Source organism: Rousettus aegyptiacus, unplaced genomic scaffold, assembly GCF_014176215.1.
Source record: "Rousettus aegyptiacus isolate mRouAeg1 unplaced genomic scaffold, mRouAeg1.p scaffold_m13_p_12, whole genome shotgun sequence".
Taxonomy (NCBI): Eukaryota; Metazoa; Chordata; class Mammalia; order Chiroptera; family Pteropodidae; genus Rousettus; species Rousettus aegyptiacus.
The window spans coordinates 39,322,061-39,448,683 of NW_023416287.1; the positions used below are offsets into that span (position 1 = coordinate 39,322,061).

Consider the following 126,623-nt stretch of genomic DNA (forward strand, 5'->3'; position numbering starts at 1 on the left):
CTTGATAGCCAAACTTATTGAAATACTTGAATTTCCACTTCTTAAGGTCTTACTCATTCCTAATCCCCATGGCAATTTTCTTCTTATCCCCATCTTTCACAACAGTTCTGAGGAAAGAGCAAAGAAGACAGGGAATATATAAAATGGCATCACTTTAACCAAGCTGCTAAAATCACTAACATTATGAAGGTTGAAGTATGAGGAAAGACCTCATTCTAATTAGCCTAGCATCTAAACTTTTTTTTTTTTTTAACTTTCTAGTCCTGTGTCAATGCCTAGATATACTTCTGGACCTCCAGATAATCCTGATTACCCCCCAAAGGACTCACATATACATCTTTCTGGCATCTATCATCCAGACTGCCTGACATATGACTGATGACCATCCTAGACAAATCCTAGGGATAAGAATGCAGGACTAATAATTCTCAAGAATACACTTTTTACTATAAGAACTTTTCACCTGTTTTTATTCTTTGGAACATTTCTGGGATTTTGCCTAGTTGTGTTCCAAGTTTGTAAACTCTAAGAACCTTGAATAAATCATTATCCTTGATTTCTCACTGATGTCTCCAAATTCTTTTTGAGCTTGTTTTACAGTTCTCACCAAGGACAATCTTGTTTCTAAATCCCATAGACATTTTAAAGTCCTCGAATTCCTTGGATCTGAATAAAATTAGACACTGATGACCATTTTCTCCTATAACATTCTTCTCCCAATTGGAGGAAGAACATAATGCTCTCCTGATTTTTTTCTTACCTCTCTTGATATCTCCTCTCTGCCTCTGCATTGCAGAATCATTCTCCTCTAACTGATCATTAAATGTTGCAGGAGCTCAGGCTTTAGTCCTGGGCCCTCTCCTCTTCCTCCCCTTTGCCTATTTAAAGGTCTACTTTCCTGAATGTTGTATCTTCCACTCACCCTCACCCCCAAACCTTTTCACTGATTGCCTAATTCCTACTCACCCTTGGATCTCAGCTTAAATGGCATTTTCTGATGAAAAATCTTTCCTGAACTGTCTTGGTCAAACCTCTGCATTACTTGCATAACTTGGTTCTGAGCCACATTGCCTAGGCTCAAATCCTGGTGCCACCACTCAGTAGCCATAGGACCCTATGACAGTGAAGAAATCTCATAATATAACCAAGTCCAAGCCCATACCACTTGCTACATGACAGTCAATGATTAAAGTGACAAGGTGTTAGGGCAAGGAAAGCATTTTTGGAAAGCCAGCAAACTGAGCAGATTAGTGTCCTAAAAAGACTAGTATCCTAAAGAACCATCTTAAGAAAGTACAGAGTTCAGACTTCTTTTATATCAAGGGAAAAGGGAAATGGGAGAGCTTTGTGGTTGACTGATGACTGTAGACATTTAGATGTCTAAGGACAATTGTGATTTGCTCTTAGTCTGCTGACTAGTCGGTGTGAGCCTGGTTATGAGGTTCCTGCCAATCTTTGATAAAAATAATTATTTTTGTGCATACTTCCTTTATCTCCTCAGGAGAAGCAGTTTCTGGTAAGGAGCCATTTTTGTAGAAATCCCCTAATGATTCCATGTAAGGCCATGGGAATAAAGCAGACTTGAACAAGATGAAGTCAGAGGCGCTGAGCATTTCACTCTGTTACAATTTCCCACTGTCAGTGGTCCATTCCACAATCCTGTGGGATTAAGGACAAAGAGAGGTTGTCGCTCATCTGGACACACAAGGTCGGTTAGGAGAAATTGTGGAAATGGAACCCTTTGACTTGACTTATAGAATATTCCTTAGTGCCTTTCTTAGGCATAGACATCCTAGGAGTATTCATGGGCATTTCTCTTTTTGCTTTCTAAGTTAGCACAGTCTCTTTTTATAAATAACATATAGGCCACTATCACTATAAGGAGAAGAGTGAGGTACAATTTAAGGATACCTTCTTGGATTGAATGTACCCCATTAGGAATCAATAAAAAATGGGCCTGTAAATCAGGCTCCCAAATCACTCAGATTTAATCCATTTTGATATTCCAAAGTCTGCTAGAGCCAAACAGCTTGTTATCTAATTTTAACAATATGAGTCCCCACCTCAGAAGAGGAATTGATTTACATACAGCAAGTAGTATTTGCAACCATACAGACTATACTTTTTCAGCAAGCATATAATCTAGGGCTATATGATTGTCAAGCACAACTTTACCAAAAGAGTTCAAGGATTTTTGCTGCTTGGCAAGAGCAAAAGTGGTATCATTTGCAAGAATAGCTAAGGTTAGCTGCCACAGTCCATCAGGGGAGGAGGATGTAGTCAAAGAAATCTTTCCATGCAGGGATGAGTCCCCAGAAGAGGGCCAGCACGTACAAAGCATAATATATTTTCATTTTACTTATTTCTTTCATAAAAGAGTAGCTTCAGGTCTCTAAGTGTTTTGCAAGTCTACTGTTTGACTTGTTTCTGAGGTGGGGTGACTTCTGATGGATGTATTCATGGCTTCGCTCCAGCCAGTTTTAACAAACAAGTGGGTTTTCAGCAGAACCTCGAAAAACCCCATCTACTTGGCAGCCAGTTGCTGTTCAGGTCTTTGTTCTTTCCAGGTTTTAAGGACTTGACCTTGGGCTAAAAAAGGTTAAGGGTCACATCAATGGGCTATACAGACCTGCTGTAGGCATACTTATAGACAGAAGTTAGTATAGTCCCTAGAGTTTTAGCTATTGTCAGATATTTCAAGGCACTGATTCACCAACTGGGGCAGAGACCTGGAATGGCTGACCATACAGAATTACACAGGGGCTTAAACTTAGCCTGCTTTGGAAGCCACCCAATGAGTAACAGGGCAACCAGCAACGCCTTGTCCCAAGTCAAATTTGTCTCCCAACATTTTGGCAAAGATCCTTTAAAAGTGTGATTCATTTTTTGTTTATCCTGTTGACTGTGCTCTCTATAGGATGCATGTTCTGAACTACTTCATTTATGGCTTGCAGATCCTCCTTGCAGATCTCAGGGGGTAGCAGGTCTGCTTTTTTTTTTTCTCTAATGGGCTTATGGGGGCCACATGTAATTTCAAAGCCAGTTCTGGTGGGACCTTTATTGTCCTGGTGAAAAAGTCACATTTTGAGCATTTAATTTGCAAAAAATATCCTGTTCCAGGAGAGGGCTGGGATATTCTGGCATTTAATGTAAAATCCCCTGGATGGCATTCCAAAGGCTGTACAAAGGAGTGGTTCTACACTTCTCTAGAAACCGCTGTAACTGGAATTGACTATAGTCTTTTTTTTTTTGTTAGCTTTGTGTTTATAACTGAATATGTAACACCTGTGTCTATAACAGAAAGTCAATCAATTTGTTTGCCACTATCAATTTCACTCAGGGCTCCTGTGGGGAAATCGTAATCAGGCATTTTAAGTCCAAGGGAACCCCTGACCCTTTCAATCCTTATTTGAATTTTCCACCGTTTGGGAGGCTTCTTTTACTTACCCTCCATCGTCACCTTTATTCTTGGGGCAATCTTTTCCCAATGCCTTTCTTTGTGGAATCCAATGCAGCGGTCAGGGAGGTGGCATTCTGCTTTGCATCTTCTATCTTAAAAACCTTAGAAGCAGTATCTACCAATTGAGGGGAATTCATCATGCCAAATGCTCTATTCAATTTACACATTTTTCTCTTGTTATTAGGTTCGCTTTGTCTTATAAAGTTTATATTTACCATCCTAACATTCTTGGGAGCCTCGGGGTCAGCATCAGTATCCTTTCTAGGGATTCTGACAAATACTCAAACTTCTTTTGCTTAGGTACCCCTTGCACAGACCAGTTAAAATAAAAAGTTTGTTCATGTGGCGGGGTTCCTCTTAATAGGGTTTCCAGTTAAACAGATCTGGAGCTGAGAACAAATTATATATATACACACACATTAAACACACACACACACACACACAATCCCAAGCCTCTGACCCTGGGTGTTAAGCCTTTCTACAGGTATCAGTGCTATGGAAATTGTCCTGACCCGAAGAAGTTGCCCAGGCCAAACTGTTTTCCCTGTTGGGTCAGAGATGGAGGAACTCAAACCATGTCTCGGATGCCTGTGTACTGATTCAGTTTGACTTCTATAAGTGGGTAGCTCTACCACTTGGGGCACTTCCTGTTCCCTGTGTTAATCGAGGGGCAGTAGGCTAATGCTGTAGGTGCTGAAGGTGGCACTGGTGCCAGCACAGAAGGAGGTAGAGAAGGAGGCAAAAGTAATGGTGAACCAATGTTTCTTTCTCCCCATCCTCTATTTTTCTCTCTTGTAAAACATGTTTCTTCTCTGGGAGATTTTTCAGCCCTCTGCACCATAAGACAGCTACTGTTTTGTGTCTTCTCAACTTGGCGCAATAGCACGAACATCTGTGCATATGGGATTTCATCATCTTTCCAGCCCTCTCACAAAATAATTAAGAGAGCCACTGGGCACAGTGCTCTTCAGATCTTAATATGTATTGTGGCCATACGGTGTTACAGTAAAATACCATCCTTTTCTTAGTCATAGATTCATAATGGTAATTGGACCACTTATTCAGAATTCATCTTAATGAGCTCTCCATTGAGATAGAAGGAGCACTTCCTATTTTTTAGGCTTAAAGTGTATATACAAAGAGAGTACAAAGAAACAGAAAGCAGACACAGAACAATTACAAATGCACTGGTTCACAAATTAGGTAAAAGTCCTATAATTATTCCCCTCTCCAAGAGGATACCCCAAACAAATGTAAAACAAATTGGCTTATCCCAAAGGAAAAGCCTAAATGGAGGGGAAGGAAGTTTCCAGTTGTACATGCCAGGATACTCACCCTATTTCCAAATTACCAAATTGAGCCTGTCAGCTCACAGAGAATTGTTGATTCCTTGTCCCAATGGCCAGGTGCTGAGGAAGTCGGTGCTGCTTAGGGGAATTAGAGGTAAAGCCTCTGAGACCAATGGCCTCGGCATTGCTAGGGACTTACCCAGAAAGCCCCGCCCTCCCTTGGACGAACCAGCTGTGCGCTGTGCCTCCTGAGATGCCAAATTTGTAACTGAGCCCAGGCTTGTCCCACTTGTCACATGACAACAAAGAGTTGAGTGACAAGATATTAGAGCAAGGAAAGTGACTTTATTTGGAAAGCCAGCAAACCAAGAAGATGGAGGCCTAGCATCCTAAATAACCATCTTAGGAAAGTAGAATTCAGGTTTCTTTTAAATCAAGGGAAGGGGGAAATGGGAAGGCTTTGACATTGATTAATGACGGCAAAAAAAAAGGGTGCCAACAGAGGTCCAAGGAAGATTGTGAACTTCTTTAGTCTCTCGACTCTAGTTGGTGTGAGTCTGGTTATGAGGTTCCTGTCAATTTCTGATACACAATTATTATTTTTCTACGTACTTCCTCAGGGGAGGCAGTTTCCAGTAAGGGGCTATTTTTGTAAAACTCAAGCCTCAAGCAGAATTCCTCTAATGATTAGCATGTAAGGCTATGGGAACAAAGCAGACTTGAATAAAATAAAGTCAGAGAGACTGAACATTTCACTATTACAATAATGCCCAAGTTTCCTAATCTATAAACAGATAATTATCTAGTGGATCAAATTGTTGTGAGGTTATTAATGAGTTCACACAAGTAAAATGCTCAGAACATGGGACAGTAAGTGCTCAATAAATCTTAGCAGTTATTATTATATACTTCTATAATACTATGTGCTTCTTATTGGAGCTCTAGAATTTTACTATTTATTGGTGAGATGTTGATTATTAACCATTTCCTCAGTAGATCCTTGAGACAGCAATGATAAGTGCTTTGTCCACAAGTGTATCTCTAGTACCTAGCCTGGGGCTTAGCATTGTAGGTGTGCTGGATATTCTCCACCTGTCCTTCCAGATCACTTTCCACCCTCACCTGATTCCGTACCCCAGGAAGGTGAGACTTCTATGGACCATCTCTAAATGACACCCCTAGACATTTAACTTCTGGTAGTTCTAATTCTTGACTAGAAACTCCTCTCAGGGACCCACTCCTAATTACTTTCCAATTCAAGCGAATGCTTGGTGGTAGCAGGTCCCCTCACTGTACCCATCCCCAAGGTGCTTCACCACTCATTGTTCCTATGTATCTGTAAACTCTTTCTTAAACCCTACCCAATTACTCCAGATAGCTGACATCTATTTCCTTTTGGGAAAGAAGCAACAGGTTCTTGGTCAATATTTGTTGAATGAATGATTTTTTACCATATGAAGTGTGGAAATTAATAAACAGAAACCTCATTTAAAATGGAGTTGGGAGACTAGAAGAGAGAACTCTAATGTATGTCACTCAAAGCGCACTAATAACCCCAACAAGATACCTTGCAACTCCAACAGGAAGTGATACTTTACTCCTTCGGCAGGAGGAAGATTCCTCCTAGCCCAGTAACAGCTCAGCCAATGGGAGACTGCAATGATTCAGCCAATGAAAATTCACTATACTTCGAACTTTCAGTTTCTTCCAATACTCTTCACTTATAACAGCCCCTCCCATGTCCATAAAAGTGTTCCTCTTCTGTGTTTTTGTACTTGCACAATGTCACCATTAGACTGCATGTCCCAAGTTGCAATTTTGTTGTTTCCAAATCAACCCACGTTGCTTTTTTTTTTTTTTTTGAGGCCAACGGATAATAATCCTCAGTCCAAACCATGGCTAAAGTTGTTATGACAAGTTAATATGAAACAAGAAATGAGCATATATATATTTTTTAAAAGATGCAAGTTCTGGAGCAGTGGATCTCAAGTGAAAGACTGCATCAGAACCACCTGGAGGGCTTGTTAAACCCACATTGCTGGGCTCCGCCCAAGGCATTCTATTTTGTTAGGCTTGGGGGAGGGAGAATTAATTTGCATTTCTAACAGTTTTCTGGTGATGGTGATACTTTTAAGTGAAGACTAGAGGATGACAAACATTAGGCTACAGAAATGCCAGAGATTTTTGTTACTTATAAACCCCAAGTCTCATGGTTGCATTAGTATCTTTACAAACACAAAACGCCAAACAAAATATAATCTATGCTTTATTTTATACTTTTCAGATCATTATAATCTAAACAGAGGTTTCTGCTTTAAAAAATGGGAAAAAAAGAGCAATGTCAAGAATAAATGCTGGGAGCAGATGAGAGGGGGTAAAAGGCCCCAACCTAGGAAGGGCTGTGCACATTTTCAGGGCATGCCAGTGCAGTGGACCATGGAACTGGACCTAGTGAAGAGTAGTTAAGCCAGGGCCAAGAGTCCTGAGGCTTGGGCACACAACAGATCTCCTTCCTACTCCACTTCAATCTGAGCTGCAATGGCATGAAGAAGGGCCAACAAACTGCCCAAAGTTCACCAGACATACCTCTTCCTTTAGCACAGTCAGGCCAGAGCATCTTGCTCTCCACACACACATGCACACTTATGCACACACTCACCCAGCACAACAGTCATATTCACACACTTACAAACAATGCTTCTGATTTCAGGCTCCATTATGGACTCGGGTTCCAACTCCAGGGCCAATGTGTGTGTGTGTTTCCTTAGCTGACTGACAAAGGGCCACTGGAGAGTCAGAGAGACCTAGGGATCCAGCCAGGGAAATACTGCATTCTATACTCTGCTGGTGTGAGGGAAAATTCTACTGATTAATGGGTTGCCTAAGCTCATTAGAAAGGTCCAGATACTGGTTCTGAAATGCCATCCAGTTCTGCTTTGCTTCTCAATAACCAGCTGATGAGAAAGCAGAGTGCCAAGAGGCCAGTCCCTAGGAGGTCCCCTAGCCCTGTGAGGTAGGGAATACAGTGGTTGTCAGGATCCAGGGCCTGGTGCCACATTAGCCGAGCCATCACTTCTGCCAGATACAGCAGGATTGTCACCTGTCATAAGAGCAAGCAGACACAAAAGACAATGACCAAGTCAGAAAGCCAAGTGCCATCAAGAAACACCAGCAGATTTCAAGGGCAGACACCAAGGTGGACGTATCAACTGCAGGTAGTCCCCTTCTTCGAGCTTCACTTGGAGTCTGATGCCCAGCTATAAGCTTGTGCAGAGCTGATGAGTCCACCCTCATCCGCACTTGCCTAGTCTCCCTCCCCGAGGATGAACTCTGCTCCTGGCATCCTGAAGTGCCAGACAGGCCTGCTGCTGCTCAACAGCTTTGACCTTTTCTGCTATACCAACTCCACTCACCATTCTTGGAACTTTAGACATAAATTTTGCTGGGACTTTAACTTAGGTTTGCTGGAGGCCCTCTCATGGGCAGCTTTACACGGCCAGCCTTTCCTGAAGGTGCCAGGGGGCAGTCCACACAACACTGGTCAGGTCTCAGGGTTCTTTGGTCCTTTGTTGTGGGCTGACCCTAGCCCCTTTATTGCTGCTGTTGCTCAGGAGAGTTTCTCAGACTGCTCCAACCTATCTTTCAGGGTCAGGGTCATTTTGCGATGGCAAATGCCACAACTCAAGGAAATGTGAAAATGCCAGTCCCTTAGAGTTGCCTACTAGTGCCCAGTTATCCCTGCAGAGGCCCTAGGCTCACTGAGACATCAGCTAGCTATATAGTCTTAGCACAGTCTGCTGAGTCCTACTCTGAGGCAGGCACTACATTAATCTATTTCATGTCATTATCACCATCCTGCAATGACTAAAGTCTACACATGTTTTTTAGCAACACCCCAGCGGGGGCCTGATCCCTGCCCAACCCCTGTCTGTGATGAGTGATGCACGTGGCCCACTTCATTAGCTGGACCTGCTCATCAGCTTTTTTCATTGCAACATGCTAAACCCTCAGGACAGCAACTTTGATCCTCTGGTGGAGTGTGGAGTGAGCTGTATGCAGAATGTGCTGTGCCTGATGGTGGGTGGAATTATGAGTGTGCTATGTGGAGTGTGCCCTATTGCAGTGTGCAATGCGGAGTATGCTGTGTGGAGTGTAGTACAGAGTATCCAGTAGGGAATGTGGAATGGCTTGCACTTCTGGATCATGCTCTTGGGCATGAATGAGTAGACTTGACTACTAGAAGATAAAAACTGTACCCTGCATGTCCAGGAACTTCCAACCCCACCTCTCCTCAGCTTCTCTCCCAGGACAGTGAACAAACCTTGCTGGCTGATTAAACACTGGATGTTGCTTTGCTGCTGCCACAATTGTTCTTACCTGGATCAAGCCTGCTAGTAGATAGAATACAACAAAGGTCTTGCTGTTTGGGACTGAATGGCCTTCCACCATGTAGATGATGACGAAGAAAATCAGATGGCCCGGAATCACTAGAAAGAGCAGGACTCGAGCTGACATAGAATTGATTTCTGGAGGAAACATAACCAAGGAAGTTGTGTGACCTACCTCGCAGTAGAGGCCACCTTGGCATGTGACAGTCTCTAGTAAGGCATCCACATTCATTCAACTACTTCCCAAAGGTCCCCGAGAGTAATCCACATAGCCCTGGACAGTTTACTGAGCACTTACTATACGGCAGGCATGTTCTAGCAGATGGGAATATACTCTCTCTCAGGGCGCTGACATTTCAGGGAAGAGAAAAACTGGAATTGAGTGGCAGAAACAAACGAGAAATGTAATTTCAAACTCTGACAAATACTAGGAAGAAAATAAGCCAGGATAATATGGTAGAGAATGAAGTGTCTGTTAGTGGGAATTAGCTACTGAGGATTGGAAGCCCTCTCAAAGAGATGACATTTAGGCTGATGTTTGAATCTCGGAGTAAGGATCTGGCTAGAGGAAAGAGGATGTGCAAAGGGCTTAAGGTGGAAAAGAGCTCAAGAGTATCCCAAACAAAGGCTCAGTGTGTGGAGTTAGTGTTCAGAAGGGTGGTGCACTCATGGGGCCTCAGGAAGCCCCTTCCTCACAGTAAACCTCTGGGACACAGTCAGCACATTGATGAGGTATGTGTGATCCCCACGCTCTCTTCAGGATCCAGAACTCTATGAGTTTAAGACTCTGCAAAAAGTGTGATTTACCTTGCCCCATTCTTTAAAACTATAACATGTGAATATGATGGGCCTCTGAAACACACAAAAAGAGTTTCAATGAAAAGTAAGTCTTCATTTACCTCTGAGTTAATATATTTCATCAACTTAATAAGAAGAAGGAAAAAAATATCATATGTAGTATAGAAGCTAAAAAGTCCACTATAAAATAACATGTAGAGAGAGGGTGAGAACACGCAAGAGAATCCAAATCTATTTATGATAAAAAAGTAGACAAGATATAAAAAGTTTCTTTACCCAAAAAGACCTTGAAAAGAAGTAAGTAAAATAATTATTATTGGTAGCTGGCATAAAAACTCAAGAAAATCTATTTTAAAAATTCCTAAAGAATTTAGTAAAGAGTTTGGAGAAACATGGCAGAGTGAAAGAGGTCCCCAGAATTTTCCCCTTGAAATGACAATAAGCCGAACATTGGAAACTCAACATAAAACATCCAAGCTGCACATCAGCAAGTCTGAGTGTGGGATCTGTGCATAAACCACAGGTCAGAACCCCAGATGTCGGATGGTAGACTGGGAAAGATAAAGAAGCTGCCTCTCGCTGCTACCTGAGCTCCCTGCAGGATGAGAGGGAAGGGAAGAAGGTGTAGCGAGTTCCCTGAACAGCCCTGCCTGGGAGTGCTGTGAGCTCCACGCGGCTGATGAAAGGACCCAGTCATCAGGGCAGAAAGCAGAGAAGGGAGAAGGCAGAGAAACAACAGCTCAATTTTATCAGCTGTGGTTGAAAAACTAAGGCTGACCCACAGCCCGCAACCCCCAATCCAGAGGGCCCCTCACCCCATAACCTCCGAGACAGAACACCACGGAGCCCCAGGGGAATCTGAGCAAACACTACCAAAATTGTCGTGAACACTGACAGGGACTGAGACTGAGAGTAGTGAGTGCAATTAAACATCTATAAGAAAAAAAAGCATTATTAAGGCTTTATATAAAGCAGGGATCCAAGAGGCTTAGACACCACCTACTGGAAACCAAAAGAAAAGCACTTTCTTTGCAGCGGGCTAAAGAGAGACCTTTATATAATGAATCTTCTTTCTGGGAAAAAAGCTGAACACACATCCATTAATGCCCAGGTGGAGAAATAGTCCATTAAACAGCACGAACAACCAAGGCGATAAGGCATCTCAGAAAGAAAGAGAAAAAGCTCCAGAAAATAAGCTTACAGACATAGAAATATGCAACTTAGATGACAGAGAATTCAGAATAGTACTTCTGAAAAAATTCAGTGAGTTCCGAAACAAGTCACATCATCAATATCAGGAATTGGAAAAACAACTACATGAGCAGAATGAGTTCTTTAGGGAGGAGACTGAAACCCTCAACAAGAACAGAATAGATCTTCTAGAGATAAAAAACGAAACAAAACAAAACACACACTGCAAGAGTTGAAAAATGAAGTAGCAAGCTTGGGAAATAGAGTCGACCAAATGGAGGAAAGGACCAGTGGTAGTGAAGAAAGAAATGGTGAAATAAATCAGAAGGAAGAAGAGAGAGACCGAAGAATGAAAAGCAATAAAAGAGAAATACGAGAACTAGCTGATACCATCAGGAGAGGAAGCATAAGAATAATGGGAATCTCCAACGTAAGGGAAAGGAGCAGGGAGTAAAAAGCATTTTCAGACAAACAATTGACAAGAATTTCCCAAAACTAAGGAATGAGCTGGAGTTTGGAATTCAAGAAGTCAACAGAACACCCAGTTACCTCAACCCAAAAAGGCCTTCGCCAAGACACATTGTATTATCAAAAATCAATGAAAAAGACAAAATTCTCAGGGCAGCCAGGGAGGAGAAGATGGTAATTTATAAAGGAAAACCCATTAGATGATCTTTGGACTTCTCAGCACAGATCTTACAAGCCAGAATGGAGTGGAATCAAATATTCAAACTATTAAGTGAAAGGAACTACTAGCCTAGAATAATGTATCTAGCTAAGCTCTCCTTTAGATATGAAAGAGAAATTAACACCAAAAATTGAGGGAATTCTCCACTACGAGGCCTGGACCACAGGAAATACTGAAAGGCGTCAGCTCAACTAAAATAAAATGACAAAAAAAAAAAAACATAATTAGGAGTAAGGTGACTATCGGGCAAATAGAAGCAGGGGAGTGTAAGCCTTACTAAGAACAGGGCATTATAAGCTTAAGCATTAAGAAGAAAATTGCTACAGCAAGATACTAATGAATGTCCAGCATACATAGGGACAAATTGAGACAATAATAACTGAAAAGGGGAGGATTCAAAGATCGAAATTCACAAAGGGGAATGGAGATAAGCCACAAGCAGAAGAAAATGGATGACTGTATAGATATAAATATCTTTTCATATTCGTAATGGTAACCACTCAGCAAAGATTCAGAACTGAAGTGCATAACATAAAACAAGAAGAACCAGAGGGAAAACCCGCAAAAATCAACCAAAAAAGAAAACAGAAACACAAGGAAAGGAAGCAATGGAAATGCTGAGCTACCAGAAAGCAAAACATAAAATGGCTATAAGAAAACTTCAGATTTCAATAATCACCCTAAATGTAAATGGACTGAACTCACCAATAAAGAGGCAGAATGTTACAGAATGGATCAAAAAACAAAACAAAACAAAACAAAAACCCAACTGCATGCTGCCTCCAGGAGACATCTCTCAGCTCCAAAGACATATATAGACTCAAAGTCAAAGCAAATGGCATTCAGAGAAAAGTGGGACTAATGGTACTAATAATATCAGAAGAAATAGACTTCAAAATAAAAAAGGTAAAGAAAGATACTAAGGGACACTTCATAATGATAAAGGGAATCATGTACCAAGAAGCCATAACACTTAATATCTATGCTCCCAATCAGGGAGCCCCGAAATATGTAAAGCAATTACAACAGAACTAAAGGGAGAAACAGACCAAAACACTATTGTAGCAGAGGACCTAATACCCCACTGTCGAATATGGACAGATCATCCAAACAGAAAATCAATAAGGAAATAACATCTTTAAATGACACATTAGACCAACTGGACATAATTGACATTTACAGAGCTTTCCATCCCAAAACAGCTGCTTATACATTCTTCTCTAGGGCACATGCACATTCTCAAGGATTGACCATATACTGGGACATAGAGATAGCCTCAACAAATATGAGGGTTGAAATTATACCAACCATATTCTCTCATCATAATGCTTTGAAACTAGAGATCAACTGCATAAAGAAATCAGGAAGAACCACAAACATATGGAGATTAAACAACATGCTACTGAAGAATAACTGGATCAGAGAAGAAATAAAAAGAGAGATCAAGAGATACATAGACACGAATGATAATGATAGTACAAGATATCACAACTTTTGGGATATGGCAAAAGCGATCATAAAAGGAAAGTTCATATCATTACAGGCCTACCTTCAAAAATAAGAACGAACCCAAATAAACATCCTAACACTTCATCTTAAAAGACTAGAAAAGGAGGAACAAGTGAAGCGTAAGAGCAACAGAAGAAATAAATAATCAAAATGAGAGAAAAAATAAATGAAATTGAAAACATAAAAACAATAGTGGCTAGATTCACTAAAGAAAAAATAGAAAAGACAAAAATAAATAAAATCAGGGATGAAAGAGGAGAAATTATGACAGACACTGCAGAAATACAAAGGACCTTACAAGAATACTATGAAAATGTATATAACACCAAATTTAATAGCCTAGAAGAAATGGACCAGTACTTAGAAAAATATAACCTTTCCAGACTGAATCAAGAATATCCGGAAAATCTAAATAGACCGATCAGCAGTATGGAAATTGAAACGATCATCAGAAACATACCAAAAAGTAAAAGTCCAGGACCAGATGGCTTCACCAGTGACTTCTACCAAACATACAAAGAGGATTTAATACCTATTCTCCCTAAACTCTTCCAAAATATTGAAGAGGAGGCAATACTTCCCAACTCATTTTATGAGGCCAATATTACCCTGATACCAAAACCTGGTAAAGATAACATTAACACACACACACACACACACACACACACACACACACACACACACAGTCTCTCATGAACACAGATGCAAAAATCCTAAATAAGATACTAGCAAACTGAACACAGCAACGTATTAAAAAGATTATATACAATGGTCAAATGGGCTTCATCCCAGAAGCACAGGGATGGTTCAGCATATGCAAATCGATTAATGTGATATATCACATAAACAAATTAAAAAATAAGAATCACATGGTCATATCAATAGATGCAGAAAAAGCCTTGGACAAGATACAGCATCCATTTATGATCAAAAATCAGTACAGAAGGAAAGTATCTTAACATAATAAAGGTCATCTATGACAAACCTTCAGCCAACATTAGACTTAATGGTGAAAAACTAAAAACCTTCCCTCTAAGATCAGGAACAAGGCAAGGGTGTCCACTATCGCCATTCTTATGCAATATAACACTGGAGGTCCTAGCGAGTGCAATCAGGCAAGAGAAAGATATAAAAGGCATCCAAATAGGAAATGAAGAAGTCAAAATGTCACTAGTTGCAGGTGGCAAGATTCTCTATATAGGATACCCTAAAGACTCCGTAAGAATATTACTAGAAACAATAAGCAAATACAGTAACGTTTCTGGATACAAAATTAATGTTCAAAAATCCATAGCATTCCTATACTCTAATAATGAAGCATCAGAAAAAGAAGTGGAAAAAATAATTCCTTTTGCAAATGCAACGAAAAGAATAAAATACCTAGGAATAAATCTAATGAAACAAGTGAAGGACCTATATAATGAAAACTGTAAGACCCTATTAAAAGAAGTTGAAGAAGATATAAAGAAATGGAAAGATATTCTGTGTTCTTGGATTGGAAAAATCAGCATAGTTCAAATAACCATATTACTTAATGCATTATACAGATTTAATGCAAGCTCCAACATAATCTCATCAGTAATTTTTAAAGACACAGAAAAAAAATCATCAGATTTGTATGAAAGTGCAAAAGACCCCGAATCGCCAAAGCCATCCTGAGAAAAAAGAACGAGGCTGGAGGCATCACTCTGCCTGACTTTAAATTATACTAAAAAGTGACAATTATCAAAATGGCATAGTATTGGCAGAAAAGCAGACACACAGGCCAGTGGAACAGAATCAAGAGTCCAGAAGTAAACTCATATTTATATGAGTAAATAATTTTTGGCAAAAAAGTCAAAAACATACAGTGGAATAAGGAAAGTCTTTTCCATAAATGGTGATGGGAAAACTGGAAAGCCACCTGCAAAAGAATGAAACTAGACTGTTGTCTATCACGACACACCAAAATTAACTCAAAATGGATTAAGCACCTGAATATAAGACCTGATACAATAAAATGCATAGAAGAAAACATAAGAAATAAACTCAAGGTCCTTGGGCTTAAAGAGGATTTTATGAATTTGACCTCGGAAGCAAGGGAAGAAAAGCTAAAATAAATCAATGGGACTACATCAAACTAAAAAGCTGCTCATCAAAAGAAATCGCTAACAAGGTAAAGAGACAACCATCCAAATTTGAAAAGATATTTGCAAGCAATGCCTCTGATAAGGGCCTACTATCCAAAATATACAAAGAACTCATACAACTTAATAACAACAAAAAACCAAACAATTCAATCAAAAAATGGGCAGAGGACCTGAACATACACTTTTTCCTAGAGGACATACAAATGGCCAAAAGATATTTGAAAAGGTGCTCAACATTGCTAGCTATTAGGGAAACGCAAATCAAAACCATAAGGAGATACCATTTCACACCTGTTAGAATAGCTATAATCAACAGGACAAATAATAACAAGTGTTGGAGAGGTTATGGAGAAAAAGGAACCCTCATACACTGCTAGTGGGACTGCAAATTGGTATAGCCACTATGGAAAAGAGAATGAAAGTTCCTCAGAAAACTAAGAATCGATCTACCACATGATCCAGCAATCCCCCTATAGGGTATTTACCCCAAAGACTTGAAAACCCATATCTGAAAAGATATTTGCACATTGATGCTCATAGCAGCATTATTCACAGAGGCCAGGACATGGAAGCAACTGAAGTGTCCTACGATAGATGATTGGATAAAGAAGCTGTGGTACATATATACAATGGAATATTACTCACCCATAAGAAGAGATGAAATACTGCCCTTTGTGACAACATGGATGGACCTTGAGATAATCGTGCTAAGTGAAATTACCCAGACAAAAAAGTTGAAAATCACATAATATCACTTATAGGTGGGATATACACCTAAAAGCAACAAATGAACAGGAGAGAAAAACAGAGACTCATGGACATGGATTATAGACTAGTGGTTACCAGAAGGTAGGGAGTAAGGGGTGAGGGGAGGTAGACAGGGTAAAGGAGGCCAAATATGTGGTGACAGAAAGAAATCTAACTGAAGGAGGTAAATACACAGTGTAAATATATATATGCCTTGCTGTTAAATTGTACAGATGAATCTTATTGGATTTCATTAAACAATGTCACCACACAAAAAAAGAATTCAATAAAATATGAATTTTACTGCTGCTATTGACTGTTTGTTTTCCCACAAAACCTATATGTTGTAATCTAACCACCATTGTGATGGTATTCAGAGGTGGGGCCTTTCTGAGGTGATTAGGTCACAAGGGTGTAATCTTCATGAGTGGGAGTCATGTGCTTATAAAAGACACCTTAGAGAGCTCCCTTATCCCTTCTACCACATGAAGGTATAGTAAGAAGTCAGTTGCATATGAACCAGAAGGAGAGCCCTCACCAGACACTGGATCTGCTAGTGCCTTGATCTTGGACCTCCAGCTGCCAGACATACAAAAAATAAATTTTTGTTTTTTATAAGCCACCTAATCTATCTTTTTGGTATAGCAGCCCAAATTAAGACAGGACATAAATAATATAGAAAGTAAATACCTTTTCTATATACAAATGACAAATCAAAAAATGCAATGGGAACTGCCACTTCTAGATAAGATGGAGTGGAGATACTTCTTATTCCTCTCACTAAATAGAAATAAATATCTTGGACATTATATATAAAACATACAAGAAGATTCTGAAATATGGAGAAAAATGGCTAGGGACTACAAGGCCCAGGGAACATGGTGGTGAATTTCCCAAGTTTATTTTCTTTTTTTCTCATATATCCCAGACTGGGTGCTGGAGAAGTCAGTAACCCAGGAATGCCAATGGACAGTGACCAAAAAATGACTCAAAGGAAACTTGCTTTCTCTAGCCAAAGGTCCAGAAAAGAGGCAGCTTAGCAAAACAAAAATCTTGTAGACAATAACTTCTCTATTTTAGGCAAACACCACAGGAAAAACAGCAGCTTCACCTCCATCAGCAAAGGCCAAGTAAGGAGCCTGGACTTCTGCCCTCATCCAGGTGGAATGTAGTATTTATCATGAGGTGGCATGAAAGAAGGGTGTGTGGAAAGTAAGTGGGACTCTGCCTAGAGGTAAAGAGGACCCCCTCCCTCTACCATAACAGTGAAGGCCATGTGAGAAGCAATAACAAGGGACCTTTCTCCCTCTCAGCAAGGATGGTGTCAGAGGAACATGGACCCTACTCTGCCACCAGTATGAGGTGCTCCTTTTCCCCTTAGGTGTTAATGGAGAAGGAGGGGGGATCTAGACTTCTATCTTGACCTGGCAGTAAGGAAGCAGTGCATTCCCTTTCCTGCAGTATCAGAGGAGGTCAGGTAAAACAGAAGACTTAAGGAAGACCCAGAGTCTCATAACATAATATTCCAAATATTCAGGATTCAATCTAAAAATCACTCATTATAGCAAAACAAAACAAAACAAAAAAGCTCTCAACTTAATGAGAAATGACAACCAACAGACACTAACATTGAGATGACGCAGATGGTAGAATTATGTGAAAGCCATTTTAATAAATCTTTATTTAAAAATGCTTCAACCAGCAATACAAACACACTCAAACCAAATGACAGAAATATAATATATCGGTTAAGAAATAGAAGGTCTTAGGAAAGTAGAAGATAACCAAAAAGAACCATATGGAAATTTTAGAACTGAAAAAATACAGTAGCCAAAAAATCCAAACAACTTAATGAATAGAATCAATATCAGAATGAAGAGGATAGAGAAAAGAATCAGTGAACTTGAAGAGCCAATCTAAATGACGGTAACATACAGTGGGAAAAAAACTGAAGAGAGCCTCAAAGCCTTGTGGGACTGTAACAAAATCTAACATTCACATCATCAGAACACCAGAAGGAAAGGAGGGAGAAAGTTGGGCTGAAAAAGTATTCAAAGAAGTAATAGCTTAAAATTTCCCGAATTTGGCAACAGATACATCTGTGTATTCAGAAGTGGAATAAACTCCAAGTAGGATAAACCCATAGAAATTCATACCAATGCATATCATAATCCTATGTCTAAAAAGTCTTGAAATAAGCAAGGGGGAAATGGTCCCTGATGTATAACACAAAAACAATCCCAATGATGGCAATTTTTCATCAGAAAATATGAAGGTCAGAAGGAAGTGGCACATTTTTCAAGTATTGAAAAGAACTATCAACCCCAAATTTAAATCCAGTGAAAGTATCCTTTAGAAATGTGCCAGCAGACCTCCCCTGAAAGAATGGCTAAAGGTAGTTCTTGAAACAGAAAGAAAATGATAAAAGAAAATGTAATGGGACAAAGATCCAATTTTTAAAATTAACAAAGAGATAAAATACCTCCAGTGGTTTCCAGTGGTTCTCAGAATAGAATCTAGTCTCCTTTCTTAAGCTTAAAGGCCCCAAATGATCAGCTCCTTCCTATCTTTCTGGCTTCAGCTTCCTTCATCCTCTCCCTTGCTCTTTATGTTCAGGTTTCACTGGCTTTTCAGTCCTCCAAAATTATCAACCTCCTTTCTGCCTCTGGACCTTTGCTTAGGCTATCCCCTCTTCCTCAAATGCTGCTCCTGCTCCAGCATGCCTCTTCCCCAATCAACATATGCTCACTCTCAGAGAGAAACTTTCCAATCCCAAATCTGAATATCTCCTGTAAATTCTTTTATTGCACCCTATACTTTTTGTCTTTTAGAATATATAATTTGTAATTATGTGTTCATTTTTTGGTGCATGTGTAGTTCTAGGCCATATAATCCACAAGAGCAAGAAAAAGCTTTTTCTCTCACCACTGTAACCTGACATGTAGTACCTAATTGACATTCAGTAAACATTTGAGTAAATAAACAAATCAATTAAAGGCAAGGCTGGGGAATCAGGTCTCTGGGAGAAGAAGCTTTGTCCCTGAAGATGATCTGTGCTGAGGTCAGCACTGGTCTTAGACATTACTGCAACAAACACCAGATTCCAATGATGTTAATTTTTGCTCATTTAAAGAAATGGCCTCATGGCCTCTGAAAGACATCAGACCCACCTGAGGTACAGAAAGTAGAGCATGGGTTAGGCCAGAATTTTTTCATCCAGAGAGGTAGAACACCAGGCGTGCTCCACATGTGCAGGTAGGTGGAGATCCGGCTGGTCTGAATGGCCACCAGATTGCCACCAACACCTATGAGGAGAAAAAGAATCTGGTTTCCCCTTCTTTATGCCAGTCTCTGAGTTCTATCTCTTATTTAAACTTCCTTCAGGGAGACTTCCTTGATTAATTCAGCATTTGATCTCTTTTCCTTCCCTCCCATCTGACCACATATCTTGTTTGGCAAACAACAGTGGCTTAAACCTCATGAGTGAGGTATCAAGGTAGTAACTATATCACCTTGACAGCTCTTAAGGTGAACAAAGTGTGACTGGCAAAGTAGGTTCTCGATACATATTTATTGGGTAGAGGGAGAGTGAGAGGTAGAGAGGGAGAGGATTCAGGAAAGGAGTAAAGGTGAAGGAGGGAGGAGAGCAGATGGAGAGGTCTATGGGACGATATCTTGATAAGACATTTGAGGCCATAGAAAGTGACTGGAACCAGAATAGACTGGAATACCTGAGGAAGTAAAAGAGATTACTTTTCACCTCAAGGTGGGAAGGAGAGGAAAAAGAATGGTGGGTAAGAGCAGTGAGGGAAGAGAGAAATGATCACATGGTGACAAAGCTGGAGCTTAATGCAGAAGCTTTCGGCTTCCACAGGGAGCTGATGGTGTCCGACTATGCCAGGGCCAGAGGGCACAGCTGACAAAGGCCACACTGAGTTCCTTCTGCAGGTGCAGGCTTTGGGGCTGGTAGAGACCAGGGCCCACCCATGGTGACTATCTCCTTTAGAGAGTGGGTTGTGTTGCTCCCTATTCTATTTCTCTCAGCCCCACAGACAACAATCTCTCTCTGGGCCAGATGTACCCCAGTGACCTCCAGGAGCAGAGACCAACTACCTCAGTGCTCCAGAGGGTGCAAAAAATGGCCTATGGGCGAAAGATGTCTATAGATCTATTTTTGTTAGCCCACACAGGATTAAAAGAAATAATAATTCAAATTAATTGGCAGCATTTACAAATTAGGCCTTTAATCCAAATTCCAAGCTTCTCCTAACAAGTCAGCTCAGGCAAATCTGGAACTCAGTTCCTACCAGGCAGCAAATGGCTGGAGCTTAATAGGCACTACTTCCTATACCAGAAACACATGCCCTGTTTCCCACCACTCTTCATTGCTTAGCTATTGTCTTACCTGCTTAACTCATTCAAATGGCTCACTTGGCCCTTACAGGTTCCTGAGTTGGTGCCATCCAAGGATATCTTTCCAAGCTTATGGCCATTTGGGCCTGACTTGGCCATTGCTGTCCTCATTCATAGGTGCCATCCCTTGTACTGAGAATAGGCCCTGTGGGACTCTGTTGAAGTACAGACCTACTGGGTGGCCTGCTGACATGCAAAGAATACAGGCCAGGGGAGGGGTGACCCAAGGGCCTCTGAAGCCTGTTTCTGTCTGAAGTCACAGAAGGCCAGAGCCTGGATACCATGCAAACTACACAATAAGTTATCATGTTTGGTTCCTCTCCTGATTGGTGGTCCCATTTATAAAGCCTTATCAGAAACCGAACACAAATGAAGCTTTGGTTAAAAGAGGGGTCCTTACCACAAATGCTCACAGGGTCTAAGCTTAGAAGGTGAATAGTGAGGGGCTGGGGAGAAGAGAACAGGGAGTGGAGGGAAGTGAACAGCACAGGTCCTGTCTCAGCAGCAGCTGATTCCTGCCCTACCCCTAGTGTAAACCCAGGATGTCACAGCCTTGCTTTTTGAGAAGACAGAAATCCACATTTTTATGTGTAAATGTCATCAATTAATCTAAGTTAAAAAAAACAAAAAGAAAAACCATGAAAGGCCAACATTCCAGTTCTGAAGGCCATATCCATTTTGCAGGTGCCGGAGAATCCTGGGTTAAATTCTGTGTGCCTTCAAGCCATTGGATTTAGCTGTGCGGGAAAGCTCAGATCTCACCTATGAATAGCAGGGCATGATCCAGTGAGCTATGGACAGGGCTTCTCCCTTGGGGTCTCCTTCTATCTGAGAAAAACTAGCCTCAGTAGTCTTTGCCTGCTCGGCTTCCTGACTGCCTGAAGGCCTGGGGTCAGACTTCTAACATCACTGCTGCTCAGGTCCCACCACCCAGACCCTGGGGGCCAACCCAGGCCAAAGACCCCTGGTGATAGGGATTGCCAGTACCTACCACATATGATGGGAGTAAATACGGCCATGCCTTTGTACTGCTCTTTAGAGATGGTTTTGTTCAAGATGAGCCCTCCGAAACTGGGGAGAGAGCAGATGTCAGTCAAATGACTCGAGTTTATGCTTGTTAAGTGGCCTTGTAACCTCTATACAAACTACATATCAGCCTAGCAAACACTTTCCCAGCTTAGCAAACACTTTCCTTACCCCAACACAAAATATCTGCTATAGCCAAGCTGGTCTTAGTGTCCTCTGTACCCAATATGTGTGTTTTCTTCTCTAGTCTGTATCTTAGCTGTTCTAGAAGGCCCTTCAGATAATGTCAGTCTACTAAAAACATACTCCTTTCAGCAGCCACTTAGTTGGGTAGGCTGTTATGTGATAGCCCCTAAACTACAACTTAGCTATTCCTTAGCAGAAAACAAACCTGCATAAGTATCATCTCCTGCTCCTTGTTCTTAGAAGATGATACAAAAAGCCCTTGTTCCCTTTGGCCCCTGTAGTTTAGCAAAGGCTGCTTTGTCCCTAGAGCCTTAGAGAAGTGAGATCAATTTGTGTAAGGAGCCAGGAGCAAAGTTACCTAGACCATAACCTCTCCTTCCTGAGAGTCAAAGTTAGGAAAGCACATCAGAAAGAACTGGGGTGGCTCCCGTCAGGGTCTACTAGTGGAAAGGGTCCTCAAGAATGAGGCTGGAGGGCAGAAGACCTGGGCTCGGCTGAAGGCCCAAGGGTCCAGGGTGACTAATCCTTCAGCTCCTCTAAATCCCACCAGCAGCCATGCTGTGGCAATTGTGTTCACAGAGCCATTGCCTTGAGGCCAGGCAAAGGACTCCCTGCAGCCTAAGCAGGGGTCCAGGCCAGTGAGAGCTGGGACAACAGGGGAACAGGAGACCCGGTATCCTACAGTTCCAAGACAGGGCAGGGAGCCATGGCACTAGTGTGCTCGTCTGACGTTTCCAGGTTCAATTCTTCCTGACTCTCTGGTACTCTGGTAATTGTAAACAGGACTGCCTCTCAGAGAAAGCCTAGGGTTCTTGGTGAGAGGTGAGAGGAGAGAGGAGAAGGGGGAGGAGGAGGTGGGAGAGAGGAAGGGGGAGGGAGAGAGAAAAAAAGAGGAGGTTCGACTCAACCAGCTCCAGGATTTGTAAAGGGGCCCACAGCTGCGGTTCACTATAACCATGCTCAGGGCAGTAAGCATTATGCTCCTCTAGGGGCTCCTTGGCTCTGAGGCCACTCTCCTGATCACAGAGCCAGGGGATGGCACAGAGAAGGAGATGGGGCAGAGGCCCATATTCATGCTCACCTGCTGATCATCATTGCTAGGATGAATGGGAACCACCCAGACTTTAGGATCTTCATGGTGGGTGGGTTCTGCTTGGCAATGAGGACCCACACTGGGGTCAGGGCCATGAAGCCAAAACAGACCAGTAGAGTCAGATACCGAGTGTCTGGGAAGAGAAAGAGGAGGAATAAAATGGGACACATGCGTACATGTGGCCAGGGCTGCAGAAGTGAGAGGTGGCCTGGGAACTAAGGGCTCCAGAAGTCTGAGGAGACACTTCTGTCCTCATCTATTTAGGGTAGACCATCCCACCAGACCTTCCAAAGAATTTTTTCCATCCTGTTAAGCAACTGGAAAAGTTGCTCTCTGTCCTCAATTCCTGCCACATTCAACTTTATTTCTCTGGCTTTTTTGCTATTTTCCTGACATAAGTACCCTTTTTCACCTCCTCCAACCCCAGCCTTATTAGTATTATTAATGCTATCATTTATGGGATCATGACCATGAGCCAGTGCTGTGCCTGGCACTTCTGGTGCATGAACTCATTTCATGTTCTCAACAACCCTGCTCAGATAGGTGGCGAGGAGGTGGCCCACCCAAGACATGAACCAGCAAACAGTGAAATCAGGGCTATAGTTACAGTTGATTAGTGATGCCAATCCTGTTCCATCTTTGACATCTTTGTCTCATGGAGCTTGGATAACAGCCAGCTTTGCAGCTATATGTGTCCCTGTGTCATCTGAAGATGGACCTGGGTCTGGATCATCCAACTTGGGCACATAAACAGGCATCATTCTTGCTCACTTCCTTTTTGTCTTGTAGTGTGTGTGTGTGTGTGTGTGTGTGTGTGTGTGTGTGTGTTTCACCTTGGGCACACAGACCAAGACACAAGCTTTCTCTAGAACTGTCCTCTCATCCCTGACCCTGCCTTCTGAGGGTACTCAGGGTGATGCACGCCCCTCTACTGAGTGGGTCCCAACATTCAGAGATGTTAGGTATGGGTCCCCTTTGTCTCAGCACTGTAATTATAAGCACCCCTCTCTTGCCCTTCTCTGCAATAAGCAAACATGGTTCCTTTCTCTGTGACAGGGAGGCCTACTTCCTGGAGCAACTAAAAGAAAGAACAGGACACAGGTGCTCGAGGTGAGCTATAGAAAAAGTGCTTCATGGTGGAATTAGTCAGCCTCTTTGCCAGAAGATAGAAGGCTGGCTCAATGAGCTTTAAGCAAGTCTCAGACACTTGGGGAGACAGCAGCCTATAGGGGCTTGCAGGACATTTTTGCATCTAGTCCAATTTTTCTAGAACTACTCAGAAGCACTGGCAGAGGTTCTGCCTTATAATCTCCCAGCACTGCGGTTAGTACTTCGCCTGTGTGTGGCTGTCTTTCTGACTACACCAGCAGGTATGATGGTTGATGAGTCACTCCTTATCAGTGAAGATTCATCTGGTATGTACCAGGCCCAGTGACCTTTCTCCCCTCTAGTGCACCCAAGGTAAATTCATAGTCTAACTGGAGATATGGATAATCCAACAATGATTCAACATCTAATGAGTCCTGTCTTAGAACACACTATTCCAGTAGGGGTACAGTAGGGGCAGAGAAGAAGAGCCTGGGGACACCTGTGACTCATATTTATTTTGCAAATCAAACATGATTAACCTATATATAAATCTTGTTTTATATTCAGTGTAAAAGTAAAATTAGGTCATCTTATCATTAGATCTTCATTGCCGCTTATATGAAGTTTGAGACTCTCCCAAACCATTAAATATTGTTGGTGGTAGACAATTCCTAGGGTGGCAAGGAGCCAATACCATAGCTGAGACAGAAAGGGTCCCGGTAGCTGAACACTCTAAGTCAGATGAGTTTTCCTGCTCTGCTTCAGTTGCCAACATGTAAAAACGGGATGATGTCTCAAATCCTTGAGCCCATGTTCTCGTGAGCTATGATAAATTGGAGTTACATCATGGTTGCTCTTTTGTCTGTGATATATCCTCCTACCAACCATCACCACATGCCCCATCGCTCCCCACTGACTTCAGCACCAGCCACTCCACTCATTTATGCTACCTGCCTCAAGGAATATGGGGTCCTGATTGTGTTCAGAATCAACACTTACTAGGTGCAAATGGCTATGTGCAGCCGCCTTAGTAAGATTGTACCAGGTGGAAGGTAAACAATGTGACGCTTGGAGCGGAGTAGTCAGCAGTGGAAACCCAGGAGGGGAGAACCATCTGGGCAAGAGTGACGCTGCCTTTCCACACTGCCCAGGGCTTGAGTGAACTCCTAGGGAGCCTTCTGGTAGAGTAAGGGCATCTCTCTGAGCTGCTAAGCAGGTTACCAGGCTGCCTTCTGAGGAGCCCTGGCTTCCCCTGCCTTGCACCTATAGGGAGTGCATATGTTGTCACTGCTTCTGCCTGTGGCTGAGACATTCCTCCTTGGGAACCACTTCTTGGGCAGTTTATATGTGTCCAGTGTAAACTGCCTTCCCCAAGAAGGCACTGTCACCTGTGAGGATGTACCAAAGTGGCCAGATCAGCCACGGGCCCTCCCTGGCTTCCTTGCATACCCCGGCCCTGAGGTGGAAACTGAAAACCTACATGTCCGCTGACTTGAGTAGTGTATCCTGTCTAATACAGTTGAAAGAGCTTGAGATACTTGCTGGAGGACACTCTGATTTGTTCAATGACCTCAGGCTTTGCCTCTGTAAAAGAAGGATTTCTGACTCCACAACAGAACCCACAGGTTCCTTCTTGAGGGAATGGTCCCTGATTTGAATGTTGCAGGGTGGGTGAAAACATTCTTAATCAGCCTTGTTGGTGGGCCCCTCTTCCTTGGGTACCCCCTACCTTTGTGTTTATAGAAGAAGCTGCTAATGAAAGCCAGGATGGATAACGTGATAAGGTCTCCCAGGCTGGCTGCAATGGGTGTGGCGATGTTGTCTGGGTTGACCCCAAACTTTCGAGCACCAATCACTATACAGACCATCAGTATTCCTGCAGAGAGGAGAGAGAAAAGACTCAAAACTTAGGAAAACAACTGACCCCAAGGAGGCTCGGTGGCATAGTGGAGAAGTGGCACAGGATGAGAAGATGGTCAGGAGGCTGCTCAGTAACTTCCCTCTGTCCCCACAAGCCCAGACTGCCTAAGGAGGCTGGGAGGGTTGGACTATGCTTTGTAACTTACAGGCATGATGCTAACGAACGGCCCGAAAACTGGGAGTTAGCAGGCAGGTGGTTCCCGGGCTCCCACACCACTTGGAACTACATATATAAAGCTCACAGCTCCTCACTGCAGGGAAGATGCTCTACAACTGCTCTGGGGAATGTCCCCAAGGACTAAGCATGACCTCCTGTGCCTGTTGGAGTCCTTGGAGACGCAGATGCCTGGGTAGAATGAGTCATGTGAGAGGTTTGTTAGAGACAAAGCTTGTGAGGAAAACTGGGAGGGGCGAAAGTGCAGGGTGGTCTCTGAGGCAGGAGAGAGGGATGAAGTAAGGGAGGCACAAGCAGACTGTAGTGCAGTGCTGGGGTTTCAGAAGGGCTATCAGAGATCCTCAAAGGCATGTGGGCAGGTCCACATCTCTGGGAAACAGGCATATATTAGCAGCCAGGCAGGGCCACTACTGGGTGGAGGCAGCGTGTGGACTCTGAGTGCAGGGGTAATGGATTTTAGGGTGCAGCATTGGAGACCTGCTCCCTAGCTGGAGACCTGAGAGGTATCTTTTCACGGTCGCCCCACCTGACCAGGTCCTATTTTCTGTTCTGACTCTGTTCTGAGATAACTATCACACGTGAACTTCTAGTTCCCATCTGCTGTCTAAAACTTAATCCAACAGCATCTTATGTGGGTCTTTAAGAAAAAACACTTTGTATCTTGGGTATTGGTGCTTTTAACACTTTACCCAGTATTCTGTAACTCTAAAAATAATTTGAATTTTCACCTCAATGCTGTCCTAAAACTGCCACCACTGGCCAGTTGTTTGTGCTCTATTTTGTGACCAGGTCACAGCTACTTTACCTCTTTGGAAATATCTGTGCTAAGTGAATATGAACTGGTGGTCTGGTGGCAATCTCACAGGGAGTATAGATAGAGATAACACCAGTTTGAGAGCATTTTTTAAAAACCACCGCCACCACCACCTGGTCTTATGGCACAGTCACGTTGTGGTCACACTGAGCTACGAGCAACATTTCTGACCTTCCACATATCTTTGGATAATCCCAATTATGTCTATGCAGCTGAGCTTCACCCATCTCTGGGCCTCAGTTCCCTCATCTGTAAAATGGGGAGGTAGGAATGGCATTCTCTACAAGGCCCCAGAGGAACAAGGCTGGCTTCCTGAATGATTTGGTTGTGTTGTTTCCAGAGAAGACTTCATGCCAAGTATCTCCTAGGTTCTATTTCTCCAGCAGGTTTGGTATACTCATCCTGCCCTTCCTCTGACCAGATTGAGTGGTAGTGCTGCCCCTACTTCTCCACCACTTCCCCCCACACATGCACAGGCGTGTGACCAGGATCAAACATTCCACCAAGGGAGTACAGCTTGTGAATCTTCTCCTAGGCTTCTGTACTCTTATCTCCTTCCCGATCATGTACCCTAGTACAGGAATGCAACCCTTCCATCAACTGGCTGCCTGGTAGGAACAGAAATCACAAATAACCCACCTTGTTACCTTACAGAAAGCTAAGCTCAAAGGTGTTTTGTGAGGTCAGATGTGGGTACAGAAGTATAAATACAAATCCAATTTATAAAGTTATCACTTGTTGCTTCTTGCACTTGCACATGTAACATACACACACATATAATTCACAAGAGAACCAAAATAAAGTCCATTCATTCAGCAAACATTTGGGAGCTGTTTATATGCCTGGGCCTGTTTTAAGTGCTCTTATAACCATCAAGCTCTGAATTGGCAAGTAAATGTTTGTCGGTGGAGGAACGGACAGTAAACAAATAAGTGAATAAGCATTTGAAGTAAATAAACAGGATACTAAAATAAAGCATGACTGATCAGAGAAGGCCTCGGAAAGGAAGAGGCACTGGCACTTACCTGGAATTATCCATATGCTTCCATACTGATGTCTCACTCTGAACTAGAATATAAATGTCACAAAACACCATCACCGTGCATTTTGCTCACCGGTGTATCATCCCTAGCACCTTACAGTGCCTGGCCCATGGTAGACAGTCGATACTGAATAATAATGAACGGGTGACGTTTTATCGTAATTGTCCAGCTACGGGCTCTCCACTGATGTGTGTGAGGTCCCCGATGATGGTGCTATGTTTGCCAATGCCTCTATCTTTCCACCTTCTGTAGACATGTATGAACAATCTGCTGTGTGGCAGGCAGTGTGATAGAAGTGGCAGATGGAAGAGTAAGAGATGCCTTTCCCATGAACTCTGCTCTGAGGAGCTGACGTTGTAGTAGAGAGGTGAGATAGAAAATGAACAAAGAAACAAGATAAGTTCAGATTTTCACAAGTACTCTAAAACAGGGGTCCACCAGTCAGTCCGTGGCCTGTTCATAACTGGGCCACACAGCAGGAGGTGAGTGGCAGGTGAGAGTGAAGCTTCATCTGTATTTGCAGCCGCTCCCCAGCGCTAGAATCACTGCCTCAGCTCCACCTCAGATCATCAAGCATTAGATTCTCATAGGAGCACTGGTCCCTGGGGCCAAAAAGGTTGTGGACCGAAGCTCTAAAAGGAAGATGGCATGGTGCAGCATAGCATGGTGGCAGTGGGAAAGGGAAGAAGGGAGGAGAGCTATACCTGTGAGGGGATAGTCAGAAAAGGCCTCTCTGAGGAGATGAAACTTAAGCTAAAAACTGAGCCTTGCTCCCCACCGTGACTGTATACTATAGCACACACCACAGGTCCATATGCAAGCTGTGCTCAGAAACAGTAAAGGACTGACTGACTGAATGAATAGATAAATGTGTCTACAGAGCTCTGGCCAGTTCTTTAAATAAGAAGAGGGAAGAGAAATTGAGTTAGCAGCTCACTCTGGCACACACACTACCCAGGATGGGGCTCACTGGCCTCCTCACCTGGCAAGCTCTTCTCCACCCGTGGGCATGACACTTGAGGCTCTACCATTAGTGCTCTATCTTTCAGAACTGAAAGCACAAAGAGCTGAAATTGGAGCCTTGAGGAGTGGGGCATGCCAGCAAGGCAAGAGAAAGTGTGGCACTAGGGTGGGGTCACAGCTCACCTAGGGCAAATGCAGCCAGGAAGGCGGTGATGACACTGCTGGCACACAGCAATTCCATCTTCGCAAAGTCTAACTCCCCCCTAGACACGGCTCCCAGCAGCAGGGCAGCCATAGCAGCCAGCAGCCCCATGATGGTGGCCTGCACCTGTCAGGGCAGAAATCAGCAACATGAAGAAGAGTCCCTATGACTACCTCCGCTCCTCCCCATCCTTCGTCACACCTCCTTTCTAACCTCGAGAGGCTAACACCTTCCTTTAACCCAATTCCTCTGAAAACCACTGCTTTCCCCTCTGCTCCTTGATCCTTGCCATTTTCTATCACAGAATCTGACTTTTCACCTTCTACTCAGCCCTTAGTCAAGGGTCACCAGGCTCTGGCTCTGGCTCATGGCTCCTCTCTCACTGCTCTGGGAAAGTGTTTTGTAACCATCAGCAGCACAGACAACTGACCTCCCTCATGGAAACGTTCCCTGATCTGCAGCTATGGCTCAGAGGCTTTTGAGCACACTTCCCATCAATCTCCCCAACTTGCTTTCCTTGACACTTGCCCTGCATACTGATGCCCCTTCTCTGAATTCTCCCCAATCCTTGGCTGTAGTTCCCATCTCGTCTGGGTGGGGACACATCTCTGTGCCCACTCAGGCCAGTACCAGCGGTTGCCCCAGATCTGAGTATTAATACTGGCATCTGCTCTCTACAACTCAAAACATCTCAATGGAAACATGTTGTCTATTAAAGGAGGCTGAACAAACAAAGAGCTCTACCATGTATATGGATGGCGTGAGTTAGTCTTTTAAAGATGAAAAATGCTCTCTTCAGGTTCACCTGTGTAATTCCAATCAAAATCTGAACAAGATTTTTCATGAAATTTAACTCATTTTAAATTTCACAAAGATAAGTAGATGTGTGAAAACATCCAATACAATTTTGAGAGTGAGGATCAAGAGGGCATTTTGGCATATTCATTATCAACATATATTTTAAAGCTATAGTAATTAAAACAGGTGTATTAACAGAAAAATAGATCAGCAGGACTGGAGTCCAGGAATAGAATCATGAATATATAAAAATTTATTATGATAAAAGTGGAATTTTAAATCTGTATGAAATACATGACTATTGAATAAATAGGGTAAGAGAAAATGGATATTTGTTTGGGAAAAGTGAAATAAATTCCCATTTTATACTATTTACACATGTGCACACCTAAACATAAAAATCTAATGTGTGAAATAGAAGAAAATATAGAATAATATGTTTCAGAGTTTGGATTAGGGAAGGCCTTCTACTAAAGATACAACATTAAAATCTATAAAGAAAAATATAAACTTAATTTAAGTCTGAATATGACTTCCATATAATACGAGATACCACAGAATTCAAAGACAGAGGTAGACTTGGAGAAAATATTATACGAATAAAAAAATCTATAACTAATAAAAGATTAATATCCAGAATAATGAAGTCCATTTTACAAATCTGCTACTGCTGTTACTGCTGCTACCCCGCCTCCCCCCTCCCCCACCAACTGATAGAAAAATGAACACGGGATGTGGACAGGGAATTCACAGAAAATAAAATACAATTGGCTAAGAAACATGAAAAGATAATCAACCTCCCTAGCAGTCAGGAAAATTTTAAATGAAAGATTTCATCCTATTTATTGGTACCTTCTGTTGGTCTTCCTCTATTAAAAAATAAGCACTGTCTTAGTTTCTGCTGGGGTCCCTAGGTCTGAGAAGATAGCCTGAATCTCAGCCTTCCTCTGTACTCCCAAATAAATGGATGAATAAATCAATGAGTGGATGAGATACACTATTTTTACCTATCAGACTAAGTAAAATTAAAATTTAAAAGATTGATAATATAAAGTACATATTGACAAATATGTGGGAAAATGGGTTCTTATACACTGAATGTGGTAAAATTGGCAGAAGAATTTTGGAGAGAAATTTGGCCGTAAATTACCAATATACTTTATGATCTAACATTTCCCAGGGAAAAAATTGCACATGTGTACAATGAACCATATAATAATAATGATGATGTTTAGAGCTGCTATTTACTTTTCACTATTTGTCATTTAAAGTTATTTTCATTTATTAGGCCATTAAAAGTACAAATTACAGAACTATAAGTAAAATTTAATACTTTTTATGCTTAAAAACACAGGAAAACACATCATATATTGCCTATAGGCATATACATATGTATACTGTAGATGCAAAAAATGGTCTAGAAGAATATTTTCAATGCTGGTGAGGTTACAGAGAAACTAGTAATCAAACATTAATACTAGTGCTATTATTCAATACTAAGAAATCAAATATTTTGTAATCCTTTTGGGAAAATCTGCAGTTCACATGTTCTGAACTTGTGGCAAGTTTTCTTAAGAAATCCATACGAAAAGAGAACATTTTTGTTGTATAATGCATCTAGAATAAGCCTACAAACAACTGTGGCTGTGTTTACAGGGTTAAATAAACAGGAGAGGGTTGAAGTTGGGCAGATTTGCATTGGCTCTTTTGGGCCAGCTCTTGGTGGCTGTCCTTCAGTCTTACCAGGTAGTTTCCAGGCCCTACCATTTGTTAACTTTTAAATATCACTCTTGGGTATATTTAAAAGATGACATATTCTGAAGTTATTAAAAAGTTTAATTGTGAAACTTGCTGCGCCATTTATGATTCAAGGTTAAACTTTTTAAAAATGGAAGAGACAAAATTATACCCAGGCTATCATTAGGACCATGTGCCAAGCCACTACCAGGCCCAGAGCAGGACTTAATAAATGTTTGCTGAGAATCAATCATATGGAACTATACATGCATATGGACAAGAATTTGGTGAAAACAGAAAAGTAAAACCAGTGACTCATAGCTGAGGCATTTATTATCTGTCCCTTGCTAGACCCTCTGTTAAGAGTATCATGAGTATCCATTTTAATCTCCGAAGCTTTTCAGCTATAGGTCATTTTGGCTATAAATTATCCATATACCTTATAGTATATTCTGGGTACTCCTGGCCAATGCAACTCACCTCAAGCAGAGAAGGCAGATATCTAAACACAGAATTGCAACAAGGGCAGACCCAGCAGCACATGCAAAGCACCAAAGAGCTGTACCTGGTGTCAGGTTGGAAATGAGATCTGATTGGAATCTTGAAAGGGCTTCATTGCCAGGTGAACAAGAGGAGAAAGGACATTTCGAGGGGAGGTAACTGCATAAGCAAAGGCAGGACATGAGGCTGGTGGGGAAGTTGGGATCAGACCATGAATGCCTTTTGGGCCATTCTCACTCTTGGACAAGGGGAACTAACAAAGGGGCTTAAGGAGAAAGAGGTCTGATCAGCTTTAGGTTTTAGAAAACATCACTCAGGTGGCCATGCAGAGGTGAGCTGAAGGTCAAGAAGCCTGGAGCAGTTAAAACAGTAAAGAGGTTTGTAGTCAGCTAGGGGACCATGAGGCCAAGCAAGGAGAAACAGGGCTAGATTCCAGCATAGCTCAGAGGTAGAATGCTGAGTGACTAAATGTATGGATAAAGGGCAGAGAAGCAAAATGTTATTTGGTTTCCAGCTTGCTTAAATGGAAAGACTACTCACTAGGCACAGCTAGAGTAATAGAGTAATTGATTACCATGAGCAAGCTAGATGCCATAACCCCTACCCCTCCATGATCCATAGCTCACAACTACCCACTTCACAGGTAAAGTAAGGTGACTCGCCTGAGGGTCCCTAGCTGGCTGACTCCCAGAATGAGCTTTCAACCATCAAACAAGATTGAATTAAGGACTTCAGAAGAGATGTGAGGAGGGAAGGTGAAAGGCCAGATCTGGGTATGCTGTTTCAGGGATGCTTCTGGGACAGGCAGATGGAAGAGCCAAGTAGAGAGCTAGAAATGGGGGCTCTGGAACCCAGGTGAGAAGTAAAGTCGGTATCCTAACTTGATAGACAGGGAGATATGACTAAGTAAAGCCACCAGTTAATAAATATTGGCCTTAACTCCAGGCCTGTCTCAGGGTCCAGTTTTTTTATTCTACCACAGGCTTCCCCCAGCCAGAGAAGCCCAGAAGGTTCTGGATAGAGCCATTTCCTGTCTAGATCCAGACCCAGCTTTCACCAAACCTTAAAGCAATCTCTTCCCAGGCTCCTCCTGCCTTGGGTGTTCCCGACTCTGAGATGCCAAGGATGAGCACTTAGACCAACTAGGATCTGCTAGAAGGAGGTACAAGTTTGAAAGAGCATGAAGCATTTAAGGGACAAAATCTTGCAAAGGCTGAGAAGGAATAGGCAGAGAAGCAGGGGTGGGGCCGAGGAAGAATTTCCAGGCAGGAAGGATATGCAGACGCCTCAGAAAGAATAAGTAGGATCACATGCACAAGGCAATCAAAGGAGGATAGCAGCAATCTTGGCAAGCATAGTTTGAGTAGAGTGAGAAGAAAAGGCAGTTAGAACTCCAGGCTATGAGAAAGAGATCTGGCTGAGGGTGCAAGCCAGCTTTACAGAAGTGTTCTCTCCCGGTGGTCTGTGGACGACCTTAGTTGGAGTCAGATCTGAGCAAGTATAGGTGAATTTTTCAAGAAGATTCTAGCTGCTGCAAGAGTATAGTCTGATGGGCGTGGGGTGGATAAACAGGTGGCTCCCATCCCCAAAGCCCAGTCCAAAGCACAGGGCCAAGGGCTCACTTAGATTCCCCCATTCCTACCCAGAGAGGGCCTATCTACAGATTCAAAAGTGGGGAGGGGACGCATTAGTCAGACAAAGAGGAGAGTCACCTGAATGAGGGCGAGGTTACTGCTGATGACTCTGTGCTGGTCCCGGGGGTCATCAATTTGTCCAGTGTTGGCCTAGGATAGAGAAAAAGGGGAAAGAGTAAGTCTGGCTAGGCCCAAAGCCAGGTTAATCCTTCCTAGAAAAGGCAGTGCCTCAGGGGAGAAATCAGCAAATACTATTTCACTGATGCCAGAACAAATTCTGACCAGCTTTCAAAACTGTGACTGGGGACTGAGGGAGGAAGATGGTGGACTAGGTAAAAGCAGTGTTCGTTTTCTTCCAGGTCTGCATTGAAATTACAACCAAATTATAAAATGATCAACGTAGAGAATCACCTGAAGTCCAGCTGATCGTAACATGTACGTCTGATAATATAAAGGAGCCACATCGAAGCCGGCAGGAGAGGCAAAGTTGCAAATCGGGCTGGACCCGCACCCGCAGGTAGTGGAGGAACACAGTGAGGGAGAGTGAGGCTGCAGAAGCTCTCCTGAAGGAGAGAGGGGTCCTGGTCTCATTTGTTGGAATCCTCAGCCCAGGGAAGAGGAAATTCCAATAACTCTGACTGTAAAAACCAGAGGGGATCCTGGCTGTCTGGGTGAGATGGAAGGAGACTGAAACTCTAGACGGCCCTCTGAAGGACCCGCGCACAGGCTTTCTGACCTGCAGACACTCACAGAACACCAGCAGTGGGTCAGAGTCTCCTGCAGGATTCATACTGAGAAAGTCTGCATTACCTGGAGCCAGAACGAGGGCTGGAAGGGCAGCCACCATTGTGCCTTACTGGGCAATCTACTTACCAAGCCAGCTTGACTGGGCAGACCCCTTCCACAGGGCCATTAGGAAAACACTGGCCTAAGGAAATTAGGCTGCCCCACCCAACCTGCAGATTACCAGGGGCTTTTGTTGCTGGATGGCTGTCACACCCTGTGCAGATTCAGGGCCAAGCATTTGCCACTGGCAGCCAGCGCTGTAAACCAAGCATTTCCGAGACAAGGTCAGGCAGATCACTGCTGCCAACAGGAACTTGGGCAGATCTCAGGAATCTGTGGGCCAGTCCCAGACAGCAGCTGGTCTTGCTGTGAATGGTTACCAAAGTTGCAGCAAGACTGAGGCTGTATGGATCTGACTGCCACTGTCTTCCTGAGACACGGCCCCATCTTCCCCACAGATTGCCCAGGAGGCCCATTGACAGTGAACTGCTACAACTCTGCCTGCCCCACTCCCAATCTACACAGGCAACAAACTTTGGCTAGCACAGGGCTGGAACTGCACAGAAATCAGTGGCAGGCAGACCACTGCTGCCTGTATGAGCTGCAGTATTTCTTGAGGGGATCACAGGGGTCTGTACTGGCCCGAGGGTCCTTGACTTTCTGAGTTCCTGCCCCATCCCATATACAAAGTGCCCGCTATACGTTGATAGGCAGCTGCCCCTGCCCTGGGGTGGCCCAAGGTGGGCAGCAGCTGACCTTGCTATGATTGCAAACTTGTACAGGGAACCACAGAGACAGTACTGACACCGCAGTGGCAGGGGGAAATGTACTCAATAAACACAGGAGACTCCTGGGGATCCTGCGCCACCCAACACGCATATCACCCAGAGGCTCTTCCAGTTTCTGAGACTTACAGGCAACTGACAGGCAGTGTCAGACCTGGAGGAGCACTGGTCCCTCTGCTAAACTGCCAGAGGTCAGGGACGGGAGAAAACTGACCACTGCCTACAGCATCGTCTCTTCCACTTACCTATGGTTCCAGTATAGGCAACAACCATCTGCGGATCGCTTTGTAGTTCCCACGAGGTAGCCCTGAGCAATCAAAATCAGCAGCTGACCTTGGCCTATGGGGGAGCCCTTCTCGAGGGGCCACAAAACCAATGCATCCTGAGGTTGGTATCAGAACACAACATAGCAGCTCCTGACTAGCCCCATTAGTGGTATACACAAAGGGTGGTTGCAACAAATACACAAGCCTGCTAGGGCAAATCCCATTCAGTGGGATTAGCCCCCACACAGCAACTCTTACCCTGTGGGTGCAGCCAGTTCCCACAGTTGGTCAGCCTAGCGTTTATCCCATCCACTGATGTGCTAACAACAATAAGACTTGGTGACATGCACAACCCATACGAAGATCATGTCTAGAGCCCTCGGCATAGGGGATCAGGGAGAGTGCACCACTGGGCCACACAGGACACCTTCCACATTAGGCCATCTGGCCAAGGCCAAGAGATGAAACAAATATTCCTGACACATAAAAATGAACACAGAGAGGCTAATAAAATGAGAAAACAAAGAAACATGCCACAAATGAAACAACAGGAGAAAACTCCAGAAAATAAGCTAAATGAAATGGAGGCAAGCAACCTACCAGGGACAGAGTTCAGAATGATGGTTATAAGGATGCTCAACGAACTTAGGGGGAGAACGGATGAGCACAATGAGAACCTCAGCAGAGAGACAGCAAGCATAAAAAAGGACATAGAACCCATAAAAAAGAACCAGACAGAAATGAAGCATGCAATAACTGAAATGAAGAATACACTAGAAGGATTCAACAGTAGACTGGATGAAGCAGAAGATCGAATCAGCGAACTGGAAACAAGGTAGCAGAATACACCCGATCAGAACAACAAAAAGAAAAAAGAATTAAAAAAAATGAGTATAGTTTAAGAGACCTCTAGGACAACATGAAGTTTAACAATATCTGGATCATAGGAGTACCTGAAGGAGAAGAGAGAGAGCAAGGGATTGAGAATTTATTTGAAGAATAATGACAGAAAACTTCCCTAACCTGGCAAAGGGATTAGACATACAAGCACAAAGATTCTGAAACAAGAGGAATTCAAACAGACCCACACCAAGACACATTATAATTAAAATGCCAACGGTCAAAGACAAAGAGAGAATCTTAAAAGCAGCAAGAGAAAGGCAGGTAGTTACTTACAAGGGTACCCCCATAAGAATGTCTGCTGATTTTTCAATGGAAACTTTGCAGGTCAAAAGAGACTGGCAAGAAATACTCAAAGATATCAAAAATAAGAATCTACAACCACGAATACTCTACCTAGCAAGGCTTTCAATTAAAACGCAAGGTGAGATAAAGAGCTTCCCAGATAGGAAAAAGCTTAAGGAATTTATCACCAACAAGCCAGTATTACGAGAAATGTTAAAGGGACTTCTGTAAAAAGAGAAGGGGTAAAAAAATAGAAATAACAAATATGAATAATAAAATGGCTGTAACTATATTCCTATTAGTAATCACTTTAAATGTAAATGGATTAAATGCTCCAATCAAAAGACACTGGGTCACCGAATGGATAAGAAAACAAGACCCATGCATATGCTTTCTACAAGAAACCCACTTCAGATCAAATGACACTCACAGACTGAAAGTAAAGGGATGGAAAAAGATATTTCATGCAAATAGAAATGAAAAAAAAAGCTGGGGTAGTGATACTTATATCAGATAAAATAGACTTTAAAACAAAGGCTATAATAAGAGACAAAAAAGGGTATTACATAATAATAAAGGGCTCGATAAATCAAGAGGCTATAACCCTAGTAAACATATACACACTCAACAGAGGAGCACCTACATACATAACGCAATTATTGACTGGCATAAAAGGAGAGATCAGCAGTAATACCCTCATAGTAGGAGAATTTTAACACCCCATTGACACCAATGGACAGATCTTGCAGCCAAAGAATCAACGAGAAAACAATAGACCTAAAAGACACCTGAGACCAGATGGATTTAACAGTTATTTTCAGAGCATTTCACTCTAAAGCAGCAAAATAAACATTCTTCTCGAGTGCACATGGAACATTTTCCAGGATAGACCACATGTTAGGACACAAAACAAGTCTCAATAAATTTAAGAAGATGGAAATCATATCAATCATCTTCTCTGATCACAATGGTATGAAACTAGAAACCGACTACAAGAAAAAAACTGGAAAATACACAAACACATGGAGGATAAATAACATGCTACTAAACAATGAATGGGTTATTAATAAGATCAAGGAAGAAATCACAAGATACCTAGAAACAAATGAAAATGAAAACACAATGACTTAAACTTTATGGGACACAGCGAAAGCAATCCTAAGAGGGAAATTCATAGCAATATAGGCCTACCTCAAGAAACAAAAAAAGCTCAAATAAACAATCTAACCTTACTATTAAAAGAACTAGAAAAAGAACAGCAAACAAAGCCCAAAGTGAATAGAAGGAGGGAAATAATAAAGATCAGAGCAGAAATAAGCAAAATAGAGTCTAGAAAAATAATACAAAAGATTAATGAAACCAAGAGGTGGTTCTTTAAAAGGATAAACAAAATTGACAGACCCTTAGCCAGACTCATCAAGGAAAAAAGCAAGAGGACTCAAACACATAAAATCAAAAGTGAAAGAGGATAAATAACTATGACTCCATAGAAACACGAAAGATCATAAGAAAATACTATGAACAATTATATATCAACAAATTGGAAAATATGGAAGAAATGGACACATTCCTAGAAACAATCTCCCAAGACTGAGTCAAGAAGAAACAGAAAATCTGAAACAACCAATTACCACCAATGAAATAGAATCAGTAATCGAAAACCTCCCCCAAAGCAAAAGTCCTGGATCAGATGGCTTCATGGGAGAATTTTACCAAACATTCAAAGAAGAATTAACACCTATTCTTCTCAAACTATACCAAAAAATTCAAGAAGAGGAAAAGCTCGCTCTGTAACTCCTTTTATGAAGCCATCATTACCTTGATTCCAAAACTAGACAAAGACATTACAAAAAAAGAAAACTATAGGCTGATATCTCTTATGAACACTGATGCAAAAATCCTCAACAAAATATTAGCAAACTGAATTCAGCGGTATATTAAAAATATCATATACCATGATCAAGTTGGATTTATTCCTGGGATGCAAGGTTGGTACAATAGTCACAGATCAATTAATGTGATACACCACATCAACAAGTTGAAAGATAAAAACCATATGATCATAACAACAGATGCAGAAAAAGCATTCGACAAAATTCAACATCCATTTATGATAAAAACTCTCAGCAAGATGGGAATAGAAGAAACATACCTCAACATAATAAAGGCCATATATGACAAACCTACAGCTAACATCATACTCAATGGGTAAAAACTAAAAGCATTTTCCTTAAGGTCAGGAACAAGACAAGGATGCTCACTTTTACCACTTCTCTTCAACATTGTATTGGAAGTCTTAATCGCAGAAATAAGACAAGAAATAGAAACAAAACATATCTAAACTGGAAAGAAAGAAGTAAAACTCTTGTCATTTGCTGATGACATGATACTATATACAGAGAATTCTAAAAACTCCATCCAAAAAACTGTTAGAACTGATCAATGCATTCAGTAATGTAGCAAGTAACAAAATAAATATTCAGAAGTCGGTGCCATTTTTATATATCAATAATGAACTTTCAGAAAGAGAAATTAAGAAAACAACCCTATTTACAATTGCATTGAAAACTATATCTGGAAATCAAATCAACCAAGGAGTTAAAAGACCTGTCCTCAGAAAATTTTAAGTCATTGAAAAAAGAAACTGAAGAAGAAACAAACAAATGGAAGCATATGCTGTGCTCATGGGTAGGAAGAATCAACATCATTGAAATGGCCATACTACCCAGAGCAATCTATAGATTAAATGAAATCCCTATCAAAATACCAATGACATTTTTTCAGAGAGCTAGAACAAATAACCCTAAAATGAACGTGGAATCATAAAAGACCCTGAATAGCCATGGCAATCCTGAGAAAGAAGAACAAAGTTGGAGGGAATCACAGTACCTAATATCAAACCACACTACAAGGCTACAATAATCAAAACAGCATGGTACTGGCATAAAAACAGATATATTGATCAATGGAACAGAATAGGGAGCCCAGAAATAAATCTATGCCTATATGCTCACTTAATATATGACAAAGGAGGTAAGAATATACAATGGGGAAAAGACAGTCTTTTCAATAAGTGGTGCTGGGAAAATTGGACAGATACATGCAAAACAAAACAAAACAAAACAAAATTGGATCACTTTCTTACACCATATAAAAGAACAGACTCAAAATAAATTAAAGACTTAAATGTAAGACCTGAAACCATGAAGCTTCTAGAAAAAAAACATTGGCAGTAAACTCTCTGATATTACTAACAGTAATTTCTTTTTAGATATATGTTCCCGGGCAAGGGAAACAAAAGAAAAAAATAAGTGGGATTACATTAAACTAAAAACTTTTTGTATAGCGAAGGAAACCATCAACAAAACAAAGAGACAGCTGACCGAATGGGAGAAGATATTCACTTATGATACATTTGATATGAAGTTATTACCCAAAATATATAAAGAACTCATATAACTCAACAACAAAAAAACAAACAATCCAATTAAAAAATGGGCAGAAGATCTGAACAGATACTTCTCCAAAGAAGAAATACAGATGGCTAACAGACAAATGAAGAGATGCTCAAGGTCACTAATCATTAGAGAAATGCAAATTAAAACCATAATGAGCTATCACCTCACACCTGTCAGAATGGCTATCATCAATAAGTCAAAGAACAACAAGTGTTGGTGAGGATGTGGAGAAAAGGGAACTCTCACATGTTGTTGGTGGGATTTCGAATTGTACAGCTGCTATGGAAAACAATCTGGAGGTTTCTCAAAAAATTAAAAATGCACATATCTTTTGACCCAGCAATTGTGCTTCTAGGTAGTTATCTAAAGAAAACCAAAGCAATAATTTGTAAAGATCTATACACCCCTATGCTCATGGCAGCACAATTTACAATAGCTAAGATATGGAAACAACCAAGATGTCCATCAACAGATGATTGGATAAAGAAGTTATGATTCATATATACAGTGGAATGTTACTCAGCCATTAAAAAAATGAAATCCTTTTATTTGCAATGACCTGGATGGACCTTGAGGTTATTATGCTGAGTGCAATAAGTCAGACAGAAAGATAAATACCACGTGATTTCACTTATATGCGGAATCTAAGGAACAAAAAGAACAAACTAATCAAAAACAGACTCACAAATATAGTTGGACAATTTGGGGGTTGGGAGAATGGGGTGAAGAGTTAAAAGAAGTACAAATTAGTAGCTGATAGACAGTCATGGGGATGGGGAGCACAACATAGGGAATGCAGTTAGCATAAATATACTGGCTAGGTGGGAAGCCAAAGGAGAGAAGGAGAAATTAGGGGGATCGTTTTACAAACTATATAAATGTGAAACTAATTAAAAAAAATTATACATGAAACTAATTAAAAAAAATTAAAAAAGAAAAACCCAATAGTGACTCGGGAACAGAAAGTTAAGAAAACAGGTCTCTGAGAATCAGATGGTGTTGTGAACCATCTCTCCTATACCCAAGTGTGCAAACACACACACACACACACACACACACACACACTCACACACACACACACGTACACACAGGCATGCATGTCACCACAATTTCAGGGCCATCTGACACCAAGTTTGTCCACAGACCACAGCGGGAAAACGCTTCTATGAAGCTGGCCTACGCCCCCAGCCAGATCTTTGGCCATGTTCTCCCCAATACCTGTAACTTACTTCTTCCTTTACAGTGAGTCACATCTCAAAGGACCACTGACTACCCCAACTTCATCTCTGCAAATCACTCCATTTCAGAAACACATATAAGTCCCTCTGCACTTAGGATAAAAGAACAGGATTGGAAACATGTCTTTTTCTTTTTAAAAATGTAGTCAGCACCTAATATCACAGCATTGGCCATAAAAATTAAAAATGTAGAAAAGAAAAGGTTTCAAAACAAATATACTTTCCTAGCTCTTTGTACTGAGTCCATTAAGTTCCTGAACTCCAAGGGAAAACATCTAATCACTTTTCTTTGTATGGATAAAGGGAGGCTTTTTGACTTCAGCATGACAGATGTCTGGGACACATCACAGAACAGTCTTAGAGCCTAAGCTGACTCTTTCTAGACAGATAGACTAACACCTACCTCAGGGGTCCTCATAGGAACAAGGGAACAAGGTGGAGCAGAATACAACTGCAGAACCTGCTATGTGCCCAAAATGCCAGGCCAAGAGGCTCATTCCTTCTTTCTGCTCCACACTGCACTGTGTGCTCCTGGGACTCAGTGTGCCCAATGGCTGTTTCCTATACATCAACCAACTCCAAAGCTGATGCTGCCCTTATCAGATAAGAGGCTTGCTGCTGGCCCATGACCCCTGAGTATAATCAGAAAGGCATTTCTTCCTGAAGACATTTGATTTCCATCGGCGGTTAAATGGTTAAAACAGACACACAAATCTATAACCTGAATGACCCACATAGCAGCCTTTTTTCTGTGTGAAGGTGCCTGCTGGCACCTACAAGTATAATACAGGACAGGGAGTAGAAGGCTGAGAGAGCTTGGAGATCTCGTAAAGACAAGGGAGGGAGAGTGCCAGAGGAAAAGAAACCATGGGAAGATGTCGGATGTTAAGGAATTAGGATTTTGAAGCATCCAGAATAACTTCTAGGCCAGAGGATGAGGAGGGGCAGCTGGAGTGGAACAGAGGGGAAGGTCCCTGAAGATGAAGTCATCCAATAATTGGGAGGCTTGGGTTTTGAATGGATTATCCATGTGGATGCTGGAGTTATCCAGGATGGTGATGGATTTGGTGTGAGGTTGAAGATCATTATGGGGCCCACTTTTCAGGACTATGGGGAAATGATCATACTAGCAAAGGAAGGAAGGTAGGAAGGAAGTAGGGCAGGAAGGTGAGGGTGTAGCCTGCCCACTAGGCCAGCAGGATAAACATGGGTAGAGATCCTCATGGGGCAGGTCTCCATCAAGGTAGAGGGACATTTCTTCACCCTGGATGGCGGTCCTAGAGATGTCAACTTAAGAGCCAGAGGCACAAAGCCAGTTTAGGCACAGCTTTGTAGATTTTTGCTAAATCGCGAAGAGAAAATTTATGGGAACTTTCAGCATCTTTTACAAAGACCAACACAGATCCATCTCAGCAGAAGAGGTTAGAGGAAGCCCTTTCTAAATATGTGTTTGGATCACATATACTTACACATTTTTAAATCTCTTTTAATCTTATAAGTATAGATTTCTATGAGAAATCCTATGGAATCCTGTCTCAGTTCTAGATTTTCTAAATCCTTCCTTATTGCTTAGATTAAATAGGCTGCTCTCACTGATTCAGACGGTGACATGATGGATATTCTCCAGGCATCTCTCTGGCTCTGAGTCGTGCCTATTAGGTTGAACTGTGTGGCTGCATGTACAAGTTCCTTTGCTGTATGGCTTCTGCTTGGTTCTGGCCAATGGAGAGTCATGGAAATATACTGGAGGGTCAGAGGAGAATGAGGCTAGGGTGTGTGTATCTCTGTGCCCTTTCCATTGGCCAGTGGCTGCTATTTTCCTCTATCCAGACCTGCAGCTCCAGCCAGATGGCCTTTTCTTAAAGTTATAGGTTCAGCTCTCCCAGGTTTTGAGAAAATCTCTATTCCTCCTGCTCCTTTAGGCCCAGAGTGATCATTACTTCCTACTATTGCTAGTCCTGAGGGGCTTCACTGTCCCTTTATGGTTTTGTATAACCCCGCCCACAACTTGGTGAATAAATTCTTCATTAAACTCTGCTCAATTCCCATCTGTGTGTTCCATCTCTTTCCTGTCAGGATCCTGACTTACCCAGTACGTTATATCTTCAGAGAATATTCACAGTAAAAAATGAGTGGTCATTAATTTGTATAGTTTTTTCTAATAACAAAAAATATTTACTTGATTAAGATGAAGGACTGAACATAAGTTTTGCTATCCTCCTTACCCAAATTTGAGGGTATGGAAAGACAATCTTTTAACTTTTTATTTTGAAATAATTTTAGACTTCAGAAGAGTTCCAAAGTTAACACAGAGAGTTTCTTGCATACCTTTCACCCAGATTCTCCTGAGGTTAACATCTTATATAACAATAGGACAATCACAAACTAAGACATTAACACTGGTAGAACACTACTGACTAAATGACAATATATTTGATCTTCCACAGTTTTTCCACTAATGTCCTTTTTCTGTTTCAGGAAATAAATCAGGATCACCCATTGCATTTAGTCATCACCATCTCCTTAGTCTCCTTCGATCTGTGATACTTCCTCACCTTTTGTTATTTTTCATGACCTTGACCCTTTGGAAGAGCACTGGTCAAGTATTTTGCAGGACGTCCCTCAACTTGAGTTTGTCTGTTTTTTTCCTCAGGGTTAAACTAAGGTTATTGGTTTTGAGGAAGAAGACTCCAGACATGAACTGCCCTTCTCTTTGTATGGTATCTGGGGGTGCATGATACCAACATGGCGGAACACAGGTGATGTTAACCTTGATCACTGAGGAAAGTGGTGTCTGCCAGGATTCTCCACTATAAACTTACACTGTTTTTCCCTTCCCATGCTCTGTTAGTTAGAAGTAAGTCATTAGGTCCAGTTCACACTCAAGGGTAGGAGAATTGAGCTTTGGCGCCTAGAGGACAGCATATTAAAGATTTAAAGACATATACTAAAACTACCACAGAAATTCACAAATAATTGGGGAGATATTTCGAGGCTATGCAAAGATCCTATTTCTTCTTAAAGTGCCACCCACTAATTCATCAGTGGATTTTGCCTGCAACAGGATCACTGTGGCATTTTAATGGTGATTTAATATTTCCGTCTTTCTATATTTATTAATTAAAAATTTTCTCTAAGATAGAGTTGTCCCTTCTCCTCCATTTATTTACTGGCTTAAATCATTTATTTATATGGTATACATGGACTCATGGGTAGTTATTTTATGAGGTCATATGGCAATACTATTTATTTTGTTGCCAAAATTGTTCCAGGTGGGAACAATTGTGGGGACTGGGAACTCTTTCAGGTTGGTTCATGCTTCCAACATGCCCTCATCCTTTTTAGCTCTTCCTTACTTTATGGCACTGTCAGATATTCCATATTCATCTTGTATTCTAAACCCCAGCCCTAGAATGAGCCATTTTCCCAAGGATGCCAGTTCTTTTTATTGGAGAATGGTATCAGAAATCAAGGTCTGGGTACTAGTCATGCTAGGTGCTACTGAGGTGGTACTGTGTCTAGATTCTCTTAGTGGATGGTGCTAGGAAATATACGTATGTACATACAATAATGACTAATTTCTAACCCATGTATGCACAAATATCCATATTTATTTTTGTATCTATCTGCATACATAATAAAATAAACAAGTTCATATTAATTTCTGTCTCCAATCCAGTATCACAGGATTCGTTCCAGCATTCAGGAGACAGTTTTCAAAAATGTACAAGAGTGCTGGAAAACAATCAACAAGTGTAATATGTGGCGCATTTAAATCTAAGACTCATGGAGTCAATTAAGATTAATTACGAGTCTTCATTAGCCGGCCGGTGACTGATTCTTCCTACTAGAGAGTCAGCCCTGAGCCTCCCGAGGAGGCAGCTTATAAAGCCCAAAACTATGTCTTGGTTGGCCTTGATCAAGCAAGCAAGCAGATTACAAAAGCAAAAGTTAGCTGTTAGCGTCTAGCACAAAGAAACATGGTTTCTGGTGGACAGCTATGTTATCTATACTTCAGCGGCAATACTGTTTTTTTTCTTCTTTGGAGCCTTGGAGCTATTTTCTCTTAGGCAGCTGGCACCTGGAGATATCACTCTCTGCCTTGTCCTTGGGGCTGACTCACTGAGAAATTGATACCAATAACCATAACAGCATATTTTCTAAAGTAGTAATGGCCAAAATAAAGAGGGGAGATGTGAACAAGGAAGATATTATTGAAATGCATTTTTACACTGTTACATTCCCTACTGGTTTTCTAAGGGAATTCAAATCATTGAATCCTCAACCCTGAGTGGCTGGCAGTTTGTTCTGAGGACCATGAGTTTTACTGTCTGTACCTGCCTCTTGACATAGGCAGTTAACCAATAAATTATAAAAGTCTAAATAATAACTCTAGAAATTCTTATAGCAGGGGGTCCTGTAATGGAGGAAAGTGAAGTAGTCAACCACAGGGATCAGTTAAACACAGTCTCATACCAAGATCCTGTCTTCCGGCATTGTTCTTCTCTGTCGCTGAGCCGTTGTCTGACTAAAGCCTCTAATGATGTCTGAATGGTTAGCATAAGAACAGCAGGTTTTACCTAAAGCTATACAATTAAAGCGAGATCTATGCTTTATGAACACATTAGTCTTACATGTATGAATTAATATACAAGATTTTTAATTCATTTTATGGATTCTGAATATATCAAAACAAACAAGAGGTCTTTCAAACATGATTTCATAAGGTGTGATCTCTTTACAGTAGGGAATGCATCGTGCCCTTAACAGTGGGGAGGGAAGGAGGCTTACCCAGTTTTCGCCAGTTTCTACTTTGAACTTGGTTAAAGTTTCTTTCAGGGTCTTATTTATCCTCTCTATCTGTCTTGAACTCTGAGACCTGTAAATGCAATGTAACTTTTAATTAATTTTTAGAACCTTGGCTAAAGTTTGGCTGGTCTGGGCGATGAACGCCGGGTTATTATCGGACCCCAGTGTTATAGGCAGGCCAAATCGAGGCACTATGTTTGAGACTAATTTTTTTGCTACTACCTGAGCTGTCTCCTATTTGGTGGGGTTCAGTCTACCCTGACAAGGTGTCAATGAACACAAGTAAATACTTAAATCCAAAAGTTCTAGGGCTTATTTCTGTAAAATCTAATTCTCTATGTTCTCTCGGGGCTTGTTCACGAAGTCTTGCCCCTTGTTGTACTCTCTTGGAGGGCCCTGGATTCACTTGTGTGTAGATGTGGCACTGGGCTGATACCTGTTTGGCCATTTGTTGCAGCCCTGGAATGTAATAGTCTCTTTTTAACAGTTTAATTAACTTGGTTTCTCTCAAGTGAGTTCTCTGGTGAACCTGGGTTATAAGGTCTCAGCTCAAGGCCTCAGGTACTACAATGTGGCTGTCTGGGAACCTAACTTACCCAGTAGATTTCTCTTTGCCTCTTAGTTTGTTGCATAGTTTAACTTCATGAAGTGTAGGTAGGGGCGTCCATTAGCACTCTGAGTGGTAGGGCTAGCAGAATGTCAATTGGCCCCACTGGTTTTCTGGCAGCCTCCTTTGCTATCTGTATAAGTGTTCACAGTCTTGTTTTCACCCCACTGCAGAGCTTGAATCACTGTTACTAGTTCATCCCGCTGAGCTGAGATTCTATAGCTGAGAGCCTGTGCCTAAATAACAGTCTCATTAGTCACTACAGCTGCCCTAGCATACCTGATTCCTTCTGTGACAAAGCTGTTTCCATCTGTGAAAAGAGCGGCCTCTGGATTTGGCCAGAGGTTGTCTGTCAGGTCCAGTCGGGTGCAGGTAACATTTTTTAGGACCTCAAGGGAGTCGTGTATGGGCTACTTGGGGTCGTCATCTGGTAGCAGGGTAGCCGGGTTGAGAGCTGCAATTTTCAGGAACTGAATGTGGGGCTTATTGTTGTTAAGTAGGACTTCAGTCACTTTCTTAATCTGGGTGATATTAACTTTATCCCGGTTGTTGAAGATGCACAGGGCTACCTCAACTAGCTTGGCTAAATTTTGTCCTTAAACCTTTCTATCTTTTGTTACTTTTTTCCTAATATCTGGGGCCGACTGACTGACAAAAGCAAGTTTTATCAGAAGCTGGCGATACCGATTGAGAGCCTCCTTACCTTGTTCGGTGTTGGGGTCCCAAGGCGGACGGGTGTACGGGAGGACATGTTGAATATGAGCCGGGTCTGTAGTGGGCTGTCTATTTGGCTCTAACACAGCCTTGGCGCTCTCCCATAGGATCTGCTCTCTTTCTTTTGAAGTGAATAAAACCTGTAAGAGCTGCTGGCAGTCATCCCAGGTGGGCTGATGAGTGAAGAAAATAGTCTCTAAAGGAGAGATTAGTCCCTGTGGTTTTTCTAAGAAGGGTTTTTACGTTTCTAGTTATACAGATTTTTCTTGTTATCTGAAATTTTAATTTCAATATCAAGACCACGTATTTACTCAAATCATATCTATCTAGTGATTGTAATAGTTTTATTGTCATGGCCCAAATCAGAGCCATGCCCTTTGCTTCTTTATAAGCCCTTTGTTTTTGAATAGTTAGGTCTATTCTTGATATTCATGACATATAATAATTTATAATAACTGAAATTATGACTGAAAGATATTGACAAATTTTTAGGAACTTTATACAATTTCTAAAACACTTATATTAGTAACATGTATTTATAAAAATGTAACCTAAAGAAGGTGAAGTATTATTTATTACTTGACAATGTTTCTTATATAATTTAATATATCAAATAGACTAAATTAACTTAACATTTCTCTTTTACAAAGTGACAAAACTAAACCTTTGAGATTTTCCAGGTGCCCTCTGGGAAGTCTTAAAGTTATTTTGAATTTGTTATAATGTTACAAGGTTTGATCGCTTGATTAAATAGGATCACAGGTCACTATGAAACAATACTTAGTTATCTATTTAACCAAAGTGATAATGAAGGATTTCAAAGGTAAATATGACTATATAAAAAACTTAGCACTCTTAAAGTTAAGAAGACTCAGTTTTTTAAATAAAGACTATAAAGCACAAAAAATTATTTTGATAAGATATAGAATCTTTGTTTCTTAAGTGTATTGTTCACAGGTAAAGAATAATCTTTTACAATCTCTTATTAGGAACAGACCAATAATCCAAACTCCAGTTTTGTGTCAAGACACTGTTGATATTAAAGTTTATTTTAAAACCTTATGATAAATACATTTAATTTTAGCCAACTTGACTATATAAAACAAGATTTTTTCTTTCTCTTTTTCTTTACAACTTCATATGTTCACTTATGTTCTTGTCTTTTATTTTCCTGTCAGGATTTCTCTTTACAAACCTTCTACGGCTTTTCTCATTCCTTTAGTTTACCTCTTCTCACTCACTCAGAAATAACTAACTTTAAGACAAACACCTTTCCTTCAATTCTCTTAAAAATAAATCTCTATACTTTACACCTTCTTTTGTGCCTCAAACAACCTTTAAATAACCTGAAACTATTTTAGTATAAAATTACTCTCCTTTTTCTTAAAAACATATCCTTTATATCTCAAAACATATTTTATTCTCCTTGCATACTTTGCATACAGAATTTTTTCTTTACTTGTATTATTCTTAATAATTCATTTACATATACTAGAATTCATAACTCTTAGTAGCCTTAATTTCTAGAGAAAACAATGAAGTAGGCAACTGTAAACTGTGTTTTATATATCAGCATTCAATAATTTAGCAAATCAAGAAATAAACCAATTTTATAATTTTTAAAGGCATATATTTTTTATAGTACAATTTTAGGAAGACAATTTATCTATAAGTGCTTTTTTTTTAAACCATCCAAAGCAGAGCTCTTTCACAAATCTACCTTTCCACAAAAATAAATTCTAACCCAAACTGAAGGACCAGTTAGAAAGGAGACTCTACACTCTGAACCTTCTAATCAAATTCACATTCAGTTACTCTCTAGACTCAAACCTCCAACACAAATGCACAACCATCTCTCCACTATCCCTCAATGGCATCCCCGTGCCCAATCTCTATTTACACAACTATTTTCCTATTGCTCTTCCCTGCTCTAATCTAAAATATAAAGGATTAGCCTAACAGGCCCCTGTTAGCTTTTTTAACTCTTGTATTTTCAATATTAAAAACAAAATTACTTCTATCACTGGGTAAATTATTTAAACTTCTTGTACCTCCGTTTTTTTTTTTTTTTATCTGAAAGGCTGTTTGCAGGTGGAGTGACCCCTCTGATGGCCACCCTGTTCCAAATGTGGGCTAATCTACCTGGCAGAACCTCTGGAGATCGAAGAGGGTGACGCGGGACCCATAACCTTGGGCCTGCCGCCTGAAGTCTTTGAAATTACTGAGGACACACTGCGGAGGAGTGGGTCTGGAAGAAGCTTGACCCATGGTGGTCGGAACAACGGTGAAAGAAAATATGATACCTGTAAAAGTTAAATAAGTTAGAGCAAGAGCCATGTGTCCCCCCGGGGACCAGTCCAGTGGGGCAGCGGCAGCTAAGCCGAAAGAGGAAAGAAGGATTAATAGACCTATGAGAATAGGAAGAAGGATAAAAACATATGACATTCAGAGAGGCCACAATTTCAAAGACATACACCAAAGAGACAGAGATGACGGACCAACACGAGACAGGCGCCGGCACAAACAGGACAAAACCAACCAACCAGGGTCAGGATCTGACGTCTCAGTCCTGACCAGACTAGGGAAGTTATGCCGTGTCCAGCCTTCCACTAGTTCCCAGGGCCCAACCAACCAAACAGATACCCAGAAACCTGAATACCTGTAGTGCAGTCTGACTCACTGGGGAAGCTGCTCCGGATGGCTCGTGCCCAATCGTTACAGAATTGACTGATTCTCCCCACTAGAGAATCAGAATTGTCCACTTGCCCTCCTGAGCGAGTCCGCCTCAGGTGTCCGGGGCTGAGGAATGTCTCTCAGCGGCCGCCCCCTGGACGGGGCAAGTCTTTGCCCAAGGTGGCCGGGGCCGCAGGTTAGGGGTCTTAGGAGCTCTCCTCCCCACTGGGGATATCTTGCTGGGGCCTCCAAATGTTGTGGCACGTTTAAATTTAAGACCCACGGAGTCAATTGAGATTAATTACGAGCCTTTATTAGCCGGCCGGTGACTGACCCTCCCCTCTAGAGAGTCAGCCCTGAGCCTCCGGAGGAGGAGTTTATAAAGCCCGAAACAATGTCTTGGTTGGCCGTGATCAAGCAAGCAAGCAGATTACAAAAGCAAAAGTTAGCTGTTAGCTTCTAGCACAAAGAAACATGGTTTCTGGTGAACAACTATGTTATCTGTACTCCAGCGGCAATATTGTTTTCTTTTTCTTCTTAGGAGCCTTGGAGCTATTTTCTCTTAGGCAGCTGGCACCTGGAGATATCACTCTCTGCCTTGTCCTTGGGGCTGACTCATTGAGGAATTGATACCAATAACCATAACAACATATTTTTTAAAGTAGTAATGGCCAGAATAAAGAAAGAGGAGAGATGTGAACAAGGAAGATATTATTGAAATGCATTTTTACACTTTTACATAACACACATAAGAAGAAATCCTGGCCAATGAAAAGCAGATGATTTACATAGACAGAAGAACTCATAACAAAAAATGAAGGCAGGAAAGGTCTACTGCACAAAGCAGAGGTGGTACTGGGGACAATGGGAATAGAAGGGAGTCTGGGACAAATGAAAGGGTATTTAGTGCAGAAAGCACAGCAGAGTTTCATGCAGAATTGACCTCTTCCATTTCCTGCCTGGTTTGTGCCAACAATAGGCCTGGCCACCTGTCTCCAATGAGAAGCTGCGAGTGTGTGTTGTGCCAAAAAGGCAGAGCAGCACCATACGGGGGACACAGAGCCCCCGGATCCGTAAGGCCAGTTACTGGCATATATCTACAAGCAACACATTCTGACTCTTAACTCAATTACCAGAGGTAGCCTACTCTAAAGAAGGGCAGCATTCACAGTTAAACAGTAAGAGGAAGTCCAAAATAAAATGATGCTTAACCAACCAAGAACCACCGCCATCTAAAGGAGCTACAATCATGAAAAAGACTCATGAAACTCAATAAATGTAAGCACAAACATCTAAGGAAAGAGTAAAAAACAGGAAAATGATTCTAAATAGGATATGACTATTCCCACAGCATAGGAAATATATAGTCAATAATACTGTAATAACTATGCATGGTGTCAGATGGGTACTACATTTATCGAGACAATCACTTGGTAAAATATATAAATATTTAATCATGTTGTACACCAGAAATTAATATAATATTGTATGTCAATCATAATTGATAAATAAATTTTAAATAAGACTCACTCTATAGCAAATAAATCAAGAGGTGTGAGAGAATGGTTTTCAAAAATAAAAAGACAATTTAAAATTCTAGAAAGTCCAAAGTCAAACTCTAAATTTAAAATAAAACACACACAAAAAGGAAAATATCCTTATTAGATGAACTGAATAGCATAGAGAGACATGAACAGTGAATCAGAGATGAAAAATCAAGTAGAATTATTTTCCCAGAATGAAGAACTGGAAAGACATATGAAGAGTATGAAAACAAAGTTAAGAAACTCAGAAGATAGATCTGGAATCTGCAATGTGCATCTAATAAAAGAGAGAGAGAGAGAGACAGAGAGAGAGAGAGAGAATGAATGAAAATATCAGAAACCATAAAAATACCATAGTATTTTCATAAAGCTGAAGACAGATATGTCTTTAGATTAAAAAATAGAACTGATATATATGCATATATATGGGTAACACACACATATATATGTATACATATATACACACATATATATGTGTGTATATATGTGTGTGTGTATATATATTCATTACATGTGTGTAAAGGAAAAAACGTCCATGTCAGAAACAGCACAGAGAAATTTCAGAACATAGATGATAAAGAAAAAAATTGCAAAAAAAGTCAAGATTGAAAGATAGAATAAACAGACTACCTAAAAGAAATGAGACTTAAAAAGACATGAGACTTCTATCAGCAATAATAGGTATGAGAAGACACTGAAAACAAACCTTAATACTGAGAGAAAATAGTTGTAAACATTGCATTCTCTAACCAGCCAGGCTGGCATTCATTTGTGAGGATAAAGTAAAGTATTAGCTATACTGCAAATGCCCCAAAACTTCACCACCCAACAAATCTTATCTGAAACAATTACTAGAGAATGAACTCAAGGTAAATGAACAAAAATATTAAAGAAAGCTGAAGGGCAGTAGTAACATCAGAAAGATGAAGACTGGGAAACTCTAATCCTTTGTTCTTCCAGGGAAACACAGAATTAACAACAATGAATTGACCAAAATAGCTTTGTGGGAGCTCTATAAAACAGTTAAGGATTTGTAGCAACCAAGCAAATGCCCAACCAAGAAAAAGCCTTACAAAATGGTAGGAAATTTCATAGTATTTTTCCTCGCCCTTGCCCCATTCTCTCCCTGGCACAGTGCAGCATGGTCATGGGAAGCTGCCAATTCTTGATTCCTCTTCATGATAGAAGGAAAAGAAGTAACATCAAGGCTCCACAAACTCTTCTGAAACAACCGAAGAAAAGAAAACCTTTCTAAACTCATTCTATGAGGACAGCTTTGCACTGACACAAAAGACAGACAAAGATACTGCAAGAGATGAAAATCACAGACTAATATCTCATATAAATATCAGTTCAAATATCCTCAATAAGATACTAGCAAACAATTCAATAGCACATTGAAATTATATACCATGACCAAGTGAGATTTATTGCTAGAATGTAAGGATGGTCCAACATATGAAAATCAATCAATGAACATTAACAAAATGAAGAAAAATCAATTGTACAATGACCTTCATTGATGCAGAAAAACATTTGACAAAATTCAACACCTTTTCATAATAAAAACATTCAACAAACCAGAAACAGAAGGAAATTACCCCGACATGTAAAAAAAGCCTTATATGAAAAACTTACAGTGAACATCATACTCCTGGTAAAAGACTGAAACTTTTCCTCTAAGATCAGGATAGAGGAGGATGCCTACTTTCATCACTTTTACTCAACATAATCCTGGTAGTCCTAACAAGGGCTATTAAGCAAGAAAAAGAAATCAAAGGTGGTCAAATCGGAAAAGAAATAAAATTATCTCTGTTCACAGATCACATGATCTTATATAGAGAAAATCCTAAAGATCCCACAAAAACTTGAACTTATAAAGCAATTCAACAAAGTTGCAGGATTCAAAATCAACACAAAGAAAACTGTTGCATCTCTCTAAATTAACAATAAAAGGAATAAAACACTTAGGAATTAACTTGATGAAGGAGAGGAAGACGTGTATGCTCAAAATGTTACTGAAAGAAATTAAAAAAGATGCCAACAAATGGAAAGACATCCTGTGTTCATGGACTGGAAAACTTAATATTGTTGAGATATATTACCCAAAGAAATCTACAGATTTAATGCAATCCCTGTCAAAAACACAATGGCAAAAATAAAAAAAAAACCCATTCTAAAAATATGATATCTCAGAGACAAAAGCCAAAAGAATAGTAAAAAGAACATGATTTGAGGTCTCACACTTTCTGATGTTAAAACCTATTACAATGCTATAATAATCAAAGCAGTATGGTATTGCCATAAAGACTGACACATAGACCAAAGGACTAGAACATAAATAAACCCTTAAATATACAGCCAAATGATTTTTGACAAGTATTCCAACACAATTCAACTAGGAAGAAATAGTTATTTCAACAAATGGTGTTGAGAAATCTGTATATCCACATGCAAAAGAATGAAGTTGGATCCTTACCTAATATTATATACAAAAATTAACTCAAAATGGATCAAAGACCATTAGCTCTAAACATCAGAGCTAAAACTATAAAACCCTCAGAAGAAAACTTAGGTGAAAAGCTTAATGACTTTAGATTTGGTCATGATTTCTTGGCTATGACTACATCAAAACTAAAAACTTTTGAGCATCAAAGGACACAATCAACAGAGTGAAAAGGCAACTTATGGAATGGGAGAAAATATTTGTAAATCATGTCTGTCTGCTAAGGGGTTAATATATAGAATATTGAGAAATTCGACAGCTCAACAACCAATAAATAAACAACTCCATTAAAAAATGTGCAAAATACTTGAATACATTGCTCCAAGAAAATAAACAAATGGCAAAAAGCATATGAAAAGATGCTCAATATCATTAGTCATAGGGAAATGTAAATCAAAACCACAATGAGATACCATTTTACATCCATTAGGATGGCTATTGTCAGGAAAAAAAGGGGAAAATAAGTGCTGAGAAGGATATGGGGAAATTAGAACCCTTATACATTGTTGATGGGGATGTAAAATTGTGCAGCCACTATGTAAAACAGTATGGATGGAGTATCTCAAAAAATTAAAAAATAGAATTAACTTATGATCTACCAGTTTTACTTGTGTGTGAATGAGACAGCATAGGGACTTGGACCCTGGGCCAAAGGAATGCCTGATGGCCAGGAGGAGCACTGGACAAACTGGCTACAAGAATGTCACCACCCCATCATTTCCTATGCAAAAATGCAGTAGTTGATTTTATCTCCCTTCTAACAGCTTGCTCTCTTGCAAATGTCCAAAACACTGTTCTGATTGTGCAGTTGATCAAGATTTGACTGCTATACGACCTTCGTGGGTTGGTGATAATGAGCAGTCCACCATCTTGCTCCCACAGCACAGGTGCAAACATATTTACTGGGTAATGCAGCTGGAAAAGAAAGTCACCTGATCCTGAAATGGATGATTCCAAAAGCTCATCCCAGCTTTTTCCCCAGCTTATAAAAACAGCCAAGCAGAGCCAGCCCCCAAGTCAGTTCGGAGGACCTTCTTTTCCTCTGTGCTGCCTCCCTTGTGCTTGAGTGTAAGTTTAATAATATTTGTCTGGAAATTTTTCTGGAGTTTCTTCTTAATTTCTATCTTGGAGAACCCAAGAACAATAATGCTGGTAACATGTATACTGCAAAGAATTCGAAAGCAGAGTCTCCAAGAGATATTTATATAACTATGTTCATAAAGCAATATCCAAAAGGCAGGTGCAACTATAACTTGACTGGAACTGCATGCAAACTTCATTTCTTTAATACAACAAAAAGCACAGAAACTGCACACCAGCATGTCTGAGTGTGATTTTGCACATAAGAGCTACCACAGGTCAGACCATCAGGTGTCGGGCAGTGGACTGGAAGAAACAAAGAAGCTGCCTATCACAGCTGCCTGAGCTTCCTGTAGGAAGAGGGCAAGAGGAGAAGGTGCGGCGAGTTCCCTGAACAGGCCTGCCTGGGTGTGCTGTGAGCTCCACGCGGCTGATGAAAGGACCCAGTCATCAGGGCAGAAAGCAGAGAAGGGAGAAGGCAGAGAAACAACAGCTCAATTTTATCAGCTGTGGTTGAAAAACTAAGGCTGACCCACAGCCCGCAACCCCCAATCCAGAGGGCCCCTCACCCCATAACCTCCGAGACAGAACACCACGGAGCCCCAGGGGAATCTGAGCAAACACTACCAAAATTGTCGTGAACACTGACAGGGACTGAGACTGAGAGTAGTGAGTGCAATTAAACATCTATAAGAAAAAAAAGCATTATTAAGGCTTTATATAAAGCAGGGATCCAAGAGGCTTAGACACCACCTACTGGAAACCAAAAGAAAAGCACTTTCTTTGCAGCGGGCTAAAGAGAGACCTTTATATAATGAATCTTCTTTCTGGGAAAAAAGCTGAACACACATCCATTAATGCCCAGGTGGAGAAATAGTCCATTAAACAGCACGAACAACCAAGGCGATAAGGCATCTCAGAAAGAAAGAGAAAAAGCTCCAGAAAATAAGCTTACAGACATAGAAATATGCAACTTAGATGACAGAGAATTCAGAATAGTACTTCTGAAAAAATTCAGTGAGTTCCGAAACAAGTCACATCATCAATATCAGGAATTGGAAAAACAACTAGATGAGCAGAATGAGTTCTTTAGGGAGGAGACTGAAACCCTCAACAAGAACAGAATAGATCTTCTAGAGATAAAAAACGAAACAAAACAAAACACACACTGCAAGAGTTGAAAAATGAAGTAGCAAGCTTGGGAAATAGAGTCGACCAAATGGAGGAAAGGACCAGTGGTAGTGAAGAAAGAAATCGCGAAATAAATCAGAAGGAAGAAGAGAGAGACCGAAGAATGAAAAGCAATAAAAGAGAAATACGAGAACTAGCTGATACCATCAGGAGAGGAAGCATAAGAATAATGGGAATCTCGAACGTAAGGAAAAGGAGCAGGGAGTAAAAAGCATTTTCAGACAAACAGTTGACAAGAATTTCCCAAAACTAAGGAATGAGCTGGAGTTTGGAATTCAAGAAGTCAACAGAACACCCAGTTACCTCAACCCAAAAAGGCCTTCGCCAAGACACATTGTATTATCAAAAATCAATGAAAAAGACAAAATTCTCAGGGCAGCCAGGGAGGAGAAGATGGTAATTTATAAAGGAAAACCCATTAGATGATCATTGGACTTCTCAGCACAGATCTTACAAGCCAGAATGGAGTGGAATCAAATATTCAAACTATTAAGTGAAAGGAACTACTAGCCTAGAATAATGTATCTAGCTAAGCTCTCCTTTAGATATGAAAGAGAAATTAACACCAAAAATTGAGGGAATTCTCCACTACGAGGCCTGGACCACAGGAAATACTGAAAGGCGTCAGCTCAACTAAAATAAAATGACAAAAAAAAAAAACATAATTAGGAGTAAGGTGACTATCGGGCAAATAGAAGCAGGGGAGTGTAAGCCTTACTAAGAACAGGGCATTATAAGCTTAAGCATTAAGAAGAAAATTGCTACAGCAAGATACTAATGAATGTCCAGCATACATAGGGACAAATTGAGACAATAATAACTGAAAAGGGGAGGATTCAAAGATCGAAATTCACAAAGGGGAATGGAGATAAGCCACAAGCAGAAGAAAATGGATGACTGTATAGATATAAATATCTTTTCATATTCGTAATGGTAACCACTCAGCAAAGATTCAGAACTGAAGTGCATAACATAAAACAAGAAGAACCAGAGGGAAAACCCGCAAAAATCAACCAAAAAAGAAAACAGAAACACAAGGAAAGGAAGCAATGGAAATGCTGAGCTACCAGAAAGCAAAACATAAAATGGCTATAAGAAAACTTCAGATTTCAATAATCACCCTAAATGTAAATGGACTGAACTCACCAATAAAGAGGCAGAATGTTACAGAATGGATCAAAAAACAAAACAAAACAAAACAAAAACCCAACTGCATGCTGCCTCCAGGAGACATCTCTCAGCTCCAAAGACATATATAGACTCAAAGTCAAAGCAAATGGCATTCAGAGAAAAGTGGGACTAATGGTACTAATAATATCAGAAGAAATAGACTTCGAAATAAAAAAGGTAAAGAAAGATACTAAGGGACACTTCATAATGATAAAGGGAATCATGTACCAAGAAGCCATAACACTTAATATCTATGCTCCCAATCAGGGAGCCCCGAAATATGTAAAGCAATTACAACAGAACTAAAGGGAGAAACAGACCAAAACACTATCGTAGCAGAGGACCTAATACCCCACTGTCGAATATGGACAGATCATCCAAACAGAAAATCAATAAGGAAATAACATCTTTAAATGACACATTAGACCAACTGGACATAATTGACATTTACAGAGCTTTCCATCCCAAAACAGCTGCTTATACATTCTTCTCTAGGGCACATGGCACATTCTCAAGGATTGACCATATACTGGGACATAGAGATAGCCTCAACAAATATGAGGGTTGAAATTATACCAACCATATTCTCTCATCATAATGCTTTGAAACTAGAGATCAACTGCATAAAGAAATCAGGAAGAACCACAAACATATGGAGATTAAACAACATGCTACTGAAGAATAACTGGGTCAGAGAAGAAATAAAAAGATCAAGAGACACATGGAAACCAATGATAATGATTGTACAAGATATCAAAACTTTTGGGACATGGCTAAAGCAGTCATAAGAGGAAAGCTCATATCATTACAGGCCTATCTCCAAAAACAAGAATGAGCCCAAATAAACAACCTAATGCTTCATCTTAACAAACTAGAAAAGGAAGAACAAATGAGGCCTAAAGTCAGCAGAAGGAAATAAATAATCAAAATGAGAGCAGAAATAAATAAAATTGAAAACAAACAAACAAAAAAATAGAAAAAAATAAATACAACAAGGAACTGGTACTCTGAGGTTAATAAAATTGACAAATCTCTGGTAGACTCACTAAAGAAAAAAGAGAAAGGACATAAATAAAAAAAGTCAGGGATGAATGAGGGGAAATTGTGATAGACACTGCAGAAATACAAAGGATCATACAAAAATACTATGAAAAATTAATATAACACCAAATTTAATAACCTAGAAGAAATGGACCAGTACTTAGAAAAATACAACCTTCCTGAAGAAAGAGAAACCAGTAAATTTAAATAGACTGATCAGCAGTATGGAAATTGAAAAAATTATCAAAAACATACCAAAAAGTAAAAGTCCAGGACCAGATGGCTTCACCAGTGAATTCTACCAAATATTCAAAGAAGATTTAATACCTATTCTCCTTAAACACTTCCAAAATATTGAAGAGGAGGCAATACTTCCCAACTCATTTTATGAGGCCAATATTACGCCGATACCAAAACCTGGTAAAGATCACACGCGCGCGCGCGCGCGCACACACACACACACACACACACACACCCCTACGGACTGATACTGCTCATGAACTAATGAACTGAATACAACATATTAAAAAGATTATACAACATGATCAAGTGGGCTTCAACCCAGAGACACAGGGATGTTTCAACATACACAAATCAATTAATATGATACATCACATACACAAATTAAGAAATAAGAATCATATAACCATATCAATAGATGCAGAAAAAGCCTTTGACAAAATACAGCATCCATTTATGATCAGAATATTTAACAAAATCAGTACAGAAGGAAAGTACCTTAATATAATAAAGGTCATATCTGAGAAACCTTCAGCCAACCTTATACTTAAAAGTGAAAAACTAAAAACCTTCCCTCCAAGATCAGGAACAAGACAGAGCTGTCCACTATCGCCACTCTTATGCAATATAATATTGGAGGTCCTATGAAGTGAAATCAGGGAAGAGAAAGCTATAAAAGGCATCCAAATAGGAAATGAAGAAGTCAAAATGTCACTCGTTGCGGATGCCAAGATTCTCTATATAGAAAACCCTAAAGACTCCACAAGAACACTACTAGAAACAATAAGCGAATACAGTAACGTTTCTGGATACAAAATTAATGTTCAAAAATCCATAGCATTCCTATACTCTAATAACGAAGCATCAGAAAAAGAAGTGGAAAAAATAATTCCTTTTGCAATTGCAACAAAAAGAATAAAATATCTAGGATTAAATCTAACATAATATGTGAAGGACATATACAATGAAAACTAAGACTATTAAAAGAAGTCGAAGAAGATACAAAGAAATGGGAAGATATACCATGTTCTTGGATTGGAAGAATCAATATAAAATGTTAAAATGACCATATTACCTATGGCATTATATAGATTTAATTACTCCCATCAAAATCCCATCGGTATTTTTTAAAGAAATAGAACAAAAAATCATCAGATTTGTATGGAAGCACAAGAGACCCTGAATTGCCAAAGCCACCCAGAGAAAAAAGAACAAGGCTGGAGGCATCACTCTGCCCAACTTCAAATTATACTACAAAGTGACAGTCATCAATACGGCATGGTATTGGCAGAAAAACAGACACACAGGCCAGTGGAACAGAATCAAGAGTCCAGAAGTAAACTCATATTTAAATGAGCAAATAATTTTTGACAAAAAAGCCGAAAACATATAGTGGAGAAAGGAAAGCTTTTTCAATAAATGGTGATGGGAAAACTGGAAAGCTACCTGCAAAAGAATGAAACTAGACTGCTGTCTACCACCACACACCAAAATTAACTAAAATTGGATTAAGGACCTGAATATAAGACCTGATACAATAAAATGCATAGAAGAAAACATAAGAACTAAACTCAATGTCCTTGGGCTTAAAGAGGATTTTATGAATTTGACCTCAAAAGCAAGGGAAGTAAAAGCTAAAATAAATGAATGTGATGAGAGAAAAAAATCTAACTATGGGAGGTGAACACACAGTGTAAATATACATATGCCTTATTGTTAAAGTGTACAGATGAAATTTACTGGATTTCGTTAACCATTGTCACCATAAAAAATAAATTAATTTAAAAATATTTACATAAAAGTTGCAGAAAAAATACCTCAACAATAAAAAGAGTAATACTATTAAAAAAGGATCTGTAAATGGTGAATAATCACATGAAAAAATGTTGAATGTCATTAGTCATTAGGGAAATGCAAATTAACACATAGATGAGATATTACTACACACTTATTAAATCAGCTATGATAAAAATTAGAAAATACAAACTATTGGCAAGGATGAAGAAAAACTGGATATTTCAAAACTGTTGGTGAGAATATATAAAATTTTCTGGCAGTTTCATTAAAAACTAAACAAATACTACTATCCCACCCAGCAATCTCATTCCTAGAGAAACCAGAGAAATGAAAACTTGTTCTACACAAAAACCTCTTCACAAATGTTCATGGTAGCTTTATTTGTAATAGTCAAAAACTGTAAACAACTAAAATATCCTCCAATAGGTGAATAATTAGACAAACAGTGGTATATCCATACCATGGAGTACTACTCAGGCATAAAAACAATGAAGTATATTGATATACATGAAAAACAAATTAGATGGCTTTCAAGGACATTATGCCAAGTGAAAATAAGCCAATCTCAAAAGGTCACATATTAAAAGATTTTGTTTATGTAACATTCTTAAATCAATAAAAATGTAAAGATGAAAACAGAACAGTGGTTGCCAAAGATTACAGATAATAGGAGAGAGGAGGTGGCTGGGACTATAAAGGGGTAGTCTGAAGGATCATTGTGGTGAAGAACAGCTCTGTATCTTGATGGTTACACAAATCTACTCACAATAAAATGACACAGAACTCTACATATACATGCGCCAATGTCAACTGCCTGGATTTGGTAAGGTATGATAGTTAACCTTAGATATAAACATTAAGGGAACCTGGGAGAAGAATACAAAGGTCCTCTCTATACTGTCTGCAACCTCCTGTGAATCTATAGTTATTTCAAAATAAAAAGTAGGAAAAAAAAACTATGTAAGAACATTCTTGTACTGAGGTTTCTGTGTACATCTCTGTTTCTTTAGGAAAAGTAACAAACGATTTCTGGGTAAAGGGTTTACATATATTTACAGTTTTATAAATTGCCCTTCTGAAAACCTACACCAAAGTATGCTTGTCAGTATTAGTACCTGAGATTTCTCATTTCCCACACTATTGCCAACTGTGGACACATTCATAGTCTTTTGAGTCAACCTAATATGAAATAAAATAGTATCAGTTAATGAATATCCACTGATGACTAACAATGATTGAGAATTTTTTCTATACTGATTTATATTCTCATTTATTTATGAACATTTATTTTCACATTGATAAACCCTAAAATAAGGTCATATCTGATAGAAGAGCTTCATAGCTATTTGAAGATACAATCTCTCTGTTATTTTATATAAGTTTTCCCCCTTTTGGTTATTCCCTTTTAAAATATATGCCAAGGAAATTGTTATGGGTAAAAAGTGTTCCCCCAAAAGAATTTTAAGTCTTACCCTAGCACTTTGGCATGTGATTTTATTTGGGAATAGGATTGTTACAGATGTAATTAGTTAGGATGGAATCATACCGGAGTAAAGTGAGTACCTAGTCCAATAAGACCACTGTCCTTATCGAAAGGGGAAATTTGGAAAAAGACAGGAACAGAGGGAGACCTTCATGTGAAGATAAAAGATAGAGATAGGAGTGATGTGTCTACAGGCCAAGGAACACCAAAGACTGCCAGCAAACAACCAGAAGGTAGGAGAGAGGTATGGAACAGATTCTTCCTCCCAGCCTCAGAAGGAATCAACCTTGTCAATACCTTGATCTTGAACTTATTTAGTTCGTGGTACTTTGTTATAGGCAGCCCTAGGAAACTAAAACAAATTATTACATAGCCTCTCTTTTAATTGAGACAAGGCCATCAATTCTCCTTTATGGATTCTGCATTTTTCCCACTACTTAAAAAGCATTTCTTGTCACTAGATTCTAAAAATACTGATATGTTTTTCTGGTATCATGCTTTACTTTAAATTATTTAATCTTTCAAAATATATATTTATGTATGACATAAATTAAAGAAAACATTTCTAAAGAAAAAAGCAATTATCTCAGAACCATTTATTAATAATTCATACATTTTTTACTGATTTAAAATGCCAGAATTATTATAAAATAGATTATATTCATATATATCTAAGCTTATTTCTAGATGTTCTCTTTTGTTTTATGACAAATTTCAATTGAGACTGGTTGCAAAATATTTTAATTACTACGTTTTTAGGTTAAATTTTAAAATCTTGAAGTCGAATTTTGCCATTAGTATTTTTTCTTTTTTTCCTACCAATATTTTCTTGGCTATTCTCACTCATTCTCCCAGATAAACTAATATTGTCAAATGCTTCCCTAAGTCCTTTTGGCATATTAATTGTAATTATATTAATTTTATAAACTAAAACCAGAACTGATAACTTTGCAACATTGACTTTTCCCAGTCAGGAACTTCATATTTGTATTAATAGATCTATATTTCTCTTTATAGAATTTTATTTTATTTGCATAGGTTCTACAGATTTCTATTTGAGGCTTCAGTCTGAAGATGCTTTAAAACAAGTTAATAGTTTAAAAGGTATCTGTTTTCCAATTGTATTTTTAATGATTATTTTAGTGGGTATTAAAATATATAAATACATATTTATAACTGTATATTTCAAATTTCATCTAGATATTTTAAAACTGGGTCACTTTGATTCTGGAGGTTCTGGTCAAGAAGGTGGAGTAGGTAAATACTATGCTTGCCTCCTCACATGACTACATTAAAATTACAACTAAAATATAGAAAAATCAACCTGGAGAACCATCCAAAGATTAACTGAACAGAAGTCCTATGACTAAGGATATAAAGAAGAAGCCACCTGGAGACTGGTAGGAGGGATGGGATGTGAAAGGGGCTAGCCCTGCACCCATGTGTAGCAGTCGAGACTTGGGAGGGATATCTTGGCTACAGACGTCCCCCTGAAGAGCAAGGGGTCCCAACTTCACAAAGGGCTCCCCAGCCCAGAGCACCAGTGCTGGAAGAGGAGCCCCCTGTTGCATCTGGCTGTTGCAGTGGGGATTTTGTCCATCCAGGTGAGACGGAGGGTGGCTGGAAACTCAGATATCCTTTTAAAGGACCCCTGCATAGACTCTCTCACTTTCAGGCACTCACCCTGGGCTCCGGGAGAGAAACAGCAGCTCAAGAGGTGCCAGAGACATATAGGGAGACACATACAGGGAGACATATAGGGCTTCAGAGCGAGGGCTGAAGGGAAAGTCACCATTGTCCTGTGTTCAGCCCTCCCCCAACATGACCAAACTTGAGTTTCCATTTGCCTGATGAGTGCTGCTCACTACACCCTGGTGACTCCCTGGGACTCCACCCCACCCAACCTGCACACCACCAGAGGCTTTTTTGAGGCTGCTGCAGATGGTGTTGGCCCATGCTGCAGTCTTTCTTGGACAACTTTTGCCAGTGTGCGGGCCTCAAATAGGTGGCAGCTACGCTTGATGTGCTCTTGAGACTTTTACAAAGTGGTTCCAAGCTCAGCACTGACACCATTTCTGAATCTGCATTAACCCGCTGAACACCACTCGACCCACATTGGTGACTTCCTGAGACCCCGCACCACCTAATTTGTGTACTGCCAGAGGCTGTTTCAGCAGCCTGTGGACAGCTGGTGTTGGTCCACACTAAAGTCTTTCATGGATAACTTTTGGAGGTCTGCAGGTCCCAGGCAGGCAGTGGCTGACCTCAGTGTGCTCTGAGCCTTTTGTGGAGTGGCCCCAGGCTCAGAACTGGCATCAAATCTGAATCTGCATTAACTCAAATCTGAATCTGCATTAACTCGTTAAACACCACTCTCCTACAGTGGTGACTCTGATACCCTGCCCCACGCAAATCCCGTACCACCCTAAGCAATTTCAGCAGCTGCTTTATGGAAAGCAAGCAGGTAGTGGCAGGCCTCAGGGTACCCTGGGCCTATGCTGAGTGGCCTCAGGCCCAGCATGGCCTCTCCCACAAACCTTCAGATCCAGCACAGACAGCAAACAGCAACCAATGGTGGATCACTTTGTAGCTCCTACCAGATAGCCCTGGACCTGTCACAGGCAGCGGCTGACTTTGGGCTGCACAGAAGCCCCTCCCCAAAGGTACTAGAACCAGCATACCTGGTGGTTGGCTTCAAACCACAACAGAACACCACTTGATCAGCCCCACAAGTTGAACACCCAAAGGGTGGTCTTGGCTGGCACCAGAGCCTGCTGGGGTGAATCCCGCTCTCTGGGGGTCAGCCGCTGTACAACAGCTTGTACCCTGTGGTTGTGGCCAATCCTCACAGCCAGTAAGCCTTAGGGTCAATCTAACCCACTGATGGGACAATAGCAATCAAGGCTAAACTACAACAATTGGACATATACAATCCAGTATAAAGGGCACTACTGGAACATCAGGCTCAGGTGATAAGGGAGACTGTGCCACTGGGCCCTACAGGCCACCCTGCCAACTGGGAGATGTAGCAGGTCTACCTAATATATACATACATACACACACACACACATATATATATGTGTGTGTATGTATGTATATATATAAATAAATATAAATGAACACAGAGAAGCAGCCAAAATGATGAAACAAACAAACAAAAAAAACATGTCCCAAGTGAAAAAACAGGAAAAAACCTCCAAAAAACGAAATAAATGAAATAGAGGCAAGCAATCTACCAGGTACAGAGTTCAAAACACTGGTTATTAGGATGCTTAAGGAACTTAGTAGTGAAACTTCAACAAAGAGATAGTAAACATAAAAACGGAGATAGAAACCATAAAAAATAACCAGTAAGAATAAAAGACTACAATAACTGAAATAAGAAATGCACTGTAAGAAATCAACAGCAGATTACATGAAGCACAGGATTGAACCAGCAATTAAGAAGACAAGGTAGCAGAAAACACCCAATTTGAAAAGCAAAAAGAAAGAATTTTAAAAAGAATGAAAATAGTTTAAGGGGCTTCTGGGACAACATCAAGCGTAACTACTTTCACATCATAGGGGTACCAGAAGGAGAAGAAAGAAAACATGGGATTGAGGATCTATCTGAAAAAATAATGACTGAAAATTTCCCTAATCTGGTGAAGAAAACAGACATACCAGTCCAGGAAGTACAGAGAGTCCCAAACAAGATAAATCCAAAGAGGCACACACCAAAACACATCATAATTAAAATGTCAAAGGTTAAAAACAAAGAGAATCTTAAAAGCAGCAAGAGAAAAGCAGTTAGTTCCCTACAGGTAAGTCCCATAAGACTGTCAGCTGATTTCTCAATAGAAACTTTGCAGGCCAGAAGAGACTGGCATGAAGTATTCCAAGTAATGAAAAGCAAAAAACTACAACAAGACTAGTCTACCCAGTAATGCTATCAATTAAAATGGAGGAAGAGATGATAAAGAGCTTCCCAGACAGGAAGAAGCTGAGCAAATTCATCATCACCAAACCAGTAAACAAGAAATTTTAAAGGGACTTCTTTTAAAAAAGGGTGGAAGAGAATGTAAATATGAATAATAAAATGAGAATAGCTATATAACTATAGTCATTTTCAATGTAAATGGATTAAGTGCTCCAATCAAAAAACATAGGATAGCTAAATAAATAAGAAAACAAGATCCTCCATACATATGCTGTCTACAAGAGACACACTTCGGATCTAAAGATATACACAGACTGAAAATGAAGGGATAGAAAAGATATTTAATTCAAGTGAAAACAAAACAAACAATAAAAAGCTGGGGTAGCAATACTAATATCAGAAAAAACAGACTTTAAAACAAAGGCTATAATAAGAGACAAAGAGGGGTACTGCATAATGAAAAAGGAACCAATCCAGCAAGAGGATATAACCCCCGTAAACATTTGTGCAGCAAATATAGGAGCACTTAAACACGTAAAACATATTAACTGACACAAAGGGAGAGATAGACAGTAATACAGTAACAGTATGGGGCTTTAACACTACACAGACATCAAGGGATAGATCTTCCTGACAAAATCTACAGGAAACAGCAGCTTTAAATGACATATTGCATCAGATGGATTTAATTGATATTTTTAGAGCATTTCACCCCAAAGCAGCACACTATACATTCTTTTCATGTGTACATGGAACATTTCCAAGACAGAAAACATGTTAGGCTATAAAACAAGTCTCGATAAACTTAAAAAGACTGAAATCATACCAAGAATCTTTCCTGAAAACAATGTTCTGAAACTAGAAATTAATTAGAAGAAAAAAATCTGAAAAACATACATATACATGGAGGCTAACTAACATGCTACTAAACAATGACTGAGTTAACAATGAGATCTAAGAAGAAGTCGAAAGACACCTTGAGACAAATGAAAATGAAAACACAGTAATCCAAAATCTATGGGACAGCACGAAAGCAGTCCTAAAGGGAAAATTACAGCAATACAGGTCTACCTCAACAAACAATAAAAATCTCAAATAAACAATCTAACCTTAACGCTTAAAGGAACTAGAAAAAGAATAGCAAACAAAGCCCAAAGTGAGTAGAAGTAAATAAATAATAAAGACTAGAGCAAAAATAAACAAAATAGAGTCTAAAAAACAATACAAATTATCAATGAAACCAAGAGCTGGTTCTTTGAAAAGATAAACAAAATTGATAAACCTTTAACCAGATACATTAAGAGAAAAAGAGAAAGGACCCAGATAAATAAAATCAGAAATTAAAGAGAAGTCATAATTTACACCATAGACATGCCAAGCATTATAAGAAAATACTGTGAACTATTATATGCCCACAAATTTTGACAACCTGGAAGAAATGGATAAATTCCTAGAAACATAACAATTTTCCAAGACTGACTCAAGAAGAAACAGAAAATCTGAACAGACTCATTACTACTAACAAAATCAAATCAATAATAAAAAAACAAAAGTCCTGGACTGAATGGTTTCGCAGGTGAATTTTATCAAACATTCGAAGAATTAACACCTATCCTTCTCCTATAAAACTATTCCAAAAACTTCCAGAGGATGAAGCGTTCCCAAACTCATTTTATGAGGCCACCATTACTCTGATTCCAAAGCCAAAGACATTATAAAAAAAAAGAAAAAAAGAAAAAAAAGAAAATCTATAGGCTAATATCCTGGTGAACATAGCCGCAAAAATTCTCTACAAAATATTAGCAAACTGAATTCAGCAATACATTAAAAATATCATACACCATGATCAAGTAGGATTTACTCCTGGGATACACGGTTGGTTCAATATCTGCAAATCAAGTAATGCGCTACACCACATACACAAAATGAAGGATAAGAAATATATAATCATATCAATAGATGCAGAAAAGGGCTTTGGCAAAATCCAACATCCATTTATGATAACAACTCTCAGTAAAGAGGGAATCGAAGGAACACAAATTAAAAAATAAAGGCCATCTATGACAAACCCACAGCTAATATCATACTCAATGGAGAAAAGTTAAAAGTATCCTTGAGAGCAAGAACAAGACAAGGATGTCCACTTTCACCACTTTTATTCAACATAGTATTGGCAATCCTAGCCACAGCAATCAGACAAGAAAATGAAATAAAGGCATCCAAACTGGAAAGGAAGAAGTAAAACTGTCATTTGCAGATGACATGATACTACATGCAGAGAACCCTAAAAATTCCACCAAAAAACTATTAGCACTGATAAATAAGTTCAGTAAAATAGCAGGGTACAAAATTAATATTCAGAAATCAGTTGCATTTCTATATACCAATAGTATATTATCAGAAAAAGAAACTAATAAACAATCCCATTTACTATTGCATCAAAAATAAAATAAAATAGTGCTCATTTCGGCAGCACATATACTAAAATTGGAATGATAACAGAGAAGATTATCAAGGCCCCTGTGCAAAGATAACATGCAAATTTGTGAAACATTCTATATTTAAAAAAATAATAATAAAATAAAATAAAATAAAATAAAGTAAAATAAAATAAAATAAAATACCTAGGAATAAATTTAACCAAAGAGGTAAAAGAATTGTCCTTGGAAAACTATAAAACATTAAAGAAAGAAATTGAAGAAGATACAAATAAATGGAAGCATACACCATGTTCATGGATAGTACGAATTATCATTGCTAAAATGTCCATACAGCCCAAAGCAATCTATAGATTCAGTGTAATCCCTATCAAAATACCAATGGCATTTTCCACAGAACTAGAACAAATAATTCTAAAATTTATATGAAGCCACAAAAGACCCCAAATAGCTACAGCAATCTTAAGAAAGAAGAACAAAGTTGGAAGTATCACATTACCTGATACTATACTACAAGTCTATAGTAATCAAATGGCATGGTACTAGCATAAAAACAGTTATATAGATCAATGGAACATAATATAAATCCATGCCTATGTGGTCAATTAACCTATGACAAAGGAGGCAAGAATATACAACGGGTAAAGACAATCTATTCAGTAAATGGTGTTGGGAAAACTGGACAGATATGTGCAAAAATATGAAACTGGACCACCTTCCTATACCATATACAATAAACTCAAAATGAATTAAAAATTTAAATTTAAGACTTTTAAAACTCTTAGAAGAAAACATAGGCAGTAAATTCTCTGAAACTGCTCCCAGTAATATTTTTTCTGATATGTCTCCTCAGGCAAGAGAAACTAAATAAAAATAAACAAATGGGACTACATCAAACAAAAAAGTTTTTGCACAGCAAAGGAAACCATCAACAAAATGGAAAGACAGCCTACTGAATGGGAGAAGATATTCACCAATGAAATATCTAATAAAGGGTTAATACTCAAAATTTATTTTAAAAAACTCACACAATTTACCCTCCCCCCCAAAATTAACAATCCAATTCAAAAATGGGCAGAGGACCTGAATAGACATTTCTTCAAAGAGGACATGCAGATGGCCAACAGACATATGAAAAGATGCTCAACATCACTAATCATCAGAGAAATGCAATTTAAAACCATGATGAGATATCACCTCACACCTGTCAGAATGGCGCTCATCATCAATAAATCAAAAACCAACAAGTGCTGGTGAAAATGTGGAGATTGCAAATTGGTGTGGCCACTATGGAAAACAGTATGGAGGTCCCTCAAAAAATTAAAAAAGTACTACCTTATGACCCAGCAATTACAGTTCGGGATATTTTCCCATGGAAATCCAAACCGCTAATTTGAAAAGATATATTCACTCCTATGTTCATTTCAACATTATTTACAATAGCCAAGATATGGAAGCAACCTAAGCGCCCAGCAATAGACTGGATAAAGAAATTGTGGTACATATATACAAAGGAATATTACTCGGTCAATAAAAAGAATGAACTCTTACCATTTGCAACAACATGAATGGGCCAGGAAGGTATTATGCTAAGTGAAATAAGTCAGACAGAGAAAGATAAATATCATATAATCTCACTTACATGTTGTGGAATCTAAAGAACAAAATATATGGACAAACAAAACAGAAACAGACTAATAGATGCAGAGAACGAGCTGCTGGTTGCCAGATGGGAGGAGGCTTGGGGGTGGGGTATAAAAGGTGAAAGGATTAAGAAGTACAAATCAGCAGTTATGAAATAATCATGGGGATGTAAAGAAAAACATTAGTAATATAGTCAAAAATGTGATAACTTATGTATAGTGGCAGGTAGGTACTAGACTAACGAGGGGGATCCTTTTGTAAATTGCATAAATGTCTAACCACACGGCATATACTCGAAGCTAATATAAAATAATATTGAATGTCAACTTTAATTGAAAAATTTAAAAAGTGGAGGTGGGGAGAAGGGTGAAGGAGAATAAGAGGTTCAAATTTCCAGGCATAAAACAAAAAAGTCATGGGGATGTGGTGTATAGCATAAGGAATATAGTCAATAATATTGTGATAGCATTGTACAGTGTTAGACGGTTACTGGACTTCTCATGGTGATCACTTCTTTAGGTATATAAATGTTGAATAAATATGGCATATGCCTGGAACTAATATAATATTGTGTTAGGTACATTTTAATAAAAATCTTAAAAAAAAAAAACAGGTTACTTTACTGAGCGTATTAGTTTTAACAGGTGATTTGTTTAGTTTTCTAGGGAGATAAGCATATCAATACCAAGTTTTTCTCCTCTTTTCCAATATTCAAGGCTCTCATTTGCTTTCCGTGGCTTATTACATCAGCTAAAACATCCAGAACAATATAAATAAAACATTCTTCTCTTTCAAGTTGCACTAAGAGTATTTTTTAAAATCATGAATGGGTGTTGAAAGCAAAACTGATCTATTGAGATTGGAACTGAATCACGGGTTGCCAGGATGGAGTAGTGGGAGAGAATGAACTGACTGTAAAATGAAATGAGAGAATATTTTAGGGGAGATGGAAATATTTGATATTTCAGTTGGGGTAGTAATTACATGGGTGTATAGATAGAAAGATAGACAGACAGACAAATTTGTCAAAAGTCACTGACCTATACATGTAAAATTTGTGAGTTTTTATTGTAATAATTTATACCTTAATACAATGATTATAAAAAATTAAGAATGGGTGTTGAATGCCTTTGAAAGTTCTTCTGTGATGATAATGGAGCCTTTCTTGGATAGATCACTGTAATGAATTACACTAATCATTTTTTTCCCTCCATATTTTATGTATTTCAAAAGAAATACAAGACTAAGATGTGATCATTGTAGGGAAGTGTTTAAAATGTAGTCAAGCATTATGAAATAAAAACGTACCACCTGAAATGTCAATATGGCAGAGATAGACAACATTATTTTTTCCCCCTCTCAAAAACTGACCAATATAATCGTGTGTGTGTGTGCGCGCACGTGCGCGCACGCATATATCGGCATGCATGTACATGTGTGTGAGCATGTCTGCATCATGTCACTACTTGCTGCTTGAAACATTTCAAGATCCTACAGGGCTCTACATGCTCTAGCCCCATGGTCAGTTCTTTATTATTGCTACAACAAACTGTTGCAAATTTAGTGGATTAAAACAACAGAAATTTATTCTCGTACAGTTCTGGAGGCCAAGGGTCTGAAATGAGTCTTATGGGGCTAAAATCAAAATGTCAGCAGGGCCTTGTTCCCTCTAGAAGCTCTAGGGGAGAATCTGTTCCTTTGCTTTTTCCAGTAGGTAGAGCTACCTTTCTTGGCTCGTAGCTCTTCCTCCATTTCCAAAGCCAATGGCAGAGCATCCTCTCTCTGGATTCTGTTTCTCTCATAGGCCTTCTTCTTTTCTGTCTGAAATCTCCCTCTGCCTCCCCTTTATAAGGACCCTCGAGGACACTGGGGTAATTCAGGATGCTCTCCCATGTCAAGGTCCTTAACTTAACTACATCTGCATAAACCTCTTCCATATAAGTAACAGTCACAGGTGAGCTGCACAACAGCCCCCAAAGATTTGGACATGGACATCTTTGGGGGCTGTTGTTCAGCTGACCACCTGTCACCTACTCTCCAGCACCCTGTTCCAAGCAGCCCCCATCCCTTGCTCTCTGCACTTCAGCTCTTCTCTCAGTTTCTTGAACATGCCACACTTCATCTTGCCACAAACCTTTTTCACATACTGGATATCAAATGGGCATCAGAGAAGAGGAAAAGAATCAATTCCTGGGATAGCTGGGAGAGGCGAGAAGTGTGGCAAAGCTAGAAACCATGTTAGAACCTAGAGGAAAATATCTCTGGTTGCAGGGCATTCAAGGAGGCCCTCTGGAGAATATCCACCCTCTCACAGAGATCATTAACAGCATTCAATCCTCCATCAAGCCTGCGGTGCTCATAATGTCTTCACTGTGAAATGTGTGGAGCAGGGTCTAGGCGACTGGGCGGGGGCAGCACACAGACTTGGGCACAGGAACTCAGAGCCCTACCTGACATTAGGTTAAATGAGAAACTCAGGGCACAGGGGAGCTGACCCTATCTCACCAGTAGATACGTCTGGCCATGGAAAAATACAACAGGCTGGGAAGAGTGACCAGGTAGGGTATCATGACAGAACAAAACCTAACACTTGTCTTTTTGGAGAGTTTGACCTACCCACCTACTAGCTACTTCAGGGACACCTAGTGGTATGGAGATGTCCTGCCCTGCAGGTAGGTGGCCCAGATGTCCAGATATATACTTACAGCTGTAGAGAGTCGTGATGCCAATGTCATCTCCAGATTCCCCTTCAGGCCCACTAGGGGTGGCACCAACGTCAACAGGTCTTTAACCTCCACAAATACGGGCCAGTGCTGGTGGGGACAGAATAAGAAGCCCAGTCCATACATACATATTGGCATATCATGGACATTTCAAGAAAATGTTACTTTTCACTCCTTATAAAGTAACTGAATAAAAATGGCTTCACACTAAACACAAAATAATGATGAAGCCATGAAATTTTCCTAATGCTATTCAGTGAACACTAGTGGCCTCAAGAGCCCCTTTCTCTCCTTGGTTCTCAGCACCTGGGAAAATTGGGGGTGAGGCTAGGTCTAGTTTGCAGGCATACTTGGTCAGGTGTGTACAATGTGTTTATAAAAACAAGAATGAGTCACCAGTTTTAAAGTGGGGAAGTTCTCATGAATTGGGACAGCCAGGGCTGAAGAGTAGCACTGCTTCATTAAGGACAGAAGTCCCAGGTGGCCCCAGGCCTGCTCTGCTGCTCTCAGGCACTGTGGCTAAGTACAAGTTGCCCTGAGTATCATACGGGAACTCTGGATTTGTCAAAATAGATGGACTGTACCTCTATCCAGATCTCTATCAAACATAAAAAAATAAAAATTCAAAATAAAAGGAATGAAAGGGATGTATATTTCAAGAGAAACCAGAAGAGAAAAAAATTTTTGAGAAGTAAAAACTATTCCAACCTATTTAACATGCAATTAGATTGCCTGCCACTCAATTTGTAATGCCCCATCTGATCCTACTGATTTATTTGACCTCTCTGGCTCCTATAGATACCTGTGACCGCTATACTAGAAGCTCCACCTGGTCTTGGAATGCTAGAGCTGAAAAGAAAAAAAAAACAACTGTCAGCTAGGACACAGGAGGCCTGCGGTCCCCCATTCTCTAAGACTAGAGCTGTGTGAAAGTGTGCAGATCCACTCATCTCTGGGGCCCTGGAGAGTCACCTATAAAGCTGTGCAATAAGACATGTCACCAGGCATGGACGTGAAGGGATTGGGCCACATCTTTTAAAAACTCGTTGTTTATGGTTTCTTTACTCCTTGGTTTCTCTCTTTACCTTATCTACAAACCTGTGAAACTTAGTGTGCTTACCAGATCTGATGGAGTTTTAAGTCTGCCCTCTCCTAAAAGTTCATAAGAAAATCATATTGCCAGGCATGGAGGTGCAACCTTTATGTCAGTCGTGGTCTTCAGGAAGCATGTGGCCCCAGAGCAGCTGTGTAACTGTACTATCAACCACCAAACACCATCCAGCAGAGCATGGTTTACCCTTTAGTTCACAGGCATAGGCCCTCCCCAGTGACTGGAGTCCTGCCTCCAGGCAGCGCCCACCACCCTATATCTCCTCTTATGTGCTCTGCAAGCTGACACGTTCCTATGCACTTTCCTTCCCTGCCTACACACAAGACCAAGTACCCACCAACCCAAAAGTAAAAATAAACCCCCTCTCTCGGCCTCCCCTGCATGGAAGCCTTCCCCATCCTCTCAACATCACTAAATTTTCAATGAGTTCCTGTCATCACTCACCATAATTTGGGGCTGTGCAAGTCTCTGACTGCCCCGGCACCCTGCAGCAATGCTTCTCTCCATAAAGGAAGCAGTGATCTTCAAGTGAGTGAATCCACTGGCTCTTCTAACCTCCTTTCCGCTGCTCTCTCTGTACTAGGACATCTTCCACCCCACCACGCAAACACAGAGTAGACTTCTATTGTGTGCCGGGCATACCTCTGTGTTCTCAATCCTGACATCCATGACCATATCCCCTGTCCTATGCTGACCTTTTTAATCGTTCCATCTTGGCCTCCAAAAAGGGCTCCTCTTCCTCCTCCTCCTGACCTTTTAATTTTTTAAATTTAATTTAAAAGATTGTATTTCATTTCCCCAGTTAGGAAGGCTACAAAGTTAGAAATTTCACCAAAGTTTAATAATCCTTGATTCTTCAAAATTGGCATAGACTTTTCAATTCTGGACAGTTCTCAGGTTTCATGAAAGCCTTGTGTGACTGACTCAACGAGAGCTAATACTTTCTCAGGAAAAAACAATTTTGATTATCAAGATTCTAACTCCACAGCTGAGAAACTCCCTGTTAAAGGACAGATTGAACCAAGCTGAGGACAAGATCAGGCTGCCACCAAACCGCTTATTGCCCTGTGGCACACATGGCTCTTGAACAATCCTTTCCCACCCCCGGATTCATGCCAGCCCATCCAAAGTTGTCTTTCTCCAAACAGTAAACCCCCAAGTTCAGGAGACCAGAAGTTGTAGACCTCCTGACCTTGTAAAGTCCTGACTTTCCTTCATGCTTTGTCTTCAGTTCCTTTTTGTCCACATCCTCTCTTTTCTAAGGCTTGAGTTACCTTCCACTGCACACCTTAGGTTAACTTCCCCACAGTCGCCTCTCTCTCCATCAACAAGAGGAATAAAGTAGGTGAAGGCTAGAAGGCAAACCTTAATGCAGGGGTCCCAACCTCTTTGTAAGTGGTTGCTTGGGTGTGGGCTGGGACATAACCATGGACAAGGAGATTTGACAAGTGATGTCTAGACACATCAGGCATCGTATAACCATGAAGGGTCTATTCTGGGACAAAGTCAACAAATATGGAATGGTAAAGCAGAAAAACAGTAGGACTCCGGATACTGGGTGACACTGTTAATCCAATGAACTAAATAGTGCTGGAGCTGTCTGATATGCAGACTTCTGTACAAGAATAAATGTTTTTAATCACTTTGAATTAGGTTTTCTGATACCCACAACCTGGGTACCCTGATTGATGCACTGGGCTTTGTGCTGGTGGCTCACAATGTCACCAGAACAGATCTGCCTTCTGAGTGTTATTTCTGCTGACCTAACTGCTAACAAAACCCCGGACATCCCACAGGACCCTCAAACTCATGATTCCAAACTTGACTCTCCTCACCAAACTCTACTTTGTCCTACCCCACCATCGTAGTTCCAAGCATCCTTCCTGCTTAGCCAGCCAGGACTTAATTAACTCCTCATGTTCCCCAACATTCTGACATCCAAGTCTTCATAACTGTCTTAAATTATGCCACACCCTCACCAGCAACTTTAAAGACATCTGTCCCAGGCACTGGGGAGGCTGAAATCAGTCAGAAGTAATGGTCCTTGCATTGGGGAGCTCTGAATCATGACCACAGCCTCCCAGCTTTCCTCTGCAGCCTGGAACCATACCCTCCAGGCCGTTTTTGGTCCCGCTGCCAGGGTTGACTTTTGTTGCACATTTATGACAATGTCACAGAGCCCTTTATAACTCTTAATTGCAAATTCCACTCCTGGACATATACCCAACAGATATGAATCCTTTTGCTACCCAACCCCCCCGAAATATACACAAGAATGTTCCTGTTCTTAGTAGTATCATACTTTGAGAATAGCCAAAATGAACCCACAGTATTAGAAGTCAGAAGAGTGGGTTAGGTTGGATGGGGCATGAAGGAGCCTGCTGGGGGCTGACCTGAGTGGTGGTTACTGAGGTGCATTTCCCTTGAGATGATTCATCATACTGTACACATATGAATTGTGCAATTTTCTACACTTCTGTGCTATACTTCAATAAAACAATAAAACAAGAATACATGACACATGTTATTAAAACAAAGAATGACGACAAAATCAACAACCCCTCTGCTTTCAGTACACAAGTGAAACTTCTGAGCAGAGCCGACAGGGCCCCTCGCTGTTTACCCAGTGCCCTGTCCCCATGATGGTGGCCACTCATGTTCCTCGCTCTTTGCAAATGCACACTTTTATCTCTCCAAATCCATATACACACTAATCCCTTTGCCTGGAATGTTTGCTGTTTTCTCACGTCATCCTAGAAACTGCTACATTATCCTTTAAGGTACAATTCCAGCTGTCCTGCTAACCGTAGATTCTCTAACTCCTAGTAAGAATGGATTGTTCCCTTTTCCTTCACAGGTAAATATCTCCACTCTCTCACACCCCTTGATCTGATGAGCATGTTCCTCGCCCACTAGACTACAAATGCCAGGAAGGCAGAGTTGGTCTGTTTCTACCCACCACTGCACCCCAGGGCCAAAGGGTAGCTGGCGGAGTTCAATGAAATATGCTGAATGAATGAAGGAGGAACCCGATTCATGAGTTAATTCATCTGTCTTACTCTGTGTTTGGCTATTAGCTGTTCAAAGACAGGGACCCTGATTCATCTCCAATTTAGTGATGAGTAATCACACTCTAACAACAATAAAAATCACTCTTGTTGACTCCAGGTACACACGTGTATATAAAACCCCCAAAAAGGTCTGAAAGGACATGCTCAAGCTGATAATACAGGAAATAAACTAAGACTGAGGGCTGTGGTCAAAGAGGGCTTAACCTCAGCTAAGATATTTATTTTATTAATAACTGTAACTGAAAAATAATTTTTTTAAAAAGCAAACTAATACTCTGGCCACTTACTAGGCCTCATTCTCCAGGTCCAACCACAGACTGAACTCAGACCCCAGAAAGAGAGAGACTCCTGGGCCCCAGATTGAGAGGAGACGAGGCCAGTGCTCAACCAATGTCCTTGGTCTCAGGACTGCAACAGGGACAGCCCACAAGGCATGCCTGCTGCACCAGGTGGTCATGCTGACTGCAAGCTCATAATCCCTGAGGCCCCAGCACACGGCTTCCTGCTACTCCAGGTAGGCACCAACCTGGGTACAGATGGAGCCAGGAGCCAGGATCCTGTCCCTCGTTGTGGGGCTTCCCTTTGGAAAGATGTTGCCAATGCTGCTTCCTGCACTGCTGAGTGGTGGTGAACAGGGAGGTAGCGGTGCAGGCTTGGGAGGCAGGGAAACTCAAGAGCCCTTGAACCTCACAGTACCCTGGAGTCACAGGAACCACATCTGCTAAGTGGTGAGAAGGAATGGGACATGACTTCCAGAGCTATTTTCTCTTTCTCTCAGCTGCTGGACCTCTCAAAGCTGAATGGCTCAAGACCAGAATGTGCAGACAGCCTTCTCCATGTATACTCTGGACCTGCCTCCTAAGATACCCCTTCTTCTTCTTTCTGGTCTCCTAGATGGCTCTTTAATGCAGAGTCAGAAAAGGTGTTCTGCTCTCCAGCTAGACTTTCTCCTGGACTGGCATCCTGTGTCACTTCTGCGGATGGTCAGGCACAATTTCCACTCTTCCTACTCCCCACATTTCACCAAATCTTCCAAATTCTGCTGAGCTTTCCCAACTGACAAGTACCCTCCCACGTTGCAGCAACTGAGGGACACACAATGGGTGAAGGGGTTCTGAGCCATGCTCTACATGAGGCAGCTGTAGAAGGTCAAAAAGATGAGACTCAGGGCAGAGTCTCAGTATCCACAGGAGGGTATTAGGAAAGGAGTGACAAACTCTTAAAGCATCCCCAGTGGTGAAGCTAAGAAGCAGGAGAGATGGGTATCTAGGTCTCAAGCTCAGATGAACACAAGTTTTCTCTGGTGAGCTGGCCAGTATGCTTCTCCAGCCCGAGGATGGGTGAGTGTCCCATCCATGGAGGTATGCAAGCAGAGGCTTGCGAGAGGATGCCTCCCATCACAGGCAGGGGTCTCTTGCGATGGGAGGCATCATGAGCCTCATTCACAGACCAACGGGCCAGGGTGGGTGTTGATGACCCCTCCCCAATTCAGACAGGTGCACTGGGAAATGCTGGATGGGCATTAATAAAAAGATGCTGTGTGTACTGAGGAAGGTACAGTGTTATCTGGGATGTCCCCATGGGTTAAAAGACTAAATTTAAATTTAATTTTACATGTTAAAAAGCACATTATGTACTATAATCCCATATATTTATGTGTTTTTCTGTTCTTGATAGATACATGGCACAATGTTAACAGAGATTATGGGTGCCCACTCCTCTTCACTTATGTGCATTTTCTAATTTATCTAAAATAACACACTAAATATATAAGAAATGTTTAAGTAGACAGAGCAAACCCTCTGATTCAAACAGCATTACCTGAGCCAACTCCAGGGCATAAACACACCGGGAGAAGTGAACGCCAGAGTGTGTGACAACTCAAGGGCCTCCCAACAAATGCCTCTACCCTATGAAGAACACCATAGCCGCTCGCTGCCCTGGACCCCCAGCCCAGGCTCTGGGCCTTATCCTCTTATGGAAAAGCCCCGTGGAGATTCCGGAGGCTGGAAGTTGTAATGCTCATCACCCTTGGGCCACAGCACAAGGTGCGCTCAGCCATCCATCCTCACAATCCTGCCAGGTGAGTGTGTTTATTAGTCCCATCGGCAGATGGGGAAGCTGAAGCAGTAGGATACTAACAATAGTGAGCAAACAGCAGAGCCAGGATTTGAACTCCTCAGGGCCTGCCTAATGAGCCTGCATTCCCTAGAAGGAAAATGGTTTAAGCTCCTGGGGCTAATGTAGCTCATGAGGGCTGATTTTCAGAGAGGGTCATCAGAAGCTTCTGTAAATCTCAGATGCAGAGGTTCCTGAAGGATCCTTCTGCCAGCACCATTTAGACTAGGATTCCCAGGCATTGAGGCTGGACCCAGGGCTGCAGTCCCACTCAGCGGCCTCTTGCATCCCCCAGCCTGTCTTATCTGCGATGCCTAGGAACCCTGATACCCCTTACCCAGGGCCCCACGCTGCCTCTCAGACCCCCAGTACGCACTTGGATGGTGTCCATCACCAGGCCAGCAGTCATCATGCCCAGGCCCGATAGCAGAAGGGGTACCATGATCTGGCACGTGACGGTGAAGGCGGTCTCAGGCAAGATCCCGTAGGGGGACCGAGTGAGCTCACAACTGAAGCCTCGAAGCTTCTTGCCCTGAAAGCGAAACTCCAGATTCAGCTGAGTGACCACCATGGTCAGGCCGTTGACCACATTCCCAGGAGCAGGATGTCCAGGCCCAGGGAGCCCTCCGTCCTTTGTCCGCCTCACCCTCACGAGGATACGTTTCCTAAAAAATCCGTGAAGATAGAATGGCCAGGTGACCTGCACCTAGGGAGGATTCCCTAACTGCTCCTCAGCAGAGGACCAGAGCAAACAAGTGAGGAGAAAAGGCTGGTGTAACTCAGAGCCTCATTCAGGGCCTTGGCCAGCTCCTGCTGTTCATCCGCTCTCTGGAGATCAGGTTTTCTTCAGAGTGGCTGCTACGTCAGCCAGGACCTCCCTCGGCCAGCTGCCACAAGGAGGATCACTGTCTCTCGGCACGACCTTGACAGTATCCAGCCCTCCGGCCCATGCTGGCGTGGGCTCAACCCAGATAGACAGAGCCACGTGAGACCTGGCCTTGGTGAGGGCCACACAGAGGCCTGCCCACCTCTGCATGCGTGCCCTGGGCGGCCTCTACTCTTGGCAGATAAGGGCCTGGAGAAATCTCAGCATGAAGGACCCGCTCCTCAGACCGGGTCTACAGCCTTCTGAGGGTCTGCAGGTCCCCAAGAAAGAAGCCACGTCCTGGGGTTACCTCAACTTCGCTGTCCAGTGGCTCATGGCCACACGAAGAAGCTGTGTTCACAGAGGAAATACAGCCCTGTCCTTTCAAGGACCCAGGAGATTTGTAAATGTGCTTCAAAAGGGGCCATACTCTCATCTGCTACAAAGGTAAAACAAACCTGGCCCAGAGGAAAAGGGGCTGGGGTGGCACCTCTAACTCCCAGGGATTCTATTGTTGGGTGTGCCCGCTGTGCATTCCATAGGTGCCAGGGACAGAATGTCCAGGCCTGAGGGCAGATTGGAGCAGGATGTCAAAGCCAGCAGAAGCTGAAAGCTGCGGACCCCAGGGGACCTCACCTAGTTCAGGCTCTAGTCTAGGCCTCACCTCTGCTCCCGTTCCTAAACCATGGCCCTCTCGGGCACATAGCGGGTTCCCCTGTTTATCCCATGCTCAAGTCCCATCTCCTTAGCTTGAAGTTCGCAGCCCTTACCAGTCTAGATTTCACTGACCTCCCCAAGCGTATCTCCTTTCTTTGCTAACTTCAGCCAAATGTCTCAAATAGCTGTTTCCCTCAAGCCCCAGATATTCCTCTCACTGTATCTTTCCTCACATCATTCATTTACTCATTCACTCAATAGATATTTTTAAGCCTCTCCCAGGATCCAGATATAAGAAGCACTAAACTTCTTCAGCACTGAGAGTTGGAGTTCTGTCTCCTCTTCTTCAATCTGCTGGGCCAGCAGAACACAGTGGAAGGGACACTGTGTCAGTCTGGTTCTGGACCCAAATCTTGAGAAACTGACAGCTTCCATTTCTCATCTCTTGAGATGTTCATGCTTGGATACCCTACCACCATGCTGTGTGGATGCCCAAGCAGACACATGGACAGGCCACATGTAGAGAAGTTCCAGCCAAAAGCCCCAGCTGAAGTTCTAGTCGACAGCCAGCAGCAACCCTCATGCCATGTGAACTGTCTTGGGTTGGGTACAGTGCCTACCTAGCAAGCCACCCCTTGAGGATGCAGCATTGGGCAGACAGCTCTGTGAGACCTTCCCAAACCCTTGCAGATTCGTGATCAAACTGAATGACTGGCTTTAAATAAGCCATGAAATTTTGGTATGACTTGTTGAATAGCACTAGATATCTGGGACATTTGGGGAACCTCATCCCCACCCTTGACTTTACTCATCTCAGATAAATCAATAACTCCCAGACCTCTCTCCTCAGCCCAGATCTTTACCTTGAGCTATTAAACTATGTTTAACTCCATCATGGAGAGGGATGAGTACCTCAGACTCAGTCTTTTGTGATCATTTCTTCCAAACCCCTTTCCCCAAGCCTCTAGCCTCAATGAATGGTTCTGCCAGAAACCCAAACCTCACTGTGACTGCCCCTTCCCTGACCACCTCTATTCCACATCCTTCATCATGGCCCTTACTACCTCCTAACATGTCTGCCCACTAATAGTAACACAAGCTCTTCACACTAATATTCCACGATGCATCTCAAAGTCACTTGCTTGTCCAAATGTTATCAGTAATGTCAACTCATTACTTGAGAAAGTTAAGATTTTGTGGCCAGACATTCGAGGCCTTTTATAATTTGAGGGGGAAAAAAGGCATCCATTTGGCCTTCTGCTCTTTCTAGTCCCTAGTCATATACTGCACATCCCAGAAGGAACTTCTTGCAGACCTTCCCGTGAGCCATGGCTGTGGTCACACCGTTTCTTCTGCAGACTCCACATATGGCCCAGGCCAAACTCCTGCATGGCTTCATGACCAACTGAGGCACCTTTTTGTCTTTGAGTCCTCCCCAACTTCCTGGCCATCTCCTTCCCCAGAATTCCCAAACTACTTTTTCTGAACCTCTCTGAAGGCAAGTTCATTTCTGCCTAATGCTAGCATGAATCGCACATGCATGTACTCTCCCTTCCTGGATTATGCTCCTCTTGAGAATGGAGTCTGGTAGATTCACTGTTACAATCATCACAGAGGGGAAAATTATTTATGCATTTACTCCATAAATTAGTACTAAAGGCCTAATATTTGCCAGACTCTAGTCTAAGTGCTGTAGTGCATATGTTAGCAGAACACATATATCTTAGAGCTTTCCGGTGTAGTAGCTAATCATAAAAATGAGAATGTAATAATGATCTGTGAGAAATGCTAAGAAGGAAAGCCAAGGAATGAGGAGAGCATAGAGCAGAGTTATCTACACACAAGAACACAATGGCCAGCAAATAAATGAACGAATGAATGAAATGACAGATTTTCAGTTCTATTCATGTAGCTTCTCAATGCCCTTTCACAATGAATTATATCATGTTCAATCAATCACTAGACTCTCAAAATATCTCCATGATGTTCGCCAGCAAATATTGCCTTCTACAGGCCCTGAAAAGTTTGCCCAAGAGCATATCCCAAGTCATCATCAAAGGCAGGACTAAGACTCCTGACTCCCAGGGCAGGCTGCCTCTACTACCCTCTCTGCTGTCCGCTCCCTGCCCCTTCTCCTGGCTGCTGCTGCCTGCCACCTGTGGTTTGGGTCCACTGGTTCAAACAAGAGTCTAACCAGTTGGAGGCTGAGACAAATGGTGTATTTCTGAGAAAAGAGTTGCAAAAGTTAACTGGTTTAAGGAACCTAACTGGTTTAAAACAGAACCCCTCTCAGTGGCCTGAGTGAGTCACTAACCATACACTTCCAAGGCACACAGTGGCAGAAGTCCCGACAAGTGATCACTGTCTTCTACCTTTGGCAACTCCCGTGATTTCTTTATAGTTTTGAATACAGTCATACATCATAATATAATCTATAATTGGACACAGTGGGACCCTGAACCATTCTCATTAGTACAGAAGACATGGAAACAGACAATCATTTGCATAATTTCATAGATTCCTGATTAAGTTATAAATTATTATAAAAATGTTTCTCACTTTTGTTTAAAAAAAATCAAATGAGAAATTAAGATAAAGACACACACTCACACGCACACACATACAAGCAGTATAAAGTTCAAAAGGATATATATGAAATCCTAACAGTGGTTACCTTTGAGTGGCAGAATTACAAGTGACCTTTATTTTATAACTTTCTGTACATTCTGTTGTGGTTATTTGCTTTTATAACCATCGAAACATAAACTGTCATCAAAAATAAATAAAAGACGTCATTATGTGAGAAAAATTACTTTCCCATGCAACTTGAGAACAAAATATGTCAGCATGGTTTATTGGGTCATAATCCAGAAAATCAAGAATGTCATTTTAAAAACAATTCAGTAGTACAGTGGAAAAACTTTAAGAGCTTAAACTAGATTCCAGGGCTGCACCAGGCAGCAGGTGAAATCTGGGTCAAGCATTGGTGGTTTCTTGGGTGGCCTGTAACAATTCTCTGTTCCTCTGTTGGCCTCTAACCCACCCATAGCCCCATGACTTGAGGAGTAGGACTACATCAGTGGTTTTCAGTTCACTATCCATCAGAACTATCTGGGAGCTCCTGAAATGTGCAGCCCCGGCCCCAGTGCAGATCAGTGAATCAGAGCCCCAGGCTTGTGGCATCAGAACCATTCATCTATTCCAACCCCCTCGATTTTTAGGGGGTGTGTCATTGTAGGACAGTTGGGTGGGTCCTCTGAGCGTGGGCAGAGGGCTCTAGAATGCACATCGCCATTCCTAGTTTTCACTTCTGATTCTTCAGTGGGAACTGGTTATTTTCCCAGGAGCACACTTTCGAAACGGCCTACTATTCTTTTCATGGGTCACCTTGAGCCTGGACTACTTCAGAGCCAAATGGTCATTCTTAAATGCCTGAATTCTTCCCCACTCTATTAAGTTCTCAGAAATCGAGCCAATTACATTTTTAATAACAGGAATGGTTCTTTATTTTCTGCTTCTGATTTGACTAGTAGAACCCACCTATAAGTAAAAATGAACCGAGCACTCACTTCCATGTCCCCACCAGCCTACTTTCATGCAGTTTCTCCAAGCAGCTCCTCCAATGTCACTCAGGCCTCACTCCAGTGTCTCCTCCTCAGAGAGGCCTTCTCTGGCCTCCCTCTCCAAGGCTGAGGCATACCACCCAGCTTTATTGTCTTCATAGCCTTTACTGCTACCTAGCATTGACTTATGCATCTGCTATCTGTCTCTCTCCACTTGACTGTGACAGCCATGAGAGTGGGGACTGGGGTTCATGTCCACCACAATGTCCAGGATAGTGCCATCCCATGGCACACATACACATGTTGCATGAATGAGTGAATGAATGAACAAATAAAAAGAATCACAGAAATAACGAGAAAAAGAAACTCAGTCAACCTTCCACAGGTTGAATGGTGTATAAAACCTAAAATGATATTATGATTTGCTGCCTTGACATTTGGTAAAACCATGGCCTAACTGCAACTTCCCCTCCTCTCTCTGCAACAGTAGATAAGGTCCCCTAGCTAAGCAACTCCTTATCAGGAGTACTTGGTACACTTCAAGATTATCTTTGAGTAGTGGGTTTTAGTTCTTGCCAGACTATGGAATTATTCAAACAAAACTATCTCACCTCCCATAGTAACCAGCACATACCTCAACCTATTCTTACCACAGGGCCTGCCTTCCACAGCCCCTGGCAATTCGCTCTGCTCCCCAGTACAACTCCTGTGTGGTCCTGCTTGGTAGGCAGGTGTCCTCCTCCCTCTGGTTGTGAGTACACGTGGCTGATAGACTCTGTGATCTCATCTGTCCAGTGCTGGGGTTGTGTGTTCAGCCATCACTATAATGCTAGGGCAGGAATCTCTCCCTCATCAATGAGGTTCAAAAGAAGAGATCAAAACAACAGCATCATGAATAGGACTGGCCTAGGATACCTATCAACTTTCACTAACTGCTTTTTGCCTGTGTGCTGGCTGGAAAATTATTGGTTGGCTATCGCCCATAGGAACATAACATTCTAACAAAGCTTTCTGCTTCTGTACCCCTACTGGCACAACTGACCTGTGGGATGACAGTTAGTAAATAGAAGAAAAATAGAATTTCGCGTTCAGGCAGAATGAAGAATGGGGTTTAGGGCTTAAAAACCCTGTACCTCTGCATTTCGGGACTGCTTAATTTGGGGTCTGTGCACCCCTGACAGATTCAGCTGGCTGAATAAAGAGTGTGTTTCCTATAATTACTGACTTCTGGTGGTCTGTGTGTCTATCGGGGGCTAGTGGCTACAACACCTGACGTGGTGAAGTCTGTCTAGGATGGAGCCCCTAATTGCTGGCCAGCAGGTACATTAGCTTATTCCATATTGGGTCATCTCTCCTGGGAACTGCCAATCTTCACCCACCCTAAAGTGTCGTCCTGGCCCACAATGTAAGACCTATTATTAAATGACCATATCCCAGAGTGAGGTCTTTGGGTACCATCTGTGTTTGGCTCTCTAGCACTTCTGACACTTAGTCTGACTTATGAATTGGCTCGACAAAATAAGATTCCATGGACATCTCCCTCCCTCACACCATTAAAGGAATTAATACAGCCCTACATAAGCTAACACAGGGCCTTCAAGGATTGAACATTTTCATACAAGACCTAACTTAGTGAAGGCATGATTACCGCCACTGTTTCTTCTTTTAAAAGTCCAATTTGGCCTGTTCTTAAATCTAGAAATTATATAGAGTAGGGTGTTTCACCACAGATGACCGCAGCCTTAATGCTATAATTCCATCCATTGAGACCCCCATTCCTGATATCTAATGTTATTGAGATTACTGACTCCATCCAGTCAGCAACCAGTAAATATTTTGCTACTACAGATTTGGCTAATATGTTCTGTTCAGTGCCTATTTCAATAGACTCTCCACCACAGTTGACCTTCAACTCTGAAAGGACATAGTATATCCTTTCCAGGTTTCTCATAGGGTACCTCACCAGCTCTGTTACCACACAGACTTTGCAGGCAAGATCTTAACTTTATGCACTTCTGTGGTGGCTGAAAAATGACTGCTAGAAATGTATTACTTGCAGGAAATTACTGCTTGGCTATCGCCCATAGGAACATAACATTCTAACAATAAGCTTTCTGCTTTTGTACCCTTGCTTGCACAACCGACCTGTGGGTTGACAGGCAGTGAATAAAAGAGAAATAGACCTTTATGTTTAGACAGAATGAAGAATGGGATTTTGGGCTTAAAAACCCTGTACCTCTACATTTCGGGGCTGCTTAATTTGGGGTCTGCACACCACTGGTAGACCCAGCTGGCTGAATAAAGAGTGTGTTTCCTATAACTCACTGAGTTCTGGTGTTTTGTGTGTCTTTAGGGGGTTGGTGGTTTTAACACTGTATGTTCAACCATCCCCATGACCCTAGGGTCAGGGTCCCTCCCTCACCAATTGGGAAAAGAGGAGTCAATCACAAAAGGCTAGTCTCATCTTCTGGGTTGCTCAACCCAGTCTCCAACCTCTTCCCTCACAAAACTCCCTAGCTCCTTGCCTCTCCCCTGAGCCAGTTTACTTGCCCTCCCTGTCTTTCTTGGCTGCTACATGTCTTTACTGAAAAATGTGATCCCTGTTAGATACTCCCTCCTCTTTATCTCTACTCTATGTACATGGGGCCCATGGTTCTTGACCACTCTGTAGACCAACAGAAGTCTGAGGACTGCCAGTTTGATTTTCTGATATATGTAACAATGAGAGCTGACTCATGACAAAGAGTAGAATTCTGTCTTCTTCATATGAACTTGTCCCTTAACCTCATAATATATGCTGCCCTGTGTGGGCATGCAGCGGCTGGAGAACTGTATAAGAGGGAGCTTCTGTTTCTAAGGAGGACACAGACTATTAATCTGATTATATATATATATGTATATATATCACAGCAAGAAACCCACCAAAAGGAAAGTCAAGAGATAAATGACTTTAATATATAAAGAGCACTTAGGTGTCAATAAGGAAAAGATACCCATCCGCAGGGGCAAAAAATATAAATAGAAATATCCAAGGATATTCATCCTCACTCACTCATGATAAGTAATTACACTACATTGTACATGGCTGGCAGCCCTTGACCATGGCCTCAATGTAACTGCAATGTAACTTTTTTTCTTCTCTTTCTTCTTGATTGAAACTGGCCTTCTGGTCACTTGCTTCTTTACTTTCCTTATCTTTCCGCATACTGGACAATTGCTCCCTTAATCATTACACCCTTAGGTCAGCATCAGTCTTAGGAACAAAGCCTTAGGTCCACTGACCATAGAAAAAAGTGTTTCTGTCAAACTAACAATAACATCTTGCAGCTCTGCACCCATGAAAGTAGAACAACCCTACTGGCATCCCCTTGAAACCACACAGACGACACCATGACTGATATCAGGACCTGATGCAATGATCCACTGCCTTTTACCCTAGCCCTGACCAATCAGTAAAGGCCATGATCCCAACTTCCTTAGCTACCATGACTGAATTTTCCTCTATCCAACTTATCCCCCAGAGGTCATTGGGAAGCCAGGTCCTTGAGCGCTAGCTCATCAGTGTCTCTGGGCTTGGCACCATTTCCTTAAATAATCAACTACTTTATTTGCTGCAAACTCCTGTATCTTCTGGCTTTGATGCATGCAGGCAAAATGAACTCCTTGAATTCGGTAATACCAAAGATCCTTGCTGCCTGTACTGACACTCTCGTGACATCCCTTCCCTCAAGTGTGGGCTGAGCTTAGCGACTTGCTTCTAGCCAAAGAAGCAAAGATGTTCTGTAGTTAGATTACTAAATACAGTGATTTCTGTCTTGCTAGCAGACTCTATTTCCTTCTCAGACCACACATTGATGATGAAGCAAATGCCACATTGGAGACATCCACAGGGGAAAGAACTGAAGGTGGCTTCTGGGCAATAACCAATGAAGAACTGAGGCCCTCAGTCCAACAACCTGACAGGAGCTGAATCCTGCCCACACCACGTGGGTGAGCTGGGAGGATGACTATAGCCATGGCTGATGCCTCAATTGTGGCCTCATGAGAGATCCTGAAGCAGAAAACCCAGCTAAATTGGATCTCAGCCCACTGCAACCATGAGATAATAAGCAAGTGCTCTGTTATGTGGCTAAGTTTTGAGATCTTGTTACACAGCAATAGAAACTAATACAGTGTACAATGAAAGGCAATTCCCCATCTAACAGAGAGTGAAAGATCAAAGAAGCTAAAAACAGACTATGTTGATGAGTATGGTGTTAGAGGGAGTATGATTGGTCCCACCCTCAGGGTAGGTGATCTGGCGATGTCTATCAAAGTCACAAATACATGTACCCTTTGACCCAGCAAATCTATTTGTAACAATGTATCCTACTCATGTATAAAATGTCAAGGTTATTCAATGCAGCATTTGTTAGGATACTATTTTAAGCTGCTCTTATTGGCTGAATTGTGTCCCCCTCAAATTGAAGCCTTAACCCCGAGTACCTTAGAATATAACTGTATTTGGTGATAGAGCCCTTAAAGAGGTAATTAAATCAGAATAAGGTCATTTCAGTGAGCCTTAATCCCATATGACTGGTGTCCTTAAAAGAACAGGAAATTTGGACATAGGCACACACATAGGGAAGACCATGTGAACACACAGGGAGAAGACAGCCATTTACACACCAAGCAGAGAAATCTTGGAAGGAATCAGGCCTGTTGACACCTTCATCTTGGATTTCCAGCTGCCAGAACTGTGAGAAAATATGTTTTGTTGTGTAAGCCCCACAGTATATGGTACTTTGTTATGGCAGCCCAAGCAAACTAATAAGTTGTTAAATTTAAAAACACACGAGAGGGAAGTGGTTAAATAAATTCTGGTATATCTGTATGATATGATACTGAACAATTATTTAAAAAACAAAGCAACTTTTAATATATCTATAAAGAATAATCTTCAAGACATATTGTAGAGTTAAAGCAGAGCATTCAACAGTTTGAATATGCCACCACTTGGGTAAAAGGGTGAGAAAAAACATACAGAGACAGATGAGTAAATATAAAGACTTGCTTGAACATGCATAAAATAGCTTCAGGAGAAAATACAACCACCTGGAGCCTACTGGTCATCTCTAGGTAGACTGGGGAGCTTTGTTCTTGTGCACACTTGTGACACTTTTGAACACTGAACCAGATAAATGTTTTACCTTTTCCAGAAAAAAAAAAAATCAATAAAAAAATTTCAGTCTCTATTCTCAGGCAGTTCATATTCAAACTATGTAGAGCATCAGATCAATACACAAGGTGAAAGGAGATGGCAAATATCCCATTAGCTGTAGAAGCAGTGTCCCACATAAAGGTGAAATGTTGGGCTGGCATCTGAAGAAAGGCTGCATGAAAGACTGCCTATGTAAACGGGATCAGGGAGGATGACAGGAGGCCTCTCTACTTAGGGTTGGTGGGAAGGAAGATACAGGGAAGGGAGTAGACAACACAAGCGAGGAATGCAGCACCGGCTGGGTGGAGCTGTAGGATGGGGGCCACGCTGGCACTGAGCCAATGGGGCACCACTGCCCCTTTTCATCCTTCTCCACAGAACACAACTGCACAAAGGAACCCACGTCGTAGGGCAGGTGACCCTCTTCTCTGCTTAGCCCAATCAGGCCAAGCCAAGTATGGCCATACCATTCCTTCTGCCAGTGCTTGATTTCGAAGTGGGACGTGCATCAAATCTGGCCAGTGAGAAGTTGAGCGCTCTGCGGGGGGCTCCTAGGGAAGTGTCTTCATGCTTAAGTGGGAGGAACCAGAACAGATGTTCCATTCTTATCTCTCCGGACATGATGTGGCTGTGAGGACAAAGCTATTCCAGAAAGATCTTGGGTCCTTGGAGGCATCACTAGTGAGTGATGACATCACTTTCTAACCCTGAAATTATCCTGTCCTGGAAATCTCATTTTGGGAGATCACATATTTCTTTCTTATTTAACCCGCTATAGGTCAGGTTTTCTAGTATTTGTGGCTGAAATCAACTCAACTGATACAGCCAAGGTGACTCCAGGACACTTGGATGTCCATTTTAAGAGTTTTGATTTTATTCCTTTTGCAATAGAGAACTCAACAGAGATTTTTAGTCAGAAAGGTCTGTATTGTGGAGATCCACCTGACACAGCATTCAGGCAGTGACCCTCTCCCCCACCACATGGGGTGCAAACAATCCAATGGCGCATGAAAGAAAAGCCAAAATTGATATTCCTGACTAATTTTTACCCTTTCATATGAGTTCTTAAAAATCTGCACAGCACTATATGTGATAGAATATCAGTGGCAACTAGAATAGCAGCAGTAAACCCTCACTGGGTGCTTTCTAATGCCAGGCAGTGTTCCAAGCATTTTACAGTCCTCTTAACAACAGTATAGGGTCATTTTTAATTTACAGACTAGAAAACTGGGAAACAGAGAGCAGCATGTGTAAGCGACATAGGTCAAACTCAAACCCAATTAGTTTAGCCCCAGATTCTGGGCTCTTAAGCAACACAGTATATTGTCTCACCACATGTAATTTACAAACCTGTGTGTAAATGTGTGTGTGTCTGTGTGTGTATATAATTTTTAAACTAGAGGGGATTTATGTATATGAATGTGTATATAAATATATATATGTCAAAATAAATATACACATGTGATATATACATACGTGTGTGTATATCAATGTGCATGTGTGTGTGTGTGGGGGGGAAACATGCTCAGTGATGTTATACTAAAAAAAAAAAATTCAGTAAAACAGACTTCTTGAAAATTGCTGGTATTGAGAACAAATTGCAGAGAGTGAGACCAAAAGTAAGGAGAGTGGCGAGTAGGCTGGTGTGGGAGGTGCCACTGGGGTGGGGGAGGAGGGAATTCATGGGAGAAAATCTTCATACATGGAAGCCAAGTGCTGAAGTGCTCTTGAGGTTAGAGCAGTGCTGACTGCCATGTGCTAAAAGGGGCTAGAGGACCAGGTCACTGGGATAAAGAAGAGGGCCAAGAATCTAGAAGTCACAGAGAGCCCAAACATAGGGAATAGAACTGAGCAGAATTTGGATAGGGTCTCCAGTTTGAGAGATAACTATCATGGGGCCTGACAAGGTCTAGGTGGAACCTGGGAATGGAGCTGGCAGTCACTGGTGCTGTGATGTTATGAACTGGACAGCAAGGGTGTTGGGAGGGTCACTGAGAACTCCAGTCAGGGCCAGACAGATAACAGTGAAGTGGGATGGTGGGGACTGTGGCAAACCAGAGAACACAGACACCTAGAGGGGGCAGCAACCACTGATGGTGGCCATGAGGGAATGTGGGTCCAATGTTTTACAAGTTGCCAAGCTTTCAAGAGAAATAGGAATTTGAATTTTTACATAAAATCTCCTGATTTTTAAGTGTTGCTTAAAAAAAAATTAAACCCCCTGGCTTACAGCTAAGTGGCAGAGTGGGACTCAAACCCTGATTGTTTCCAAATCAGTGAGGGGCGGGGCACAGAGACCGTGGGCACAGGATCCCTTTGGCACAGAGCCCCTGTAGCAGTGAGTAAGGCAGAGGTGGGGACTGATGGGCATGTGAGCCCTGCTTCTCCAAGCCTGCCCCACTCAAGACAATCTTTGTTCTCAGCTGGTTGCCAACTAATAGGAAAGATCTAGCCAGTAATGACTTAAAGTATTCTTGGGTACTATGCTTTTCCAGGGAAGACTTTTAAAAAGCATGTTGATGAAGGAAATGGGGCTTTGAAGGTGGATGAACAGGAAAGGTATGGTACATGGGTAACTATTTTGTCTGATAGCTAACTCCAGTTCTTCACTCTGTAGGATTTGATAAGGTATAAATCAGGGGGCCCTGCCTCCCCTCAAAGAGTGATGACAACATAAGTCAGGCTGGCTGAACAGAGCATGCCATCACTCAGGGAATGATAATTGAAATAGGAGTGGACATTTGACATCAGAGTTAATTTTTTGAGACTAGTGTGGATATTGACAAGAGATCTCTTTCTCTCTCTCTTTTTAAAGCATACATACAAAGGATAGACTGCCAAGGGCTACTCTTCCCTAGCTCTAGGTACAGAATTTTGCCTGAAAATGAAACAGAGCTAAGAAATACAGAAAGAGCCAGCATCTTGATATAATTTAAGCACCTGGATTATGCCAGGCCTGAAATTGAACTCCTTAGACAATTCAATTATATATTAAAGCTTAACTTAGGTTAAATTTAGTCTCTGACATCAGTAGCTAAAAGAACTTCACATGGCTTATAGAAAAGTTATATTTGAGAATAGAAGGCCTTGCCCCTTACACCTCAAGCTGAGTCCACAGTGCAGCTGTCTGCTTTCCAGGTCAACAGTAGACAGTGGCCCCACCACCACTGAGTTCCCCCTTACCTGGAAGTAGTTCAAAAGTATGCCAGCCCAGGACAGTCCCAGGCCTGCAAACATGAAGGGCACTGTCACCTGAAGGCCAATGGACAAGGTGGTCTCCCTGCTGAGCTCGGTCCCCAGTGGTTTAGAAGCCACCCTTTGGCTTTCCGGGACACATAGAGGTCCATCTCCTGAGACTGTAGGGAGTCTTCCTGTGCTAAGGGTGTGTGGCAGCACTAGCTCCTCTGGTTTCCTCTGTCGGGTCTCTGTCCCATCCATGTGAGCACAGCTGAGCACCTGGTAGCCTTAACCTGGGAGACACAAAGCAACAGGGGTTGTAGGGCAGAATTCCTGACCCCAATGGGGCCAACACCCTGCAAGTCTTCAGGCCCTTCTGTCCACCTAGGGCTGCTGGCATCACTCTTGCCAATCCGCAGCCTTTAACTTGGTGCCCACTCTACATGGCTTCCTGCAACCCTAATTTACAAAAATTTTTATTTAATATGCACATGTTTGAGGAAAAATAAACCAAACACACAGAAAAGAGCATTAAAATATATGAAATGGAACCAGCAAAACTGGTGGTACAAGGACCCCTGAAAATTCTCTCTTTCATAAAAGAAACTAGAAAACTGGCAAAAATTGTCAAAACCAACTTTTGCAGAACTCTGGAAATTAATCAAAGACCTAGAACAACATAGGCAATATTTATTCAAGAAAAAATGCTGAATCTCAGCAAGAACAACAACATTGTAATGTCCAGAATGTTTTAACTTGCCTTAGTCCTATCCCCTGCTCTCTGGCTCTGCAGCAGCCTTAATTAAAAACCAACAGCCTGAGCTAGAGCACTTTCAAAGCCTCACTCTCAAAGAACTGCTATTATTTGGCCTATCAGGTGATTCACTGGATGCCACTTGTAGACTGTGTATTTCACCTGACCTGTAGTTCACTTAGTATAAAATGGCTTTTCCCCTGAGGGACATTTGTTGAAAACAATTATAGGCACTTTGTGGCTGCTTGAAGCAGTGAATAATAGCTGGGGTAAATAATACACTATCCAAAATCCTAAAAGGAAAAGCTGGGGAATGAAATGCCTATACGGTTTTAAAAAGCTCCTACACATTTCTGAGAATTTAGAAGGCCACCCATACTGAACTAGGCATATGCTAAGGAATTGCTTGAGAAGGTCCTAAGCTTTCACCCCTGGATGATTTGGAGTCTCTGCACAAACAGAAAGTGAAGGCTAAGGCAGAGTTATAAGTAACTGACTGAATGTTAAATGTATGTCCCAATACGAACACAGAACCCCTTGGCGAAGCCTGGGAGACTTACTGGTTCCAGGCATGGCATCCAAGAAAATCTCTAACCAGTCATTACCTGACCACTAAGCAGAGACCACATACAGTAAAGAATATAGACTAAACAATATGTTCAGAAAAGTCACTAAACAAAAAACAACTGTAACTAGCAGCAATAATAAGAAACCCTAAGAGGGGAGAATCTGATTTCCAGAGTTATCACATTAAATAATTTTAAATATCTGTTTTTCAATTAAAAAAAAAAAAAGACATGCAAAGAAACATGAAAGCACGGCCTATACACAGGGGGAAAAAGCAATTAATAATAACTATCCTTGAGGAAACCCAAGCATTGGACTAGGTAGGCAAAAACTCTAAAACGGCTATTTTAAATGTTTAAAGAATTTAAGAAACCCTGTTTAAGGAACTAGAGGAAAGTATGAAAATAAACTCTAACCAAATTGGGAATATCAATGAAGAAATAAAAATTATTTTTAAAAGAGTCAAATAGAAATTCTGGAGTTGTAAAATACAATAGCCAAAATGTAAAACTCCCTAGAGGAGCTCAACAGTTGATCTGAACAGGGAAAAGAAAGAATCGCTGAGCTTAACAATAAGTCAACAGATATCCATTCTAAAGAACAAAAAGAAAATAGAAAAGGAAAATGAAGATGTCCTCAGAGACCTGTAGGACACCATCAAGCACAGCAACCGATAAGTAATGAGAGTCTCAGAAAAGGAGGAGAGAGTAAAGGGGTCTAAAAGAATATTGGAAAACATAATGGGCAAAAGCTTCTCAAATGTGATTTAAAAAATTTCCATGTTCGAGCTCGACAAATTTCAAGTAGGATAAATTTAAAGAGATCCACACCAAGATACAGCATTGTCAAACTGTCAAAAGTCAAATACAAAGAGAATCTTGAAAGCAGGGAGAAGCAACTCATATATAAGAGATCCTCAATAAAACTGACAGTTTTTTTCTCATTAGAAACCGTGGAAGCCAGAAGGGAGTAGGATGACAGTTTCAAAGTGCTGAAAGAATAAAACTGTCAACTAAGAGTTCTATAAGCATTGTAAGTATCCTTTAAAAAATGAAGGAGAAATTAAAGGATACCCAGGTAAACAGAAACTGAGAGAAGTTGTCACTAACACACCTTTTCCACAGGTAATACCAAAGGACGTCTTTCAGGCTGAAATGAAGGAACCTAAACAGTAGTTCAAATTCACAAAAAGAAATAAAGAACAATATAAAGGTAGCTGCATAGGAAAATATAAGAAATAGTATAAATGCATTTTTTGAGGGTTAGTAACTTTTTTCTCTTACCTGATTTAAAGACAACTGCATAATATAGTAATTATCAATGTGTTGATAGGTACACGATCTATAAAAAATGCAGTTTGTATGACAATAAAAGCACAAAGGGAAAGTGTACAGAACTATATAGGAACAAAGTTTTATATACTAGTGAAATTAAATTGCTATTAATTTGTATTAGAACGTTATAAGCTAAGTTTATAACGCTAGGTTTGCTAATTGTAAACCTCAGAACAACCACTAAGAATATAACTAAAATATATATGTATATTTTTAAATAAGAGAATAAATATGATACACTAGAAAATATCCATCTAATTCAAAAGAAGGCAGTAATGGATGTTAGAAGAACAGAAAAAAAAACCCCATAAGACATAGGAAATAAATGGCAAAATGGGAGATAAAAATCCTAATCAGTGATTACATTAAATAAAATGGATAGGTTGAGGAGACAAGGAAAAATGGTGTAGATAGAGGCTTTGTTCATTCCTCTTGCAACCACATCAAAGTTGTGACAGAAAAACAGAGCAAATGACAAGGAAAGTCACCAGAGATATAGACAAACAGAAGCACTACAACTAGAGAGAGAAATAATTACTCTGCAATGGTAAAAGGTGGGAGGGGACAAAAACGCAAGTCTTCCCAGTCCCAAGTGGCTGAGTGCGACACAGGCTGCAGATACCTCTTAAAGGGGTCATGTCTGTGAATGGTCTTTCATGGTGAAGGATCCGCTCACTCTGAGTGCCAGCGATGGGTTGGCTGCACAGGGGGCGACAGGGACTTAAGGGGGACACTGAGTTGTTGGAGTGAGGGCCAGAAGTGAGGCTCTTTCCCAGGTAGAAGTGCTCGCGGTATCCATTGTTCCTCTGTTGAGCCCTCCCCAACACTCAGTGTTTGGACACAGTGACACCATAGCTGAGGTATCACCAAACTGGATAAGAGGTCTTTCCACCCAGAGGATTCCCTGAGAGTCTGGCTACCCCAACTCAAGGCCCCACTCAAGCCACATCCAGTTGTGACCTCGAAGAATCCAGTGTTCCTTGCTGAACGGCACCAAGACTCACACTGGTGGCATCTGGCTTCAGTTTCTGGTGTGGCCTTCTGAGGGAACTATAGGATAGCATCTCTGGATTGCTTACTGAATCTTAACAGGTAGCTCTGGAAGGGTACAAGCTGGGGCCAAATTTGGCCTGCAGCTGAACCCCTCTCAGGACTGTGCCGCTGGACACCTACCATACAAAGCCACACTAATAAGACTGGGAGACTTAGGAGCTTTGCTTAGTAAATAGGAACAGACACAGAAAAACAGCCAAAATAGAGAGACAAAGAAGCAGAAACCATATGAGAGAACAGAACAGAGATCCTAGAACAATGGAATCTAGCAATCTAACAGATGCAGAGTTCAAAACGCTGGTTATAAAGATGCTCAGTGAACTTAGAGGAAGTATAGATGAATTCAGTGAGAACTTTAACAAAGAGATAAAAAACATAAACATGGAGATGGAAATTATAAAAGGGAATCAGTCAGAAATGAAGAATATACTATCTGAGATGAAGAGTGTATTAGATGGAATAAACAGAGTGTATAAAGAAGAGGATAGAACCACTGATATAGAGAATGGGGAAGCCAAGGACACTCAATCAGAACGGCAAGAAAAAAGAAGCCAAGACTATAACAATAATTTAAGAAGCCTATGGGACACTAGTAAACATAAAACATCCATGTCATAGGGGTACTTGAAGGAAAACAAGATGTTGAAGAGCTATTTGAAGAAATAATGATGGAAAACTGTCCTCGCCTGGTGAAGGAAGTAGACATACAACTCCAGGAAACTATCATAGAGTCCTAAGAAAGAGGAACCCAAAGAGGCCCACACCAAGATACACCATAATTAAAATGCCAAAGGTTTAAGACAAAGAGAGAATCTTAAAAGCAGCAAGAGAAAAGCAGTTAGTTACCTACAAGGAAGCACCCATAAGATTGGCAGCTGATTTCTCAAAAGAAACTACGTAGGACAGAAGGGCTTGACACAAAATATTCAACATGATGAAAACCCAGGAACTACAACCAAGAATACTTTATCTAGCAAAGCTATCATTTAGAGACAAAGGACAGATAAAGAGCTTCCCAGACAAAAATAAGCCAAAGGAATTTATCAACACCAACCCAATGTTACAGAAATTGTCGAAAGGACTTCTCTAAGAAGAAAAAACATGTATCAAAACATGAATAAAGAATGGTAATAACTACATTCCTATCAATAAGTACCTCAAATGGAAAAGAATTAAGTGCTTCAACCAAAAGATAGAGTGGCTGAATGGATAAGAAAACAAGACCCCTACATATGCTGCCTACGAAAGACTCGCTTCAGATTAAAAGACACACACACCCTAAAAGTAAGGGAAAAAAGATATTGCCTTGATCAACTTGGAAGGTATTGTATTGAATAAAATGAGTGAGGTAGAGAAAGACAAGTATCATGTGATTTCACGTACATGTGGAATCTAAAGAACAAAATAAACATCATCAACAACAAAAGCAGAAATAAAGTCATAGATACAGAGAATATTTTGAGTGCGACTACATGCGAGGTAGGTTGCGGGGGGTGGTGAACAAAAACAGAGCTCAAGAAGTACAAATGGATAGTTGCATAACAGACATGGAGATGTAGAGTGTAGCATGGGAAAGATGGTTAATAATGTTGTATTAAAATGTAAGGGGGAACAGGAATACAAAATTTAGTGGAGTGATTTCTTTGTGAGTTATGTGGATCTCTGATCACTATACTATACAATGGAAATTGGTATATTGTTGTATGCCAATTGTAATTGAAAAAAAACTCATTGAATTGTACAATGTAAATATGAGCAACTAATAGTCTATTCTATTTCAATAAAGGAGGAAAAAACAAGTTTTAAAACAAACAAAAAAATGGATAGGTTAAAAGTAAAAAGATTTTAAAAGACATATCATGAAAACAGTACCCAAAAAGAGTTGGAGTGCCTTACTAATATAAGGCAAAATAGACATTAAGACAAAATTGTCACTACAGACAAAGAAGGACATTTGATAATGATAAAAAATTTGATCTATCAAGAAGACATGACAATTATAAGTATATATACAGCTAACAACCACAAAACACGTGAAGCCAAACCTAGCAGAACTGAAGGTAGAAAAATACGATTCAACAATAATAGCTGGAGACTTCAATACTCCACTTTCAATAATCAATAGGACAACTAGATAGAAGATCATCAAGAAAACAGATGACTTGAACAACATTATAGGCCAATTAGATAAAAATACATCTGTAGGAACACTCTACCCAACCAGAGCAGAATATACATTCTCATAAATGCACATGAAACATTCTCCAGGACATACCATATCAGGCAAAAAACAAGTCTCAAATTTAAAAGGATTGAAATCATATAAAATGTGTTCTCTACAATGGAATGAAATGAGAAATAAATAACAAGTGAGAACGTGGAAAATTCACAAATATTTAAAACAACACGCTCTTAAATAACTAATGGGTCAAGGAAGAAATCAGAAGAGAAATTGGAAAATTAAATTTGAGTAAATGAAGATTTAAATACAACATACTCAAACTTATAGGATCTGTGTACTCAGTGCTTAGAAACAAATTTATAGCTGTAAATGCCAATATTAAAAAGAAGAGGTCAAGTTAATTTTTCACCTTAAGAAACATGGGGAAGAAGAGCAAAGTACGTGTCCCCTTCCCTGCCACAAAAAAAAATAGTAGAGGGTAGGAAGTAATAAAGACTAGAGTGGTGATAAATAAAAAGTGAAAAAAAATAAAGAAAATCAATGAAACCTACAGTTAGCCCTTTGGAAAGATTGACAAATTTGACAAACTTTTACCTAGACTGATGAAGAAAAAAAGAGAGAAGCCTGAAATACTTAAGAGGGTACACTACTTCCAAATTTACAACTATGAAAATAATTATGAAGGAATACTATGAATAACTGTACACCAACAGATTAGAAAACCTAGAAAAAGTGGAAAAATTCTTAGAAATACACAAAAACTAACTCAAGAAGAAATTTAAAATTTTAATAGACCTATAATAACAAAAATATTGAATTAGTAATAAAAAATATTCTCAAAAGAGCAGGAGCAGATGGCTTCACTGGTGAAGTATACCAAATGTTTAAAGAATTAAAACTAGTCTTTCGCAAACTCTCTCTCCAAAAAATAGATGAGGAGGAAACACTTCCCAACTTGTTCCACAAGACAAGTATTACCCCAATACTAAAATCAGACAAAGAGCACCCAAGAAAACTACAGACCAATATGTCTTATGAATATTCACAAAAAATATCAACAAAATATTAGCAATATGAATCAATGACATATTAAAAAGCTTATACAACATGACCTAATGGGATTTATCCCGGGAATGCAAAATTGGTTCAATACACAAATATCAATAGAATAATGGGTGGGAAAACATAATCAGCTCTATTACTCAGAAAAGATATTTGGCAATATCCCACACTCTTTTATGATAAAAATACTAAAAACAATAGAAACAAAAAAAATTATCTCAAGCTGACAAAGGGCATCTATGAGAAATCTAGTTAACATACTTAATGGTGAAAGATTAACAGTATTCTCCCTAAGATTAGAAATGAGACAAAAATACCTGCCATTGCCACTTCTATTAAACATTATAATTAAAGTTCTAGCAAGTACAGTTAGATAATAAAATGAAATAAAAGGCATCTGAATTAGAAAGGAAGAAATGAAACTATATTTACAGATGATGTTATCTTGTACATAGAAAATCCTAAGAAAGACATGCACACACAGCACACAGACATACACACAATTATTGTAGTAAATAAGTTCAGCAAGTGTAGAATATAAGATCAATCCAAAAAAATGTTTTATTTCTATATACTAGCAATAAACAAATGAAAAATTAAACTAAGAATACAACTGCATCTGAAATAGCATCAAAGAGAACAAAATATTTAAGAATAAATTTCACAAAAGAAGTGTAAAACGTTTACCCTGAAAACTAAAAAACTATTGTTGAAGGAAAAATTTAAAAACCTAATAAAAAGAAAGATATTCTGTGTTCATGGACTGGAAGACAATATTATTAATATCGCAATACTCCTCAAATTGATGTACAATCTCTGTCAAAAGTCCAGCAACTTTTTTTCAGAAAAAGTGACAAGATGATCCTAAAATTCAAATAGAAATGCAAGAGACCCAGAATCCAAAGCAAAAACAATCAATCAAACAAACAAACAAACAAACAAACCCAGAACAAAGTTAGAGGACACACACTTCAAGATTTCAAAACTTAACTATGAAGCTATAGTAATCAAAACAGTATAGTATTGGCATAAGAACAGATCTATAGATCCATGAAATAGAATTAAGAGTCCATAAATAATCTCATGCATCTATAGTTAATTGCTTTTCAACAAGGATGCAAACATCATTCAATGGGGAAAAATAGTATCTTCAACAAATACTGCTGAGATAACTGGATAGCTATATGCAAAAGAATAATAAGTTTGGATTCCTGCCTCAAACCATATGTAAAAACTCAGAAAGCATCAAAGACCTAAACCTAAGAGCTAAAACTATACAACTCTTAGAAAAAAATATAAGTATAAATTTTAGTGAATTTAGATTTGGGTTATGGTTTCTTAGATATGATGACTAAAATACCAACAACCAAAGAAAAATTATGTAAATTGGACTTTATCTAAACTTAAGTTTTGTATTTCAAAGGACATTATCAAGAAAGTGAAAAGACAACTCATAGAATGAGAGACACCATTTGCCAACTACATATCTGATAAGGAACTAGAATACATAAATAACATTTACAACTCAATAATAAACCCAGGTTAAAAACTGGCAAAATATTTGAATAGACATGTCTCCAAAAATATACGATAGCCAATAAACACATTAAAAGATGCTCAACATCTTTTGTTGTTAGGAAAATGCAAAACAAAACTGCATTAAGATACCACTTAGCATAATGTTTTTAAGGTTCATCCATGTTGTTGCATGAATCAGTACTTCATTCCTTTTAATGGCCAAATAATATTCCATTGTATGAACTGACATTTTGTTTATCCATTTATTAGGTGATAAACATTTGGGTTGTTCCTATTTTTATAATTAATACTGCTATGAATATTCACATGCAAGTATTTGTGAATGTGTTTTCGCTTCTAATGAATTATACATTTTAAAGGGATATTTTATGGTATATGATTTACATCTCAATACTATGAGTGAAGCCCTAAACAATATAGTAGTGTTTTATTTACTTTGCAATTTAGTTCAATAAAATCACACTCTTTACATATCTGGTTTCTGTCAGTTGACATTAAATCTGTGAGATTCAATCATGTTGCTGAATCCATTTTTATCTCATTGCTATATCGAATGCAAGTGTATAACTATATGACAATCTACTCATCTATTCTACTCTTGAAAGATGATCACGATTTACTTTTACTTCCAAAAGAAAAATAACTTTATTGATTTTATTACAAATGTAATGTATTCATAAAAATACAATTTAGACAATACAAAAAGGTATAAATAAGAAAGTTTCAATCACTGACAATTTTACTGTTCCAAATTAACTAATGCTAAGCCTAGTGTATATCCTTCCAATGTACACACACACACACACACACCCCCTCACACACATGTTCTCACACATATATTTATATATTTTTAAAATCAGTGTTCTAGATCCTGCTTTTTTTAAAATTTAATGAAATGTGTATATCTTTCCACTGCTATTTTCAGTATGTTATTTTTTGCCTTCTCTTGTCATCGTTGACAACTGATCTCAGTTTCAGGCAAGGAATGAAGTGGTGAGCTTACTCCACCCAATTGCTGGTACAACTTTTTCCAGAGGATTTATAGATTCAGGAAGAGCAGAGGGAAGAGCTCAGCAGGGACGTATAGCTACGTGTTTTAACTTGTAGCAGCATATAGCAGAGTGTCACTAGTGGCCCCCTCTCCACTTTCCCATTGGCAAGGATAGTACACTGTTGAGTAGCAAGTTTATTAAGTCAGCAGAGGAAATGCTGGGCCAGTGAGGACTGTGTGAGGAAACACTGAGTAAGGGGGCACAGGAGAAGCCTCATATCTTCAGGGGGCACCTTGGAAGGTATATAAATGGTTCCTGCCTACTGGCCTACAGAACCTGGGCCAAGCAGGCTTTGCTTGACTTAAACAGGCAGTAAACCATGGAAACAAAGACAGACTTATTCTAACATGACTCTCACCTTCCGAAAGCATTTGCAACAGCTAACACTGGAAATGTATGCCCCTCTGTCTGCCCCTTTGGTCACACCTGTCTCCACCACTGGCCAGAGGAGCTGCCCTCACCTGGCAGGCCAAGGCCCAGGTCATTTGTCAGGACCTAATGGCTGGAAACCAGTAGGCTTCTTGTGCTGACTCTCTAAGCCTGATCCCATGGGGGTGGACTAACCACTTTCTTTAAATTCCTGTTGCATTCTCTGTAGCAATGCTGGTAAACTGAGCCAGGACCATGTAAGAGGCCTGGCCACAGTTGGGAGGCATGTAATGGCAAGAGCATAGAGACAAGGAAGTCTCCAGTCCTGCCACCAAAGGGAGCACCATAAGAGCAGTCAACAGGGTCTCCGGTGCCCATTCTGCTTTCCTATGTGGCTCCCTTGAAACCACGGAGAGGAAGAACTCTTAGTAGAACAGTGTTGGAGGGCCCTGGACAGTGCCATATCCTTAATCTCTTTAAAAAAACTAATAGACACCACTACCAATGAGGCATGTGACACTCCATTAGTCCTCACAAGACCCCAAGAAGGTCTGACCATTACTGCTTCTGTTACCCAGCAGAGGAAACAGGAGGTAAAATGTCAGCTAGGCCAGCCTCGACCCCTGTCCTTGGAGCCCTCCTCAATTTCTCCTCCTACCTCTGTGGAATCATCAGATGGGAATAGAAACTTTGCTCGAGGATTTGCCTGAAAAATAATCTCCCTTGACCTCAAGCTACCCTCTAGTTCTCGCCCCATTCTCTCTTCCCCTTCAGGACATGATTACAAAGACATGCCCCACACCCGTCTCTACGTCTCACCTGACCCTCTGTGTGCAAGCACCCCTCCTGCTCCTCCCAGCACAAAATGCCCCTGCCCAGGCCAGTGGTCCCCTGCACAATGCCAAACAACTCTTAGACCTCAGAGTGCCCAATATCTTGGCCAAACTCACTGTGGCATGAGACACCCAACAACTGGAGACTTGCCCGCCATGGTTTTCCTAAGTCTTTGTCCTGTAGCTGTGCCCCCCATTTCCTCCTACATAGGACTTTAGCTCCTGCTCCTTTTCGTCCCTCTTGATAAAGTCCTGATCACCCAGACAATGCTGCCATCATTAAGAATAATGCTCTGTTCGTATTTCTGAAAGTAGCTGTACTGGGGCAGCTAAGTCTAGCTGAACTTTGACCAAGATCTCCCTGCTAACACCCACAAAACATTGCATCTTCCTTCCTCAAGTCAGAACATTCTTTTGGAGCCTTCTTGTGCCTAGTATTCTACAATAAAGACTATGTTAATGTGCTCTGGCTGATTTTCTTTCTTGTGTGGCTCCTTGAGACTTGTTCTTCCAGCTTAGGGTTGCCAGATTTAGTAAATAAAATGTGACACACTTATGCTGAAAAGTGATTCAGACTACCTACCAAGCTAAGAGGCATCTCATATAGTCTAATGTAGAACTCCTGATTTCCCAATTCTGTCTCTCTAAGCCTCTTCCTTCTTGTAAAAGGCACCATTATCTACCTAGCCAGTCACCGTAGGAGAAAGGGCTTGGCATACAGGGAAAATGAAAATATAATCCTTTGGATTTTATATATGTGTATACTGTTTGTACTTATCTCTGATGAATATGCACTACTAAAAAAATAAACGACTTTATTTTAGAGCAGTTTTGGGTTCACAGAAAAATTGAGAGGAAGATAGAGGTTTTCCATATACCTTCTGCTTCCACACATGTGCAACCTCCTCCATTATCAACATCCTACACAGGAGTGGTACATTTGTTACAATAGGAGAACCTACACTGACATCATTACCACCTAAAGTCCATAGTTTACATGAGGTTCATTCTTTGTGTTGTACATTCTGTGGGTTTGGACAAATGTATAATGACACGTATCCATCATTACAGTGTCAGATAGTAGCTTTACTGTGCTAAAAGTCCTCTGTGTTCCACCTATTCATCTTTCCCTCCCACTTCATGTACTTTTTTTGGGTATTCTGGGGTGATTTATCAACAAAATTAGCAGTGGTCTATTATCATTTATGCACTCCAAGAATCATTGGTTCACCATTAATTCAACAAATAATGTTTTCTTACTTCCTTTTGTGCCAAGCATTTTCTAGGCACCAAGAATATAGTGAAAAGCAAGACAGATAAAGGTTCTGCTCTTAGGAATTTACATTCTAGACCCAGAGAGAAATAAACAAGAGAAAAAAAAATAAACAAGATAAATACAAGTATGAAGAAAGTTAAATATGGTAAATTCATAGGGACAATCTCGGGAAGGTGAAGAGGATGGCTTGGATGGTCAATCAAGGAAGACCCTAGAAGACAGGGTGACATTTTTACTAAGCCCTACTGACAACAAAGGTGCCAACTGTGCAAAAGTCTGGGTGAAGAACTCTCTGTGCAGAGAGACCAGCAAGCACAAAGGCACTGGGGTAGGGCAAACTTGGCACTTCTGTGGAAGGAAAGGCAAAGAGGTCGACACATCTGGGGCAGGTGAACAGTAAAAGCAGATGGCAGGAAGTAAGGGCAGAGCAGCGAGCAGGGCCTTATCAGCCAAGCAAAGAGTTTGTTTCTTTTTCAGGGTGAAGTGAAAGCACTGGACAGGATGATGACGTAATAATGGTTATGTTTTCATAACCATTTGTTTTCCCCACTAAAAAGAATTAGGGTCCAGGAGTGACCCCAGGTGACCCCCGTGGTGAAATTCCAGAAAACCTAGGAAGATGGACCCTGATTATGTAAAAGTAATAGTGAAATTACATACAGCCTAGATAAATAATGAATATAGACATTTATATCCATGATACTGGATTTTTTTCCAACCAGTTTTAGTGTAAGTAAACTGATTAATTTTGAAACCATTATAATATGTTGTGCATATTGAAAATATTACAGGAATTTGATATATTATATTTGTGCCTTTAATTAAATGTTCAGAAGATTTCGATTAAATAGACATACATGATTAATGCTTAAATGTTTGGAGAATTTGTTAAATGTATAAATTGTGATTTATTAACTATGAAAATAAATGGTGTGTGATCATTTTGAAGAATGCAGGCTCTTGGATACCTTTTAAAATGTTGACTATTCAACAAATATACTGAAATAATGAATCAGGTGTTAATAAAGTCAGTTAGGGATAAGGCCTCTCTGTACAGGTACTTAGACATCCAGGTCTATGGATAGCAGCAAAAAGAAGGTATCCAGGTGTCCACCTTTTTCTGGGCTTTCTTCACTGGCCAGACAGGCCTGAGGAGCGGGGAAGTGGTCAGTCAAAACGATTTTTGACTCTTAAACAGGGTTTTGAACTTCTAAAGGTTCAGGGAGGGAAGGGGTCCACTGCTCCCCTTCACACACACACATATAAAAATCCTGAAAGCAAAAACCAGAGAGAAAAAATGATTAATTCGACTCCATCAAAGTAAATATTCTATGGGACAAAAAACTGTTTCTAAACAAAATTAAGAGACAAGCAAAGGTCTAGGGAAAATGTCTGGAAACAACAGAGGAGACAAAGAAACAGTGTGCCCTCCCGCCCCCCACCCCCCCAAAAAATAAATAAATAAAAGATTCCAACACAGCCCTGAGGGACAGGAAAAAAAAAATAGAGAAACAGGTGAGAGTATAAACAAGTGCTCAGCAGAAGGAGAAAGACAAGTATCCAGTCAGTAGATAAGACTAGGGGCTAGGAAAATGATTTAAACCCAGCCTCAGGAGGCCCTACTTCACTATCAAATGGCCCAAAGTTCCTAGGAAGAGAGAAGAGACCCCATAGTGAATGGGGAGGGAGGGGACTGGGTCCACCTCTGTGAAAGACAACTTGGCAATGACCGTTCAGTACCCACATGTCCTCACCCCTCCAAAGCGCAACTGTGGTGACTCACTGACACAGGCACACAAGGACAGCCCAAGAGTGCTAACAGCAGCTGTACGGGGAACCTGACAGCACAGCCAATGCTGTGCTCTGTGCTGCCCCCAATAGGGACCGGCATTGTGTGGCTGTGTCGGAAGTGCAGCGGCACTATAGGCACAACACACAAACAGCTCCTGGAGAAACCGTTGTTACATGAGGAAAACAAGCTGAGGAATGGCGTCCAAAAACGCCCCACACTGTCCTGTCCTGTGGTCTGTCTTCACTAGGCATGTGCGTGGGTACACAGGGAATGGTCTGGCCAGGCGTGACTTCAGGAGGGAGGAGAGTCACCTGGGATAGAGGCCCCACCTTGGTCAGCACTCTGGTCATTTCTACCTGCTCTATACCCCCAACAGATTGGGGACTCTGTGGTCCACCAGCAGAGACCTCACATCCCCGTGGATGGTAGTCAAAGGCCCTCAGCTTCATTGGGAATATTGGAATGTTTCTTAAAGAGAATGTGCTGAAATGTCACTTGGGTCAATAAAAATGAGTACAGATGGTCCTGAAGGACTGGTCTGCTGGTAAGGGAGGTTCCTCTTGTGAGAGTGGAGGAGAGTGGGTTGTGGATGCAGAAAAACCCCTCCTTTAGCCCATAGGGAGGGGATGAGGCTGGGGGGAGATTGCAGAGACTCCAAGGCAGAGATCTCACCCAAGCTTCCCTCCAGGGCACACACCAGGGACAAGGTGCTACAAGATAGCCTCCCTCTCCCCTCCCCCAACCCTCCCCCCTCCCAACAAAGAACTACCCAGCCAAGATGTCACTAATGTGGTGTGAAAACCCTGCATAGGCTATACTGCTTGGAGCTCCCCTTCCTAGGGTGCAGGTATTGAGAGGAATCAAGCTGGGGACCAGGGCTGCCCAGATGAGTCTGTGAGGTCAACACTGTTCTTCCAGGTGCCTCACAAGAAGTCTGTTCAATCACATGGAGGAAGTCACTGACACTGTGTCACCCAATGAGGTGGGGATCCAGTTTTGGACCCCGGGCCTCTGGGAAGCCCAGTGCTAACGCATCCGGTCCGGAGGCAGAACAATTCCTGACCTTTCTAGGGTAAGAGGTGGAGGAGGTGGGCTAGAATACTGTGAGACCTCTGCCCTCTGGGCTTCATAGGTGGCTTGGTTCAGTGGGAGCACTCTGGACTCTCCTCTTCCTTGATGTATGTCCTTGGAAAAGTTCAATGTCTGTACCTCCACTGCCTCATCCGTTAAAGGGGGATAACAGCATCTACTTCAATGGTTTGTGATAAATAATGCATTTGCATTACAGGAGATCTGGCTGATTCCATCCCCACTTCAAACCCATCAAAGCTCTGCTTTGGAACAGTGGTTCTTAAACTACTGCAACATCAGAATCACCTAGAGCAGCAGTCCCCAACCTTTTTGACACCAGGGACCAGTGTTCCTAAGAGAATTTAATGCCTGATGACCTGAGGTGAATCTGAGGCCGGGATGCTAGTGCTGAGGAGCAGCTGCAATTACAGATGAAGCTTTGCTTGCCGGCTACTTACCTCACGCTGTGGCCCGGTTCCTAACAGGCGACAGAAGGGTACCAGTCCGCGGCCCTGGGGATTTGGGGACTCCCTGACCTAAAGGACCCTTTAAAGACAAGCATTGCTGGAGCTACCTGGGTAGTTTCTGATTAGCTGGGGTGGGGGGGGGGGTGCTGGAGAATTTGCATGGGGGGCAGGACATGCTATATGTAGGGTGTCGGGGAGCAAACCTCAGTGCAACCTCTAGAAGAGGATCTGGCCCACCCCCATGCTCTGGGTCCCCTCTCCAGCACCCCAGCATCCCTCAAACCGAAAGCACCGCCCCGCTCTAGGCCTTCGGTGTCCTTCCCCCTTACCAGGTACCCCATCCACCCATCTCCCTCCTCCGCCCCAGGCCCCTATCTGGCTCCTTCCCAGGGTGCAGCCGCCGCTGCCGTCACCCTTCCTTTCCTCACCCCTATCCCCGTTTTACCTCATCTTTCGCGTGCCTCCTGGCTCCAGGACCCTATCGGGCGCTATCCCATCCATCCGATCCCCGCCTCCCTGGTTTACCACATCTTCCACGCTCCGCGTGCCTCCCAGGTATACCGCCACCCTGGATACCCCTCAGCCTGCCCCGCCCCTGACATTTACTCAATCTTCCGCGCAACGCCCGCCTTGGGATCCCTTTGGACACCATCTTCCGCCAATCTCTGGCCCAGGGCGCCCCGCCGCCCTCGTCTAGCGCAGGGCCTGGCTTACCGGAATTCCTGCCTGGCGGTGGCGTTCAGAAGGCCGGCCGAAGAGGCGGAGGCCGCGCTCAGCCGCGGGGAGGGCTCACAGAGAAAACGTCAAAGACCAAGCAGTCCCACCACAGAGACCTCCCGGCGCCATTCTCGGCCTGTGGGGCGGGGACCTGAGACTTGGGGGTGGAGAGTGTAGGCAGGCGGAGAGCGCCGGAAGGCTCGGCCGCGGAGACTCCGCCTTCAGGACCTTACCTCGGAGTCTTTGCGATGGGGTCAGATGTCCGTCCCAAGCTGGGGTCACCCTAGCTGTGACTCTAAACGACAGTATCCCGAGCATGCCAAGTTCCTCCCATCCTTTCTTGCAGTGAATGCTCGCAACGATTTTCGGGGTGCAGCTTCTCTCTGAGGCTGGTTTACAAAGAAGCACCGGGGAGAAAAAGGGGCATGAGGATTTCATTAAGGCAGGGGTGCCCACCCTCCCACCACCCTCACCGGTCAGTGCCCTGTTAGGAACCCAACTGCACAGCAGGACGTGAGCAGATGCGGGTAAGTCAGCAAAGCTTCATCTGTATTTGCAGCTGCTCCCCAGCTTAGCCATCACTACCTTGGCTCCACCTCAACTCATCAGGCATTGGATTCTCATAGAAGCACTGGTACCTGGTGCCAAAAAGGTTGAGGACAGCTGCTTTAAAGGCTGTGTGAAGACCAGCCAGTCCCAATGCACAGATGCCTAGCCTGCAGCCATCAAGTCTCCAGGATTTGTGTTTTGCTGTTGTGGTTAACTTTTTAATTACGGAAATGTTCAGACATATAAAAGTCGGACAGTAATATGGCCCCACAGCCGTGGGCCATCTTCAATTATGTTTGCAACTTGCTTTTTTTTTTTTTTTTTTAAATCCTTCTATGTTCCTCCCCACACACATCCCCCCGCCACCCCAGAGTAGTTTTAAAGTAGCAGTCCCCAACGTTTTTGGCACCAGGGACCAGTGCTCCTATGAGAATCTAATGTCTGATGATCTGAGGTGGAGCTGAGGTGGTGATGCTAGCGCTGGTGAGTGGCTGCAATTACAAATGAAGGTTCACTTGCTTGCCCACCACCTGCCTCCTGCTGCGCGGCCCATTTTCTAACAGGCCATGGACCAGCACCTGTCTGTGGCCCAGGGGTTGGGGACACCTGTTTTAAAGAATCTCAACAGACATATTTCATCTTTAAACATTTGAGTATGTTTATTTAATTGATAGGGTCCGATTTTTCAAATATTCCTATAATGCCAGTTTCATACCCAACAAAGTTAATAACTAGTCCAGTTCAATTTTCCCTAATTGACTCAAAAATATCTTTTGACAGCCGGCCTGTTCTAACCAATATCTAAAGAGGGATGATAGATTTTGGAGGAAAGGGGACTCAGGCAAAGTTCACCTGCAGGGTTTTGCCAGATGCCTGCTTATACTCACAGAGCCAGAACATTAGTCCCACCAGAGAGAAGTCTGAGGGGTACAAATGTCAGGTGCAGATATAGGTCAAATATTTAACAAGACTTAGTAAAATATTGCATTATATTATCTCAACAAAAGACAACTTTGCATTTTAAACACAAGAGGTCCCCCAGTTTCACAGACATGTACACATGAATACCTTATCCTTTATTTTTATTTTTATTTATTTTTAACAAATGTGCAGCTTTCTTGGCCTTTAACTGGTTTTGGTTCTGCCTGCACACGTCCTCAGGTACCTGGGCTTCAGGAGGCCAGCCATTTTCTGGCTTCTCCTGCCCTCCCCATGAAACAAGTGGTCATGACCATTGGTAGCCAGTATTCCTGCCCTAAACTTTCTAGATCATGCTCTAGCTACCTGGGACCTGGGAATTTCCAATGGCCCTAAGCCCGTTTATAGGATGTGTATGCAGATTGGTGCTTCGGAGAATGAACAGGTTGGTGGACATGGGTTGTCTCTTCCCACAGGGCCACATCGGAGCTCCAAGAAGTCCCAGAATTCCGCATTTAAATCTAACCTCCCAAAGTGCTTTGGAAGTATATTTATCAAGGCCAGAAAATAGAATAAACTCTCCTTACAGTGATAAAATTTATGACAGACCTTAACCTGAACAAAAGTGGAGAGTGCCTATGGGAGGAGCTATCATACCCTATGTCATCATGAGAGTACTACAAGAACTTTTTGTTTACAACAGAGCTCTTTATAACAGTTCCTTCCCTTACCTTTCTTTTCCCCTCTATTAAGTACCTCCTCCATCTTTGTCTGGTTCGGTGTGTGTATGTAACTTACCATGTCTTCACATACTGTATTCTAACCTTTTTTTCCCCCTGAATAAATCCTTTTTGGTGACAGAATACCTAGTAGACTTTGTTTTTTAGTTGCCTATAACTTCTTGGTTTTAATTACAATTTTTATGATTTAAACATTTGCTTTGTGGGCACCCATTTGGACTCTTGCCCTAGGTTCTGTAATTTTGAGTTGGGCCTGTCTTGTTTCGATATAATTATGGATACAAGAAACATTTTATTTTCTTCTTAATTGTAATGCAAGACAAATAAATAGCAACCAGCAATTGACCCCTCCTGACCTTAAAAATAAAAGTCAGTTATTTACCAACAATGGGTTTATGCAGGAAGAGCAGAGAATTGTAACTCAGAACAAGTAAACTATAGCAAAAATATAGGCAAGTCCAACAAACAAAGGAGAGGAATGGTATCTTATGGAGATAAAGGAGGAAGTTGGCAGTGGTTGTTTTGAATAAAAGACATTAGAGGAAAGCTAGAGTTCAGGATGATGACTGCTTTTCATTGGCTGAGTTGTCGGGGTAGTCAATTTCTTATAGGAGATGCAACGTACATCTTTTCCTGTTGGGGCTCGTAATTGATGATTCTTTCCTGTTGAGGATTTCTTAAGTTAGGGTCTGTAATTGACAATCCTTCCTGTAATTGATCTCAAGTGATACTGAGCTTTCCCATTATTAATTTTCATACCTCACTGGTAGAGAAAATACAGGGAGAACATAATACTCTCGCAAAGAGGACATATGCAGCTAAGCTCCAAAGGATGGTTGGAATGCCAGGACATTAGACCCATTCCTTGGGACCATGGTAAATGGCAGGCAATATGCACCTGTTCTTGCAAACTAGCTAGTGCCCCAGTCACTTCCCCTCACCCACAGGCATTTATAAGTGCCCAGAATGCTGGCTCAGAAGTCCAGAGGCCTGGCTGGATTCTAAGCAGAGAGTAGCTTTTGTAAAGAGCTACTATGCCCAAACTGTAATTTTTAGAAGAAAATTTAAGATATGTAGACAAAAAAGACATTTGTTAATGGTAAAGTTCTAATGTTATGGACCAAATTGTGCCCCCCCCCCCCCGCAATTTGTATCTGGAAGCCATAATCTTTGGAGATGGAGAATATAAGGAGGCAAAAAAAATTAAGTTAAGTTTTAAGGGCGGGGTACTGACCTCATATGACTGATGTCTTGACAAGAAGAGGAAATGATGTAAGAGAGCTCTCTTTCCCTCTCCCTCTCTGTGCCAACAGAGAAGAGGCCCTGTGAAGACCAGTAAGAAGGTGGCTATCTACAAGCCAGGAAGAGAGGACTCACCAGAAACCAAGCCTGCTGTCACATCGATCTTGGATTTCCAGCCCCTGTGAGGAAATACATTTCTGTTGTTTAAGCCACCCAGGGATTTGCCACTACCTTTGTGCATCCTGGCTCAGAGCTGCCAGGAAGGGAGAAAGTATTACCGCTAAAAGTCTTGCAGTTTGCAAAACCATGAGCATGAACAAAAATGTTCCTGCTTATGGGGTTAATTCACAACATAGCCCCTCCACATACTCAGAAGACTGCTGGCTGCCTGGCCAGTAGCCAAGGAAAGCAGTACACAAAGAACTTTCCAGCAGTGCCTGTTCTCAAAGATGTTTTCTATTGCTCCTATGGATGTTATCTGCTCCTGTAACCAAGCAGCACATCTTACTCCCATCTGCTTGAGAAGAGGGCTGCTCTCCCAATGAGATTACCCCTCCCTCTGCTTGTGTGCGTAAAAATATTGCTTTGTTGGGGTGCCCTTTCCTGCAGCTCCAACCAGCCTCTGCTGAAGTTTCCCTGCCCCGCGAGTAATAAATGGCATGTCACACCCCTCTGGTCCTCCCTAGTAGTTTTTCTGGAATATCCCACGTGCAGGTACCTGGCCTGGAGCCCCTGCATTCCAGTTGGCATAGTTGGCAAGGTATTCCAGAAAGTACCTGGTTGAGTTAACCTCTGGTATGAACATGTCTGGCAAGAGTCTATCGAGGGCACTCCCAAGTCTAGGGGTGGGGAATGGGGGTGGGGGGAATACAGGGTAGGCCTCTAGGTCCATATCGTTTGAGGCAGCAAACCTTTTAGATTCTTAGGCCCTGCCAAGGGAGTAGTGGGGATACCCCCAGCACTCCCATAGACCTCTTACAAATTGTATGGAAAGTAGAGGAATTTTGTTCTTTTAGGAGAAGGAGCTGTGGGCAATAGTGGCCACAGTGGGCTGGCCCCTTCTTCAGGCATTACATAATATTTAGCTATATTCAAAGAACATTGTAGCAGATGCTCTAAAGATCCTAGCAAATTTACTAATGAAGCTGAACAAACTTACTATGTTTTATAACTTAACTTGGCAACATTAAAGGTCTTATGAGGTTTTTCTAACTCTGAGTAATTTTCAAGGTCTCATAGATGGCCTGAAATATAAATGCAGCCAATACTAGTGGAGACAGAGATTATTAGAGAAAAAACAAACAAACAAACGGGGCACTTTTAAAAGCAAGCAGTCAGTCTCAGCAAGCTGCACCCTACCCCTGCCTTTTTCCAGTTTATGTAAAACTGTCAAGGACAAATAAAATACTTCCAGAAGTTACAAAATATATTCACAGATTTGCCAATCTAAAGATGTTGATTACTTACTTTCTAACTGCCTGTTAAAAATGAAGGTCTCTGAGAGTTGAAACATTGGTATTATAATAGGAAGGGAAATGGATTTGTTTAGTAACAGAAAGTATAAGGTACAGAGATTTATTTTAAAAGAGATTAAAGTAGTTTATCCTAAAGTTAGTTGTTTCTAAATAAGTACAAAGGCAACTGAAGGGGTAAAGAAAGTTACAGAAGATCTGTGAAGAGAAATCTTAAAAAAGAGGAAACTATATATAGTTAAGCTAATGCAACATTACAGTTAGGTTCTTTCTACTAAGTAAGACGATGTTTCGTAGGCTATTGGTCTGCTACTAATACTATGAAAAAGTGTTCTGAGTAAAAAAAACAAAGATTCTGTGCTTTATTACAATAATTTTCTGTGCTTTATACTGTCTTAACCAGTCACCACCATTATAGACACTTTAAGTGTAGAATTAGGAATTTACCATTTTGTTCTAGATTAAGCTAATGCATGTTTCCCCACAGACATTCACCCAGTCAAGATCAGCTCGCCTTTACCTAGAAAGGGCAACAATAGACCTTTACTGTCCTATCCCTAAGGTCTCTCTATAACCCCACTATCTGCTGCAGTTTTGTAGCCAAAGATTTAACGAGCTGGGCTAAAACTGCCACCATACAAATGTACCAGTATATTGATAATATCATACTAATCTCTAACTCTCTTTCAGACGTACAGCAGGCTGCCCAGCCTTGGTGACATACCTGCAGGAAAAGGGATATGCCATCAACAAAAACAAGGCCCTAGCTTGTCTGTCAAAGTCTTAGGAGTAGTCTTGTCAGGTAAGATGAAGGTGATACCTACAGTGATAGTATATAAAATTCAGGCTTTTCCCCCTATCCACCATAGTTAGACAACTATAGGAGTTTTTAGGCCTCCTAGAATATTAGAGGGTTTTCATCCCACACCTAGCACAATTAGTATGTGCCTCCTTTAGCCTCTTGTTCACAAGGGGGCTACCTAGGATTAGAAGGAAAAACAACAGATGGCCTTTAAGACCGCCAAACAAGTGGTAAGGATAGTACAAACAGTAGCTGTCAATGATCACGCATGCCTGTGTGAATTAGATATACATGTCACCCAGGATGGCTATGCCTAGGGGTTCTGGCAATGGCAGGGATGGACATGTGCCTCCACTGGCTTTTAGTCCTAACTCTGGAAGGGCATAGGAGGATGGTTTAGCCCTATTGAAGAACAAGTCAATGCAGTGTACCAAGCTCTCCTGGCCACCAAAGCATTAACCAGATCCATTGAAGTGGAAGTAATAACCACCTATGCTATTATGGGATGGGTTCATAACATGGCCACAAGGCCCAAAAGTTCAGTGGCCTAATACTCCACCTTGGCAGAGTGGAGTACCTACTTACTGCAACCTAATAAGCTTTCTACCAGCCCATTAATTCGTGAACTACAACAGATTTTAGAACCAATAATCTACTGAGCTCTAGCCACCTTTAAACTTGTTCCAGACATACCAGAATCCACCATCCAAGAAAGGAAACCCCCTATCCTGCAAGACAGTATACTGATGGCTCCTATGAGGGTCAACAACCCACATAGTGAGCCATTACTTACCAGCCTGTAACAGACAGTATATAGATAGATGAAGAGACTGGACACAGCAGCCAACAAGCCAAACTATGTACTGTTTAGCTTGTAATAGTTAATAAAATGGGTCCCCTAACCATCTGCACTAATAATAGGGCTATCTACTGTAGGCTGACTCTTATAGCTACCCAAAAAGCAGGTAGATCATCAGCAAGTGACGCAGTGGCCCCTCTAGAGTGAGACATATAGCAAGACATTTACCACCTTAGCCAACACAAAACTATCACATCGAATCATGTATAAGGACACCAACCTTTACAGTACCCAGGCAACACAGCTAGCCTGCATACACTAGCTGGAGGAAGCACCTACGGAAGACACAGCCACCTAGTTACACAGGAAGATAAAGTATGCAGGCCAACAGACCATGGACTCAACCATATACCTTAGCATAGGCCAACAAAACAACCTACTCTTACCAGTCCCCCAGGACTAATCCCCGGGAAAAACAACCCTGCACAGATAGGACTCTGGTAGTACTTCCTAGTATCCCCTTAGGGAGAGGATCTAGAGAAAGATTTAACTTTACAACTGAAGTCATTGCCTCTTGGTCCCTATGTCTTATTTAGCATGTCTTGGGGTTAGGCCCAGACTGGGCTCAGTATACCTATCCAGAACAGACCCCTGTCACTGTTACTCTCTTAACCCAGGACTGGATGGTAGCATGTGTCCTCCCGGATGGACAGGACTGACTCTTCCTAGTACCTGTTAAACGTGTGTCATGTCATCCTTAGTCTTGTTGTAGGCAACACCTTTCTGCAATGGGCCAGCATGATGGCAGCAGTGAGCAATTGCTTAGTATGTTAGATCTACAGAGAATTCCAACATCAGCTAGTCTCCCCGAGTAGATACACTTGGCTAATGCCTCCACCTGGAATAGCTACACAAGTGGATCAACACAGAGACAACTTTCAACACCATCCAATAACATATATATGCCTTGGTTCAGGAGCAGCTCAATTGCTTCTGACCCTAGATAAACTACTCTATCTAGGATAGTTTAGGATGACTGATGGCCCTCCAAACAGAGATCTGTCAGCCTGCTCCCTTGTATATTAAAAGGCAGAATAAAATGTAAAATTCTGTGTAGCACTCTTTAAGGTAGTTGCCAAAAACCTTCTGTCAGAACACCACTGTACTAACCACTGATGACAAGTAGGGTACCATCCTTGTTAGAGAATCCATTAATATCCTAGCTAATCACACTGCCACAGCTTTAAATTTTACCTGACAAGCCATCTCCCTCCTCAAAAATAAAGTATCTTAGACAAGGAAGATAGTACTTCAAAACTGCATAGCATTAGACATACAGCTACCCAAAGTGGTATTTGTACCATTATTCATATAGAATATTATATGTACATTCCTAACAACTCTCATAATATTACCCAAGCCCTTGCTGCTCTGACCAGAGAGGCTTTTCATATTACAGCACTTAGAGCGGAACCCCTCATCACTTAGTTGTCCTCCCTAGGCTCATAGGGCCATTATCTGGTGATGGGACTACTTGGCTTATGTTTACTATTGCTAGCATCAGGAGGCAGTCTTTATTGTATTTGTAGTATTTAGATACAATACATAAATACTCTAATCACCCAGGGACTCCTTGTATGGAAGAAATGACGCAAAGAATACAAGATAGAGAAGCTATTTTGGATTAGATTGTAGGGTTAATTCAGAATATAGCCCCTTCACATATTCCGAAGACTGCTGGCTGCCTAGCCAGCAGCCAACGAAAGAACTACCAAAGAGTTTTCAGTAGTGCCTGTTCCCAAGGATGTTTTTTGCTGTTCCCACGGATGTTATCTGCTCCTGTAACCAAGCAGCACATCTTGCTCCCATCTGCTTGAGAAGATGGCTGCTCCCCCCATAAGATTACCCCTCCCTTTGCTTATGTACATAAAAACATTACTTGCCTTTGGTTGGGTACCCTTTTCTCAAGCTCTGATCAGCCTTCGCTGAAGCTTCCCTGCCCCTTAAATAATAAACAGCATACTACACCCCTCATCTTTCCTAGTAGTTTTTCTAGAATATCCCAGGTTCAGGTTCCTGGCCTAGAGCTCCTGTGTTACAATGCTGTAATGGAAATAGCACCTTGCATTTTACTAGGACTTTCCAGTACATGTTCACATCCATGATATCACAGAATCAATGTGATGAGTCTAGGGGGCAGGCCATTCCCATTTTCCAATGAGGAAACTGAGGCTTGCCCATCACGGAGTGTCTGGCAGTGCCTAACTTAGAAGGTAAAGGATGTTCTTGCCTCTGTTAGAAAACCTCCCTACAGCAGACCTGGAGATTTTCTCTATCCCTCAAATTGTTGTGCCAGCCAGGGATTGACTTGCTGTCTTTGTTAAGGTACATGTAGAAAGGCTTAAAACATCTGCATAGGGGCATGGACTCTGGGTTGGCCTCAGAGAAGCTGCTGGGTCTCCCTCAGGAGCAACTGGTCTAGTATCCAGGACCTAAGGCCACAGAAGGGAGCAGCTCTGCCAAGGACAGCTAGTATACATGCAACTGCTACTGCCCAAGCGCTTCCAGGACCTTCGGGGATAGGACTGCTCCCAGGGAGGCTGAGAAGACACCTCAGGGTCAAGACCTGATGGTCCTGAGGTGACTGAGCCTGCTGCTAAAAATAGTCATGCAGGTTTTGCTGACTTTAGTTTGAAGAGAAGCTGGCAAAAGGGAAGGGATTTGGGGTCAACCACTCACCAGAGAGTGTCGACCTAAGAAATGTCTAAACCTATAGAGAATTGTAATGAGTTTATTTAAGTCAAACTGCCAACAATTGCTGGGAAGCAAAATCTCAGTGGATTAAGAAAATGCTCCAAGAAGGCAGTTTTGCAACTTATTTTATACATTGAAATAAAAGAACGTGTGAAGAGGGGTAAATAAAGGGGTGGGAGAAAGCAAAGCTGGGAAATCTCTGGGATTGAATAAAAAGTAAAATGGAAGAGACACATATTTCCTTTACATCGAAGGGTACAGGAGAGTAAATAATTAACATTTATAGCACATAGAGATTGTATGTGGGGGACAGGAAAACAGTGAGTGGTTCTGTGGTCTTACGCTTTGGCACATTGGGTTGTGCCCTGAGGGGTCTGACAGTACAAAGGTATGTTATCTTAGATGCAAAAAAAACAACACTGGGGCTCACTTACAGTAAAGATTGACCTTTGTCAAGAAAACAAATGGCCCAGGATGTGACTACCCTCCATGACCTGCTTTTAGTTAGGAATTTTTATGTTCAGACCATTCTACATGATTACTTTCAGTCTCTGAATTTGTAGGGCCCACCATTCTGGCCTCTCCTGAGCTTGTCAGATTTAGTGTATGTCCCCTTTTTTGTCCATAAGAGCCTATGGAAAACTTGAGATTGGATAAAAGAGTAAAGAAAGTCTCCTTACCTGTAACATTCAGGTCATTCCTCCTCCAGGGCTTCCAAAGGCACAAGAGGCCTGGGCCACTTCTATGCTTGGAGGTTGGTAGTATATTAAAAAGATGAAGAATTGCCAACATGGGCTTAAAAAACTTGTGGCACATTTTAAATGCTAACATATGTGATATTATGATTTGTAATAAGAAATATTACAAATATTTCATTCACTGTTTCTGTCACAGAACTCCTAAAACCCTTGGAATTTCCTATAATGAGAGTGCTAAAAATATCTTTTATTATGTAAATGAGGTAACTTTTGGACCCTACCTAAGGATGAGGGCTGAATGCCAGGAGAATCAACCATTTGATTAGAAGGTTGGAACTTTCAGTGCTACCTCCATGAAGCTCCAGGAAGAGGAAAGGGGCTGGAAGTCGAATTGATCACCAATGACCAAATAATTTAATCAGTCAATGTAATTGTCAAATATTAAAATAAATCAAAAGTTTATTTTTAGCCTTAAAGGATTCCAATCCCAGAGACAGATTTAGAAAAGATCTGAAACATTATCCAGGGAAAACAAAGAAAACCAGAGCTTATAAAGGTAAAAACTACAAGTTATAACAAAGGGAACTTTTCCTATTATCTGTCTAAAATGATGCCATAACTAGTTCAAAAAGTATTGGTCCTGTTGGTGAGATGCTGAGATAAGCAAATTCCAGGAAGTGCTTCTATAGCAAAATGCTAAAGTTCAAAGGTTCAAACGTCATTCAGATGTGGTTGTGCTTAAGTCTGATTTCCCTAATGGCCCCCGACTCCATTTTAGGGTCCCTTGACATCAGTAGATCCATTTTAGATGTTTCTGTTCACATAATAAAGCCTCCATGAAACTCCAAATGGATGGGGTTCAGAGAGGTTCTGGGTTGGAGAACACATGGAGATTTTTGAAAGTGGCATGCTGGAAGAGCATGGAAAGTACTAGTTCCTTTCCCTATACTTTGCCCTATGCATCTCTTTCATTTTGCTGTTCTTGAGTTACAGCCTTTATAATAATCCTGAGTTTTGTGAGCCACTCTAGCAAATTAATCAAACCTGGGAGGAGGTCATGGGAACCTCTGATCTACAGCTGGTCAGTCAGAAGCACAGGTGATAACCTAAACTTTCAATTGGTATCTGAAGTGGCGGGAGCCAGTCTTGCGGGACTGAGCCCTTAACCTGTGGGATCTGACACTATCTCCAGGTAGACAGTGTAAGAATTGAGTTGAATTGGACATCCAACTGCTGTCTAAGTTGTGTTCTGGCTCACCACCCCCCTACTTCCCCTGCCTCAGTCCAATCGCTCGACACTCACATTGTAATTGGGTGCAGAACCTTTTAACATGGAATACATTAACGCTTAAAATATAAAATATAATGATGATGCTGGAGAGGTTGATGGAGAGAGAGTCCAAAAAGAGACCCCGATCTGAAGCTTCAGTGACCAGGTTCCTGTCTTATGCCACGAGAAAGAATTCAAGAGCAGGACAAACAGAAAGCAGGAAAGTGAGATTCTCATTAAATGGAAACTACACACTTAAGAGAAAAGTGAGGGGAATGAGAGAGAGAGAGAGAGAGAGAGAGAGAGAGAGAGAGAGAGAGAGAGAGACTTCTCTGAACTGTATGAATTACAGGTTTTTGTTTTCTTGGGGGGGGGGCGGGGTAGGATGTCTCAAGGCCATCCATCTTGTCTCCCAGCCTTGGCTTGTTTCTCGCTCTCACATTTGGAACCAAAACAGGGAGAGGTCTAAGTAAGGGACTAAGGAAAAATTCCAGAGCCATATCCTGGAGGGGGTGGGTGATTTCCCTAGGCTAACTATCCTGCCTCAATGTAATATAATTATGCAAGGATTAAGTCATTGCAGGTTTTATTAAAAATTCTAAATTGTTGTATACTATATGGTAAAAGGGCAGATATTTAAAGTTGTATAAAGTGCATTTTTTCCTTCTATTTATAAGTGGTATCTCAGTTCTCTGAGTCGCCTAGTTTGCCACTGATATTACATCTATGCTTGGGACAGTTTCAGTTTGGCTGGTGGAGATGTTTGCACAATAATGTGAACATACTTAATATCACTGAATAGTACACTTAAAAATGGTTAAGACAGTAAATTTTATGTTGTGTGTGTTTTACCACAATTAAAAGAAGTCTATGGAGGCTTCCATTAATGGGCAATGCCAAAAACACTTGGGCTCCCCTAAGACAGGCCCTGATCAGCTCTCACCTACTTTGCGACTGAATCCCCTGGTTTGGTGGATCCTGTGAGAAAAATCCGAATTCAGATTAATACTCCAGAGCCTGGAAGGACCCTTAGCTCTCTCACTGCCTATGTATTGAAGCACTTATTACTTTATTTAAAAATATGTTTCCTTTATTTCTCATTTATATTAAAGTGAGGGCAATATATTAATTTTAATTAGATTATGTGCATAGGTTGGTGATATAATCTATGGATCTTGTTGCAGGATATAAAAAGGATATATCCTATATTTGTTATATAAAAAAATGTTAGAATGGACAGTGTTAAGAATCATTAATTTAATTCTTCTCCTAGTGTTTGACATTTAGTAGCTTCGATGCATATATGCATGTATGTGTGTGTGTGTATATGTATGCATATACATATATATGTATGTGTGTGTACGAGTGTGTGTGTGTGTGTGTGTGTATCATAGTTCTATTACAAAGTATAGCCAGAGGAATACCCATCTATCACTGTAGCAGTCGGGATATGCTGTGTTGATAGACAAGCCTGAACTCTCAGCAAATATTTCTTTCTTGCTTTCTTGCTCTGGCTACACGTCCATTGAGGGTCGGCAGAGGGTCTCTGCTTATTGTAGTCACTCAGGGTTTCAAGCAGGAAGAGGAGCACACTTTCAAATATTGCTGGTTCCCTCGTTAGATTGTAAAAAGGATCTTATTTTAGCCATTAAATGGTCTGGCCCAGAAGTGACTCATTTTGCCTCCCCGTATACCACATTGCCCAGAACTAGTCATGTGGCTCCACTGCCTGCAAAAGGAGCGGAAATGCAGTTTTCCATGTGTCAGGAAGGCAAAAAGAACTGGATATTGGTAAAGAACACTAATGCCTCCCACTTGTCATTTTAATTAGTACCTCTGGATATATTTTTAGAAGTGGATTAATGAATCCGATGCTCTTGATTCCTATTAACAAAAGGCTTTTCAGGAAGGTTAATATATAATTATTCTGAAGCCTTATCGCCAGAGTATTTATATATGCTTTGATATGTTATCTGCAAATAACAATAATTCGGTCTTTGTTTTTGCAATATTTGTCCTCATTCCCTGCTATAGTGCAAAAACTTCTTATATGATTAAGAAACAGTGATGATGCTAAGTAATGATGTTCTTTACCTGAATGAGAATATACCTACCAATTCAGCCTTAAGTATGAACCATGCATTGGATCCTTTTACACATGGAGTTTTGTCCTAACTTACTTAAGCCGTTGCTGTAATTATTGTTCCCTGCATTTTAATATTTTTCTCTCTCTATTGAAACATTCCTATCAGTACATAGCATGTTGCATGCCACTTTTTCTAGCCCTTTTTTCTGCAAATACTCTGCAAGAGCTGTCTATACTTCTTTTCCATGTTTCCTTCCGTTTTCCTTGGATCTTACTCTAGTCAGGCTTTTGCCCTAACCACACCTCCAAAATGGCTCAGGTCAAGATCACCAACGACCTCCATGTTGACAAATCTGGGAGTCAGTCTTCCGTCCTCCTTTTATTGTATTTGGCACAGTAGGTCAACGCCTCCCTCCTTAAAGGCCCTTTCTGCACTTGGCTTCCAGGACATCACTAGCTTGGTTCTTCTCCTACCCCACTGGCCACTCCTTCTCACTCATCTTTGCTGGCTTCTCCCCGTCTTCCCAATCTCAATATTGGCAATGCCCAGGACCTCTCCTTAGTCTGCACTTTCACTCTATCTATACAGATGCCCTAGCCAACCTTATGCAGGGTCATGGCCTTAAATACCTTTATGGTGATAACACCTAATTTACATCTTCAGCCTGGACCTCTCTCCTTAATTCCACCTATGTAATATGTCTCTTTGATATTTCTATGTGATGAAGATGTTGAGTATTTTGACATTTATGTGTTTGATCTATATTTTTGATTTTGTGCTATCTTAGTTAAGTTCGGGCAGTAGAGATGTGATAGTCCTATAGAAAGAATTAGAAATGTTTTCATCTTTTTCTATATTCTGAAACACAGATATGGAAATTATTTTTTTAAATTTTATTGTATTATTAGTTTCAAGAATATGGTACATTGGTTAGACATTTATATAGTTTATAAAATGATCCCCCTAATTGCTCTTTCTTTTCTCTGGCTCTCCACCTAGCCATTACATTAATGCTGACTGCATTCCCTATGCCGTGCTCCCCATCCCCATGACCATCTATCAACTACTAATTTGTACTTCTTTGACCCTTCACCTCATTCTCCCAGCACCTCAACCTCCCTCCCCTCTGGCCATCCCCAGATTGTCACCTATATTTGTGAGTCTGCTTTTGAACATTTTGTTCTTTTTGTGCCTTAGATTTTGCGTGTAAGTAAAATCATATGGTATTAATCTTTTTCTGTCTGACTTATTGCACTCAGCATAATAACCTCTAGGTCTATCCATGTTGTTGCAAATGGTAGGATTTTGTTTTCTTTAATAGCTGAGCAATACTCCATTGTATACATGAACCATTACTTCTTTATTCAGTCGTCTGTTGATAGGCATTTAGGTTGCTTTCATATCTTGGCTACTGTAAATTGTGCTGCCATGAATATCGGAGTGCATAGATCTTTACGAATTATTGTGTTGGTTTTCTTTGAATAAATACCCAGAAGTGCAATTGTTGGGTCAAAAGATATGTCCATTTTTAATTTTTTGAGAAACCTCCAGATTGTTTTCCATAGTGGCTGTACCAATTTGCGAACCCACCAACAGCGTATGAGAGTTTCCTCTTCTCCACATCCCTGCCAACACTTGTTCTTTGATTTATTGATGACAGGTGTGAGATAGCTAATTGTGGTTTTAATTTGCATGTCTCTGATGATTAGTGACCTTGAGCATCTTTTCATATGTCTATTGGCCATCTGTACTTCCTCTTTGGAGAAATATCTGTTCAGAACTTCTGCCCATTTTCTAATTGGATTGTTTGTTTTTGTTGTTGAGTTGTATGAATTATTTATATATTTTGAATATTAACCTATTATCAGATGTATCATAAGTGAATATCTTCTCCCATTCAGTCAGTTGTCGTTTTGTTTTGTTATGGTTTCCTTTTCTGTACAAAACATTTTTAGTCTGATGGAGTCCCATTTATTTATTTTTTTCTCTTGTTTCTCTTGCCTGGGGAGATATATCCAAAAAGAAATTACTGTTAGCAATATCAGAGAGTTTACTGCCTATGTTTTCTTCTAGAAATTTCATGGTTTCAGGTCTTACATTTAAGTTTTTAATCCATTTCAAGTCTATTCTTGTATATGGTGTAAGAAAGTGTTCCAGCTTCCTTCCTTCCTTCCTTCCTTCCTTCCTTCCTTCCTTCCTTCCTTCCTTCCTTCCTTCCTTCCTTCTTTCTCTCTCTCTCTCTTTCTCTTTCTTTCTTTCTTTCTTTCTTTCTTTCTTTCTTTCTTTCTTTCTTTCTTTCTTTCTTTCCTTTTTTTTTTGCATGTATCTGTCCAATTTTTCCATCACTATTTATTGAAGACTGTCTTTATCCCATTGTATATTCTTATCTCCTTTGTCATATATTAAGTGAACATATAGGTATGGATTTATTTCTAGGCTCTCTATTCTGTTGTATTGATTGATGTATCTGTTTTTATGCCAGTACCTTGCTGTTTTGATTACTATAGCCTTGTAGTATGGTTTGATATCAGGTACTGTGATTTATCCAACTTTGTTCTTTCTCAAGATTGCTGTGGCTATTCAGAGTCTTTTATGGTTCCATATACATTTTAGAATTATTTGTTCTAGCTCTCTGAAAAATGCCATTGGTATTTTGATAGCGATTGCATTGAATCTATAGATTACTTTGGGTAGTATGGCCATTTTAATGATGTTGATTCTTTCTCCCCATGAGCACGGTGTATGCTTCCATTTGTTTGTATCTTCTTCATTTTTTTTTTTTTTTTTGAATAACATAATTTTCTGAGAACAGGTCTTTTACTTCCTTGGCTAATTTGATTCCCAGGTATTTTATTGTTTTCGATGCAGAAATTATGTATTTCTTCATAGTTAAAAAATGTTGCTGGTCTGAACTGAGAGCTTCTGTTAGGGGTAGTGATTAATGCTGCCTGCTGATTTTCTGTTTCCCTTGCATCCGAATATATGGAGATTGAATTTCTTGACATCTGGATTAGGTGGGCTCTGTGGCTAGCATGGGCCAGTTAGTTGGAGGCAGAAGCAACATGTCATTTCCTGTGAAGAGCATTTAAGTACTAACACAAAGCTCTCCAGGGTTTCTGTCCCTCTGCATGGTAGATGACAATGTATTGGAATAAGAGCTCTCAAACAGAGCACTCAACAATACATGATGGACACATAGCATAAGCAAGGAATGAGGTTGTTGAGTTGTTAAGCTAGCCTAACCTGAATAATATACGAGATAACTGTTTGGTGGCTTTTCTACGGTTTTCCAAAAGTTAATGAATCTGGTCAGGTTCTTGACTACTTCTTGAAACAATTTTGCTAACATTTTTTTTTTTCTAGAAGATAGTCCACTGCAGTGAGAATTTAGAATGATCAACATACAGTTTTATTCATTTGGTCAACAATTATTTATTGAGCATCTAATACAAAAGGCCCTGTAGTAGGCACTGGGAATAGTGAAGTAACTCTATGTTATGACCTCATCTTTTTATTTAAAGTCAGGACTCAATATTTATTTATTCAATGAACAATAAAATTTTAATGTAAACTAGAACTTGAAAATTCTTTAATCCACTTTATGAATTATACCAAAACATTTATCTTGTTCTCATTGAGTATTAGGGATTTCAAAACACTCTGACTTTCTACAGATGCGGGACCTGAAGCAGAGAGGATGAGACACATTTATCAATCCATTCATTCCTAGTTACTTTCAAAAGCTCCCTATGTACCCTGGCTATGTTTCTAAGAGTGAATTGGTCTCATGTAGGAAGATTCGTGCTGTTTGTAGATGATGTGAGTCTTCATCTTTTTAATATAATTATTGTTAAACCCTTTACCTGTTTGTAATGCAGTTTGTAAGGGTACTTCACGCCTTGGCCCAGCTCAACGGACACCACAGCAGCCCACACTATGGTTAGAGTACCTATTGGACATTCATCAGGGAATAGAAAACAGACATCTCACTGCTCAATGTGCCTTACAAAACTCACTTGGAAAAGCAGCATTTTAGGAGGGTTACTAATGAAATGCACAGTCTAGCCAGGTACTTTATGTTTGGGTTTGCATCACCAGAACTGTAATCTTCTTTGTTCTTGTGTTCTGCTCTGCCTATATCTCCTTGGGTACATGAACCATCTCCTCTTTGGGTTTGCCCCAAAGGGTCAGTTCACAGGAAAGCACAGGGAACAATGAGCAATTGTTGACTTCGTGGGGAGAAGGGGGAAAGAGCTTATACCATATATCCCCATGTTTTCCCTAATACCATTCTCCTCTCTGCTGTTTAGGGTATCCCCTCTCTTATTTCCCCCACAGCCTTGCCCGCTCCACCTCCTCCCTTCTCTACTTT

At 41.0% G+C, this 126,623-nt stretch overlaps 1 protein-coding gene, 1 long non-coding RNA gene and 1 other non-coding gene across 13 annotated transcripts; 2 read left to right on the forward strand and 1 right to left on the reverse strand.

Annotated features, from left to right (window-relative positions):
- Positions 1 to 6,595: 6,595 nt before the first annotated feature.
- SLC41A3 (solute carrier family 41 member 3) lies at positions 6,596 to 109,258 on the reverse strand. 11 transcript variants are annotated; one of them, XM_016160541.2, is made up of 12 exons: positions 108,918 to 109,058; positions 92,859 to 93,145; positions 79,767 to 79,922; positions 73,073 to 73,180; positions 33,872 to 33,943; positions 29,105 to 29,249; positions 25,736 to 25,882; positions 22,906 to 23,050; positions 21,604 to 21,683; positions 19,370 to 19,504; positions 9,127 to 9,275; positions 6,596 to 7,849 (listed from the first exon to the last, which is right to left on the reverse strand). In XM_016160541.2, the coding sequence occupies exons 2-12, from the start codon at positions 93,111 to 93,113 to the stop codon at positions 7,640 to 7,642; spliced, it is 1,602 nt and encodes a 533-aa protein (XP_016016027.2). In that variant the 5' UTR covers positions 93,114 to 93,145; positions 108,918 to 109,058; the 3' UTR covers positions 6,596 to 7,639. The 11 variants fall into 11 exon arrangements, with proteins under 11 accessions (XP_016016027.2, XP_016016024.2, XP_016016018.2 ...); XM_016160534.2 differs by lacking the exon at positions 79,767 to 79,922 and adding an exon at positions 108,195 to 108,282 and having other exon boundaries at positions 7,640 to 7,849; positions 108,918 to 109,048; XM_016160538.2 differs by lacking the exon at positions 79,767 to 79,922 and having other exon boundaries at positions 92,928 to 93,145; positions 108,918 to 109,056.
- On the forward strand, positions 68,743 to 68,850 carry LOC118610143. Its single transcript, XR_004953802.1, has one exon. It is a non-coding gene; the product is annotated as a U6 spliceosomal RNA (small nuclear RNA).
- A 93-nt stretch (positions 109,259 to 109,351) lies between the features above and the next one.
- On the forward strand, positions 109,352 to 113,036 carry LOC118610010. Its single transcript, XR_004953655.1, has 2 exons — positions 109,352 to 109,447; positions 112,441 to 113,036. It is a non-coding gene; the product is annotated as an uncharacterized LOC118610010 (long non-coding RNA).
- Positions 113,037 to 126,623: the final 13,587 nt, after the last annotated feature.

Excerpts from the sequence above, each read along its gene's own strand:
- SLC41A3 (XM_016160541.2), bottom strand. The coding sequence starts at position 93,113 with ATGGATGGGACAGAGACCCGACAGAGGAAACCAGAGGAGCTAGTGCTG. Across the intron at positions 33,944-73,072 it reads CATCACGACTCTCTACAGCT|GCCAACACTGGACAAATTGA; the intron begins GTAAGTATATAT and ends TCTCTATCCTAG. Across the intron at positions 21,684-22,905 it reads CTAGCAATGATGATCAGCAG|TTTCGGAGGGCTCATCTTGA; the intron begins GTGAGCATGAAT and ends CTCTCTCCCCAG.